The sequence below is a fragment of the Pezoporus wallicus genome, unplaced genomic scaffold (genome assembly GCF_028554395.1).
Source record: "Pezoporus wallicus isolate ANWC-B61680 ecotype Strahan unplaced genomic scaffold, APGP_CSIRO_Pwel_v1 contig_4191, whole genome shotgun sequence".
NCBI classification, from domain to species: domain Eukaryota; kingdom Metazoa; phylum Chordata; class Aves; order Psittaciformes; family Psittacidae; genus Pezoporus; species Pezoporus wallicus.
The window spans coordinates 5284038-5408084 of record NW_026641383.1 but is presented as its reverse complement, the minus strand read 5'-3'; the positions used below and the strand labels follow the sequence as shown (position 1 = coordinate 5408084).

The 124047-nt window shown below is 42.7% G+C and overlaps 1 protein-coding gene and 2 long non-coding RNA genes across 3 annotated transcripts; 2 read left to right on the top strand and 1 right to left on the bottom strand.

Annotated features, from left to right (window-relative positions):
- Positions 1–3343: 3343 nt before the first annotated feature.
- LOC130606805 (uncharacterized) lies at positions 3344–22749 on the top strand. The gene is made up of 3 exons (XR_008974056.1): positions 3344–3413; positions 20307–20417; positions 22329–22749. It is a non-coding gene; the product is annotated as an uncharacterized LOC130606805 (long non-coding RNA).
- JAG1 (jagged canonical Notch ligand 1) lies at positions 4266–40007 on the bottom strand. The gene is made up of 26 exons (XM_057423351.1): positions 39736–40007; positions 38513–38818; positions 27599–27650; positions 21944–22198; positions 20923–20983; positions 16969–17099; positions 16574–16693; positions 16043–16156; positions 15485–15598; positions 14542–14655; positions 14094–14140; positions 13374–13547; positions 12741–12891; positions 12024–12188; positions 11431–11544; positions 10693–10806; positions 10468–10581; positions 10227–10343; positions 9684–9711; positions 9488–9573; positions 8571–8684; positions 8235–8344; positions 7854–8090; positions 7560–7691; positions 6953–7103; positions 4266–6266 (listed from the first exon to the last, which is right to left on the bottom strand). Exons 1-26 carry the CDS (start codon positions 39805–39807, stop codon positions 5809–5811), a joined length of 3651 nt encoding a protein of 1216 aa, XP_057279334.1. The 5' UTR covers positions 39808–40007; the 3' UTR covers positions 4266–5808.
- Positions 40008–40401: 394 nt separating this feature from the next.
- On the top strand, positions 40402–88874 carry LOC130606804 (uncharacterized). Its single transcript, XR_008974055.1, has 6 exons — positions 40402–40461; positions 46245–46490; positions 70259–70397; positions 76310–76454; positions 87434–87583; positions 88837–88874. It is a non-coding gene; the product is annotated as an uncharacterized LOC130606804 (long non-coding RNA).
- The last annotated feature ends 35173 nt before the right edge of the window (positions 88875–124047 follow it).

The window sequence follows — 124047 nt, the reverse complement described above, 5'->3', positions numbered from 1 at the left end:
CCCAAAGTTGTGACGAGTGAGGTGTTAAGTAAGTAGCCTTCTGAAGGTGTTTATTTTGTCTGTGTGAACTTACTTCCTTCCCGCTATTCTGCATGTGGGCCACATTGCCTGGGTCTGAATTGACTTTTTATATTACCATCTCATTGGCTTTTGACTGGAATATGTATACTTTCCAAGGAAAAAGATGGCTTGTTTGCAATTGGAATATGAAGGATGTAAAACATAGTTAGACTGTCACAGATTGCATGTTAGGAGTAGTTATCTCCTTGCCTATACCAGTATCTAATAGAAGGTTTCGTGCTATGTTAAAACACTCTATTGCAAGCTTGAGCAGACAGAATTAATAGTATCAAGAGGCTTTTAGCCAGCAGTGGGATATGTGGGTTGGCCTCAGAAATTAGCTTTAATAAAAGGCACTCCTCACTTCTTTGCTTTCTGCTTTTTTCTTCTCTAATAAGCATTAAATAGCATCCAAACCCCGATGTGAAGAAGATGCTGGCTGGGGAAACAGCAGCACATGGAGCCTTTCATCAAAGGGATATCAAAGCATTCTGCAGCTGAACCTGGGAGGGATATGAATATGCTTATTTTGACAGTTGTGCAGCACTGAGGGTAAGCAGTTCCTTCCAGGTAAGCTGGGGAAGGAACTTGTGCTGCAGATCTTTCATCAACTCACTCAAGTGTTTTTGAACATGGTTCTCCCATCTTGTTCCCCCTTTCTTTTCCCAGATAATTAAAATGGAATCTGTCAGCACATGACCTTGCCCTTTCCACGGTAGCCATAATGTGACATTTTTAGATGGGGACTTCTTGTTTGTTTGGTGTTGGCTGATGCTGAGAAATCACAGAAGAGTTGTGAAGATGATGTAGTGTCACAGGGCATTCCCCTGGGAAATTGCCCAGGGAATTGATCTCCACCATCCCATCTCCTTTACTGTCCACATAAATAATTCCAGAGCTGGGAATTGGTTCCTGTGAGAGCTGATGCTGCACCTTTTTTGAATGAGAATTTCACTGATTTGCTCCCATTCTGTCAGTTAAATCCTTTAGTGTAGCGGAGACCGAGAACCCCAGCAGCAGGAATTGCTAATGCAGCTCCATAACTGCTTCATTTGCTGCCACAATAATTATCTGTTTTAATTTGTGCATCAGATCTTTGAAAGAAAAGTGTCTTGAGCTGTAATTCTAGAGATGGGCATTCCCCTTTTTAATATTAATATGATCTCATGGGGCTAGAATGAAAAGAGTAGAGATGTATTCTCCACCCTGTAGAGAAACTGGTAGGGACAATTTGCACATCACAGAGAAGGCGCTCGCTGGAAGAGCTGGGCTGGAGCTGGAGCTTGGGTCTGGTGCCCTGTCTGATACCGCATTGCTCCAGTGCTAACCTGAACCTCCAGCCAGGGGCCAACAGAACAGACAGAACCTTCACTGCTTTCTTCCTCCTCACCCCCAGAAGTTGGAATTAGCCACTGGTGTCAATACTGAAAAAGAGGAAGCTGAAAAAAATCTTGTATTTAACTATTCTTGCTCCATTTCAAAGGGGAAGGGGGAGAGCTTACGCAATCACTTCCATCTTCTGGGGAGGAAAAGGCTGAATCTGGTACTTCCCTTGTCAGAACTTCTCATCTTTGCATACACTAATAAAAGCATTGAGCCTCTGCCCTGTGACTTGTTCCAGAGGGACTCTGCCAAGGGCAGGGGTGGTGATGAAGGCCCCTGGAGAGCTGAGCCCCCTTAGCCTGATAGCTGCAGAGGCAAAGCTGAACCATACAGAGAGTGACCTCCTGCATTCCCTAGCTTGGTAAAGGGCTGATTGATTATATTAACCATTACTATGCAGGTGGTTTTGCTGCTCTGTGTCTTCAGTGGAAAGGCAAATGGCTTCAGCAGCAGAATTGCTTGAAGAATCTAGTCTCCTGTTTAGGCTGTACCTGGTTTATGATGTTTCTCACTTGCTAGGCTTCAGGTGCACAAGCACTTGCTGGCTGTCCTTTGCTCCTATTAGCAATGCAGCAATAGCTGTTCCCAGGGCTCTTCCCTGAGTGACAAGGGTATATTGGCATCAAGGCTGATGTAAGGTGCACCATCAGCACCTTTTGCAAGTTACCTTGGCTTAAGATGGGCCCTCTCTGTGCGGGGGTGCAGAGGCTTTGATGTGGCTGTGTTCAGCTCCAGTTGAACCAAACCCAGATTCAACAGGCTCCATTAGCTGTAGCTAGAGCAAAGCTGAGGGTGCTCAGGGGAGCAATTTCATCATTATTGTTTTGTAAAGCTCCCATGTTTAAATGGCAGCTCAGGAAGCACACATTTTCCCAGTTCTTAGATGAGTAAGTATCCAAAGAACACAAACAGCAGGAAACTTCTCCTGACTAAACAGAATGCATCTTCCCAGAGCAGTAAGATGCGAACTGGCAAAGTTTAAGTTACACAAAATTAGTATTGTAACGGGAAGGCCTTCTGCTCCATGTGTCTATTTCCATGGCAGTGGAAAACAGTTCATACACCAGTGCCCAGCTTGGTGGTGGTTCCAGGGTTTGGAAGCCTGGTTTGGGGTTACATTCATTCACCAGTGTAAAATTTGAAGCTACCACTGACATATGAGGATGTAATTTAAAGATATTACAGCAATTTCACAGCATTCTCTTCCCTTCCCCTGTGTGGTTGTGGGTTTATAACACTGGGAGGTGGCAATGGAAATGAGTTGTATGGAGAAACTCCACTGTAACAAAACCTCTGCACAGTAAGTGCAGTGCTTCACAGCACAGGAAAGGCTGGAAATACATAAATGAATCCTGCACTGAGGGTTTGACAAGTCCGGAGGAGCCCAGGTTTTGCTCTACATGGAGCCTCCAGCGACCTAAATAGATTTAGCACTATGTTAAATGATGAAGTCTGTATTGAGAATTCACCTCCATAGGTTTCCACTGTAGCCTGTCACATACCAGCTCCCAGGACTAGCAAAAGCCCTGTTTTTTTTTTAATTAGCCTTATAGAAGACAGATTTATTCCTATAAATTCAGGTATAAATGTTTCAGTCATTTAGAAGAGGTAGTTGGTTTCTGCGTCATTGGGGACCTACATGAACAGTAGACACCAGGATGATGGTTAATTCAACACTGAGTACAGGAAAGCATCTAGTTAATGAATTCACTGTGTACTTCTGAGGCAGGTGGAAGGTTCTATTATCTTTTAAATGGCATTTTTGGACGCAACATGTCAAGGAAAAAGAGGAAAACAAATACTCCCTGGGATTTGTTCGAGGAATTGTGGAAGTGGTCAGATGAAGCTAATGTTGTTGACTTCCCATTCAGCAGGCAGCCAACTGATGATTCTCCAGCACGTGACTGTGAGGAGGGAAAGCTGTCCCCTGTCACGGCAGCATAGTGGCGCGTTTGACATCTCCTGTTAAAGTGAGTGTGAAATAAGAAGTAACACTAAAGAGATTTTAACAGATGTTTTAAGACAGCTGTAAAGAAACTACAAGGCAGAGATGCCTTGCTGTCATCTTGTTTAGTGTTCATTGTATTCCTATCACAGTGCATAAATAGAGATACTTTACTAGATATGTATGAAGCAGCATAACCTTGCAGTGACTGGTTTAAACTCAAGTACAGACAGCAACCCAACCCTGCTTGGGTTTCAGTTGAGTTTCTTACCCACAGCAAATTGTTCCTCCAGCTCTGTACTAGCACCTTCCTGTAAAACACTGCTGCAGCCTTATCAAGAAAATATGCTAAAATAGGAGTAGCCCATCAGAGAGCAAACGCAAACCGGCACACACGGCCCCTCTGAGGTGGGAGGGGCAGCGCTGGTTCAGCACTAAAAGCCATTGTGTTGAATAGTTTAAAAGTTTATTTTATGCTTTACAAGCACTTCTTGCCCATTAGAAATCGGTATCATCTGTGGATCCTTTCCCATCCAGGTCAGCAGTTTGGATCCTGCCTAGCTACGTACATTTGGTTACTATCTGGTGGGAGCTCATTGGCTCATGCAAAGTAAACTGATTGCACAATTCCAGTCACATCCTCCTCCTCCTATTCTTAGAAGTACACAGAGGGCCACTAGCCAAAAGACATGGAGAACAAGGGACATGCTGCTTTCCAACCCCTTCAACCTGACTGGGAACCAGGGGGGGAACACGGAATCAGCTAACAAAACCCTACTGCATGGAAACGGGTGGCAGGTCTTCGAAGCACAAAGCTGCCCCTGCCCTAGCAGTGTGGCAGGCAGGAGCACCTCCCTGCTCAATAATCTCCACGCTCTTTCATGTTTTCATACAAAAAATTTAATAAATATTACTTTTCAAGATTTATTGCCAGGAACAACACATCAAAGATGCATTTTCATATAACACTAATATCACAATACAAGGTATCTTCATGATCTCAATGGTTAACCACCGAGATGACTATGTTTATAAGCCTTTTGATCTTAAACATCGTAATAGCACTTTGATTTCCTCACTTGTTAAGGCGGGCAGTGGAATCTATGGCAAACCTACACAGTGATCTTACTGGACATTCTACTGTTCAAGTATTCAACAACTAGCTTATTAGAATACTCCCTAAATGCAGTAGATTACAAAAAAAGTCAAATCTACAAGTGGTTCAGTATTACATATTCATGGTGAGAAAAAACAAAGAATTAGAATTTACAAAAGAAGATTGCTGTGTTCCCAACTTCACACGCTAATCGGATACTTTCAGTACATGCAACCACTCACGTTTCCTCTACATAAAGTAATAGCTCAGTTTTGTTCCCTTAAACTGCTTCTTAGCAGATGATCTGCCTGTCACTCGGGTTTCAAGTCTAAAGCAGCAAAACAAAAAGAAAGAATGTTCTAGTCTAATTCTCTAAACTGCCTCAGTCAGTACTTACAAATAGTCTTAAAGTGATACTATGGAAGGTGTTTCAAACGTTGGACATTGTACAAAAACCAGCATCAAGGCCTGGGAGCCCATCCTATTAAAAATAACCTATTTTCGAACACCTCAGTTTTGGCATATAGGCAACATGTAACAAGGAAATAAATTCGAAATAGAGAAGCCACAAGCTTACAATGCTATCAAAAACCTTCAACTCTAAACACGTACATATAAATAAAAAGGAATGATATTTTAAGGCTCTTGATTATTAAGTTAATAAATCAAATATACACAGTGATTAATAAAAAAAGAATTATTTACAGATCTATACAAACTTCTATTTTTGACACATTTTCCTCTTTAAATTCTTCATTTACCAGCAACTGCTGACAAGTTCCCCCCACCCCGCCCCCAACAAAAATACAATAAAAAAATAAATAATAAACTTATTTGTGATAGTTGCTGTGGTTCCGAGCTGCAAAGGCACTTTCAAATACAGAACTAGTTGTACGTCAACCATAAAACCAATATACAAAAACCTCAAATTCAATAAATATAAATAAAATGTATTCATTCGAAAGGAACTGTATAAATCTGGCAGGAAAAAGAAAAATAACAAATGAAGAGGAAGGAGGAGTAGTTAAGGCTCTGTGATACCTTGGGAAACGTTTCCGTGATGCATCAGCTGCAGCTGAATTTCCGCGAGGGCACTTTTGACTAGTTTTGCATAGATGTGAAATGCAGCACTTGGTATTCCAGCCAACCACAGCAACTATCATTGCCAGTGTAAGCCAGCTTGTCAAAACTTAAATTAACACAGGGATTCTAAGTAAATAATAGCCTCAGACTCAAATATTACACAACAGTTTAAGAACTACAAGCTCTTGAGTGCCTTTCTAGTGATACTTAAAGGCCCTGCATGGCAGCACCCCACCGTCTGCTATACAATGTACTCCATCCGATTGAGGCTTTGTGCACTTTCCAAGTCTCTGTTGTCCTGTTTGTTTGTCCAGTTCGGGTGTTTGGTGGGGGTGCTGTTGGGGGGCTTTTCATCTCTGTCTACCAAAGTGTACGCTGGCTGCTTGGCAAAGCGGGCCTTCTGCTGGTGTTTGTCCATGTCGTCTTCCTCCACCTCGGAGTTGTGTGTCCTTATTTTGGCGATTTTAGAGTTTTTGTTTTCGTAGTCTTTGATTGGGACAGTGTTTGCTCCGTGTTTCTCAATGGGGTTCTTGATCTGGTTGAGCTGCTCCCTCACGTTGTTGGTAGTGTTGTCGTCAGACGCTGTGTGAGTGTGGCTGCTCTGCTTTCGGCGCTTCCGAATGCACCAATAGAAAACAGTCACCAGGCAGCAGATCCAGGCTACTGTCAGCACTGAGCTCAGCAACGGCACCAAGAAATCTGGAAGAGACAGGACAGCGTTAACCCCACCACGAACCAAGCGCTCCCCGCCAGGCTTCCTGCAAACAAAACACATCTTGGGGTTTAAGCCTTATTTTTCCACTGGGATCCAGACCTCAGGAGGATCTCCCTTAGAACACATGGCGTTTAAACCAAGTCTGGAACTCAGAGTGCTGCCTGGTAGCCCTCATGGAAAACGTTCACCTTGTACACACAGAGCCAGGCATCGCTGGTGGGAGTAACGCAGGCATCAGTACATCACCTGCCATGGCTCCCACATAACAGCTCCTGCTACAACCACTCCTGTCTCACTGGTGGCTATTGGTAAGATGCCTGTTACGTGCCTGGCACTCTGTGGAAAGCTAGAAGCAGACACCTCTGATAGTGTCTAACTGTGACACGAGGGCTTCCAGAGCCAGCCAGCTGCTGCTTTCTGCCTTACCGACATGCACAGAGGAGTAGCAGTCCTTTCAACAGGTCAGGCCACTGGGTTAAAGCAATTTCAGAACTCAGTTTTTTAAGTAGCAAGACTCCAGCACAAAGCCTCCTTACTGTGCTCCCCGTTATCAGAGCCAGAGGCTGAGGGTCTCAGACTTGCTACAAATCCAAAAGGTGAGGAAGCTTCCCCCGCTGTGAAAGGCTGCTCTGGCCATGGCACATACAGAGGGTCTGGAGGAGAAGCTCACCTGTTTTGTTTTTAACTGGTCGCCGCTGTACTCTGACCTCCGCCACTGCCGCGATGAGCGTGTTGTTACCATCGCGCTTACTGACAAGGTCGATGATCTTATCTGTGATGTCTTTGATGGGGTTTTCATCTTCCCCTATATCTTCTGCAGACTACAGAAGAAGCCATACAATTAATACCAAATGCCAGATCAGATGCATGGGTAAGCTGCTATTTAAAAGCTTTCACAATCAGTTACGGCTCTTGGCACTTTGAATACTTCAAAAGCACACCAGAAACAAACTAAGAGCTGGGGGCAGGAACTCATAATGCAAAATTTCTGTCCCCATCCTTAAAAAAGAGCCAAAAAACCTCCCAAAAGCAGCTCTCAAGGGAATGAAACAGAAACATGTTTTTCTACCCCTACTACAGTTGCCACCAGATGTAGCTTTCAGGTATGCACATGTAACCAGGATTTCTTCCCTGTTCTTACAGGGAACTGGGATGGAAACTAAACCACAAGAAGAGCTGACAAAGCCAAGAATTGGATTTTTACAAGATCCACATGTTGCACACATAGCCAAGCAATTAACTATTAAGGCATTTAAAGATATTCCAGGAATACTTACAATAGCAACATGTATTTCATTATTTGCCAAGTGCGAAGGCTCACAGGTAATATAGATGGAATATTCAACAGAAACATTCTTCAGAATATTCAGATTCCTCAATTCACTGCAAATGTGCTCTGTGGTAAGTCCCTGGAGGATGCAAAAGAGGTGTTGGGGGTTTTTATGCACATGAACACACAGATAGTAGACTTACGTTTCTGTTTCTGCCCTGAAGTAAGAGTTCTCAAGGGAAGAGGAGGTAGAATTGCCTCCAAGCCAGCTTTTGCTGTTCTTTTATGTTCTGCTACTTACTGGTGCCATCATTTCTTTATTAAATGTGAAGGTGATGTTGGCACAGTTGTCTTGGTAGTAAGAATCAGAATTGCATTTGGTCTTCACCGGTTGTTGGTTTGAAGGCCAGCATTCACCCACCGCAGCACAAGGGTGAGTAAAGCAGTGGTCTTCTCGGACAGGAACACAAGCGTGTCCAGCTGGGCATTCGTTATGGCCTTTGGCATGTAGGACACAAGGTCGAGGACCACACCAAACCTGGAAGAGAATAAACGCTGATAAATAACCACTGGTTACAGGACAGACACGAAGAGTATCCCACCACATTCCTCCATTTTGCCTTCAAGTTGTCTATCATCCTGTTTTGGAGGATTCACAATCCCAACCACAGCAAAGCCGTACCTTGGAGCACGTGACCTTTCCATTCAGACACTGACAGGTATTGCAGTCATCATCCCACTTGGCCCCATCTGGCATCACCCGAACACTGGTAAGGCAAGGCCTTCCTGTGACTGAAGAGAAATGGAACAGGATTATAGACTCAAAATAGGGAAAAAAAGTGGAAGAACACCTTTCTAAATTAACCTAATCTTATCACAAAGTTTACTTACTCAATACAGACACACACTTCCTTGAAAACAACAAAGAGCACCCCTCACAACCCCCATACAACCACAGACCGTTAACATGCAGTTACAGAGACCTCACTACAAGGACCAGATATGACACCACAAGTACCTTCTTGGCATCCCACACCGCTACGACCTGGTGGGCAAATGCAACGGTAGCCGTTGATTTCGTCTACACATGTAGCTCCAAAGGCACAGGGGGAAGACTGGCATTCATTGATATCTGCGGAAGGAAGGAGAGGAAATAAAGGTTACTCTATAATATCCCTTTATTTCGTCAGAAAACCATACAAAAGGCTTTCCTGCTGGAGCTTTGTGTTCCTTTTCTAAGTCTGCTTGGAGATCGATGCTTATTCTCAGCACCAGTATAAGCCCAGAGCAACTTCTTTGAAGTTCCTGCTGTGTGGGACTAACGAAGATCAAAACCTGACCCCTATGGCTACTTAAGCTTTTCAAGGGCAAGGACACATTCCTTCTCACACAAACACACTTCCTCTCCTCTGACATACTCCAGTTTTGCTCCCCTGCTACATTCTCCAAGGGAAGACAGCGTCAAACCCCTTTCCAGTTGCATTTTTACTATGAAACTTCCATTTCCATGGCTGTTATTAAAGAAAAGTGTTAGTGTCCTCCTACCTGTAATTATTATTAAATTACAGGGAAGTGCACACATCACCCCGGGGCTTGTAGGTGGATTATTAATTGACAAGGTTTTTGGCTGGCACGCTTTCACCTCGAGCAGAAACGTAACCACACAAACACACTCTTGACTGGGAAGAGTGTGCTGAAGGGCATTTTGCCCACTCAGCTGAACCAAGGGGTTTCAGCTCCAGCTAAACAGACTTCATGATATCCTTCATTTTCAGGGCCATTCCTGCCCTCCCCACATCTGCTACAGCTCCGGGTATGGATGCAAGAGACACCTATCCTTAATCTGATCTACCACTTAACTCAATTAAGATGATTGTCTCTCAACAAGATGGAAGTGAGACAAACCCAAAGGCAGCGCGCCACTGAAACACTTACTGATCCTGCAGTCGGGACCGGCGAAGCCTGGAGCACACTCACAGCGGTACCAGTTGTCTCCATCCACACAAGTGCCACTGTTATAACTGTAAAGAAAAGCCATGATGCAAGTTAAAAACCTGCTACAGGTAAAGAGAATCTAAAATTCAAAACCAAAATAAAGGCAAAGGATGAAAGAGAAACACATGAAACTTACCAAGGGTGAGGGCTGCAGTCATTTGTGTCTGCAAAGCAAAGACAGACAACTTAAATATGCAGAGTTTGGCTAAAACAACTGTACTGTCAGTAAAGAATGATCAAACTTCCCCTCATACCCAAGTTACACTTAGCTCAACTTTTAACAAAAATATGCTGAAATTCTCTACTAAATTGATTCCAGGCTTCTACCACAAAATTTGTTAACTACATTGTGGAACACATGTACACAGGAAGAGATCCTTGTAAAGAATCTAATGGGAAGGGGGAGGAAAAAAGTGGAAGCAGACAGAGCTGCTCTTAGAAGAAGAATGCAGGAGAAAACAAGACAACATCTGTCTCCACTTAGCTCATTTGCAACTTTCTCATGCCCAGGTCAAGGCTCTATCACATAAAGTCATTAAAAACAAAGATTCAGGTGATGCTAAAGCCTACATCAAACAAGCTTTCCCTTCTGGTTTCAATCTTGACTCCAAGGGCGACAGGATGAGCTAATGTTCTCATCATGCAACACTCTGGAAGAGTTCAAGCAGAGACAACTTACTCTGAGTACACGTGGGTCCTTCCCAGCCCTCCTTGCAGACACAAGTGAATGACTCCCCGCTGACTACGCAGGTACCACCGTTATGACAGGGGTTTGGCAGGCAGCTGCTGTTTCTCGCTGTAACAGAAACAAGATTGGCCCCTGAGTTGTTGGAAAGGCGTCGAAACCGAGCCAAGAGGAAGAACTGAGGTCACAGATTTCACGCTGCATCTGCTTCCTGGTGATTACACAGGGTATTTACCTATGTTACAAGTGGCTCCTTCCCATCCTGCAGGACACATGCACTTGAAGGTGTCCCCCTCGTCGTAACACGTTCCTCCGTTGTTGCATGTTGCCTCATCGCACTGGCTGTCACCTGTAGAGAACCCGAACTACCCTTAATGCCGGTGCTTTCTTAATGCAATGCAACAAGTTGAAGCAGCCTCAACAGAGCACACATGCTATGTTTTGGAAACGCTGAACTTACGGGAGTGGCAGGTTTTTCCTTTCCACCCATTTTTACATTCACAGAAGAAGTCGTTGACCAAGTCTCGGCAAGTTCCTCCATTGTGGCAAGGGTTTTTACTGCAGTCATTAATATCTAGATATGTTAAGAAGAGAAAACGAGCTAAGCCATGTTTACAGAATTGACAAGCACTTGATGCCTGCCCCATCCCTAACGTTGGCTTGTGTTTCAATCACGGATTAAGCACTTAAGTCTGTATTTTAAAAGCTTTAAGTGCTGTCACAGAGATGAAGAATACTCCAACCACAACCCTCCAGTTTGTTTTCATTTTGTTTGTCATCTTGTTTCACTAAATGAGAAGTGAAAAGGCCAATTACATAAACTATCCTACCAGTCACAGGATAGGAGCTAAGAACTTGCTCCTCTTCTGTTCCAGAGACTGACAGGGTGTAAGTATGGTATATGCAGATACACCATTCCCAAAACAGCAGGTGCTAATGCCAAGGCTCTATTACTCGAAGTTATCCAAAGGGTAGAGCGGGAAAAATTAGAGAGAAAGGTTCTGCTCCCAGAACTCCGGTTTCGTTCCAATACAGAAGCCTAGGACTTGGTGGAAAAAGAGACACCTTGTTCTCTGTGGCCTTTGAAGCAGAGATCATGTCAAATTGGTACTGGTCACTGTCATCCTAAAGACAGTACCAGCCATTCCTTCCTGATGTTTTCCCAGATCTTTCTGTGTGCTGAAGAATGATAACTTACTTGTTTCACAATACGTTCCTTCCCATCCATCACTACAAATACACTTGTAGGAGTTGATGCCATCGATACAAGTGCCACCATTTTTACAGGGATTGCTCTCACAGTCATTAATATCTGCAACAGTTTGGAGGAGAAAACAAAACAGAAGGAAAAGAAAAATCAGATTAGAAGAGCAGCCACCAGAAGTCATCATCGTCTTGCAGACTACTTGGCTAAGACCCCTGAGAGGAAGGGTTATAAGCAAGATGAGAAATAGGTGAAAAACTGCACAAAGCGATGAGCCTGTCACTCAACAATTACTGCTAAAACCAAAAGCAAACCCAGGAGTCCTCACGATCGATGTTAAACCCCACCATTAACTACCTCAGCCCTTGTATACCTAAGGCTTTTAAAAACACACAATTCAAGGCCAGAAGGTTCATTACTGTGAACTTTCCCCAAGGCCCAGCAAATTCCAATCTGCCTCGCCCAAGCGGGATATGAAAACTTAAAGCAGTTCCAAGGTTCACGGTGCTACAAGAAACCATCCAGCAGCCTAGGAGGAAAGGACGGAATCTCTTTCCCACAAGATATATTCTCTTGTCAGCTCTTACTCTCATGACAGTAGGTGCCGGTGAATCCTTTGTTGCATTCACAGGTGAATTTTCCACCTGCTTGGCTCTTGCACTTCCCGTGAGGACCACAGACGTTAGACGAGATGTAACGAACCCCTTCTGGTGTGCTGTTAGAAGCTACCGCCACCGTGCAGCTGTCAATCACTGCAGAAAAGAGAGAGCTGGGTGAGGACTGACCACCCTACCCGATTTCTTAAGCTCAGAGCAACATTTTCATTTCCAGTGATGGATGTTTAAAAGACATACGTATCATGGAATCATTTGGGTTGGAAAAGAGCTTTAAGATCACTGTGTCCAGCTGTAAAACTAACACTGCCAAATATGCCTGCTGCTTTAAAATGACTGCTCCAACTGTTTGTGCATAAAATAATCACAGCATCTTATATGACAACCGCTGGACCACATCTGTGGCCTGGAATAAATTCAGCAAAGCAGGCTATTTGCTACACGTGTTTTCTGCGCACACTGATGTAACACTGCCTTTCAAATAGCCCGTATTTATCATACTGGCTATGTGAAAGCTAGCATTACTCATCTTCTCACACAAAGAGTGGCATAAGGCACAGGGCAAAATTCTGCGTCTTTATGCAAGAGCTACTCCAGCAAGTACACACGGGAGCTTCATTAGGGCTCCAGCCAGAGGAGGGGTGGAAGCTAATGCCAGTCATTCCCGTTCACCTGCAAGGCGACACAGACCTTCACAAGGGGTTGTGCGGCAGTGATCTTTCAGGTGGGAGCAGTTCTTCCCTTCGTAGTCTTCAGGGCAGTTACAGAAGTAGTCCATAGCAAGATTGAAGCACTGGGCACCATTCTGGCAAGGATTTGGCTCACAATAATCTATATCCAGCTGTAAGCAGTGCACAGAAAGGAAAGGGAAATAAAAAGGGGGGCAGGGAAGAGAGAAACAAGTTTTATCATCACCTTCCCTCACTAGGACAGGCAGACATTGTGGAATCTGACCTTTTTATCTGCTGCCTCAATGAGTTGTTCATCATGCACAGTTTAGTTCGACTTGCAACTATTTCAGCAGACAGCAGCGCTCTTGATGTTAAACAGCCCCTCAAAAGTTAACAGCGTGCAACAAAACCTGACATGCAAACGCTTGCACTCTGCTTCTCAAAAGGAATCCTCAGCAACCCATCAGGGGGTTTGTGGGTTTTCCCACCCCCCCAGTATATATTAATCAAGCACGTTCTTGGCAGACTGACAGCGATATCAAGTACAACTTTATCCCATGGTTCACTGAGTGCCAGGCATTCAACGTACAGACCCAGAGTGCCGGTAGGAACGCTGCTGGCGGAGGGCCTGCCTTTCACCCATGCTTCTTACCTGACAGAGGTTTCCTGAGAAACCAGCGGGACACAGACATTGGAATCCATTGATTTCATCCTGGCAGTGACCCCCATTCATGCAAGGGTTACTTGCACATTCATTGATGTCTTTCTCACAGTGATCTCCTGCATAGCCAGGTGAACAGATACACCGATAACCATTAACCAAGTCCTGGGAAGAAGGAACACAAAAGTCTAGAGTTAAGGCTTTTCCTCCCTCTTGTTATATTCTTATTAAAGAAAACAATAACCCCCAAACCACAACTCCCCCCCAACAGTCCATAATGAACAAACAAAAATGCTCTTACTATGTCCAAACAAGGCAAGAGGTTTTTTAAGTGGGAAATAAAACACACACTCACTCCCCCTGCTTCCCCCCAGTACTGCCTTACACTCTTTAATTTCCAGGCAGGATAAATTAACCCACATTTTGATATGGAGTATCTATATTTATAGCAGGTAATCTGCACAACAACCGGCCCATTCACTGGTGACACTGGCACTGAAAACGAGTCATTTATTGCAGTTATATCATTTTTGCCCTTGCTGCTCTACCCGCGTACCCTGACACGCTGTAGCATGACACAGGTCCTCCCCCCAGGTCAAAGAAATGAGTTTATCCCAGCTAATTGCTATTTGCCACACTATGGCTGTTTAGTCTCAAATGTTTTACTGTTACAAGTCTTGGGGAAAGCAAAATAAAGCAAAGTGGCTTTACCCGACAGGATCCTCCATTCTGACATTGTCCACGACAGTCGTTAATATCTGCAATAAAACTACTGTGGTTAGAAGGCAAAAAATATATTTACTCTAGATACAGAGTTCAAGCCTCTCTAAAACTGCAGCTAGATAAAGCTTTTGTCAAGTTTCCTGCATGCCTTCCTCAAGATAAGGTTATTATAATGGGTGGGAACCTTTCGTGCTTCTTCTACTAAAGGCAGTGAAACTTCACATCATTGTTTTAGTCACTTTATCAGAATATAACTATGTTATGGACTAACAAGTCTGATAAAGCTGTGTATTTTCATTCCACACCAACTACTCCCTTTCTGAAAACATCAACCACTGAGGCTCTGCCTGATGCTTAAATCCGAGCTTAGGACTCGGTGGCTTAAACACATACACACACAACTGGCCTTTAATAAACCAAGAATACAGCCACTTACTGATATCACAGTTGTGGCCAGACCAGCCAGTAATGCAGTCGCAATAGTAGCTGCCAATCAGGTTCCTGCAGGAGTTGGCATTGACACAGGGTTTGCCCTCACATTCATTCGCATCTGGAAAAGCAAGGTGGATGGTCAAATGCAGGGCTTGTAGGGCAGGGGGAGAAGGGAGAACAGCCTACAGCTGGTTTTCACAGCAGTCATCAGCCCTCTGGTCAGATCTAAGGGGAACTTTTAATACACAGCATGGATTAGCATGACTTGGACAAACAAAAGTCAGCCATACATCAGCCTCTGAAGTCTCTTTCAATTTCTCTGCAATTAGAACATATAGGCTATGCTAATTATTTGATAATTACACCCAGCCACTCATTAAGAGCAACCTTCTCCCCCCATACACACATCTCAAGTGAGCATTCCAAAGGAGGAGTGCTACAGCCTGGTCATTGGGATTAGTGTGTTGTGTGAAGAATGCAGACAGCTCATTCTTCATGAGATCATCCACATTTTGGAACCCAGCTGTGAACTCCTTGGTCTGGAGGAGTTGACATGGCTGAAGAGATACAGCAACTTTCTCACAGGCTAAAGGAAGAAATCCGTGTGGGGGTGGGAGTGGAAGGCATACACATGCACCCTCCTCACTTCAGTTCATTTGTGGTTTATAGTATGTCTCTCTGCCTTAGTTAACCATTTCCTCTAACTGCTAGCATACATCAAAATGACAACACAAGGAAACCACTCAGAGCGGTCTAGACCCCAGTCCTGCAAACACTGACAATATTCTCCATGTGCCACAATACACCCATAGGCTCCAAAACCATAAACCATTGCCTAATGCAAAGGGCACAGCCACCCTTTGTCTGCCCAACTATGATCCCTTTTGCATTTATCTCCCCCCACTCGCCCCAGAGCAACACTGGATGAAGAGAAGAGCAGTTCTCACCTAGCTGGCACGTTTTGCCAGTCCACTGAGGTGGGCAAATACACTTAAATCCATCAACTAGATCCTGGCAAGTTCCTCCATGACCACAGGGATTTGGAGAACAATCATCAATATCTGTAAAGCAGAGTAAAGAGAGGCTGAGACTGTGTCTACTCCGATTTCTACATCTACTCTGATTTCAGCAAAAGCCTCCTGTTATTTCACAGCAGTGTGAAAGGGGATTCAAAGCACAGGGGAAGAAGCTTACACCTGTGGCCTTTTGGCAAGTGGGAGTTATATTTTGGTGCAGCAAACCTCTCTAAACAGTATTTTAAGCAGCTTGCCAGCATGCTACAATAATTCAGTGTTCTACTTCTTTCAAGAAGCCATTGACTATTCTTTCCCCTGGTGTTTAACAAAAGTCTTGGTATAAGCAAAGGAGAAGAGAATGCACAGTGGTATAAATGGATGCCAAGAATCAATGCTAAAGCTAGGTAAGGTTAAGTTTATCAGGGATCAGAGAGACTGGTGTAAACCAGCAGAGCAGGACATTTTTAATGCTATTCTCCCAGCACTTACTATCAGTGCAAGTTGGTCCAGCCCAGCCAGGTGCACACACACACTCAAATCCCAGAGACGTCTCTAAGCAGCTTCCTCCATTGTGACAAGGGTCAGAGAGGCAGGCGTGCTCCGCTGCACCGGGACAGAAACACAGCATTTAGAATCTGTAGCAGTGACCACAAGGCACCCCCCTGCTCCCTCCCTCTGGACACACCATCACTGCTGCTGTGAGAACCTCAAATCAAAAGCTACTCGACAGCAGGAACCATCTTCCATGCTGAATTCATCACCACACTGACTTGCACCTGTTTGAGTCACAGCCAGGCAAGGTAAGGTACTTGCAGTGATCCCGCCAGTAAGCAGAAGGCTGATGTTCAGAGATACCAGCTGTTCATGATGAAGCATGAACAAGCAAGTCTGGCTCTTCGCAGCCAGCCCTGACATCTTCACACCGGAAAAGGAGCTTTTCCCAACTTCATGAAGTATATCCAAACCAGCCACTGAAAGCTGGCGAGGATTAACTACCAAGTGGCAGCGTCACACACTTACCAATCTCACAGTTCTGTCCCGAGTAGCCCTCAGGGCAGGAACACTGGTATTTATCAGGGCCAGTGTTGCTGCAGGTACCCCCATTCAAGCAGGGCGGGTGGGTTCCGCAGTAGTTCAGATCTGCAAGAGGTGAGGAGCATTAAACCCATGGCTGAAAAGCAACAGAAACATCAGCACATGCGTGCTTTGTTCCATTACTCCAGAGCCTTTACACAACACAACCACCCACATCCTGCAGGGCAGGACAGGGAGAAGCTAAGGACACATGCTAACAGTGCCAAATGCCAACACCACGTTCCAGTGGACTCACTCAGTCTCTGCACACTCTCTCCACGCGGAGTTTGCCAGTGTTAAAACACAAGCATTACACTGGGTTATGGACAAGATTAGCATACCTTTGTCACAGAGCTGACCACCCCAGTTGGTTTCACAGAGGCATTGCCATGGTTCAATGCAAGTGCCATGGACACATCCCGGGTGTGGAATGCACTTATCACAGTACTGGCCTTGCCATCCGTACTGACACCTTCGTTTAAAGAGAGGGAAAAAAGAAGTCAGAATAGGGAAACAACCCAAAACCCCGTTAGAATCACCCTGTGTAGATGCGAGTGTGGAACTCCAAAGCTTGGAGAGAAACCAGGGTGGTGGGGGAGAAGGGCAGGAGGAGGGGAGGGGAGAAGCTATTGGAGGTTTGTTTGATGGTTTCTTGTAAACAAACATTATGGTAGCTTTGCCAAGGTCTCTCTTGCCGGCCTCCTGACAAAAGAATAACTGTTCTGAGAGAACCAGCATGAGGCCATTCAGCACAATACTCCTCCTTTGGAGCCTCATACAAATGTGGCAGAGAGGGTGGGTGTGCACTACAAATCAATCTCTGGACTTTGACAGGGTGCTTTATAAACTGAGGGAGGGGGGAGAAGAAAAAGTCAGTGGAAACAATGGTTATGCAGAGGTCCCCATGAATACAAGGTTCCAGGCATTTCAGCCGGGCTGGGTTTGCAGGAAGACAAACAAAACCATAAACACCAACCCGGAGCCCTTGGCAAGGCAGCAGCAAAGCACCAGGAGCTCTCTGCTCTATCAGAATATAACCTTATTCTGAACTGGAAGATGTACACTGCAAACACGGACTGGGCCACAGAAGAAGTGAAAGAGAACAGCAGCCATCAGGATTTTACATGGACTCAGAGAAGATCAGCTGTCAGTATTTCAGTTTGATTCATGCTGGCATCTTGTCATGGAATAACTAACACACATCCAATGCTGAAAAGCTTTTCATTTAATGTCTGGAGAAGAACTGATTATGATTATTATTATTATTGAAATCATGTATTGCTGCTACCAGTGAGCTACCTGAATTCCTACTTAAAACAAAGATGTTCTTGTAAAGTAAAGCCCCCTTAAGGGAAAGCTCATTTTGGCTTTCATTTAGCTCTCACTAGCCAAGCAGAGCAAGGATTCTTCAGATTAAAGTGAATCTAAAGATAGAAACAAGGAAAACAAGCTGAAAGTAAAAAGCCAGGGTTTGTTGAGGTCCTGTATTTCATTAACAGGTCCTGAGAGTAATTGATCAGCAGCAATTATGCACTAAGCTGTCACTAAGTTATGAAAACAAACCTCATCTGCACAGAAGTCAGCTAAGCTTTCTATTTGTGAAACCCCCCACCATTCCGCTGCCGATTTCTTCTCATGGGAAAAAGCTGGAAGGATCTATCCAATGGGTAATCACACACAGCCAGTGGTAAGTCTGACTTCCCTTCTGAAACCTCAGGTGACAAACTGCATCCTAATTAAGTGCTTTCTTTAATAGCTATTTCAATAGCAGCCTATTCAAACTCAATGGGAAAATCTTATTAGCTCGTGTGTTAAAAAGAAGCACTAGGCCGACTTATGTGTCTGTGTGTGCAAAGAACATGAAAGAAACCCAGATCAGGCAAAACAACCTCCCTCTAGCAGCCCTTGGAAAATCCTTCTGTGTAGGAAATACAGTAAGAAGGCACAAAGATCAAAATTCAGGAACATCCCCTTTTAATTTGTGTTGCATTCAAAGCAACTCCCTTGTGAGCTTGCATGCAAGCAAAACTAAGGGACCTCCCCTGCAAAAACAGGTATCCAGACTGAGACTTTTACTCCTTTCTGCCAAATCAAAGGAATGCTTGTTTTCCTTAAAGCAAGTGTGAAGAGAAACAAGTAATTAAGAATGATATAGATAGATATATCTATCTAAATCACAGAGGAAAAAAAAACCATGAGCTTTAGAGCCAAAGATACAACTTTCTTCAAACATCAGCTTCAAAGTGTAACAAACAAAGCTGGGTAAGGCTACGGGCATTAGAAAAAGAGTTAGATACCCATTCCAGAAATAAGATTCATGGTAATAATTCTCATTTAATAATATGTATGCAGCAGTTTCTCATGAGAAATTTAACGTTAACTTTCCTTGTTTAGTGATTCATGAGTAAATATGGTTTTGTTGGCTGGCCTGCATTAAAGAAAGTGACTCGCACCAAAAGGGAAAAGGATATTTTAGGAATGTTTGCAAGTTGTCTATTGTACCAGAACCCAGAGCAGTTTCTGCTGGGATGTTATTTTTAACCTCTGTTGCATTTATAACATACAGGCTATATGACTCATCAAAACTTAAAAGAGAATAAAATCTTGTTTCTGTGTTCACTTTAAAGATATTGGTCTAACTTGGCAAGCAGAAGTTATCTGAAAGCACCAGAAGGACAGCATTGTTTCAAGACTATGCAAATCAAGTGTGGGAAAGTTGCACCTTAAGTAAATAAGAGCACTAGTGCATGTCTGGGCAGTGAGTGGGAGGCAAGAGACTTAGAAAGAGAAAGGGAAGAAAAAACTCTGGAAACAAAGCCTGTTGTTCTGACTAGGAGACAGCAACCTCTACAAGGCATGTTTATTCTGATGACAGAAGCACAAATCACTGGTAGCCTTGACTGATACAATCCTCTCACCATCTGGCCCCCCAATACTTCCTTGTGAGGCTTTTTTTCCTTTTCTAATTAAAAAAAGCTTTAGATTTGGTCTTCTGAGGGTGAAGCAGCTTATACCAGCACTGCTACACATTGAAATCACTGCACAACCTACGACGGCCCCATCCATCCTGTGGCTTGACTTTCACTTTGCAACATCTCTTGCAGAGGATGAAGTTATTTTCCACCTTCCTCTCAGAACATTCCTGCATGACTTTGTGTTTTGGTTTTGAAGCACAGAACACAGGGACAGAGAAAGAATGAACCCCTGTGTCTATTTAGGCTGATTTCCTATAGTGTGTTAGACACCCCAGACCTGGTCCTTGTTTGAACTATAGCTTATCCAGAAAGAAAAGCAGCCCCCTTCAAGCAAAAGTTTGCAGCAACAGAGAATCCAACCATAGGTTTGCTAGGCAGAAAATCTGCTTTCTGTTCCTTCAGATTTGTGAGTTTTATCCCTGAATTCCCAAGCTTCATTTTTAACCCTTCCTACTCAGCATCAGTATCTCATAACCTCAGAAGCCCTCACTTCCCTATCACCTGTAAACAGGTACGATAAGGGGTTACACACAGCAACTTACAAGCTGTTTGCTGATGAGGAATTGTCACATTTAATACCCATTAACCCTGTATTTGTAAGGGAGGGAACAACACGTTTCCCTGTGCTGTATAAATATGCTGTATTCCAAATACCTAATTGCTGGGTTATGGATAAACTCTGCTTTTCGTTGTATCCTTGCCAGGACAGAATGGACTTCAAAGCATGGGAGCAAAATTCTGCATTCATCAGAGCCTACTGACAAGATTTCATCCCAGCTATTAACCTCTCAGCACTCGGAGCCTGGCTCACAATGGTAAAGGAACTGAGAGATTTAACTAATCCCATTCTAAAGAATGCTTGACTTTTGCCTACTGATGGAAGAAACCAGGGGGTGGGAAGGAGGGAGGGGGAAAAGACTGAAAGGGAGAAGGGGAGAGAAAAGCCACACTGTACTTCAAGCTTGTAGTTGAAAAAGCCTATTAATCGGGCTTGTGGGGGGGAAAAGTACTCACAAAACATATGCACTATTTATGCAGAAACAATTAGTTAGCGCTCATTAGGCAGCATTCACGCGATTTATCTCATACCCCCATCTTCTCCCAGCGCCACCATTTCACAAACCAAAAGCTTCTTAAAATTCTCAGTGCATTAAAAGCCTGCTCCCCCCTTATTCTGGGCAAGTCAGCACGAATAATGTGCCTTGGTCAAAAACACGACTCCAAAACCACATTCCCTCCCCAGTCCTATTGTGTTTAGCATCACTTGTTTAATTATTTGGGGGGGATGGAGGGAAACAAGGAGGGAGAGGGGGCATTTACCTGCACTCTCCTGGAATTGTGCAAGAGCCATGCTTGGGGCTACATCCCTGACGACAAATGGCTGTTAAGACAAAGAAAGAGAAGTATCAGCACGCTGTCTGCTTCCTGCATCTTCGCACTCGTGGGAATGTTTTAATCTCCAACCAGCACTGTAATCCTACTAAATCCAAGGTTTTAGTAAGTTTCTCGTATCAAGCCTACTGGAAGGCAAACCAAGGTAGGTGGCTCCCTGTGATGGGAAATCCATCAGCTAGCGTCACAGGGGAATCGTACCTAATGCTGTTCAATGTTGCTTCTATTCAAGAGAAACCGTCTCACCTTAGAGAGCTCAAGTCACTCTGAGTCTACAGGTTTCCTTTCTCTGTCTTTTGCACATGGACTGGTCCACTCTCCCTGGCTTTACATCAAGGCAACTTTTAACTACTCCAGGATTACTTTTGAGACGTATCTCTGGACAAGATATTAAGATGGGCATCAATTCAAATTGCAGGTAAACTCAGTCAGCAAGACCTGCTGATAGTCTGTTCCTGCTCAGAGTCCTGCTTTCTCCTTCTGAAATTAGTGAGGAAGTTGCCATTCCCTAATAAACATGTCAAACCATCTCAGGTAGAACAAACAGCCTGGGACTCTTCAGACACCAAAGCTTTACACTTGCCAGGTCAGCCCTAAAACAAGTCTCTCCTTCCTGCTTCTCTTGAAGTTCTGCACCAAAGGGGAAATCCTTTTTGAAGTCAGCGGCAGAAGTCCCATTGAAGTCAATGGGCTGGGTTTTCTTCCCAAGGGCAAAGATGGGGATAATCAGAGAACGAACACATCTGCTAAGTGCCCAGTACTTGTCAGACCTCTCCAAGATACTAAAACATGGCAGAAGCTAGTCCTGCCCCTACTGCTCTGTGTAAAGAGTGAGCTGCTGTCCCATTACCCCTGCACAAACTGACCACTCAATTGCAACCTGGATACAATACACTCAAATCCTAACCAAGCCTGCTGATCATTTGGGGCTCGAGCATTCGTCACAAACCTTTGTTGCACTCTGGTCCCATCCAGCCTTCCAAGCAGGTTTTGTTGCCATTCTGGTCACAGGTATGATGAGTGAAGAAGTCATCTCTCGGTCGACAAAACTTGTTGCAGCCAAAGCCATAGTAATGTTCTGCACAGGTCACACGGATCTGATACTCGAAGTGGGCAGCTCCTGCATTATGTTTCAAGGTCTGCCACTGACGGCTTGGGTTGATCATGCCAGAGTGGGATGCCTTCTCAATAATGCGATCGGGATCTAGAATTTACAAGAGATGTCAGAGTTAAAAGTCTGTTTAGGTTTCATTACCTCCCACATCACAGCTCACCAGCTTCACAGGCAAGGCTCTTTAAGGCAGCTAGTTGGGTTTATTAACTTTCTGTTTTAGAGAGCAAGATAAGGCTGCCCTGGAGCTACAAGCCATTAACTGAAACACATATGCAGCATTATCAAACTGAGCAAAGCCTGAAATCAAAAGGGACTCCTAGGCCACTGGCAATCACTTATCCCTTTTGCAGCATAAGGGCATCCAGGAAGAATTACACAGTTCATGACTGAAGAAAATCCAGCTGCTTTTACTTCTAGCTGCAACAGATTGGTACATAACGTGATTTTCCTCGCTTCTCCTTTCATGGTACTAGTTTTGTTTTTAAGGGGAATATTTATGAAAACATCATCCTACAATAGCCTAATAAAGCAATGCCTGCAAAGTGAACATAAGCATCGCTAAAGGTTTGCAGCCTTCCGGGACTCTGGTGTAAACTCTAAATCCAGAACCAGCAACTCTGGCATTCAGATGACATCGGTGACCTCACTATGTTTTGGCTAAGAAATGCCATGGAAGTTCTCTCCTCAGATGGTACCTGACCCTAAAAATTCAGGACTACCACAACTTGAAGCAGAGCACTCAGATTACTGCTTATGTGTGCTGTAGAGCTGGGTACTCTCTATAGAGCTTACACTTTGTACTTGACATTTAGCTGCAGCAAAACTCTTCTGGCTTTCAGAGCCCTACAACTGTCTAAATTATGGCTTGAAATAATAATACTTCACCTTAGCTCAGAGCATTGTATATATCTGTGGTATTTCACTTTGTAGGCCGGGTCCTGCGACTTAAACGATCTGATGCTGCCTTACGACCTGCGGCTAGCAAGCACTTGACTGTCAAGTGAAAGTTTATCATAAAACAGCCAAAATATCCTTGCAGACATAGTACAAAAACAACAGTAAGTACCAGGCTGCACTGTTCTGTATATGGGAGCATAACCCAGTGACAGAAGCAGCTGTAGAAGGTAGAAGGGCAGTTTGCCAACGATGTGTTAGAAAGCGGTGTGAGAAGCACCGGCACGTTTGAGCATTGAGAATTAAAAGGTACTGATGTCCAACTTGCTCTTCCAACAATTACAAAGGCAAGGTTGGGGATTTTACATAAGGCAGAGCTGAAGACTAATGAAGTTCCTGCGTAAACCTTAAGATGCCACACGGGCAGTTCTTCATCTAAAATATTTTTAGATGTCTTTGCTAAGGACCTTTGATTTGTAGCTTTCAAAAAGAACTTCCAAAACAGGCGTCTCAAGCCTCAGATCCCCATTATCAAGTCCCCATTCTGCCCGCTTGTCTGCAGCTCTGAATAAAGCTCAAAGCACTCGCTGCACCACCACAGACCGCTGTCAGTACACACACACACCAAGCATTTACCCATTCTTAGGGTATCCTTGGCATGGGACTAGAGCATTCATTAAGTGTTTACAGTGTGAAATTAAGGGCAACTTCTTATTCACCTTCCGGTATTTCTGGTTCTATACTATTTTCCATTTAAATCAGGTTTTATTATTCCTTGGCACTAAGCCCCCAACCCCACATCTATGTGCAAGACTTTCAAATGCGTGCAGGCCTTTATTAATTTAAACCCCATTCACAAGTCATGCAGATGCCTAAGGACTTTTCCATACTGGTCTATCCAGAGCAATATCATGTCCTGTACTGTGCAGGTGTAAGGCTCTTAGATCTCATCAACGAGATTATTGACTAATTCTCAGAGGTGCTTAAGCAGATGCATATCTATTCGTCTTGAATAGGGCTAGTCAGGCGATTAGAGCTCCACTCATGCGTGCTGGGGATGGCTTTGCTGCATTTGCCAAGATTACACCCTGATCTACAGCACAGTTGGAAAGCAAATGCATTTCCCCAAATACCGACACTCTGTTCATAAAGACATCCTGTTTCGCGTAATAAAACAACTCAATCCTTTTCTCCTGCAAGGGGGAGAAGAAAAGGGGAATGACGCTCAATTTAGTTTTGTAAACCACCCCCCTCCATGCACACACACACTCACTCACTCTTGCTTTTCCAGCCTTTTCCTGTTCCCCATTGGGAACATACCACTGACAGCTATTTCAGTCCTTGGCACCAGAAAAACAGTCGCCTTGGAAAAGAGATCTTTCCTCTTGCCTGTGCTCTATCATTCCTCCCCTATCTGCCAGCTCATTAGGAAACATGTCCTTGCTGTATGTCTACAACATCTCACTCCAACCACCGGCTCTTTTGAGCCCTTAACCACAGGCTGAACTCAAATGGAAACATCCTTATTAGACCACTGGACTTTATTATTCTAAGGGCCCAGATGAAAACCAGCTGCTATTTTTCTTTGGATCATGCCTAAAATGCCTTTCATTTGATACGCCTTACAAAGCTACCACCATACATTTCAATTCAAGTAAGGTCTCACAGGCTTAAGATCCCTTTCCATGAGCCATCACCCACAGTTTTCACAATGAAGTATTGGCGTGTTCCTTCTTGTACTAAAATTTCTCCACCCTTCCCTATTCCTGCCTGCGAGTATGCACTTACACAAGTGTGCTGACCCAGACTTTGTCGCAACAACTCTTCCATTCTTAGCCTGCACCGACAGTGTTTTAAGTTTTATAGTAAGCAATCCCAAAGCAGCAGACTGGTGAAGTAAATAGAAAGCAGCAGTCAACCAGGCTTGAGAGAAAGCCATCTCCCTAACCCCTCTGACACCAGCTGACTCGGAAGCCCGTGCTTCGATACAAAGGGTTGAGGAAACATTAACCAATTCAAAATCAATGAAGTGGAAGAGAGAGGCTTTCTGTACATCTTTAGCTTCCACTCTGCTGTAAGAGAGTTTGCTGGTTTCATTCACTTCTCATGGCTACGTTTCAAAGCTATTAATCTCTTTATTCAGTGGGCAACTGTATCAATGGCTGTAGGCACAGGGAAATGAGCTGTTCTGACTGCCCACCTTTGCTTTGCAGTGCTCCAATGCCTGGAAATTATAACTATGCAGCATCAGGAAGCAAACAACAACAAGAAAAGCCCAGACTCCTCAAGGCAGTTTGGGTGGCCAAGGACACCACAGTTATTTTTGAAGGTCTTTGTTTCTGACAACTTCCAGCTATGGCTTAGTTTACATTGTGCTAAAGTCTCTTATGCCCAACTGGAATTCACATGCAACTGATACCAGTAATTTACAATAGCTCTTTGACACAGTTTGAGATGCAGTGTCAGCCCCATTAGCTTTATGTATGAAGCGACAGTAGCAAGATGGCATCTAGACAAGAACCAGAGTAAGGAAACCATTTAGGTTGAATCTTGGCTCCAACAAAGCGTGATTCTCATCAAGTTCAACAGGGCCAGAATTTAACTGCAAACCACTCTTGGAAGCAAGACAAGAGAGTATGTGGTAAAGAGAACGTAGGAGGAGTGGAATGTAGAGGGGGGAAGGAAGCATCCACTCTAGGATCTCCTAAGGACTGCATTGATGGGAGGATGCTAGAGCTATTGAGAAGTTACACAAAGCCTACTAAACCCACTTTTCTGAAAGAGAGCTGTCTCAGACTCCTCACAATTCAGTGGCAACTGATGCAAAAGAAAATCCTGGACATCAAAAAAGTCCTCATTGCTTTATATATGATGCCCAGTCCTAATGATTTCCTTAACTAGCTCTTCAAGACTTACTCTTCAGCTATGGGAAAGCTGACTGTAAGTAAAGCGATGTGGTACAAAGGCAAAGCTTTGTGCAATACTGTGACTGAAGTGACCTAGAGATGGGTATGTGACAGCAAAACTAGAGTAGGAATGCAAATCAGGAACATATGTAAGAACATGTCTGCACTTGGTCAAATGCACTGCTGAGAAATGAGGCAATTTTGTCTGAAGACAATTGTACTTCCAGCACATGAAAGCAAAGAAAGGGTTCATTGTGTAGCTTCAGAAATGCAGTTGTTTCATGAAAAAAGATGAGCTCTAATAATAGTAAAAATGACAGAGACCCAGTCTGAAAAACCTCTCAGATCCTACTATAAACAAGACCTTCATTTTGAATTCAGGCATCTTCGATTTTTAACACGGCAAGCTATTTTCTGCTCCTCCAGAAAACACCCCATAGTCAAGAACCAAAAAGTCCCCCAGTGCTGGGTAAAGCTGGGGTAGGGCCCAAAAATCACAGGTTCCACACTGAATAGCACTGAATGTAGTCGGTTGTAAAGCAAACCTTGACTATCACTGACAGGTCATATGAACCACCTACACTGGACTTCTTGTGTGCAACTGATAGGACATCCCATGTATGTTAAAAACCCATGAAGAGATCTGTGCAGAGAGGTTCTCAGACTCAGAGGCCATTCCCAAGCACTATACCCTTCACCAATTAAAACACACCACCACAGCACTGTGCACGTTTCTATAAGGCCTTTCTTTCCTGAAGCATGAAGTCCATTTTGTTCCTGTGAGGCTGTCACCTGGCATTCCAAAGTGCACTACAAGAAGCTACAAGATTTGTGTGAGATGGGCCACAGTATTCGCTCTTTTCTGTTGAAGTAGTAGGCTTGTTGTGTCAACAAAAGGTTTAGGAGTTCAGATTCATACTTTCTCCTGTGGCTTTTACCACACACTATTAAAGCCTTAGGTTGAAAACAGAGCTAATTTTGCCCACCTCCTTCAGTAACACTAGACAATAAGCAGAACAGCTCACATGCCAAGAGACTCCGTACAGCTTCTTCTAGCTTAGCAGAAAGTTTCTGAAACCAACCAAAGACATTCCAGGCAAAAGATTCCCACCCTTGATTTCCAGCCAGCTCTACCAGGTGCTGTCTGGTAAATACTTTTCAGCCCCTGAATATAAATTCCTAGACATCCAACTCCCAAGGAAGAGCTGGTAGTCACTCCTGTTGCTCATCTACAGTCATCAGATGGATATCTGTAATAAGTCTTAGGAGATGGCTTTCTTTTTATAGCAGCACATTCAGTTTTGAGAAGTACCTAGTTTACAGGGAGGTTCCAAGTCAGCACCACTCAGGCTTCTGAATATCACTCCTAATTAAAAAAATCCAATCAAAAATCCCTAAAGAAACCCCTTAGCTTTTATTCTATCTAAGGAAAAAGAGGGAATTAACAGCAACTATTTTTAGGCATAAAACCATGGGTGCCTAGGTGAGCAAGCTACTCATCCTCTACAAGCAATATGAGGAAGACAGCCTGCTGTGGAGCCTGGAGTAGTTGTTCTGTATTGTCTGGGGGAGAGCTTTTCCCTCTCCTCATGCTCTGCTTCACAGTGAGCTGGTTAGACTACCAAAGGCCTTTCAACAGACAGGAGATCAAGGTGTCTGAACTAAGTCAGCCAGCAGAATGAATACTTACTAGTGGAGTTATCATTGTAATCCCATGCCTCAACGAGCAACGTGTAGGATCGCTGCAAAAGAGAAATGAGAGTTAGTTTCAAAGCTATACATTAAAAAAAAAGAGAGAAAAAAAGCAACAAAAATCAAACCCAGAACATAAATTTCAATTACAAAGAAAAATTCTTGTCTCTGCCCCAAACTAGAATACTTGAAAACATAAATAGGTAATAGATTATACTTGAGACAAACATGATCTTGAATCCCCATAAGCCACCTTATCCAGTCTGACTTAGAAGACCTTTCACCTTGGGTAGCTCATCTTTGTCATCATTAATGTATCTTATGTACTTAGCCAGGAAGCCCTGCCTTTGACACCGCGCTGCAGCCACAATAAAGCATGTGTGGAAGAATTGCACATGGAAGGCAGGAAACACCAGGCTAGCAAAGCAGCATCAAAAACCCCAGAAAGCCAAAAACAAACCCCCACCCTCCCAAACAGCTTCAAAAGAATTTCAGTTACAGAACAGTAATCTTGATGTCCCTTCCCCCAGCCATCCTGAAAGCAAGAAGTGTTGCTAAGATTACTGGGCTCTGCCTTGACAGCACAATCTCGAGGGACTCTGCTTTTCAGCACCCCCTTTGAAAGCTTTGTCTGCATGAGGGCCATCGCAGCTCCCACAAGTATCAGGTAACTGAGGGAAGAACTGATGGATACGGGAAGGGGGTGGGGTGAGAGAGAAGCATTGTAAAACAAAGGCTAAGATCAGACTATTTGGAAGAGCAGGGAAAGGGAAGAGGCACTATCCACCCCATGTCACATCTACAGACACACTAAGCTGCCAATGAGCTCTCCAGCACTCCAGTAATAATAATCATAAGCATAAACTAACTGAAGTGACTCCATGGGTTGGGAAGACGCCAGCTATTACATCTAAGCCACCTTTATCTTCAATCCTAACTTGAGAACAAGAGCCATTAAAAGATCTTCTCCTCCCCCAGCTCCACTCAGATATTATTATCCAGGCCGTATCTTTCAAAACGGCCATTTAGTCAGCCCTATCCAAACTTACAGAATGATTCAAAACCAAAACCAACCACCACCAACCCCCTTCACTCCTACAGAAAGCTCAAGAAAAATATGACTTGAAAAGTATAATGCAAACTACAAATGAAGCAATAAACGTAACATGCTTCTGGTGTGCAGAACACTAATAGAACAAATAAGAGCTCTTTGTGACGGGTTTTGGTGCGTTGCCATAGAAGCTGTGTATCGTAAGGTTTATTTCTTCTTAATTGCATCTGCGCTCAATCACAGTGTGCTCATTTGTGGTCTGCAGCGCTTAACACCTTTTCTGTAACAGAAACCAAAACAGAGCTCGGAGAGGAAGCTACTACAAGACGCAAGTGGCAGCAGACCTCAAATTCCTTAAGAGGAGAGGAAAAAAAAAGAGAGTTGAAGCAGCCCGCTTTCTCACGACTGGACACAGCATGCAGCCTCTGAATGAAAACCTACTTTGTGACGGACACCGCCTTGCAATATAGCCTAAATATGTTTCATATTCAAAGCAGACTTGGATTCCATTTCACTCACTGATAACTGTGGGAAAATGCTTCCAAAAGTAAGCAAAGCTGGGCAAGCTGAGACATGCACCCAAACTCCCGTGAAGAGGCTCCATTGGCCCAAACCATTTTTGGTTAATATTTTGTAGAAGTTATATGTTATTTGTTACTATTCTAGACCAAGTCTGTCAAATTGAAAGAACCTCTAAGAACAGACTAAAAGCTATCATTTTAGTGATCATTTAACACTACTTAAAGCAGATTTAAGAAGTCCTTGCACAAGTCAGAGATAAAAAAAAAAAAATCAAAACCAAACCAGAATAGAACTCCCAAGTCATATTACAGACACAGATCGTTCTATCTTGGGTGCTTCCTCACTGCCTTAATTACCAACATTGAGAAGCACAAACACAACATGTTCCTGCAAGCTCGAAAAAAGTATTATGATACAGAGAATAAATTATGGCAAGTAGCACTACTTCCAATAAAGTTAAGGATGTTTTCCTTTCGGCCTTGCATAATTGTTTTGGAAGATATTTTGTCTAAACTCATAGCAACAGTTCCCGGTTGGTTCTCAGGACTGTTTACCAACACACCTAGCCCTTAAGGAAAGGAAAGGCTGAATCCTAGCTTTAAGTGCTACTGTTGCTGGATACTTGTGTGACCACTTTGCAACACTACACAGGATTTGGTTTAAAGAGAAAAGGCACTTCTGCTTAACTGGATGGATGTAAACACAATGCAGGGGGAACAGACCTACCCCAGCAATTCCCCTGTTTCCTATGTGCACCCTCTCACCTCATCTGAATATTTTAAATGAAGAATCCCTATCCTGAAAAGGGATTAGACAAAGAGTGGCAGTTTAATCTCATGGTTCTGTCCTGCTCAGCACGGGGCAAGAAAAGGACAAGACTTTGTGTTCAAGATGGGGCACTTCTAAACAAAAGGCACACAGACACTCACAGCCCCACAACAGTAGCAAGCCCCCCTCAACAATCCAACCATCACATACCTCTAGTCAACCTCCCCCCCAGAAAAAAGCAGTTCTGTACAAAGACTGCACTGTTGAGATTTAAGTGCATATCATCCCCACTCTATAGATCAGCAATTCAGATATCTCAGGAATGACTACTTACAGCGTGGAGGTTTAAGCTTTCCCATGCCCATAGATGACCTCTGCCCATCTTTGAATAAATATATATATATCCAGACACAAGAATTCCACATCATGCACCTTATTCCATCAAAGCAATGTCCTAGGCAACAACGCAGCAGTGAATTTTCCAGAGTCACACCCAATTAGCCACTGTAAACCTGAGCTTGACCAGAAGGCAGGGATTCTGGCTTGAGAGGAAAAGCAGCTTGAAAGGAACAGCAAGCCGGCATGCTTTTCAGAATATCCACTGTCTGATCAGCCCAGAGGACTGAAAAGCAGCAAGGCCAAATTTAAGCAAAGCTTCTATGAGTTAACCTGTGAGAGGATGGAGATGGTTAAATTCACACTCCAAAAAATAACAAAGCACCAATGTGCAAGAACTGTTTTCCTCAACGAGAAGACACCAGGATTTAGTGTTGATACACGTCAAGACAGACTGTGAAATCACTGAAATCTATCAGAAACTGTCCCTATAAAGGGTCTGAACAGGCAATGCAACCTCTTTTCTGGTTATTTAAATGTAATATTAACAGCTCCAGATCAACAGAAGGTTGTTTAAAGCTCTCTGCTTGTTTACTTTCTTCCCTTCATCCAGACATCCACCCAAAAGAGGCGTTTTTGTACTTTGCCTGCTAAAGGCAATCTGCGGATCAGTGGGACAGAAGAAGATTAAAACATCAGGCTCATTAGGGAAAGGACTGCCTCCTTTTTGTAAGAGGCTGCAACTAGTCAAACTTCTTTCCCTCCTATCCTTGTGGTTAAACCATGCAAGAGCTTTGCTGAGCATGTGAAACCATGACTAGACAAATGCAGTGGGAAGTTTGCATTCTGAATGCTGTGCCTGCTCCTCCTCTGCCAAACAAGGAGAGCAGGTTAAGCCCAGCACTGCTCTCCTCACACTGCCAGCCACACACAGCTGTGAAGACCAGTTAGTGCTTGCACCCTGCCTTGTGTCCTAGGGAAGAATGCTAGGAGAGTGGCACACTGTCACAGCAGGCCACAGGCAAATTGCCAAGAGCTACAGCAATCCCTCCTCCTTTCAGCTGGAAGGGGGTGAGATAGGGAAGAGGGAAGCTAAGGAGTATTTCAAAGCACCCATGGGCCAGGGAGGAGGGTGTCTCTGAGCAGAGTTACAGCTAGTCACAAAACCACTTCCTCTAAACGTCAGCAGGACTCTCACTTGGGTACCCCCGCTGCCACATGACAAGTTACGATGATGCTATAAGATGCGTCACAACGACATGTCACAGTCGGCCAGTCAACTTTGACAACAAAACGTTCCTTCAGAGGAGATGAATACAACTGGTTCCTCCTCCAGAGGAGATACAGACATATTTGGGAAAAGAAGGAAAACAACCTAACTCTCTTAACGCTTTGTGGAAGGGAGCATCGCCAGGAAACACCTCTTTGGGCCATCCCACATAAGGATAAGACAACACCTTACCCTAACGTTATAGCTGCTACTCACTCAACCCCACACATATATATACAAGTCCAAGCTGAACAATCTTGCAGCCAAGAGATAGGCTGAACCTCCAGCAGGCAGCCCAGGCAAGAGCCTCCTCAGAACATGCCCACATGAAAACAGAGCGCACTGTTCCTTCAGTCTTCATTTTGAGTAGTTCTTTCATTGCTCTTAGTGAAGTAAACACTTCACTGCCACATAAAGGAGAAGACACGAAAACAAATTTAACTCTATTAGCAGCTTCTAGGAGAGATGTTCCCCCTAATTCTGCCTTGGCACAAGCCAAACCAGTAACCAAAGGCAAGACTGTCTCTGCGATACAACTGCCACCCTCCTGCCAAATGATGAAGGACAGAATAGTACCGCTATCCAAACTATGCATACGCTTAAGCATCCAGCAAACCAGGCTGATCTCTGATCTGGCAAGCCTGCTGGAATAATGAGTATCCTGTGAATACATAATGTGCTGAAGTTGCCATTGTGTGAAGTAAGTCCATGGTTTGTCTGGGAGCCGAGCAATGCTGAGTCTACTGCTGCTTCCTGTTGCTTGTCCTGTATTAGCATTATTTTTGGATAGGCCCCATTATGTTCTGTAATCCTCACTGCAGTCAGTATGGCCACACTATTGTTCTTGGTTAATATTAGCAGTCAATGCCTCTGTCTGGGTGGCCGGACTACAGTGTATTCCAATCATAAAACTAGCATGCATTAACCGAACAATGTACTGGGGTAAAGGGGGAGAACTTGGGGTTCTCCCTCCTCCCTTCCTTTAAAACAAAATGGGAAAAGAAAAATAAAGTATAGCATCTTTTAGTTCTCCCCCATTTTTTCTTTCTATTTAAACTAATGATTTCAAGCAATCTCAGTTACCAGGGTGTTTCATACAACAGCATTTTAATCAGCACCTTATCTAGTTACAGAGTTATTTTCTCACGGAGCCCTACTTGTCAAAGACTAGCAGGTAGGCCAAAATGTCAATGGCTGCTTTCAACCTTCCCCAACAAGCAGATTACCTGCTCTTATCAGTCCCCCTACCTGTTTAAAGCATCCCACTGATAATTAAATGCACCAGTTACAGAAGGGTGGCAAGGTTAATAGAGAGAATACCTAGCAGCCAGCCAAGCAAAACAGCCAGGTTCACATAGAGCAAGCCTGAACAAGAAGCCTTTCTACTTATTTACCTAAGTGCATAAGAACTGGGTTGAGCTGGTAAAGGACTCTGGATGTTTGACTATTTACAAACCACTTTAACCACTTCTATCCACATTTTACAGTTTCTCCTGAATACTACAAGAATAATGAGTGTAATTTGTGCAGAATTGTGACCACAGAACCATGAGCTCCAGAGACTAACGAGAAATGAATGCAACAGCTTCTAGTTTTGACATCTTTCCCCATGTTAAGACATATGGGTTACTAGCTAAAATTATTAGAGCTGAGTCAATTAACATATAAAACTTCTATTCATCAGCAGAAATGCAAAGGCAAGTTTGGTTTGAATTTTCAAAAGCAATCCTGTTGTTAGTATTATCTATGCAGAAATACTTTTAAGAACTGTAGCTTAAGGTTTCTGCATGGGCTGCAGGGCACCAGACGCAAGAACTAAAGCTGGAGTAAGTGTCATGTGTAAGTGTGCAAGCCTCTTGCATGGCACATCATCTCTCTCAATTAGCTAAGGGCCAACTTTACCAGCTTCAGAACTAGTTTACTTCTACTGCAGCCTTCAGTCCACAATGAAGTGGTAAGTTTCCTTGAGTTCACTAGAATTTTAAGCATAAAGCATCAATTTTATGCAATTCATTTTCAGCCATGCAGACTTCCAGCTGCACAAACAAGCTGACAGTGCTGGATGTAGGTAGCCTGAGAAAGCTTCAGTGCCAGGTCCAGTCCAGCTGCCACTGACGTGAAACTGGAGCAGCCCTTTATTATAACAAGAACAAAAATTCTGGGAGCAGGCAGGATGAGGATTTATTTTTAGATGTATTAGGGTAATACAGTCAAATGGATTTAGCAGGAAGATGAAGTTCTGAGCTGACTGGAACATAACTAACTCTTAAGAACATACAAGAAGTCCAAAACCTCCGAATGGATGCATCGCTTCTCTGCAGTCCTGGGAAAAACCAGCCTTGTGGATGCTAATTATGCTTCAGATGTCACTTAATACTCTCAGCTCCATTTTGGATAGTAATCCTAGGAAAAACATTGCACTTTGAGTGCTGAAGACTTGTTCTTCAGTTATTAATCAACAATAGATGACTCAGTGTGGATTTGGTTAATATGTGTTTTGTTATTATAAAAATTTCTTCTGATCTGCCCATGCTTCAAGATGACTTATCAGGCTTCCTTAAGAAAAGCTTGCACAACAGCTAACTCTCTGAAAGCTTGTACAAGCAAATGCTAACTGGAAGGAGGGAAAAACAAAATCAAAACAAAAGCTTTAGTCTTACGACTGTGATCTACTGATTTGGGGGTTGTTAGGGTTTTGTTTTCTTTCTAAAGGCAGTTGAATGAAGTGACATTTTTCTCTCGGATTCAGAAGGCTGTTACTTTAATGTCAGCTGTAGATAAGTATTTTGGAAACCTCTTGTGTCAAAACAGGGTGAAAAAGTTCACGAAGCTTAAAAAACACTAAGCTCTTTCATTATCTCTTTCTAGCCAGAAAAAACAATGCCTACCCAGTAAAACATATTTTACGTCTGCAGGAACCAGTAGCAGTAAGATTTGGCATTAAAAGAGGGAAAAGGCTGACTATTTTATTTTCTAGAGTAAGGTTGAACTAAAGATGTTCAAACCTCTTTTTAATTGTATTTTACACTAAAGTCATTTAGATGCTTGAGGGTTTTTTTCCACCTCTGTAGTTTCCTGGTGTGTTGGGGCAATTGGCCCCAATATTAAATAATTACAAGGATCATAATTTCAGGATAAACAAGCTGTTTGAAACTGGAGCTATGCACACCAAAGGGATTGTCAAGTTTGACCTCCTTCTTACTCAGTCTCGCCAAACCCCCAAAAGATCTTTCTCTATATAAAAGCAAAGTTTAGTGCTAAGCTTTGCTTAAGCTAATTCATGCACAGCTCCCTTAAGGAATAGCACACATCACACTTTGGATGCTTTAAGAAAGGCAAGAGATTTGATTTATGTCAGAAAAAAGCATGTGCCTACCATGAAACAAGACTTGCTGAGGCAGACTTTGACAAGTGGAACATGGAAATTCTTTTGTTCCATACTTTTTTATGGCTCCATAAGCAAAGTCTGCCCATCAAGAAAGTTACTGAAGTCTCAAAATGAATGCAAGAAGCAAGCTTATGCGTGTTTCTTCTTTTAAATCATCATCACTGTTGTTTCAAGTTACTGAAGAATTGCTAGCTACTGCAGGGGCAGCTTTCTGATGCACTCCAGTTCCTTTCTGCTGGTCTGCTGCCCTGTTTCCTAGCAACTTACTCAAACCTCCCATCACTTCAATTAATTTATGGCCCACCACCTCCACACCCATTACTCACAGGGGTACGTATCAAAACTGACAAGAGCAAACCATGCAAGTTATAAGTAAGACTCCAACATTTCAAATCTACATTACAACTACAAGCCAAATCTAACACCACATTTAAAGTACACCATTCTCTTCCTCTCCTGCATGACGAATAAAGGAGTCCAAAGCAATAACTATTTTTCATGAACAGCATAAGGGGGCAGCTTGACATCAGAAGAGAGTTTTTTGTTTCATTTTTAAAAGGAGTCAAGGCAACAAGGCTTCTTAATGTTACTGACTCAAGCTGGAACATCCAAGAAAAGCCTCCCTCAGACAGCAGGACACAAACAATACATATTCAGAGATGAGCATGAATTTTCAAGTGCAATATGATTTACATTCTGGTCTAGCTCCTGTTACCTTTACTGCAGTTTTCAGTTGGATGTATTCAAAGCCAACCCTCATGATAAGCCACATTAGTACAAGCTTGAGACTGGCTTTGCCTTTACCAAAGTCAAGAGTATTCATCCATCTGAAGAAATTCTTTTAAGATCTAAAATTTCAGCATCAGATTTGAGCTAAGTTACTACTTTGTGGAACTTTCAAAATACCTAAAAGGATTTGCGTACACAATTTTAGTACAAATAAGGGCTTTGCCACATTAGATATTCTTTTGTTCAAGTGCCATTTGAAAGTCACAATGCCTAGCATAAAAGCTGTGTCCTATGGAAGTTAAAGCTGGGAGGTAGGCTTGGTAATTGCAAACAGACTAGCATCACCATCTCAAAAAGTGCATGCCTGCATAGGAATATGCAAGTTTATTCCAAAAATTCCAGTCTTGGGAACCAGAGTGTCTCAAGTTGTTGAGTTTTACACATTTCAAAGGCTGCACTGGAGTTTCACTGCTGCTGCTGCTCTGGGATTCCAGTGCTCAATTAGATTCAGGAGGACAATAGAAGCATTTCTTTTACCAAGATGCAAGCTTAAGAAACTTCTCCCAGGGTCCCCAGCCCCCCAAACCCACCCTCAACACACAGATTTCCCTTCCCAACCCTATGAAGAAAAGGGCTGTTAAAAGGGACACGCACGTATCTTCAGCTATCTTCTTATATAGGTACCTTCAGATTCAGGGTGCTCCAATTACTGGAGCCGGGTAAGGGGACAGTTAAAAAAGGAAAAAAGAAACCCTTGATGAACCTGACTTTTCTGGAAATAAAAAAAAAAAAAGCCAAATTCTGCAACACAAGCACTGCAGCCATTGGCAGAGCTTCAAATACCTCAGATTTTTACAAAGCCCTTTATCCCTTTGATGGCATATTTGATAACAGTTTTATCTCATTTCATGTAAGGGGAAGAAGAAAAAAAGACGAAGAAAGAAAGGAAGGACTTGTATTTCCAACAGAGAATACCTTTGTTAACTCTGCTATTGTACTTTGTAATACTACCTCCTTCAAAACGCAGGCTTGATTTCACCCTTGCGCCTCTCCAGCCCTCAATACTCCAGAAGGCACAACTGACAGAGGCAGGCAGGAGGCAGCACAGGACGTTTCAAGAACACATGGCTGCCTGCAGCACTTGGCTGCAGGACTACGAAGTGGGTGTCTACACTACAACTGGAGGAGGAATGCTTATGGGGCGGGCTTTTCCCCCCTCCAAAACCATCCAGGCACTGCCAGCAACCATTCCTTATCTGACTAGGAAGGGCCAAGCTCTGGAGCGAGCGGAAAGTCTACGCATGCTTCCATCTTGCCAGCAGTGATAGTGACAGAGGATAGGAAACAAGACTCACCCCTCCCCTGCGTGCACGTAAGAGCCCTCCTCCCCTCACTAAAATGACCTTAGGCATCTAGGTTAGGATGACTGGATTTTCAAAACTGCTGAGCATCAACATATCCCAAGGCAGTTGGTGGGAAACTGTCTGCTCAGCGCCTTTGGAGATGGGGAGGAGGAGAAAACAGTTTTGTTTCCTAGGTGACCTCTAAATATAAGTTTTAGGAGCGTAAATTTGGGAGTTTTCAGCTTTCAAACCATAGCATCCCAGAGAGTCACTTCGAAAAACAAACTGTCATGTGTGCATAAGAGCCCCCCCAGATCAGTCATCCTCAGTTTCTGCCTGCCTGCACACAGCACTGGTGGGCACAGAACAATGCATCTCCTGCCATCCAAGGCTGTGGCAGCCTTCCATGTCCACAAACCCTGTGGCCCTTGAGCCTGTATCTGTGGGTCTGTCCTGGGTGATGGCCAGGTTGGAAAGACAGTCCTCAGTTTCTGTGCAGCGAGGAAAGGACTCCTCTGCAGAGCTGATGGTCTCAAAGCGTCAACCTTCCTGAACAGCCCCCAGAAGAAACAAGCAGCACTGAAGTCTAAGCAGGTGTTCTTTATATGACCAACAACAAAGCAGTTTCAGCTAATGAAGGGGTCACCTGTCCTCTGCGTCACCACCCTACAAAGCTGACCAGTGTTCTGCTAGAGTAGACAACACTGGGAAAGTGCCTGGCAAAGAGCCCCACCTCCTTAAGCCATCGAGTTTTGCACACAGCTGGGGGAAGCCCATATCTGTGGACCACAGAGGCAAGCAGCCAGGAAAAGGTGTGCTGTCAGGAGTGGGTAAAATGCACCAAAAGACAAGGCCAAGCTTTTCTCAATCTTTAACTTCTAGAGTCTGCAAGTACCTCAAAACACAGCAAGCTTCCCAGGGAAGCTAGCAACTAGCTCACCAAGAGCAGCAACAGCAGCTCCCATCAACACCAAGCAGCGCAGCGTGATTTCCCCCTGGGAGAGCCAGGAAGCCTTCCCAAACACGCTCCAGGGAAGGAGGCCAGCTATGACACACACTTTTCACACGGGATCCCTCTACAGCCCCTAACCCACTGCTCTTTTGGCTTAAGCCCAAGACTTCACTGGTTAGGGAGGGGAAAAAAAAAAAAGAAAAAAGAAAAAAATAAATGAACTTCTGACCTTCTAAGTCTCAAGGGACTTATTCATGCTGTAAAGTGCAGAGATACTGGGTTTGCTTCCCTGACCCATTTAGATCCCCCTCACTGCACATCTGACTTTCAAATTTAACAGGCTTCGCATTGTGAGCCCCAGGGAACAAAAACAAAAACACCACCACATTTTACTCATTTCTGTGTTGCGGATTCCCGATGCTCTTGCCAAGACGCTCCCTCCCCAATCCTGGTCCCTCTCCCCCTGCACAAGAAGTTAGCGCTCTGCTCGCCACGGCCATGTCAAACAGCACCGTCCAACAGAAGCAGAGCCTGAGCAGGCCACACAACTCACCGGCCAGGCGAAGCTGAAAGGGATAACAATCCGGTTCTTTTCATTATTCCGGTTGTACTTTAAATTGAAGGTATTTCCTCCGATGACAGGAGTGGATTTGGATCCGAAGCTGCAAGGACCGCCAGCAGTGACCCGCGATTGATACTCCTTCAGGCAAACTTTAAAATAGGTATCACACTCGTCTCTGGTGCATTTTTTATCTCCTGGGTTTCGGGTGCCATCACAGCAATTTCCATTTTGCAATTCACCATTGGCATTTTGCATGGATAAGATCTCCAGCTCGAACTGTCCTGACGCTAAAGTCACCTGTTAATCCCAAGAAAGAACCGGGGAAGGAAAACAAAACCAAGAAACAAGAAACAAACAGTTACCTCACTTTATTCCCAAACACAACCTACAACAACTCTGCAGACAGGACAAAGTCATTTTAAGCGTGCTTTCAAGAAGCACACGCACAGTATTAAAAATGCACATATAGCAACCACTCCAAGCTTTTCCCTATGAGACATCCATGAGAAAAGCTCATATATCATCCCAACCAAATAATGCCATTAATGCTAAAAATGAACCTTAAGTGTCAACTCCAAAACCACACTGGGAAGGCTTCTAAAAGGTTAGGAAATAAAACTAAACCGAACCAAGCGCTTATAAGCAAATGCAAACCCAAAAGAACGATGGAGCTAAAGCAGAGCCTGGAAATGCAATCCCTCTGCCTAATCCGGGGTGCAGCTGAGACGGGGAAAATCACCTCCTCGCTCAAGGCTGCCCAGCTGAGAGTCAGACCCTGCTCGTTAGTCACCCCAGAAGAACTGCAATGAGACCCAGTGTAAAAGAAAAAAAAAGGGAAAAAAAGGAAAAAAAAGTTTGGAAAAACAAATAAATAAAAAAGCGTTTTGCAGCAATTGCATTTTTTATTCCCAAGGAAACAAGTCTTGCTGCAAGAACTTCTGCGTTTGCCATCTCCGCACAGCAAAGTTAGCAGCGGAGCAGTAACTCCAGTCCCGCTGGAAGAGCCCTGCAAAAGCGCCTTGTGCACCACTCAAGCTTCGGGTTTTCCCAAGCCCGTCTATCGCAATCACCGCGGGAGCCGCGTTTCGCGGAAAAGCGGCAAAATCCCCCGCTCCGCGCGGCGGGCTCGGGGAGCCCCATTCGGGCTCGCAGGAGCTTCCCCTCTCCCCTTCTCCCTGCCCGTGCGGGAGGACGCGCGGTGCCCAGGTACGTACCTTTGCCCGCAGCCCCAGCAGGGCTAGGACGAGGAAGCACGCCGCCGCGGCTGCCCGCCGGGGCGCACGCATGCCGCCGCCGCCGCCGCGCTGCCCGCCCGCCCGCCTGCAGGCCGCCGCCGCCGCCGCTCACTCCGGGCCGGGCCGGGGAGGGCCAGGAGGGGAGGAGGAGGAGGAGGAGGAGGTGCCGCCGCCGCTGTTGCCCGCCGCCGCCGCCGCCCCGCTCTAATATACCGCGCCGGCTGCGGCGCGCACCCGCGCCGAACAACGCCGCTTTTCAAGCGCTTTCAATAGCGCCCCGGTCTTCAATGCAAAGCAGCCCGGCCTCCTTTTATTCTCCTTATTCTCTCGCCTCCCTCTTTTCTTTCCCTTTTCTCTGGGTTTTGTTGGTTTGGTTTTTTTTTCCTCTCCTTTTTTATTATTGCGATTATTATCCCGATCCTTTTATTTCTTTCAGGTCGCCGGAGGCGCGGCGAGCCCCCCGCCCCCCCGAGACACACACGCACGCACACACACACACGCACACACATGCAGCACACACACCGCCCGGGAGCCGGCCGCCCGTCTGGGAGCCCCGCCGCCGATCGGCTTCATCTAGCCCACGGCGGCAGGCGGGGAGGCCGCCCGCCCGCGCATGCGCCTATCCATATGCATGAGGGGGGGAAAGGAGGAGGGAAGGAAGGAGGGGAATGGCAGGTACCGGCAGGAGAGAAGGAAGAGGAGAAGGTAGGCGGAGAAGAGGGCCGGCCGGCCGGCAGCCCGCCCGCAAGCGGGAGCCGAGCTGCGGGCGGCGGCTGCTCCTCCTGTGGGAGGCGGCGGATCCCCAACCGCCCTGCGGGTCGCAGCCGGGCGCTGCGCTCCGCTCCGCCTCCCTCAGGAAGCCCCGCTCCGCAGGTGCCTCCCGTGCTACCTGCGGCAGCGGCTCGCTGAGGAGGCCCAGGAGCGGAGAGCGGGCGGGAGCCTTCGCTCGGCGGCACCGCTCGAAAGAGAGGGCTCTTCCCGTCTGCAGGAGCCGTAGCTCCCCTTTCCTCTCCTCCTCGGGGCTGGGTGAAGGGAGAAGGGAGCCTTTGGGCTCAGTGCGGCGGTGGAAGCCTCGCCCGCCCGCCTTCCCGCCCCGCGGTACCTGAGGCAGCGCGGCCGTTACAGGGCGGGGGGCGCGCGCGCGCGCTCTTGGCGGGACCGCTGAGGTGATGGCGGTGCCCGGGAGCGGGTGTTCGCTCCCTGAGGGGAGAGGAAGGACCGGTCCCTGGCCAGCGGCTCCCCTGAGGGAAGCGGAGGTGGCAGCCGCCCTCGGTTATTCCCTTCTTAACAGGAGGCCGTGCAGCCGGGATTCCGCCGTGGTTAAGGGGCGCATCCCTCAGCTCCAGCTCCAGGCTGTTTAGTCAGGGAAGACAGCGTTTCCAGAGGTGCTGGAGATGCACGCCCCGGCTGCCCAGTGAGCTCTGGGGTTTGTCAGCCACCTTATTCGGGAGCAGGGTCTGGAGGTACCTGAACAAGTGGTTGCCTGTGGGAGTTTTTGCCACAGGATGCTGAGAAACACAGGTTTGCACAGTAGCTCCCAAAGGAAAAGCCACACATCAAAGGGCACTGGAAAAAAGGAGAAGGAGAAAAAAAAAAACAACAACAAAAAAAACACCCCTAACTTTGGTTCGGGAAGTCCCTGAGCCGCTGATCTGGAGGTCGGGTGAGTGCTGGGAACTGCCACTGCATCACTGTCCCTTTCTTCCTGAGGCGCTGGAGACAGGAACCTGGCCTCCATGACGTTTGGTCTGACCCACAACAGCTATTCTTGTGTCCCTATCTCCTAATTCACCCTGATCTAACGCAGTAGATGTGTGAATGTCTATTTTGTACATCAGAGTCAGTCGTATAGAGGAAAACAAGATTTCTGACCTGGTTTTATATCCTTTGTTTTCATTTCCTATGGCAAAAGCGAAGTACGCGCAAGTTCTTGGCTGTGGTGAGGTCTGGCCTGTCGTGGCATATCAAAGGCTGTGAAGCTGGCTGTGTTCATGCCCCTAACCCTAAAACCATGCTCACACTCCTGTGGATCACTTCCCATGTGCGAGTTCAAAACTCAGATTACACAGCAGCAATTCTGGCATGCCAGTGAGGTGAGCGGTTGCCGAATGCTCCTTCCAGCCTCATTCAGCCCAGTTCTAACCATATCAGTTGTTAATTAACTTCTCTTGGGCTGGTGAACCTTCATTGTGTTTAATCCACAAAGTGGCTGCAGTTCGGTGATACAAGAACCTCTCTTCTTACTTTCCAGTGGGTGTTGGTTAGCTTCTGCAGCCTATTTAAGTGTTACTCATTCACAGGTGCCACACATGTGTTCCTCTGGGCCTTTAAATACCCTACTGCTTGCTGGTACGCTCCGTACCTTTAGGGCAGGCCTGGAGTTGGCCTTCCTGCAAAAGGTTACTCCACCTGTTTGACTCCAGTGCTTAGGAAATCCAGAGCTCTGGTTCCCACAGTGCTTGTGACTCAGCAGAGTAGCTGCCCTTTAACAGAATTACTCGTCCAACAGCTTAAAATGCTTTGCAAGCACCAATGAATTAGGCTTCCCAATGCCTTGAGATGAGAAGTGTTACTGATAGGTAAACCAAGGCAGAGCGTGAGTCATGTGCAGAAGCACATTGCAAACCCTTTCTCTCACGGCTCTGAAAGAAATTTTGACCTAGTAAAAGTCAGGAGTAAAATCCCTTTAATTTATTAAGGCCAGAATTTCATCCTTGAGGTCTTGTCTCCTGCTTTTCTACACTGAGATCTTGAGGCCAGATCTTTACCCATTGCACGGCCTGTGGGTCTTTTTAAGATGCCTTTTTCACTACATACACAGCAACACACAAATAAATTCCTGCATGTGCATAAGGGGCCTGTATTGTAGCTACTTTGAGTAGTCTGAAACCAGTACACGTGAAATTCCTGCTGCGGTTCTCTGCTTGCACATCTCAATGTATCATGAGGTGGGGAGCCAATGCATCTTCCTTTGAGGCCGGTGAAGAGCTTTTCAGTGTCTGGCACTCAGCTTTTTACATTGCGTAAAGTTACTTCCTGCTAATCTTCCTATTCTGACATAATGAGATTGCATCCACATTTGAAGCCGTTATAAACATTTAGTGTGCCAAGGTCCGGCCTTACAGACAGCACTTCAAGCCTGAATCAGTTCCCTAATATAGAGTTGGATCCTGCTTCATTGAAGCCACTGGGAGAATGCCCAGGACTTTGGTGGGATGAGGATCACAGCCTTTAGAGGGAGCGCCTGGCTTACGAGGGTCAGGTGTCATGAAGTCAATTCTTTGTGTTAGGAAAGTTGTAATTTCCTTTTAAAGCTCAGTGACTCATTGAATCATGGCTGTGAACAATCCCACAGGATTTCCTTAGATTTGTGATAGCTGAAGGTAAGCTTGGAATGGCGCCCCTGGAAAATTTCTTCGTTCAGGGGCCTGATCCATCTCATTTTCAAATCAGTAACTAAACTTTTGTTTACCACTATAACGCAGGTCAAGAGGGTTGTGTAATCGTGGGTCCTGTTCCTGCATCAGCCTTTGATAAACCAGTGGAAAGGGCTACCTGAAAAGCATCCGTTGAAATGTGGAATCTGGAGTCATAAAGAATTCGTAAAGCTCAATGACCTCATTTCACAGCAAAGAAAGAGGCTAGAGGAGCCCTTTGTTTCTTCATAGTCTCATAAAAGTAGTTTTGCTTCTCAAAATTATCCACCCTCTAAAATTCATTTACTGTTGTTTTAGGTGTAATTCTGGACAAACTGAGTGAAAGAGTGAAATTTGCATCCACTTGGATGATCCTTAATCTAGGAGTTAAGCTTCCCTATTGCAAGGAGAACAACATATCAGTCAATCATGGATGAGTGAGCTTTTAGATAACGCCTTTCCTATAATACACCCATAACACTTTATTTTCCTCTTGTTGTACTGGAACTGACCTCCCCACTTGGGCAAGTGTCGTGGAGGCAGAGATAGGGACTGTGCTGTGCTGCTTGGCTGACACACATTTCAGAGCAACACATTCCAGCAGATGAACCCATTTGCACAGTTGAGTGATCTAAACTTAGAAAGCTAATTTCTCTAATTACAAAGTGAGACTGAACTCCTGTAAAGCTTTTCATCACCTGAGTGGAATGGGAATTGCACTTCCATAATCATTTCATGTTTAGAAACTAATTAGAAAGCGTTTTGTGGGGAGGCCACACCCCGGGTTAGACTATTTCACAAACGGATTGGGAGAGGACACTACCTCTGATGAGAAAGTTGAGCAAGCGGCAGAGGTTAGGAGAAGGAGTAGAGCTTACCAAACACTGAGCAGGGCATGTCTACGACCACAAAAGCTGCAGTTTTTCAGAGTCAGGCCATTTCTTAAAGCTGTATCTTGAAGCAAGCTTTCCAAATGTGACGAAAGATTCTGGAGAAGATGCTCCAGTGACCAGAGACCCAAATCCAATTTGCTGCTACAAGCACATACTTTCTTCTTTCCCTGGAGCACGTTGGTTAAGAGAATGAAAATTTCAAAGCCCCATTGTGCATATTTTGCATGTGCATTTTGTGACTTTGAAATTCCCACCTTAGTTTTCTGTATCTTATCTTCCCGGAATGCAAATGAGGAACTAAATCTAATTCAGAGGGTATTCTGAGAACAATAAATCTAAAGACTCTGGGATGCTCAGAAATGGCTGTAGTGAGAACCAGTAAAGTCCCTGAAAGAGTTAAAAGTTGTAGAGCTGAAAAATGTCTATTGTAGAGCTTTTAAGTTTTATCCAGCTGTAATTAACTGAATCCATAACATTATTGCTTTCTGTCACAGCTTAAAATTGAGACCTTACTCTGTTCCAGAGAATAGTAGTTTGTCCTTCAGTTTCCTTTATTTATATGCATATAAAACCTGTTTTCTGGTTGTTTCTCTGTTAATCCTTCAGGAATCAAATGCCTACACCTTAACCTGTGAACCCCACTGCTTTGTCCTCCAGTTATCCTCCCCAGTGGCTGGATTTCTGTACACCGGTGATTTGATCTCAAGTCCCTACTTTCTAAAAACAGGGGAGAGCTGAGACTACAGTTTTAGGTCTGAATAGGAGTGCACCTTATCAAGCTAGAGTAGCTTCCAGTAGGTGCAAAGACTGTGACACTGAGCAGTGCTGGCACATCTGTCACAGACAAGATGACACTTTCATTTGATAAGCAGTAACCTCAGCTATTCTTGTCAGTTGTAGAAAAGGCTGTGCTTGAAACCTAGGCTGAGCCCCATCTCCAATGAACAATGAATTGTAAGCTTTCAAGAGAGCTCCAAGTTTCTAGGTGGGCTTTCCTCATAGCCTTCTGCAAGGGTGCTTAATTTAGCTAATTTTAGTAAGTGCTCAGATCAAGTTTCATTTTATTGTTATGAAAGCATCAAAATGCCCACAGTTTTCATATATACTGCTCTCTCTTTATTGTTCAATGCATATGTTTAACAGGTTCTTTATCACCAACTACCCTAAGGGTGCAAGACTGAAGCATGCAGGGGTGTCATTTAGCTAAGGAAATGACTAAAAAAGAGCTGTAATTGGGAATTTTAAATTTGGGTGTTCAATATATGACTTCTTGCCTTTGTCCACCATGGGCATGGCCATTCCATGGCTGATCTAATATTCTGGACCTTGAGTTTACTTAGTCCTGCATGGGGGATATAGAAGGAATTGCTTCATTTGGTAGGAAGTAATATCTAGATGCATTAGAATTGATAAAATCCAGATTCTTACGTAACTTGCTGGAATGGCAAGTGTATTGAGCCTCAAGACTGGGTGGATGGGAGTGACCCTGCTGATCTGCAGGGAAAATGTTTCTCCGGGGAGTTAGGGGTATATAACATGGCACAGTGGCCTGTGTTGATGGCACTGCCTGCTCCCTGGCAGAGAGAACATTTCTGTATCAGCTAAATACTTTTAGATAAAGGACATGCTCCAGAGGGTGGCTAGCATCCTTGGTGGTACAGATAAAGACAAGGTCCTAGGTAAAGGGGCTCAAAATGGCTTTCCCCATGTCCATCCTTTACACAGGAATTAAAAAACCCCAACCTTGACCATTCTGCATGTTGCAACATGTGGATGTTATCTGTATGTGTATTGAGGGCTTGTGTGTCATTGATCATACGGTGAGAGATGTGACAGGACTGTATGTCAGAGCCAGCAGCATTCAGAATAGTCTGAGCCTGCTCCGATTTGGGAGTTTTGGTGTTGAAACACTGCATTTTGAACAAGGGCCACCTCAACTGCAGCAGTTCATCTCTTGAGACTCTCCCAGTCCCACTCTGGAGTTACCTGTGGTCAAAATGCCTGCAACTACTAGCAGGAGAGTGGAAACAAGACTGAATGAGAAGGAATGGAATAATAATAGGCTAGGTGCATCATGGAGAGATGGCAAATAAAAGCCCCTGTTCTGGAGAGTATGAGCGAGATACAGTGTTCTGTCACCTGCTTCTCTGATTAAAGGATTTTTTTGCTCTTTCCACAGAACCTGGAACGTTTTACATTCCTGCCTCTCTGTCAGCTGTTCTGTCTTGCATTTTCAAACACATGGGGGACGATTTTCCCTTCAATTGCTCCTGTTCTCAACCCTGAGTCATGGACTCACTCCAAGTGTGATGAAGGACATCCCTGATTTGTAGCACTGGCAGCAAGACATGCTTGGTGAAGACCTGAAAGAAAAAAGAGCCTGGCTGTAGAATCGGACCCTTAAAACCAATTAACTTCTTTGAAGGTAATGGCATTACCCAGTGTGCATCTTCTCTGTGTCTGAAAGGGGCCACAGACCCTCGCAGATCCACAATCTGTGTGTTGCCCTAAACTGCTGGGGGTTTTATATATACATAATGATGATTTTTATTTACTGTGGCAGAGGGGAACGAATGAGGATCTGCCACAACTTGAATAGAAGCAATTCCACACCTGTCCCTTTAAATGCACATTTGTGGTTGGCTGCCTTGTATTGTCCTCCCTCCTCTGGGGCTGTAGGGGACTTGTATGTGTGTGTGTGTGTGGAAGGATTTCCCAGCCTAGTTGGTGACCTCTCGTCTTGCTGCTCCAAGCAGTGGCTTCCCTCCCCTCCTTTCTTTCCAATATTTATTGGAAGCACGTGCTAAGGAATCTGTGAGCCTGCAATGCTAATGAGTGCGTGGCATAGAGCAGAGCAGGGCACCAGATGCAAAGGGCCAGGCGCGTTTCCTAATGAGGGAGTCCCGAGACCCATCTGTTGAGTCTCGTGGGTCCTCAATGAAGTTAGCTACGCAAGGTTGCCAGAGGAGGTTTTTTTTCTCTAATGCTTTTAGTTCTCAACAAGTGCAATCCTGTATAGAGCAGCATGTCATGGAGTGAGGTTTTGTTGTTACTAGCAGATAATGTGACTTTGAAAAGAACGCCCCCCACCCCAGCTGAAAAGAGGATAACCCTCCTCTACCCCCTTCCTTCCCATCCTCCTTGCTCGGATCAATAGCAGGTCCCTAGGCACAAAGCCTGCATTCTTTTATTCTCAAATTAGAGCAGCTGCAGCAGCAACACCACAGCTCATTGGAAACCTATTAGCTTTTGAAAGACTTAATCCAGTTTGAAAATAACTAGTGTTTCTCAATCCTTCACGCACTCACTCCTGTAAGAGGCAATATTCTTAGACTGCATTGAGAGAGGACTGGGTTTATTATTAAAATAACCTGCATCTCTCTCGGTGACCCAAAGGAGCAACAAAGAAGGCAAAACGTCAGTTTTCAGCTTCAAACAGCCTAAGTACATGGGATTTACTCTGTCATATCACACCCTACCACTGAGCTATGCCGCCTACCATCCTGCCTTCGACAGTGACCGGTATCTTGTGATTCACTCTCCAATTTCACAGTTTTTAAGGCCAGAAGGCACTATTATGATAATCTATTTGACCTCCTGCACAACACAGACATTATAATTTCATCTTAGGTAGGATAAAAGCTGGGAGCAGCTGAATTCTTTAATGCTGCTCTGCTGGGCAGTGGTGGAAATGTGGGGGTTTTTGGGAGGTGCTTTTTGCTATAAGGGGAATTTGTTCTTTTTAAGCACATTAAACATAGAGCTTTGCCAATGGGAGCCCTGTGTACATGCAGCAAATGCCTTGCTTTGGAGTTAGGGGAGCTGAATTTAGGTAGAAAGGGTTTGCTCATCTGTCTTGGTTTCTTGTTTAGCTTTTATATCTGAGCAACCCTTTACTATGCATCTCCCTGCAGCAAGCCTTTGAGCTATTTACTCCCATGTTAAAGATGGGTATCTGAGCTTCAGCAATTGCTTATGGCCTTCAGAGACATTTAGGCCACAAACGCCATGTGAAGAGGATAGCAGTGATGAAACAAAAGTTACCTTGAACAGGGTCATGAGTCTCATGCCCCAAGTGACACTGGAATCTGTAGATGATCAGGCAGCTTATTTTATTTAGCTTGAGTCCCAGCTTAGTGTGTTTGCTGGGACATCTTTCTCTGCCCAGTCTTTTCCTCTACCGTGGCAGTCCAAAACGTTTCCTGTAAGTGCTGCCAACTACTCTCAGTGATGATGGTACAGACATTTTGGCAGGAGTAGCTGGGGTAGGACCACCAGCTGACTTCCTGAAGGCCACCGAACACCAGCAGCTTTTGATTTCTACTGACCTGGACCAGATTCAGTGTGGTGACCTAGAGCTAAGGGGCTCAGTATCTCATTACTAATCCCTTGAGCTAGCCAATTCCTTCCACCAAGTCAATGTTTTCTAAAGTGTTAAAAGACTTTTCCTGCCTGCCTGCCCATTAAATCCTGCTCTTCTGTCCGTGTCCTTGGATCAGCCTAATCACTGAAGTGGATCAGTTTCAAGTCTTAAGGAGGCAAGCTGTGGTACTGACAATGCAGGAGATGGCAGGCAGCGCAGCTGAGGCGCTGCTTTCCATCCAGCAGGACAGACACTGCTCTTAGGGGTCTGTTTTTGAGTAACCCCAAGGTGCTGCTTTTCTGATGCATTGTCAATTGGGACATGTGGCGTTTCCTGCTTTTAGCTTATTTATCTGAGTTTTACAATTTATATATGTTTCTAAATACTTATCTAGGAAAAAGAAACAAAGTGTGTCCCTGGATCGTGCCCAGGCATTAATGTTTGCATGCCTCAAGTACTAATTCTCTTCTGTGATATTTTAATCTTCTCACTTGCTGAGCCGGGGAACTTAGCTTTACAGGATGAACCACACAGAGCACCATCACTATGTATCTTTATTATTTAGGTGTTATATTTTGAAGATACAGAGAAGCGTGTTTCAAAAGAGTGTGTTTGGAAACCTCTATGTTCTATGTTAAAATCTGCAATAGCCTCATTCGCATACACTTGGCAGGAAACAGCTTCCATTTGCTTAATTTTAGATTAGATACAGAACAGCTCAGAATTTCAGGCCTTCTATATACGTGTCTTCTTTTCCAGCAAAGCTTCTTCATAATTCATATAGACTTACAAAGTATACATTGCTCTATGTATGTATTTCCCCCCCCCCCCAATATATATCTGTATAAAAAAGGGGAGCTGCTATTAGGCATTTCAGTTACTCATCCTTGCTAACTGTTCCCTTAATACTTACTTGGTAAAGTGGCTATAGCTGTGTTCTTACGAGGAATATTTTTCTTCTTGCAGGGTAGGAACACTGTTTCCCTCCCTACTTATGCAGCTCTGCAGTAGCAGTCTGTGGTGCACATGCACTTGAATACCAATATCTCTTATCAATTTTTTCTTAAAATGAAACTTATTCATAGTGAATGTGTCTGCCTTTGACTGCATATAATCAGACCAGGCTGCAGATAAAAAGAGCATAAATCGCCAAGCTTTTGCGCTTGCTGTTACAGGAGTTGTGTATTTGCTGAGGGATGCTAACCACGTTTGCCCTTCTGTTCAGTCAGTGGATCAGAACACTAATTCTAGGCTATCTATCTCATTAAGAATATTCTTACAATGTTAGTCTCCAGAATCACAGGGGGTTGATCCTTTTCAATCCTGGTGATGTCATCTAATGCTGTTACCATTTGAAACAAAGTTCTTAATGTGGAGCTTGACATGAAGGCCTGTGTCTACTAAAGACACAGAAGCAAAATCTAAGAGTGTCCTTCCTTTTGCTAGTGCTTTGTTTATCTGAATTGTTTCCCAAGTTAACTCCTGTGGCCTAACCCCATAGAAGAGAAGATCTAATCTCTGATTGTCCTCTGGGACTATTCCTGCAAGGTCCTTGAAGAATATATCCTGTTTCCCAGTCAAAGAATTATTCCAAGGATGTGTCCTGTCTTCTCTTCTCATTTGAAGATTGTTTACCTGTTATTAATGAGCTGTGTTTTGTCTATGGACTATTCCTAGTCTGGTGGCATTGTGATGCTTATTGGAGAAGGAGGAAGGATTAAAATGGCTCAGACTTTGCATTCAACATCACATACTGTATGCAGAAGGACTTAACAATCATGTCACGAACACACCAAAACTTAGACAGCCCTTGGAGGCAGCAGAAATTGTGCCATTAGTGGGAGATAGATAGAGTCTTTAATAGAGAAATATTGTGAGAATTGATAATTACCTGTTCTGGTGATGTTTTAGAGCAGCATGGTTTGTGTTGTCAGGTGTCAGATGTGGAATGAAATAACCATTTCAGGGTAGTGCTAAATTAAAGCAATTAGAGGATCAAGTTATACGTAAGCATAAATATTCAAACTCAGCTGCAGCAAATAGAATGCTCTCATTTGTGCCAGCTAAGATTAGTTTGGCAATTTTATTACAGTATGAAGAGGTCACTTATTGTTTCAAAGAGGTTTTTCCTGAAAGGAAGACAACCAGTGCTGAAGAGCTGAAAGCACTGAGCTGTGCTCATTTGGATTAAAAATAGGTATTTTTGGCCAGCGGAGCTTCAAAATAAGCAAATTCTCAAACCAAACAGTTTTCCTTTTGGTAGCCGAAAAGGAAACCGCACATCCAGGAGGAATGTAGATCAAAGCAAACTCTGCAAATGATGCAGAAACGCATAAAATAACAAACAAGGCTGGTGGGAAGAGGGGAGCTTTTGTAAGTAGATAGGTCTGTTCATATTACACTGAAAACAAATGCAAGATGGCTAAAGAAGATACTTGAGAGGGGTGTATCAGGCTATAGATATTTCTCCTCAGAGGATTTTTTCCAGCCTGTTTTTGCATATCCATTGTATTTGCAAAGTCGCATATAAGTGGCATACTCAGCACCAGATCTCACTGATACCAACTTCTGCCTTTCACCACTCTATCTTATCTTTCACTTTCCTTGTCTCACTGGCTTCCCTGAGCCTCTGTTTGCCTAAATCTGTGGCAAAACATGTTTGGTTTATTGCTTGCCCATAATGCTGTTAAAGCTCATGTTAAAGCTCATCATCAACTCATCTTCTATAACTAAGATTTCAATTTTTAGGTAGTTTAACTTTCATACTTTTCAGAACAAAAAAATCTGTATGTATATAGGTATTAGCTGGTTAAATTGGAATGCATTGTTTAATGTGGTATATGAGAGTATAAATCTACATCAGAACTGTTTTTAATAGACAATATGAAAAGAAAGTCATTGCTAAGTATTTTTAAACTTTATCGTTTCACTTTCTTTTAAGTAAAACTGTTACTGCAACAATCAAGGCTTGTATAAGTTGAATTAATAGGAATTTGGCAGTTGCAGTGAAGTCACTCTAGCTGAGTGACTTGTCCAGTTCTTTCTTGGATGCCTCTTCATCAAGTGATGGGAATATAATTCCTGAACTCCTTGGTGGTTTTGATTCACAGAATTCTTGATACAAGAGAAAGGACCTTGCAGAACGGAGAAGGGTCCTTTGTCCACCAGCCGGGAAGGGACTGGGATTTCTGGGATAGCTGTGTTCCCTCCTGTGGGTCCTGCAGACCTCTCCATGTCTCTTTTGTATTATTAGCTCTTTCCATGTGCCTCCCCAGCTGAAGAAGATTCATGTGTTCCACCTACCTCACCTTTGGTAGAAAACAACTCTTTGGTTGTGCTGAAGATAATTAATTTCCTCTAGGCCAACAAGTGAGAAGGCAGCATATCTTTGAGCCACATTTCTTGACATAGCACTGAATGTGTCTCTTGCCTCTCACCCTGTATCTCTTACTTCTGCAGCCACATGCCTTTTGAAAGCAGCCTGTCTAAGGCTGGAGCAGAGTGGGTTCCCCAGGGCTCTATATGTGAGGACAGGACACAAGCTGAACTGACGCAGTCCAGAGAAGCCTGCCATCAGGAAGGGCAGGCCCCACTGCACCCATCCTGTACAGGTCATAGGATATACGTCGCACCTTCCCATCTTCCCCTTGGCTGTGCACGAAAAGATGCCTGCTCATTGTGTGAAGGTCAGGTTACTGTAGAAATGCTACTCTTCAGAAGGCTGTCACTGGGATAGATGTGGGGTAGGTGGAAAACAATGCTTTTCCAATGTACCAATAAAGGCTTATTTGTGCCACACAAAGTTTTCCTCTAGGAACTTTTGATTTCTCTAGGACTCTGGAATTGTTTGCCATCTCTTTGAACTTTTTTTAACATGGCTACTTTTAGCCTGAATGGAGACTAGTGAAAGTTCAGGCACTATATCCAGGGAAACTCATCTCTGTGTGAGCAGTGGACCAGTCAATAGGCTCCACGTATCAGATTGTTAGACAAAGGGGCAGCCTGCAGCAAAAGGGATGTTTGTATTGTGGCCTGAACAGGCTTCCTTAAAAATAATAGCCAAAGGTAAACACTATCAATTCACAAATTAGATGCTTGTAAAAAAAATGTCAGCCCATTTGCTAACCCTGTAAGAAGGGAAATAAGACTTGACAGTTTGCTGTGCTGTGATTCTAAGCATGATGGTTTCCGTAGACAGAGTGCTTACGGTGCTCTGTAGGCAGGGTGAGTGCACTGCAGTCATTGATGGCAAGTGATTGGGAAGATTTGTTGCTGTGCAGAAGTTTGTGCATGGCTTGCTTTTAGGTTGTTTCATCCTATCCACATCAAGTAAGAAAATGCAAAGGTGTCCGATCTGAACAAGCAAAATAAAGCTGATGTTCTAAAAAGAGTACATCCACACAGTGCCTTCTGTTTTTCTACTCAGATGTGGTCTTTCTTTTTGTGACTTCAGGTTACCAATAATGCAGTGGGGTTGTTGAAAGAGGATTATCCCCAGGTCCAAGCTGGCTTTGCAAGGGGAAATTTGCTACTGGAGGAGTATCTTTGCAAAATTTATTCCCAAGGTGATATCTTCCAAGTACAGAAACAATTTCTGTTTGTGACCTCCTCGGTTCTTGGTAAATATATGGCCAGCAGATCTCAAACTTGGTCAGTACTCTGCATCTGCTGGCTAACTGGGTGATTCTGGGCTCCACAGGAAAAGATGCTGCACTTGGGGAGTTTTGGGAGGAATTTACCATAGAATAGTTAGGGTTCTATAAGGAGCTTAAGGAAAGGACCTTAAGAAAAAGCCTTAAGATCATCCAATTCCAACCCCCCTGCCATGGGCAGGGACACCTCACACTAAACCATGCCACCCAAGGCTCTGTCCAACCCGACCTTGAGCACTGCCAGGGATGGAGCGTTCACACCTTCCTTGGGCAGCCCATTCCAGTGCCTCACCACCCTTACAGTAAAGAATTTCCTCCTTATATCCAATCTAAACTTTCCCTGTTTAAGTTTTAACCCATTGCCCCTTGTCCTATCACTTCACTGAAAGGGAGAAAGGTTGAAGAGATCTTGATGAAAGGCATGGAGTAGAGCAGCCATAATTCAGGCTGGACAAATTCTGAGTAGTTTTACACAGAGTATTTCATAGTTGCTAGAAAATCTCTCATTGAGTCCAGGAGTTTTTATACTGTCCCACTGTGTTTAGCTGGCCTCAGGTATATGGAAAGTCATATTGGAATGGGACATTTTTTAGGGACAACAGATTGCTTGATGAAGGCCTTGTACAGAGATGAAGAGTGAAAGGCTCATTCCTGTGAGACAGCTTCCAGTGTGATTGTGATGGTTGTGCTTAGCACTGATGATGGGTATCAGAGATCAATTATATTACTCGGGAAACAAACCATAGTCTGTAAAACTGAGTTTAAATAGTTGGGACTGAAAAATGGCATAGAGGCATGAAGTGCATAAGAAAGACTGCTTAGGAATAAGGACCTAGCCTAGACCTTACGCAAAACCAACCCAGGCAGGAAATGAAATATATACTTTAACATGGAACTGATGACATCAATTGTCTGACCTTCTTTTGCTGAAATACCTTGCTATGTGCCAGTGTTGAAAACTGATCTGAAAGGACCTGTGGGGTTTTGATTTTACACATTCTTCATCAAGATGCAGCTTTCTGAAACATGATTAAATATTTGATAACTTTGACTACAACTAAAGCTGATCAGTCTCTAATTCGGGGATTTTAAACATCAATAAACAATTGTCCCCAAACTTACAGAATCTCAAAAACTCGTAAAGAATCATAGAACTGTTTAGATTGGAGAAGACCTTACAGATCATTGAGTCCAACTGTTAACCCAGCACTGCCATATACACCACTAAACCATGTCCCTAAAATGTGTCCTTAAACATTAGATACCCTTAACATTAGGGATTGCTAAACATTAGAAACAGCTGCTTTTACATAACCTTTAATATAGCTGTTATTACAGTGTGGTTCCTTCACAGTATCTGTTATGCTTGCATATGTCAGCACGAGAATTGAAGTCTCCCTCAAAATAGTCATTGGCTTTTCGTCAGCAAAAATCTATAATCAGAATAATTTTGGTATAAGCAGCACTTTCACAATGGAAAGCCTGCATTCAGGAGATTTCTGACAACTCTGAGCTTGAAAGGGACTGCTTCTAAAACAGGAAAATGCTGCTAATATAACTATATTATAGAGAAGTCTGTTACACAAGAATGAAAGCAAAAGAGAACCATGAATACTGCCATACCAGGTAAGATCCAGTGTGGCAATTTCTGTTGGTATTAGTCAGTACAAGGGGCAAAAAAATTAGGAAGCAGTTATCTGCCTAAAGAAAAAAAAAATATCCTGAGCATTTAGTTACTAGTTTGGATGGCTTTATAAACATTTAGTGGTATCTTGTCATAGGTAACACTAATTAGCTTTAAAACGCAGCGTTTTTGGTTTCCCAGTCGTTCTCCTGGCAGAATTTCACAGATTATTCATACTGAGATTTTTCTTAAATAGCTTTAAAATGTTATCTTTCTCCTTCATTGTATTTTATTTCTGGTGTCCTCAACATAAAAAGGACATGGAACTGTTGGAACAAGTCCAGAGGAAGCCATGAGGATGATCAGGGGACTGGAGCACCTCCCATATGAAGACAGGCTGAGAGCCTGGAGAAGAGAAGCTGAGTGGAGACCTCACAGCAGCTTCCAGTATCTGAAGGGGGCCTATAAGGATGCTGGAGAGGGACTCTTCATCAGGGACTGGAGTGACAGACAAGGCAGAACAGGTTCAAACTTAGACAGGGAAAGTTCAGGTTAGATATAAGGAAGAAGTACTTGACTGTGAGGGTGGTGAGGCACTGGAACAGACTGCCCAGAGAAGTGGTAGATGCCCCATCCCTGGCAGTGTTCAAGGCCAGGTTGGACAAAGCCTTGGGCAACATGGTCCAGTGGAAGGTGTCCCTGCCCATGGCAAGGGATTGGAACTGTATGATCTTGAGGTCCTTTCCAACTCAAACCATTCTATGGTTCTGTGATTATGGGAGAGGCTGAAAAGGACGTGACTCACTTTTTGGTTTTGATCTGGGATGTAACTCTCTTCTCATTTTCACTTAGCAATGGTAATCCTGGTGTTTTCAACCGATTTTTTCCAGATATTTCTTAAAGTTTCTAGGCATTTCACTTGCCAATCTCTTGGACCCCTATTGTTTCTGGTCTCTTCTATCTGTGGATTCAGTATTTCAGACAAGAAACTTATGTAGTAACACTATCATAATAGGAAAGTAATAAAATGTATACTAAGTGTCCATAAATTCTAAATGAATGTCTAGACAGTATTTTAACACACTTATCCATGGCTCTTTTTTTAGGTTTTAGGCTATCAAAGTAGAAAGATAATGAATCCTTTTGCTAAGAAACGGTGGCTTGGCTGAGCCACATAGGCATGGTGTGCTGCTGCTACTTAATAATTACAGCTGAGTGAAAATAAAGGTATTTAAATTACAGAAGAGCTGCAGCACTGAGCATGATCTTTCAGATTGCTGCTGGAGGTATCCTGATAGTGATTCATAGCATGGTGGTACTGAAAATGTGTTGGTTCAGGGTCTGTGGTCTTCTGCAGGACGATCACATTGCAACTTTAATGTTTCCTGGACACTTGGGTATCTCTAATTCTGGAGTACATGTTTTAGGAAGGCTTGCACTCTCCATATTTCAGTGTCTTGCTGCTGACACTGAGCATTAAGCAGTGTGAATGGCTCATTTTGAGTGATCTTGGTCTGTGGTGAAGAGAACAGGAACAAGTCCAGCACACACAGAACAACTGGCTTTTGTTTACTAAGTCAAAGCTGTAAAACCATAAAGGGAGCAAAAGCTGAAATCAAGGGAAATAAAAATAATGGAGTGGGAAGGGAAAAGGAAAATCAACATTTGAGGGTTCTTCTGTGTGAAACAGAGATCTGGGTTCGGGCAATGGGGGAAAAGCATGACTCATTCTTACACAGCTTTGCTTGATGTAAGAACCCCTTTATTTAAGTTTGGATTTGAGATTCATGGAGGTGAAGATGTTATTTATCAGCAAGAATTTATCAACACCTTCCCTGCTCAGCTTTCAGCTTGATTCATCACAGCCAAAAAGTAGCCTTACATGATTATTAGATGAGATATTAGGAAAAAATCACTGTGGTGGTGGTGAGTGAGTGTGGTGGTGGTGAGGTGCTGGCACAGGGTGCCCAGAGGACCTGTGGCTAACCCATCCCTGGCAGTGTTCAAGGCCAGGTTGGGCAGAGCTTGGAGCAATCTGGTCTAGTGGAAGGTGTCCCTGCCCGTGGAAGGGATTGGAACTAGATGAATTTAAAGGTTCCTTCTAACTCAAACCATGCTTTGATTCTGTGATAAATATACTTTTAGGCTGCTGGCTGAAGCAAGGGTCCTCCTTTGTAAGATGCAGGAAAAGCTTTCTTAAATTCTTAAAAATAAAATATGCTTTCAGTATTCCTAGTGGAGGCTTCCTGCTCACTGAAAGCTACTGCTTCCTTGAAAAATCTTTGGTCTTTCAGAGCATTTTAAAAGAGATATTCTTAGGAAATGCTGTTGCTTTGGGGCATCTGGCTTCTAATCAGTCAGTCCTTTCAGAGCCTAACTCTTCTGTCACAACACCAACCCAGAGCATGCTTAGTGTGGTCCTGGGGAGCCATGTGCCTTATATGTCCTGCAACTTGCAGGAGGTCAAGTAGGGGGAAGCCAAAGGATTTGTGCAAATGGTGGAGCCAAGCAGAAGGTCAGGGATGGCATTTTGTGGCCATGGGAAAGAGACAGCTCTTTCTCCTGGGTCGGGATGAGTCTCCGTCAGTGCCGAGTCTCAGAGGATCATGGGGCTTCCATGGCTGGCACCCAGTGCTCTTAATTTTGTGGTGAATAAGAGCCCTGAAAGCACATAATTTAATCTGCCTGAAGATAATTTTTGAAATAAATCATTCTCTTGTTTAAAGAATAAATCTTCAGCAAGTTTCAAGAGAGCCTACAGCACTGCTGATTTTAATCATTACTCTGCATAGGGCAGTGTCTATACTGCTTAGTGCTCCCCAACCAGTGCTGCTAAAAGATCTGCTAAAAAGCAATGCTGCTATTAAAAAGTCAGGTCTGGATTTAGAAGCTGTCACAATTCAAACTAAACTTTGGGGGGGGTGGGGGGGGGGTGATTCCTGACTTCACAGCTGGAAGAGGAGAGGGCTGGTGAGCAGAGACCCCGTGGTCCTCTCCAGGTCTAACTAAGCAGTAACCCCCAGTGCCAGTCTGTGCCACAGTTTCATGTCTGAACACTGGGTTCTGCGGGCACTGCCGTGTAGCACATTGCTGCTCTGGAGGCAAGAAATGCTTCAGGAGAGATGGATGTTTTTGTGTTTTGATGGGCCGTTGCTGGAATATGGGTTATGTATGACAGGAATTGTGCTGTGGTGTGTCAGACTGTACCACAGAGAGTGATTCCAGTCAGCAGTGAGTGATTTTTATCATACTGCTCTGTGGTCATCCACTGGGCTCCCCAGGCCTCTGCTGGGCAATTGCTTCTTCAATAGCATGTCCTGCTTCAGTTGAAATGTTTCAGGGTTTGGCTGGTGCACAAGGGATTTTTTTGGGGGTGTGAAAAGGATTGGTTTGGGTGAGATGCGTTTTAGCAAAGTAGAAGTTACACTGGTCAGCCTTGGTCTGGAGAATGATGCTTCACTAAACCTCCCTGTCCTTCATCTGGGAGCTGCACTGTGCTGGAGATGGTTCACTACAGAGGCAGGGCGTGATCTGTAACGACTAAGTAAAGTGTTCTGTGACCAGCCATGGATGAGGTGAGGTTTGGATAGACTGGAGATTCTTTTGGGTCTTGGTTGTTCCAGTGGCAGTTGGCAATTCAGTTGCTCCTGTGACAGCACTCGATACACTGGCTGGTTAGTTAAAAGGCTGATTTATGATCCTTATGTTAACTTCAATAGCAGAGATTGGGTCCTTCTTACAGAAACTAGGAGTCCAAGATGGATTGCAGGCAGGTTCTTGCATTTTCTTCCTGGCTGCTGGTTGAACACCAGAGAAAGTTGGTGATATTGATATTCTCCCATGTTTTTGCTCATTTCTCCCTTTTCTTGGAGAGCACTTGGGGATCTTGTTTCTAGAGCTTTCTGGGAGGAATGGACACTGCTCTGGTCTTTTCCACTGCAAACAATCTACTGCAGGGAGAAACTTCTCCCTGTCCTTCAAATTGGGAAGTTGTTACTCCTCTACTGAAGCTGATTGCAGTGTTAAAAACTAAATTCATACAGTTTTTGGCACAGCACCATTTAAGTACTTCTAAGTGGCTGGGAATTAATTCACTCTGCCATTTAAGCTACTTTGAAGAATAAGCGATCTAGCTATATTTTATTTGGGTTGTACTTTGTATGAAATGTGTAGAGCTATTGAAACCAGATATAATAACTTTGTGCTAGGCTGATGTACACCAGTTCAAAATGTGTCCTCTGGCATATGAAATTGGAAGCTGAGGGTTTTCTCAGACACAGATGCCACTTAATTTCCTCACTTCTAGGTATCCTCACCCCCGGGAAGGTTACTGTGTCTAATAGATAGGAAAACGCTTGGTTTCCATTGCTATTGGCATCAAGTCATCCATTTTGAAGGTCTTAGAACTTGCTTTTGTCTAACGCAAAATATTTGTCACATGTTATTAGAAGGGACCTTACCCTGGAATATACCAGGAGTAACTAGCAGGATTTAAACCATTGTTAAATATCACAGAATCATAGATAAGTTTAGGTTGGTTGGACTGGACATTTAAAGATCATCTAATCCAACCTCCCTGCAAGGACATCTTCAACTAGATCAGGTTTTTCAGAACCCCATCCAACCTGACCTTGAATGTGTGCAGGGATGGGGCATCTACCACCTCCCCGGGCAACCTGTGCCAGTGTTTCACCACCCTCATTGTAAAAACTTTCTTCCTTATATCTACTCTAAATTTACCCTCTTTCATTTTATCTGCAAGTGTAGGATATGCTTAGCTCCAAGAGTGGTGTGGGTGTAAACCGTGTGTCATGAATCATTCTGTTGTGTCTTAGTTATAACAATATAGATAAATCATAGAAGCATCATGTGTCATTAGCTCAAGCTTTCATAGGCAACCATTGCTACAAATTCTCATTTGCAAGAAATCTTCGGAGCTGTTGTCTTTGTTCAGAGTTAGACAAAAGTGATCTACTTAGTGTTTGTAAAGGCTAAACTGTAAAAGAAACATCACTGAAGCAGAAGTGTGACATTTCCAGCTATTTTTAGAGGGAGGTCTGTTCAACAATATATTTCAGGTGACAAAACACAAATATGATGCACAGTGCAGAATGGAAAGAAAGAATAGACCCTCTGCTGCTGAGGATAAAAGAAGACTATAGTAATGTGATTATGGTAATGGTCAACAAGTCATAGTCTTGTGCTTTTGTTCACTGTAATTAACTTCTTGGAATGGCACAGTCGCTTTCTCTGTGCTCATCAGATGGCCCTACTTTTGTGTCCACAGTCTGTTATTTCTCCTGCAGGGACTGCAAGCTTCCAAGTGCATTACTAAATGAATTCATTGCTGGAACAAAGATTCAGTGGTAGAATAGAGATTGATATCTTTTGTTGTCAGACATTCAATACCATACAGCAATCCAATTACTTAAGCTGTTTCTATCAGTCTTATTACGGCTCACTATTGAGGCATGCTTTAAAGCTGGATAATTCTGTCTTGCAAGAATGTAGTGGAACAGATTAGAGCTTTAATGAGAGGGCTTTCTGTGGGCTAGGGCACTTCCATTGTATGTGTTGGGATTGAGGAATCATACCTAGGCAAGGGCCCGGAGTCATTGTTGCAAAGACTGATCAAAGGGAAGCCTGAAATCTGTACAACTGCTTGAAGAAAAGTTATGGGTTATAAAGAAATAAAATAAAACCCAGGAAGGTTTCTGTTTGTTACTGCCTCTCTGATGGGAATCTGTGGTACACTAGGAAGAGGAAATTGCTTATTGGAATTCAGATTGTGGAATGGATATCTCATTTTGTGTTTGAACTTTTCCTCCGCTGTGCTATAGGTCAGATTCTGTGCTTAGCTGTAGCATTTTAGGAATGCTGGCAGCACAAGTTCAGCTCAAGGCTTATTCCACGTACAGCTACCCAGGGTAGATGTTTGGAGAGGAGGGTTTCTAGTGCAAAAACATATAGCAGGAAAGAAGGCTTTGATAATTGCATGTAGAAAAGGAAAGACTGGATGAGCAACTCAGCCTTCCCAGGTTAGTATCCTTGCACATGTTCTCTGTAGAGGTGTAGGTTGAGTCCCAAGGCAGCAGAGAGCTGGAATCAAAACTGAGGCTGAAGTGTAGAATTGGAAAACAGTTATTTTTCTGTGAGAAAAAAAATCAACAATATAAATACAAACAAATCTATTTGCTTTGCAAATATTTTAGGAGGAGTTTGTGTATGTAAAACGCAGCTCAGGTTATTGTGGCAAACACAAGAAGTAGAGACTTGGGAGATGCCAAACTAAGTCTTTATGTCTGGCAAGACGTTTTGACTCCTTCTTGATATATGATTTCTGATCGACTTTTAAAACATGATAAAAGCCTCCAGCTCTCTTCAGGACCTCAAAAGAAACATCTGTCCTTTAAGTTGACACAGTGTGAACAGAAGCACCTATGAATTGCTAAGGTTGGAGTGAATTGGAAACACAGATCAGAGTGCTTTTGGATGGGATACATACAGCTTGGTGTCATTCCTGAAAATAGGTGTATCTAACCTGATCTGAAATTCCACCTTTCTACATTACTATCCTGAAATAACTGGTGGTATGGTTTATTTCTTGATATAAGAGCCAAAGCAAGCACTCAGCTGGGGAGAGTGGCAATGCTATGTAACTTCTGCTGGGTAACACTGATTTCCAACAATCTGAGGATATGGCCTGTTTTTCCTAGGTGCAAAGATATTTGTGTGGTTTATAATTTCATTCTAGTAAGTCTGATTTTTCCATTTCTTATGGTTATTTTACACTATCGACAGCTAAATATTTCCTCATCAGGGACAAAGTTATGAAGTATTACAGTGCACACGTATTGCCTCACTGTAATATTTTCAAAGCATTATTTAGAAGAATAGCAATTATAAAGACATTTTTTTAAAGGAAATTGTATCAGAGTGAGGATAAGGATGAGAGGGATGTGAACTTAATTCTAAGTTTATCCAAACATGTGGATTTGTTTTCAGAAAGTGTTTGTGTTCCTGTGTATAACCCATGAATTCTACTTTTCTTCAGCAATAAAGGTATCACCCGGTCCTGGGCAGAAGCTAAACTTGACTTTGTAGCCTCAGTTGCCTGATGTGGATTGAAGTTAATGTTTCATGAGGCAAAAGGACAGCACCTGTTCATTCCAGGAACAGTCACTGCTAAGATAACTTGTTTTGGATCAGAGTTAAGTTGGTTTTGTGCTGAATTATCAGGTTCTTCCTCACTCAGGAGTGTAAGGGGCATTTGAAGATTTAGGGTGGCCTAATGAGTGATGTCTACAGTAACTGCTTCCTTGTAATTTATTTGCTCTATTTAGGAATGGAGGGTTTGGACTTTGGATCTTCCAAAGGGAGCTTTTTATGTGCATTTTCATTTATTTTGTCTAAATACATTGAAACCTCCAGGACAGATACTCAGCTGGTGTAAATCAGCTTAGTTCCATTGACGTCAGTGGAGCGGCGCCAGCGGCAGATCTGACCCACTTCTTTAATCTGATCACTTGTCCATCCCATTTATTTCAGATTACATCAGAGGGAGCAGAGCCTTACCTCATTCACCATGAACTTGATACAGGTACAACCTTGCAAGTTTTGGCAGAGGACTTTCATCACTGAGAAACATGTAGGAAGCAAGAGTAGCCTCCAGTCCTCTGCCATGCAGAAGCTGCTTGGAGCCAAGGTGTCTGACAGACCCAGCTTTACTTAATAGATTGTGTGACATACGAAATTCCAACTTGCTCATAATCAATTACATTAGTTTCCCACAAAACATTAACACCACAATGATGATCAGAGGGGTGGAGCACCTTCCATATGAAGGCAGGCTAGGAAAACTGGGGCTGTGCAGCCTGGAGAAGAGAAGATTCAAGGAAGACTCCAGAGCAGCCTTCCAGCACCTAAATGGCACCTACAAGAAATCTGGAAAGGGACTTTTTACAGGTCCTGTAGTGACAGGACAAGGGGGAATGGCTTTAAACTAAAGGGGGGTAGATTTAGATTAGCTATTAGGACTGTGGGTGTGCTGAGGCACTGGCACAGGTTGCCCAGAGAAGTTATGGCTGCCCCATCCCTAGCAGCATTCAAGGCCAGGCTGGATAGGGCTTGGAGCAACCTGATCTAGTAGAAGGAGTCCCTGCCTGTGGCAGGGGCAGTTGGAACTGGATGAGCTTTAATGTCCCTTCCAACCCAAACCGTTCCATGATTCTACTACAGCATTTTATGTGGTGTAAATATCTATTAACAAGTTAGTAATATTCATTCAGTGTTCAGGGTGCCCTTTGCCACTACAGCAAGCTTCAAGTCACTAGCAGCTTCAGCATCCCAGCTGTGAAAGCTGTCCTGGTACCGACCTTAGGAATTTGCAAGGGAATTCAGGTTGAAGTTTGCAGTCACACCTTGGGTCTGGTGCCTCCTACTTGTTCCTTCAGTTTTCCTGGTTTTTACTGTGATTTGCCCTTGGATCTGTTGCCTGCCAATGTCCTCTCAGATTAGCACTGGATAGTTAAGCTGAATGTTATCTTCATATCACACACTCTTCTCCCTGTGGATCTCTGTATCTGATCTCTTTGACGGCTTGAATGAGCCCATTTGAAGGTTTGGGGGTTGGTTTTTCTTTTGCTGGGGGAGAATGGAGGTGCCAATATACAGCTGAAGAACTTGTTTTTTACCCTTCACCTGTACTGATGATTGAACTGACTCTTGGCTCTTCTACTTGTTCTCAAACAATAATCTTTTTCAAATATCCTAGCAGCTTCCAGGGACACTTTCCCAGGAGTATAAAATATCATGTGTTTGGGCTCTCTGGGTTTTGTGTTCTCAGAGAAGTTGCCCCTGAAAGTTTACATCAAAGTCTTCATTTGTTTCTGTCCCATAACCTTGTAGTGAATGTACATTCTTGAGAAGATCTGGGAACATGTTTTTTACCACAGCAGATACTTTTTCTTGGTGCTGCTACACAATGTATCTCTCTAGTTTATCTACCTCAGTGCTTAGTTTACATTTCCCTAGTAAAGAGGGGAGTTTTGCCTTTTTGTTGGCTGTTTTCTATGTTCATCACTAATATTGACAAAGTAGCACAAATGCTGCTTTTTGTGAGCTCAAACTGTCTTGCAGTGGAAACAGTCCATTTTCTCAGCAGTTGATCCTCTGCAGCATTATCTAATATCCTATGACCTTTTCTGAGCTAGTTGTGCAGTGGCCATTGACTTTGTACTGGACTTTCTCCAGTACCTCCCTTCTAGAGTTTGCAAATGCCAAAATGATGTGAGCCATTGCAGTTCTGGTATCTTTTTCCAAATACCAGATGGTGTCTTGGCTTCTATTCCCAAATTGTGTCTTGTTTTTGCAGTGAAGTTAGTCCAAAGCTGGGACAACATTGAGTTCAAGAGGTACAGCAGAAATTTAGCGAAGATGCAAATATATCTGCTTCTCATCGAAAGTTCCTCTTTCATTTAAGAAGGAAACATAACTAAATGAATGGATTTTAGGTGAGAAGGAAACTCAAGACCATCTAATATGACGGTATGTGTTTTGCATGTCGTAGAATTCCACTGTTACCTCTACAAAACTATTTCCTGCCAGATAGTGGGCAGATCATACCTCTGCTAACCAACTACTTGAGTTTCAAAGCAATAGCACTCTCCAAGCCTACATCTAGGCTGTTGCTGGTTTACTGTATAGAGACCTAATGATTCCGAAGTCCGTGAAGCCTGAAATGAGTGACATATGTATGTACTCTTTTTGTGATCCAGCAATCGGAGAGATTGCTCAAGACAGGAATGAAAGGAGGCAAAGGAAAATCAATGTTTAACTTGGAAATATTTGTCAGTTAACAAGTCACAAGGAAGTGAGTATCATTAACACCTAAGATAGATACCATTGCATTTCCTAAGTTCAGGAATTTTCTGAATAGATTTGAACACATTTATTTTATAGAAGGCTGCCGATCCAAACTCTGGCAACACTTAAACACGTAGTGAATTCCATCCTTCTTACGGACAACATGCAATTGGATGCACAAATACATTCCCTGAATAGGGATGCTCTCCTGAACTGGAGATAAGCTTGTGTGCTTCAGCTGTTTTAAGGGAGTTCTATTCTTCTGGCATGCTTTTCTTCTATTTCCCATTCAAAACCATCTGCTTTAACATCCTATTGAGTTATAAAGTATATTCCTTTACGTTCTTACAACCTCTTAGTTGTCAAGACCTGGAATTTCTTATACAAGGCAATCTCCTGGAAATCTCTAAGAGCCCTGTGTGCAATAAATAGGATATCTACTTCACCCCCATAGTCCTGTATCTCAGGTCTTTGTCACACTGAAAAAGTTAAAACCCTTAATTCCTCTGAGGGAGGAGTCTCTCAGGTATTTCCTTATTGATCAGTACTGTAAAGCCTTGATCTCTGTCTGAGAGGCACATTGATCTGTCTTGTCTCGAGTAGCTGAAAGGACTTTATGCATTGAATTTATCAGCAGTGCTAACATGTCTTGCCAAGTGAAGCCAGCCTGTTAATGTATGGATTTTCTGTGCCTTGAGTGATTGTCTAAAATCAATTAAGTCATGAAAAATAAAAAAGCCCAATTCTCACAATTCATATCCGTGCTAATTACAGACTGGCTTGAGCAACAGTGCCCAACTGAGTTGTAACACTGGGGCTGGAGGATGGTGTGGTCGTTGTTCAGATTCCCTGATTGCAGTTTCATTTTTCCTTTTTGAAAACCACTATTTAACAACATTTATCCATTCATTCATTCTGAAGAGTGATGCTCTGTTGGCAAAATGGTGAACAGTTACTAAAAATAAGGTCTGCTGGTGAATCCTTTAAAAATATGACTGCATCCCGAGCAAGTAACTCACTTCCAGCAAAAATTGCAAGCATAAACCTTTTCAAAATCACAATCTCTATAAATCCTTGATGCAGACTGTAAATCCTGAAAAGAAGTGTCAGAGAACTTGGAAGAGAGGCAGCTTTCCATCCAAGATGTGGTCCTTAATCTATTGACTGAATTGATCTTACTTTTAAAAGACTCCCCAGCTTGGCATAAGTTTTCTGTTTATCTCACAAGCAATGCATCTGTCCTTCTTCCCTGTGTTTAAGCACTTAATAGCTGTTAATTTAAGAAGACAGGCCCTGCTGGATCCATAAGTACTGTACTTCAAGGTACATTTGGATTAAAGCTTTCTTTCTTTTATCATAGAATGGTTTGGGTTGGAAAGAACCTCAAGATCATCCAGTTCCAATCCCTTGCCATGGGCAGGGACACCTCACACTAGACCATGTCACCCAAGGCTCTGTCAAACCTGGCCTTGAACTCTGCCAGGAATGGGGCATTTACCACTTTTGTGGGCAGCCTGTGCCAGTGCCTCACCACCCTGACAGTAAAGAACTTCCTTATAGATAACCCTAACTTCCCCTGTTTAGTTTAAACCCATTATCCCTTGTCCTATCGCTACAGTCTCTGATGAAGAGTCCCTCTCTCAAGTTGCTGCATTACCTGCTCTATTTGACTTTCTTAGAGGCTTGAGAACAGTGTCAGCTGTTTTTCAGAGCATTAATTCTTTTTTTCAGGGTGATTTTTCTTGCACCCTGATGTGTTAATTGAAAATTGTTGGGTTTTGAAGTACAGCAACAGGATTTGGAATGCTCCACGGGATGTTGAAGTCGGCCGCTTCTACGAAGGTTTTCCATATGATGCATGTCAGCAGCACAGCTTCAAGGAGTGTCTTCTCATTTTGCTTTCCACTTGGCATGAGTTTAACAGGTGTCTCAGGAATCCCCTGAATACAGCAGTATTAAGCGTATGTGATCTGGGAATAAAACAAGAAGGCAGGTTAGGGGGCAAGGAAGGTAACTATGGAAGATGAACTGGTTCCAAAGGACACCCTCAAGCTAAGGGTGGCAGAAGAATAAAATTGAGTAGATTTAACTTTAGTGTGAGAAAGAGCAAACATGCATGTCGGCAGAGACTCATGTGGTTTAATGAATTACTGGCAGTTGGGAGAATGGGACATGCCCTTTCTAAAAGTGTTTCTCCAAAGTCTCAGGGAATCCTGAGCCCAGTGATTATATTTCTTGATCTCAAATGAAAATGCAGCCAGTATTATGACCAAGCATTCTTGAGTGACTGTGCAGTGGATTCCTAGCCCTTTGAGGACAGTGGAAGACCTGACAGAGCAGAAATAGTCCAGCCAAGGGGTTAAAATCAGAAACCATCCTGTTTGTTTTGTGAAAAAGTATAAGGAGCTGTTCCAGTAGCAGCAGCAGCTCAGTTTCCTATGGAACTGTATCCTCTGTCTCCCATGCACCTTCTAGGGACCTTCATGAGACCTCCGGATCCTTCCCAAAACCACTCATGACCAGAAAGGCAGAAGGCGGCTTCTGCTGCATCTGCTATGGAGCTACACATGTGCCAATTCAAAGGCTAGAAATAAGCTGATTTGCACTGATTGGACACCATTGATCCCACACCTTCAAGGAGATTTTCCTCATCTGGGGGCACTAATTTAGGTCTCTTTCCTTTGTGCAATGACAAGACCTGTAAGAACATAATTATCTCTAAATCTTTTGCTTCTCCCCTGACAACTTGCATTGAAATGTGCCAGTGGGTTTGGAAGTTACTGAGGGGAGACATGAACAGACAGACGGCATGACTGCATAAGCCTCATTTCCTTAGGAAATCAAGTGGAAATGTTTGTATAGGTTATATACAACACACTATGGTTTGTGTCTGTTGTATTACCTTGAAGGTTGTTGTTGTAATTGTATGTCCCATTGTGCTTCATCTAATCTAGGTTTCTAAAAATACTGCTTTGGACCTTTGTGATTTGTTTTCATGCATCTCATGAACCCAGGGCTGAAAGGGGCGTCCTGGATCATTGTGTCCAGGCTCCTGCTGGGGTATATGAACTGTAAAAGTTGAAAGAGAAAAGTACTGTATAATAAACTTCTGATTGGTACAGTCAGAAAGTTAATGAGACAATTGGAACCTTCAGTTGTGTGGCCTTTACAAAGCTGGAAGTCGCAGTATAGGGCAGTCCCTTTGCAAATCTTGGATCATTAGCTTATATTCTGCAGTAACTGCAAAGGGTGAATGTCAGAGGTTGAATGACTATTCCACTTTACAGCACAGGAATATGAAGTGTTCACATTTTCAACAGAAAATCCTGGGGAAAACATTGCCAGATTTTATGTGTAAAAGGAGTTTTTAAACTTTAAGCATGTTTACATGGAGGAAATTTTTGACCCAGGAAGAGGAGAGACATCCCTTATCTTGTAAATGTGCTTGAATGACAGTAAGGCATATTCAGCATTCTGAAGGCTTTTCCTAAACAAACCAACCCAGAAGTCCGTCCATGGAACAAGACAATAGGTGAAAGAAGGATGGCAGGCACATGGGAACATGGGAACATGGGGCACATGGGAACAATAATACCAGATTATTTCTGAAGCTATATGATAATGCTAGCAAAAGAACCTGGTGATATAAAATTAGAGCCCTTAAAAGCCTGTGTTTCAGGACTTGTGCTGTTTGCCTTTAGACTTCAGCTGCACGCTTATTGTCAGTAGTAAATGTGCTTCTTTAGTACATGTAGCTACTTGCAGATTGTCAGGGACACTTCTGGAATATTTATATTCCAGAATATCTAGATTGTTTCAAATCTTGGTGCTAAAATGCCCTCTATATGGATTGATAAAAGATGCTGCTGTTCAGAGAAAGGTACAGCCTGATGGAAAGGGAAGGACAAACCTGAGCTCTGAGCATAGGTAGGACTGATGATAGACTGAGCTCCATCTTTGTGCCATGTTCACATACACCCAGAACTGAAATGTGCAGTGAACTACATTCTGTGGGCATTTCATGAAATCATAATAAGAAAGATGGAAATTGCAGCTTTATTTCAGAAAAACCCATTTGCTATTAAAAATTACATTGCCTTAGTAGAATTAGGCAGTTTTAAAAAGTCATTCCAGGGGCTGAATCATTAAACTTTGGACCTTTGAAGGTATTTAACGGTTAAACTCCTGACTGGATGAAAACTTGTTTCTGGAATGTTGTAGTTACTTTTGTTTTAAGGTGTTCGGAATGAGCCTAGTCTTTTAAACACTGTGTTAATGCTTTCAGTATGTTAATTTTTAACGAAGAAGTTTTCTTCATGAAAAGCACATTTTCTGCCCAACAGAATTTGATGGTGTTTTCCATTAAAACTTTGCAGACTGCTGAATTTTACAGTGCTGTGAAGTTTGTACACTCAGGCTGAGCCTTTAGCAAAAAGTCTTCTGAATAGGTGGGGGGAAAAGGTTATTAAATACCTATCACCCATTGGAGGGATCCAGACTGCTTTCCATTGCCTCTCTGTGGCCATGGCTTTAAGCAGGTGGGACTCATCTGTTTGACTCTTTGGCTATCCTGCTGCTTTGGGAAACCAATGTGCCAGCTGGCTGTGGGCTCAGTGGTCAGTTGTAAGCCTCACCAGGACCATTTCTAAGCCAACCTTATCCTTTGGTCATCTAATCTTACATCTAATCTTAAATTGCAAATATTATACCATGGTCAGAATTCAATGACTGATGATCCCAGCCTGTCACTACTCCTCTTTGTCCAGCCCCCAGGAGGGAATAAAAACCCCTTTCCCTAGGTGCCTCTGCAGTACCACAGCTTGGTCATTGCAGCCGAGCAGGCACATTGAGGTTTCCCCCTCAGTTTTTATTTGGCTAATTGCATTATCTCCCATATTGCTGCCAGCTCAAGCTCTGTGTTGTCTTTGTATAAAATATGGCCCAGCCCTGCTTGCTTCATTCACCTCACTGTTGAATTTAGTTGGTTTTGGTGAAAGTAGTGAAAAGACTGAAGCCGGTTGGCCAAATCCATTACCATTACATAAACTATGCTGACTCTATTGAAGGCGGTAGAGGAACCCTAGAATGAATAGATTATATTGACTTCTGTGATAAGTGCAAAAGAAATAAAGAATTCTTTTTATCATTAGGTATAACAGTGCTATATAGAAGCACTTATCTTATGCATCATCAGCTTTTGTGAAACTGAGTCCCAGAAGTACACTCGTGATCCCATAGCATGTCAGAGCTACAGCTGAAAATACTGGATTCTGTTGCTTTTTGAAGGCAATACTTGCATAGAGATGGAACTGAAAATGTAGTTGTGTGCATACATCGCACTCAGAAGAGAGGGAATTTCCTACTAAAGTTTTCTCATCTGCATTTAAGGCACTTAAAAATTATTATAAATGGCAAAAAAGCATCACCTGAAGTTTTATCCTTATGTTATATAAGCTTAATAATTGACAGCCATATCCCCTAAATGGTATTTAATATAGGCGATACATTGAGGGGGAAAAAAAGTATGTTGGCTTTATTACTGTATTTACAGTCCTGCTTTCCCATGCTTATTTTAGGGTCATTTGGGAAAAAGCTTTAACTCCAAAAAAATGAACGCATTGCTACTCTGGGAATTAAATTGTCACTTAATATAGTTCTGATAATAAAAATTGGTGTCATTTTTCTTGCAGGGACTTACTGAGAAGAAAGTTAATAAAAACTGCATGGAAAAACTGGCATCACAGCTATTTTTTTTCTCATTTGAAATTCCTACAGGAAAAAAAAAAGTATCAAGAAACAGAAACATTCTGTGGCCACTAAAACCTAAAGGTAAGATTGTCTTTGTAAAGATACTATTAAGCAAAGTAATCTCCCCGATGAACATTTAAATATCTTTTAAGAACAAAGGCTTAACTGGCCCTGCTGATGGGAAAGTCATGATGTGGCTTTTTTCCTGATCGTTTTCTATTCTTTGTATGCGTGACAGATGTCAATGAAGTTGAAAAGTGTCCATTTCCCAGCAGGATGCTGGGCAGTTTATAGAGGCCCTAATATCTCCTGATCCTGACTGCAGGATCTGTAGAGAAAGCATCCTGCAGGGGAGAGGCCTGCCGCCTTTGAATAGAAGGCAGCAGCAGCTCTACAGGCCTCAGCGAGAGATGCCACTGTAGCATCAGGAAACCTTGATTTATTGTCTGAGAAATTCACCATCCATCTGCATGAAGAGGTCACAGAAGCAACTTCCCTAATGTGAATCTGAGACCCCCATTATTTCCCACTTATTGCTACAAGCATGAAAAATTGCTCCAACTGAGAAAGTTGGGCTTGCAGGACTTGTTGCCATGGTTGAATTTATAGGAATATTTAGGAGCATTGCTTAGTGGGGCTTTTTTGAACCTATAAACTCTGTCAATTTTCACAGTTTTTTTGCTAATTAATGCCACCACTGTGGAAATGGAGCAGTTCTGCAAACAAGCTGCGACAAATGGGATTTTTATTGCCGATGGAAAAGCCCAGGGAATAATTAGCAGGTCCATAGAGATCTCTTGATTACAGACATCTGCATTGGTAATGTCCAGCCCCATAGATCGCAGAGGGAAATGTTTAGGGCTTTTCACCTTAGGGCACATTTATGTTGTCAGCTACACCCTTCAATCTGCAGTCAGACAAATGTGGGAAAATATTTTGTGAAATGTTAGACCAATGAACCTGATGTTGACTAATCTAGACGAGGGGAACTGGCTTTGCTTTCCAAAGCACTGTCCAGCAGCCAAGACTTGCAGATGTGATATTTTGATATCTCATTAAACTGGATTTCACAGAGCTATTTCTCAGCGCTGAGTTTGAGTTGCCCTGTGTTGCCCAAGATGCTTTTGCAGTTATCGCTATATTCTTGAATAGGATGAAGAGGATCCAACAAGACTGGTTATTAAAAAACCACACGGCTCCTTGAAAATGAGGCACTGAAAAAGGAATTCGTGTCAACACAGGATTTATTAGTGCAGGTTGAAGAGTAACTTGATTTGGGATTTTCCTGCTCTTGCCAAAGTGATTCACGATATAAATCATGGACCTACTTATAGAAACAATCAAGGTTTTGTCTTTTCTAAGCAGCACGCTTTTAAATTGGCTAATAAAATATTAATTTTAGGCCTTTGAAGAAGAATTTTAAGCTAAGGAATTTTAAAAAACCACAGTTATGTTCATTTGTACAACTTTACAGTGCCATTGCCCCAGTCCTAGACCGGTTCCTGTTGTCTAAAATGCCATATAAATCCCAAACAAAAATAATTCCCTTCCTGAAGAACTTATAGGGTAAAGATACGGTTGCTTTTACCAACTGTGCCTGGATATAGAATTTAAATTACATTAATAATGTGTCTGATTTTAAAATACCTGTGACACAATATAGGTCTGTCTTGTTTAGAATCTCTGTCTGATGGGATCTTCACTCCCACATGCCTTGCAGCTGAAAATGCTCTTAAATTTGTATTTAAACCAATCCTTCTCCAGGAAAACCATTAAGCAAATGATTAATTTTAAGATACATTTCAGTCCCAGTGGCATCATTTATCCTACTCACCGGTCAGGCAGTCATTTACAACAAAGTTAAGTACTGTCCAGACCTAATTCTGAATCCGGGCTGCCCTTCAAGATGTCATGAGAAGCAAGACTAATTCTTCTGGCTTTTAAGCTGCTACGCACAGGGTACATATATAGAGCTGCACCCAGTAATGCACCAACATAGGAGGCAGGGGCTAATCACCAGCATTAGGCTCTTGACTTCTGAAGTCCTCAATCAGTAGGATATGTTAAGTGCTGGAACTTTGAGGATGTGGGTTTGAATTACCAATTGTGCCCACAAATAAACATTTCCTTTCCCATACCTTTCTTCAGAGTAGAAAATTGGGTCAAGTGTTTCCAAAGATCTCTCTTCACTTGTTTTTTCTCATCTCTCTGTGATGAAGGGTGGGAGGAGTGAAGGGTTAAGAAAGGAGAACTCAGAATTGCTGTGGATACTTTTGTTCTCAAGTAACTGGAACCTGTATGACAGGTACATGTATATTCATAGACACATAGTACTAAAACCTATGCTTTGCTCCTGTCTGACCCAGGATATTTACAAAAATCTGAAGTAACCTCAAAATGAGGTTTTTAATAACCTTATTCTGACTCCTTATGAAGTCTCTCCAGAAGTCCTCAGAGATGTCTGTGATCACATATATCTTATTGTCACTCCCTTAGACAGATGGGAAGGTCCCCAGAGAAATTACTTCGGAGTGGTGTTTACTGGTCAGGATGTGGGCTGCAGTAACATTGGTTTTGCCCTTTATTTGGGGTGCAGGTGAAAGAACACTATAGCTTGCAGCATCCTGCAGACTTTCATTTATTACTGGGGAGTCTTTTACTCCTATAATCCAGATGACTTTGAGCTCCAACTGAGAGCATTTTTCAGCTTTATTTAAGGAAATGGTTTACAGTGGTTAAAGGTATGAGTGTGTGGCATGTATATCTGCTGCTCAGAAATATGATATGAATTCCTGTAAATAAGATATTTAAATATAAATGTGTTTGACTGTTTTCTAATAAGCCTTGTTCACAGGCCCTGCAGGGTTAATTAGGTTCCTAGATCTTATCTTTACTCTATTACACAAAAGGCAAAAACCTCTACAGGAACCAAATCCATTCAGAAAGAGCAAATAAACTAGCTCTAAATGATCACAAACTGACCAAGCTTTTCTGCTTCAGCTCCCTGTATGCCTTCAGGCAATTGGGATTTAAAAGCACTGAGATTACAGGACCATAAAAATACACATTTACATTTACGTGTGGTCACATGCAAAATTTAAGATTTAGAGAAAGCCACAAAGGGAATGTTTAACATAAGTAGCCAGGCACAAGCTGAATTAATGACACAGCAGCCCCAGCAGAAACACAAGAAAAACATGTAAACCTTCATCTATTATTAGTTGCTGTAGCCCACACTCCAGAGCACAAGGACGCGTGGTCATTAAAAGTCTGTTCTTTTCCATTAGATCTTTAAGCTGCCATATGAATGGGAGTTGGGCAAGTGCTGAAGTGTACTTAATTCACATGTAAGAGTCCTCGTTTTGAATTTGGCTTCTTTGTTGGATGATTAAATCACTAATAATATTAAAAGAGCAGCCAGAACCCTCTCCCAGCCGCTGACCACGTGGGGACACTGTGCAGGAGGACTATCCACCCTGTCTGTTGGACACCCTGGCCACATTGAGAGGGCTTGCAGGAGGCTGCAGACAGCGCTCTCAGGATATGCATCACCTCCTAAAGCACTGATGTGAAGGGTTTGCATTCCTGCAGCCCCTGGCAGGCGCACAGCAATTTTGCATCGAGTCTTGCACATCTGCTCCAGGCGATCTCTTCCCTTAAACACACATTTTAATGCCATGCAGATGCACTTCTGATGGGACTCTTCAGGAGCAGACTCTCTCTTTTTTCACATGTTGGTACAGCGCTTAGTGTACTGGTTTTCAGGCCTGACGTGATAACTTCTTGATGGAAATGCTAGATGTGACACCTCCCCCCCCCCCCCCCCCCCCAATTTTCCTTTTAGTATAATTGTTTTAACTTGCTTTGACTCTTTTCTCTTAGCAGGGAATGGGTATTTTTTATAATCGTTTTAACTTGCTTTGACTCTGTTCTCTTAGCGGGGAATGGGTATGTTTTCACAGGAGTGTCCTGTCACGGAATAAGCCCTGAAATGGTTCATTTGAAGCAAATCTGAGTTCTGGTTGTGTAATTATGGAGCTGCTCACATGCACATGCACAAAAAGAGAGTGCAGGAGTTCCCAAGGGAAAAGTAATGAAGTCTGTTTGTCTTGCGAAAGCTTTGTCGTATTAGAATATAGCAAATTATAGAACAAGGTTTTCTCATGCAGGACATTCTTCAGGAATTAATTGCAACTGACAGATGAGTTTCAGAAACCAGTTATCCAGTTGCAAATATTTCCCCCCACAGAAGTATTTGTTTAATTCCTTTGCATATTACAAAGCACTCACCACCTCAGGCAGGGTCTGATCCTCAGCTGGTCTGGCTCAGCACGGTAATGGAGATCAATAGTGGTGCTACTTTGTACCAGCCCTTTAGTTAGAATGCTAATTGTTGAACCTTGCGAAGTGGAACGTCTTGTATTATTTATACCACAGTGGTAGGAAACTCAGGCTATGGAAGGGGTTGTACTACATTAGGCACTGCTTAAGCAAACAGATAAAAAAGACATTTTCTTGTGCATGCACTCATTTTTTTGCACTTAATTGGACTAATTGAAAGCTGTGGGGCTACTGTTGTGCTGAAAGTTAAGGGTATGCAGAAATCCTTACAGGATAGGGGAATAAAGACATGGATTGTAAGACTGAGAAAAGAAGCAAAATCGGAAGGTCATGTTATTTTATCTCTCACTGGAGTTTTCTCCTAGGATTTGTTATGATTTACTGTCGTTACATATTATGTAAACAGTCACTGTTTCCATGAAGTGGGAGGTCCTGTTAATCTTCTGAGGAGCTATTCAGCATTGTTCTGTGAGTTTAACTAGAAATGTACATCCTTACTGTAATGGAATGATCAGGAATCTCTATACCCTATAGCCTTGGGTTATGGCTCTGACCCTATTAAATGTGTAGGTGGGGTCTCCCTATTAAGTCAGTAAAGCCAAGGGAAGTCTGAGACAATTTCCATGCTTCCTGCTGTTGTTTCCTCCTTAGTGGATGCTCTTGACTCATCTAAATTTGCAATTGCCTGGCCCCAGGGCCCATGAAAATACTTTGAAAGAATACTTTTCCTTTGGAACTTTAGGAACTGACTGAATGGCAGGTGTTCTAAAAGATAGCAAATAGAGAATGAGTCCTCCCTTTTTTTTCTTTCCTTCCTTCTAAATCCTTTACAAAACTGCATCTTTACTTCATCCTCTTCCAGAAGAACCTATATTTCCTAGTCATACAGGCTGTCCACACTTTATACTGTAGCACAGACAACCCAGTTCTTGCAAACACATTGCTTATAATTTTGCATACACACCATCAGCTTTTTCAGGACTCAGTTTCTACTTAAAAGATAATAAGGATATGCAGGAATTCCAATGTCCCCAAACTGTCCTCCCAGCACATATGGCACTGAATACTCTGGAGTTGCTATTTTCTTTCCAATTGGGTGTAGATTTTCTATGGTAGTATTGAAGCACTTCAGCTGTGTTGGACTAGATGACCTTTGAAGGTCTCTTTCAACCCAAACTATTCTATGATTCTGTAATACAAACCTTCCCTCAATTTACTGAGGGCTATATGACTAGAAATGATCTGACATTTCTAGTACAATCTGGAACACCTGAGTGTGGTATCTTTTGGGATGTCACGGGGGCATTCTGATAGTTTGTCAAAGCAAAGTAAGTTTGGTTTCTAAATAGGAAGTTTAAAATAACAAACGTTGCATTATCTCTATCTGCCATGTAAAGATGACATTTGCAAGGACGTATTTCCATAGTTTCCTCAGTTTCAGGCATCTCCATTAACTTGGAAAAGCCCATCTGAAACCAAATGCTATATCATATATAAAGTTACTGATATAGACACAAAGATGCTAAATGTATTTTCCTCTTGTTGAAAAGCCCTGCCTTACCAAATTTGTTCCTTTACCTATGCCCATAATGTCACTGACATCAGCGGGAGACTTCCTAGGGTGTCTAAGACTAACTTATTCTTCTTTCCAGGAGTGATTCCATCAGTGCTGCCATTGAAGCACAGTGGAGATTTCAGGAGGGTCTCCTTCCATACAAGTTGCTGTACTGGAATAGATCCTCTGGCTGTGTTTCCTGTCATCAGGAGTTGCACCAGCTAGCCGTCTGTAAGGAGGTGGTAAGAAATCCCCAACAGTCCTCTCTGCTCACCCACTTAGCTGCCAAACATGCACATTTCAGTGCTTTCCTGAAAACACATTCCTGTTTTGGAAATGTGCTATGCCTGACTAGGTACACCAACAGCCGTGTGATTGTCCATCTGCTGGTCTACCAGATTAAATATTAGCCCTTATGTCTCCTTTAAAGCAATGAGTTTTCTCAAGTATGTTTCTCAAGGAGGAACATTTCTTCCTCCTCTTCAAGTGGTGGGGATGGGCAGGATGGGAATGTAAGCATACAACTGTGAAGAAGTAGAACCTGGTATTTGGGTTGATTTTATGTGGTTGCTCTTCGCTGGTAAATGAAACAATGCACAGTTACAGTGAGATGACTACCCAGTGGTAGTGAGGGAATCCTCTGTGCATCTGCAGGGTGAAGGTGTCTTAGAATCATGGAATAGTTAGGGATGGAAAGGACATTAAGATCATCCAGTTCCAACCCCTCTGCCATGGGCAGGGACACCTCATCCTAGACCTCATCTTGGTTGTTAGTTGGTTAAATCTGCCCAGGAGACAAATACTTTACAGAGAACATTTTCCATAAGAAATCTTTCAGCCTATTATGGCTTTTGTTGTTACTTCTGCTCTACAATGACCATACACATTTGTTTATAGGTGTTGTTATAGATGGGTAAGAAGTTTTAGTTTCTATGGATGGGTAAGTTTGAGCTGAGTGTGTGTTTTTTTCCAGCTGACATAGAGAGAAATATCTGAAATAGATTTAAGAAGTAGACAGAATAATTTGTTTCTTTAGGGTTTGATTTTGCTCATGCAAGTTATTCATAACTCCCACTGAACCCAATAAATTCCTAGTCCTTCACGGCAGGAAAAGCACTGAAGTCAATGGGAATTATTTGTATCCTGCAATGGGGGAATAAGCCTCCTGGGAAACTGTGAATCTCCTGTTTGCCATAAGCAATCTATTACTGCACTGTCAGTAATAAATCATTCCAGGATTTGTAGGAATCCCTATTATTTAAGTGTACCTATGCTTTCATTCTCACTTCATTCTAATATAAAAGTGACTGATGCGAGTTATGACCTTATGTTAATATATAGATTTCTGCTGATGCTTGGTTTATGGCTTATCCTTCATTGCCTATATTATAGCACTTGTGCCGAGAGATTCAGTGTTATGTCCAGGACTGCTGCAGCTCTTCTCTCCTCAGAATTTCACCCATTGCTCGTGAGAATTTCAACTTCTGGATAAATAAATATTTTGGGTCAGGTCTTAAAAACACAGAAGTCCTTATTCTCATGTTGTTTTTGGAACGTGCCCATGTCTTAGTGGAGCTCTCATACCACAATAACTGATGGAAGAAATAGAGAAATGTAACTTCATGTCTTAGCTTTGAGGGTCAGCGGGGAGGGGAGTTGATGGGAGAAGATGGGAGAAGGAGTAGACAGATCCAGTGACTAAGCTTTCCCTGCAGAGGAATAAAAAGGGTTTAGTAGTGACAGTAAGTAGAACAAGCGCAGTGTCAAATGCATATGTCTTCCAAAGAGAGCTAAAAGTCGTATCAGGCTAAAACTTCCATAGCAGCTCAGAGAGGACTGCAACAAGCTGAGCTTCCCCCATCCTGTTCCTCTTGGCCTTTTGTTGTGGGAACAGATGTCCCTTCTCCCCCAACTGTCTTCTAGTTACAGAATGAAGAACTTGGGCTCTGAACTTTTAGTTCATGATTGCCTTCACAGGCTCCTGTATTCCTCAGATGGGAGAGAAACTTCATTGTTATTCTATTTATCAGTCCCTTCCTGTATTGCCTGTGTAGGAAAAGAGAAAAGACTGCAATTTGCTGACTTGTTGGGCTGATGTCAGACAATCCCCACTGCCCAGATATTTAACCCTTACTAATTTCCTACTGCACACAAGCAGAAGACATTTCCAGAGCTGAATACTTCCTGTCTTCAGGATAATAAATGATGTGGTACCTAAGACAGAAACACTTTGAAGCCATCTTTAAATACCAAAATTGGAAATTGATCTGGAAAAAAAAAAACCCATGAGAGCAGAGAAAACCTTTGGGATGAAGTGCTTAGCTTTTCATGCCATCAGGAGAGATAAGGTTTTGTTAAATATATGCATTTTAACAGGTGGTTTTGACGGTGCCAAAGATCTTTTCTACACTCCTGTTAGTGAAATATGTCTCATGTTGCCACATTATTCGTTTTCTTTCAGACCTCTTAAAAGAAGAAGGTAAAGACTAATGATCAGACACTCAGAACAGGCTTTTGGGGCTTGTTAAAAATCATGAATGGGAAAAATCCCATATGATTAGTGGGCAACTGGAGGGTGTCTGTATAGAGCTGTGGTCACTGTGGGCTTGGGTTTGGCACTTTCACCCTGTGAATGGGTGCCTCAGTGAAGTCCCAGTGGAGAGAGCAACACAAGTTTGTAATCACAGGTAGGACAGGCTGTTCAAGGTGCAGGCCTTTCTGGCTCATCAGCAGCTTCACAGAAGGCAGGTAGAAAGTATTGAATAAGAAGAATCCTTGGAAACCTTCTAGTTGTATATGTGGACAATTAGGGAAGCATTGCCGGTTGGTTTTCTTGGGAACTGAATTAAAAGTAATTATAAAACATAGCCAGGTTTAGGTCACATGGTAAACTTATGGTTTATAAAGAGAGCCTACAGTTATAAAACAGTCTGCAATGGCTTTAATAATGTGATTTATATACCATTAATTCTTTACAAAATACAAAGTAAGAGTCAGACATACGATCAAGTCCCTATGCGACAGAAAGAGCCATAAGCTGATTGTCTTCCTATTGAAAAGCATTTATTTGAGCTGTTTGCCTGTCTTACCCTGCAAATATCAACAATCCATGTGATTAAATGCTAGATTTTGTAGAACAGTGAGATTTTTTGTGCATGTTTTGTGCAGTTGCCATTATTTTGCTTCAGGCAGCCTCAAATGTTTGCAGTGCAGGATTGCAGCGGTATGGAATCTGGCAGGGTCTTAATGGTTTGACACTTGTTGCTTCCACTGTGTTATCTTCTGTGAAACACTAACTTCTTCATGGGGAGACTGTAGAATATTGATCAGAGCACAGAATCATTAACACGAAGTATTTTTCCACATCCTGCCACATAGGTGATCATGCAGTTGATGTTCAACTTTGGCAGTATAGCATTTGGGATGTGGAAGTCTCCTTTAATCAAATATTACAAAAAGAGGGCCAAATCCCCTGAAAATGCCATGGCATTGGCTGATTTCCCTTCAGCTGCATTGATTTTTCATTCTCTGAAGAACCTTATCCCTGAAGCTTATAAATTGAGATAAATGCTATGTCTCACTACAGAGCTTTCCAGTGATCAGCTGGAAGCTGGAGGTCCCCTGGCTCCATCTAGGTAATAAACTGCAGATGCTAGATGCCTTTCCACCTGATGAACTGTCGATGTGCTGGATAGATGAGCTGTCAGGGAACGAAAGAGGTTTCAGGTTGAAACATTTCTTATTTTTTTTCCTTAAAAAAGAAAAAAAGTAGTAAAAATGAATCTGTGGAATGCCTTGATTTCACCAAATCAGCATTTTTTCCATCAAGTACTGGTTGTAAGAGAAGGCAGAAGCCCCATGTGTTCAGCTGAGTTTTGGAACACAGCTACTGTGCTGCTCTTGAGCAAGGAGGGTTTTGGGGCTCGGTGGCTGGGGATCGCTTGGTTGCATTGCACAGACAGCGTGGTTCAGTGGTGAGTCATGAGGCAGCAAGGAAATAGGGGGAGAGTTCAGTGGGTAGGGTAAAGGCCTTGAAGATGGAAAAGTTAGTGTTAGCAGGGACTCATTTCAGGATCTCTGAAACACTTGGCACTGCAGGATTTTAATGTATATGGTTACGAGGTGGGTGTTGCGTGGAAATCAGCAAATGAAGTGGCTGGTTTAAGAACAGAATGCTAATGTAACAGAGAGTGGATATGGGGTTTGGAGTTTCCGTAAAGGGACTGATCATGAAAAATGCGGCACAGATTAAAGATAATAATGTCAAACACTTTGCTCTACTTTGATTTCTATCTGGATCACAGTTAGGAAGCATTCGTGTGTAGAACCCTAAGTAGATGGAACTGGATCCTGCCCCTCCAGAACGCAATGGCAGCTATGCTGTTTATTTCATTAAGAGTTAGACCGGGCCTTTAGGAATAGGGAGTTTAATTACTACTAAAATGGAGTGGATCCAGCTCACAGATTCTTTCCTCAGCTTTGAAAACCTCTCCAATAAAGGCAAAGATGTTTTTAAACAGAAAAAAGCCTCCACAAAAAGCTTAGAAAGTTCCATCTCTAAATCTCTTCTTCAACACGAAGGTGGCCCTAACAGATACGTTTTATAGCTCACAGCCAGGATATGGTAAGTCTCACAGCCATGCTTTTGGGCCAGTTGACAGCAGAAGAGAGTGAGTTCCCGTGTGAATGCTGAGTGCTCCAGCTCGCTCTGTCGAGCCAATCCATTTCTTCAAAGACCAGACAGTGCTGAACTTAGTAACATGAAAAATGCAAGTTTTGAAAACTCTATTTTAAGTCCACAGCTGGATTTTCAGTCAATTGGGATGTTTCTCTTCTTGTGCTTTCTGGTTAAAATATTACCTTAAGTCAACCAAGTTCTGTTTTAGTCCGCTTTTAAAACATGGAAAGTCAAGTTTGCGTTTTTATGCATTTTACCAAACTTTCTGATTTTTAACATGATTTCTGCAACTGGATAGTGATCAGCAGCAGATGCATCTCTTCTAAATGTTTGCTCTTTCCTGCTAGGATGAATATTCAGCTTCAATGGCAGCGACATGTTGCAAGTCCTCTGAATAACTGCATATCGCAGTTCCGATCGTATCTCCATCTAAAATGATCCTGACTTAGGAAAAGTTACTAGCATTCAGAGAGAGCTCAAAAAAGCTTTTGGGGTCAGAATTAGCCTCTAGAACTATATTTTGGTTTTCTATTACAGGGCACATAGTGTTGGTCTGGTTTTCCCAGGGTTTCAGTGGAACGGTTTTCCAGCAGGCAATTTGAGTTAGGCTGCATTGCAAACCAGTGCATTTCCTTATAAAGCACTAAGTAAGCTTCTGTGTCTTCTGCTACAAAATAGTATGTCCTGACAGAATTAATCTTCTAAGAGCATTTCCTTTTCCTTACAGTAAAAATTAAGGGTGAAAATGATTTTCCCTGGCTTTATATTCTAGTGAGATTGTCAGAGTTTCTTAGGTAGCCCATGCTCCCAGCACACCCCACCTGAACAGCTGTAGGACTGTGCTTAAGAATCCACCTCTTGACACTCATGAAGTACACACCAACTCTGTCACTAACTTCCTTCTTTATAGTCGGCTAGGGAATGTTTTTGTGATATGCCTGTGGTGTCACTTCCAGGTCTAGGACTTCATCATCAGGATTTTACTTTCACTGATCAGAGAATGTTTTCTACATTGAGACCTCGGTCCAAATGTAAAAACAGATTACTGTAGAATAGAATGCAGAATACAGATTACTGTATTGTGACAATTTGTTTGCACATCCTGTCTGGGCTAGTTCTTTTACTGATAGCTGAGAGGTAGATGGAAAGGTTGCACAGCCTTGGACTTGGGCTGTTTGAAGTCTGGTCTACAGAGATTTGACCCACATTTTATTGCAGGGTTAAAGAAAGGGAACTACATTCTGCAGCACTCTGAAATGATAGTTTGGTGTATTAAGAAGACACTTGCTAGGTAACTTTGCTTTGTTTCATCTTTCTCTGGACATGTCTAGAAATCAAAAAGTACCATATTTTACCAGAAGTATAAAAGCTAATAGATATATCCAGTTACTCCCATAGTCCCATGCTAGATTGATGTACCACAGTTAGGAAAGCAGGAAAGAAACACAGAAATAAATAAAGGAGAAAAAAGAGAACATGAGAAAGGGGGTGGGTTGGGGTGGGTGGGAGAGTGGGGAAGAGGAGAAGTGATAGAGAAACCAATATTTTTTGTCTTAATTTAGGCACTGGAATATTTGCTTTCTAGAAATGGTCGTTGTCTCAGACACATGCATCATCTTGACATGCATCAATGTCAAGGACATTGACAGAGAAATGTCCTTGAAGGTTAAGTCCAGGTGAGGTTATAAAGAGAATATTATCCCAGATAATTGATGGAGATAGAAAAAGTGAGTTACAGGGCCATCATATGCTGTAACATCACTGTAGACAGGGTACACCATGATAGCAAGCAGCAAGAATAGCTGAGTACGTAGCATTTCCTGTTATATTTCAGAGAAATAATACTGAAATCTACCATGGTTCCCACACTTTTAAAGACTGAGGAGACTTGCAACAAGGCTGTAGCACCTCTGAGGCATCATCTCTCTAGTTTGGCTGCAGATCCCTCTCAGTCCTTCCTGGAATAGAGCAGGGCTATGCCCAGCCCTTGTCTGAATGGAGAGTTTGAGGGAAATGGTCATGTACGGGCATGTTACATGACAATAAGACATTAACAGCAAAGCGGATGTTGTCTCTAAGCCCCTGAGTGACTCCCTCCTTCCACCCCTAAATCAAAGTGTGGTTGCCCAAGCCTTATTATTTTGATGCAGAGGGGTAACATATTGCAAGACTGTGGAGCAGTAAAAGGAAGTCCTTACTTTTTAAGATAGCCACTGGAAATACACATAGCACGGACCTTTCCTCTGCAGTTTTGGTGCTCTTTTTACTCTGTTCTGTATTGACAAGGCAGATCACATATGTGGAAACCTGCAGTCTAAGGGCCTGGCCTGGCTGCAGTTCTCAGTGAACTTGGCTGGTGATCCAGGCCCAGGGCTGCCCCCAGAATGTCACCCTAGAGCTGCCCTGCTCACCTTACTGTCCTGTCCCTGTCCTCATGCTCAGCTCCTGGACCCTTAGGGAGTAACTGGCCCATGTTGCACCCTTACATGGCACTTTCATAGAGTCATAGAGTGGCTTGGATTGGAAGGGACCTTAAAGAAGGACTTCCCTTCGCTTGTCCTCAGGGCTGAGATGAATTGTTCATTCCCAGTCTTCAGGTTGCAGGTCTGGTATTCTCAAACATTTAAGCCTGCTAGTTGCCTCCTTTCTGGTTAAGAAGCATTGCTTCCTTCCCTGAAGCTGCTGTGCTGTCTTATAGTTTGTGTATGCAACTCATGACAGGTATCTAACCTCCTCCTCCTCCTCTGTGAGTCAACTTCCAGGAAAACTGCATCAGGAATTCCAGGAGTCATGTAGATACAATTCAGGGGAGGTGTATTTGTTACCTCTGCTGTGTATTCATCAGAAACTGTTTTAACTGTTCCAGCTTTGTTAATATTGCCGGATTATTAAACCCTCAGTGTTTGTAATGCTACGAGTTGCCAAACAGTGAACAAGCTTTTGGCGTGGTCTTGTGTCATTTTTTACTTTACACTGGCAAGTATCTAATTGTTTGGGAGTTAGTCCAACAAACACTGCCCTTCCCATTATTGATTGCTAGAGCAGCCAGCATGTTTTGTAACTGCCTGTTTTAAAGACCGACGACTGCATTTGAAGTGTATAGTCTGTATTTTGTCAGCTGCAGCAGGGAAACATCTTTGGAACTGGATCACATAATGCACAGACCTGATAGATGGACTCAATGAAATCAACAATAATATAGTAGTTGGCACACTCAGAGGAGCTACTCTGATCCTACTCTAAAATTTTTCCAAATCCTTTTTATTCTCCGAGCCTCTGATCAAAACTTTAGGCCCTTTATAACCCTAATTCAAACATCACTTCAGAGGTTAACACATTTGAACTCCCAAAGCAATGCTTTTAACTTCTATCCTGTGGTCAATAAGAGGCTAAGTCTATCTATAAACAGTGTCAGATGGTGTCTCACACGTTGCACTTAAGAAACCTTACTCCTGATAGTTCCTTGACCTTGGTGGCCTTGCAGACTGCCCAGCTTAAATGACACTGAACAGGGTACCAACGGAGAGATCAACTGCTTGATACTGTAAAGCTGACAGCAAACTGACAGTGCTCAGGGTGTGAGGCAGGAGGCAGGAGAGCATCTGAGGGAAGTGAACAATGAAATCTGTCCCAAAGCAGCAAGGTAATTATAGGATATCTCTATGGACATATCCCTAGATTTTTAACTTTTGATTATTATTATTATTAGCTACTTGCACATATTCTAGAGAATCAGAGAAGGTTTGTTGCTGGTGGTTACTCTTTCCCCGTTGAGCCTGATAGTGTTGTAAATTACAATAGTGTTAGGAATAACTTGGACCAGAAACAGTGTTACTGTAGAGTAACACCCTCATTGGCAAACAATGGCTGGATCTTCAGCTGGTGTAAATGTGGGAAGATTTTGTGATATCTGTGGGTGTTAAGTTTGTACCAGCTGAGGATCAGGTCCAAAGAAGCACAAAGAGGAATTCAGCATTCAGTTCTTATTGCAAATCCTCTAGAGGAAAAGTGACTACAGGCATGATAAAGCTGAAATTGCATGAGAGGATTCAGGTTTGTTATTTCAAGGCACTTGGTTACTAAACAAACCTGTTCACAAAGTAGTGTGAAATGTACCAGTATCCAAGACTGAAGAGAGAAGGTTTTTCATCTTGATTGCTTTGATGAGGACGACAGCACAAAATCTGGGGCAAGGTAGAGTCAAGCCCTTTTCATCCTTCAGAGATACTGCCTTAGAAAGTGCTGGATGTAATCCCTCCACATCCAACTTCTATCCCTCAATCTCATGCCAGATTTGTACTGGGTGATTTGTATCCATTGCAAATATCATATGCTGTGCATCTGATACTGTGGATGCAGCCCCGTTAGCAAAGCTCTGTTATATACCCTTTTGTCAAGAGCTGAACTAGAACATGGTCAATTTATCTGCTATAAATAAGGCCGTAGAGGCAGCTTCTGAATCCCAGCTGTGCCCATCAGGATCATTTCTCTTCATGCACCTGATGGATTTAGCCATGTTGACACAAGCCTGTAATACACATACAGCCTACAATCTATTTCTAGGCTCTTGAGCACACAAAATATTACACATGCCTCTGTTCCACAACAGCATGCATTTTTCTGTTCTATATAGTGGGAACAACTAGAATAAGCTGTACCAAAAGGTTTACATGTGCTGAGCGGGTGAGAAGGACGAGACTATGGGGGAGATAACGTTTCTGCCATGTGGACATATTTCAAAGGCTCCAATATCTTAGTGTTCACAACTGTAGATCATTTGATCTCTAAAGTTTGCAGAGACTGATACTGTGAAAGGGATTGATTTTTTGGGTTTCTTCTTCCCTTGCTTGGAACATGTGAGGCCTGGGGGCTCTTCAGGTTTAGTTCATTGAAATTAATCAAAGTATCCAGGGGGACTACATGATGGAAAAATAGGGGTTTATTTCTGAGCTGCAAGATACTTTCAAATTGCATATACTGTCTGTCTGTTTATGGGTGAAGGGAATGAACGTGGAAAATCAGGCACCCAAGTTTCAGAAATGAATGAACTGCAATTAAAGGGATAAAGACAGTTAAAAGTTTGAATCAAGGGATTATGATGGCAACTATTGGGCAAGCTTAAAGTGACAAGCAGAAGAGCATGGTAACTGTCACCTTTTTCAAGTATAAGATTTGAAGATGTTTAGTCAAGATGATGAAGTTTTCATGTATTTTTGCCTCCTACTTGCTACTTCATAGTTATTATGCCCTGAGTTACCATAATCTGGGTTATTCCTTCTTTGAACATAGTTGCCCAGAAATTCTCTCTATAGTTGATGCTGTCAGAGGCAGGTAAACTGTTTATACAGCTGATTCCTGTTTAGTGGGTATAATGTTACTGTTATTTATTTTGTAGGAAAACAGTGAAGTTTTTGTTTAACTCCAAGTTTATTTTCTTAGGGAGCAGCTGAAGAGCTTAAATAATAGTAAATCTCTGGTTTGGGTTTTTCCAGCTCTTTTACCTTTGGAAAATCTCATTTCCGAATATTTTTGGAGATGTTTTCTTGTGGGAAATTTTCAAAGATGAAACATCTGCCTTTGCTGATGCACATGGCCCCAGAGCTCTGACAAAATCTTTTTGAAACCTCTTCCATTTATCCCCCAAATGGAGAAACAGCAATATTTTCATCACCTGATTTATTTTTCCATGTTACTCATGACCAAATGACAGGTTCATTGATCAGTTCTTTTGTCTATAAACATAGTTTAAACACCACTTTTAAATGGAAAAGATAGACCAAACAATCTGATAAGGATTCCTGATTGTGTACACTCCATGTCTCCTTGTAATTGCATAGCTCTGGGCTCACTGGTTGCAGTACCTTTATTATTAATAACATAAATAGGCTCTCCATTCTGTGTTCCTGTAATTTTTCTGCTGGATTGAATTCAGCATGCAGTTTTGTTGGTCTTTGACTATAACCTGTATCTAGATCATCTGTGTCTCCACCTCCAGATCACCCCTTTTTGCCGGAAGCCTGGAGCATGGAGGCGCATCTCATTCCTTGTCATCTGGGAGTGTTCTGTAGCACACAAATGAAAGGTCTATCACAACACCACGATCAGCCAGAAGGTGAGAGGGTGTTGTGCAAGCTCCTTTCTGACCAAATGAAACATGTCTGCCTCTAAACACTGACAGTCAAAACAAAGACTGGGAGAAAAGTGTTACCATCTCTCATTTATTCTTGAAAGAAAGCCCATAGCTCCATCTGCCCATTGATATAAAGCAGTCTTAAGTCACTGTTTGAAAATCAACCCCAGTCAGACTAATCTCTTAATTACTTTTGAGTGTGTATTTCTCAGTTCTTCCATGTTGAAAAGGCCTAGTTCAGGACTCAAAACAGCATGGCAGCAATTAGAGATGCAGAACTTTGAGAAGGGCTCTTGTCTTTTCCTAGCACTTTTCTTTTCTTTGAAGTGAACTTATGAGCTTTGAGCTCATCTCTAATGAGCACTATAACCTAGCTAGAGACAAGAGCTCTATTTTACCTCACCCTTGTGAAGGTTAGAGCCTAACTGAGGATAACTGACTTCAGTGCTTCTCTGAAATGTCTGCTCAATGGAGATGGGTCAAGGCAAGTAACAGCAGCTGTATATGAACAGCAGAGATAACCTGACTTCCACAGGAGGGGAGGAAGGTTTCAACCACACAGGGTAAGTGTAAAATGTTTTTCTCACTAGGGAACTCAAAATAAACACCGTGACAGTCCTCATCCCATGTTACCTTGCTGCTTGAGAAAATGTAAGTACCAGCTATAAGCCAGCCTGGAATTCCCCGCTTGATGCTTTAAGCATTTTCTTGATGAGTGGAGGAGAGATTTGATTGTCTCTATCTTTGAAAGGTGATAGAAATACTCCAGAAAAGCACGTGCCAATTACATGCATTAATGTCTCCGAGAAAAACCAATTCTCAGCTGAGGATATTGTGCAGACAACATCTCCCATCAAAGCATAGTGAATAAAACAGGATAGCGGGGTCTGACATGGAAGAGTGATAACTAAAGGGAGATAGATACCTGCGGTGTCTTGTGAACTTCCCAGGGGCTGTCACTAAGAGGCAAAGGCTGTCTAGTGGGTGAAGCTGGTGCCTCTGAATCCCTGACCTCAACAGATTTTGCCTTCGTTACATAAGAGTGAGAGTGCTGCCTCTAAAATAAGAAAGGGGAAGTTATTGTGATCACTTCTGACAGCTCCATGCAGGCAGGAGTTACACAGTTACACAGAGATATTTGACCTCTCGTCGTCTTGAGCAGTGAGGACTCCGTTTTACATAATGGGCCTTTGGAGAGTACCCAACATTTGAATTTAGTAGTGAAAACTGAGGTTTATGTACTGTGAAAGGATAGAGGGGGTATAATTATGTTCTGTATTGACATCTAAAGTGACTAGTACTTCTTATCTTATCTGGCCTTTTATGTAATAGTCAGAAAAAGCACAAACACATATGGAAGATGTGGATCCTACCCCTTTTTCTCCAGTCTCTTAGTGAGTTGCACTGGAGATTAATTTACCTAAAGGAAAAATCCTGGGATCTGGCCCTTTGCTGGCATAATTCAATGTAGGTATATATGTACATCAGCTCAGCATCTGATCCCTTCTGCAACACGAAGGGGTTTATGTCCTGCAAGGGTCTGTAACCCTTCAAAATAATGGCAGAAGTCAATATATTGCAGTTAGGGCAAGAAAACTGTTGAAAACTGTGATCTGCAGAAGCAGCCACAAGTGTGGCTCTTCCCTTTTTGCACATAACTTCTCTTGATCAGTGTTGGAAGAAAGCAGCTAGTTCTGAGATGCTTTGCTGTTATCCTGTGTTAAGTTCCAGACGGGTGGGTTAGTCCAGGATATTGGCATGGCTTGTTTGGACAGCCTTGCAGTTGCTGGTGGTTTGTCTCTGCTTTTCCCCACAGAGGGTTTCTGGAGAAGAGGGATCCAGCCAGCCTGTTCTACCTGAGTATAGCTCCGGTTGTCGGCAGTGCTTCATCCTCCCTTTGAGATGCAGAGATTGGGTCTGTCTTACGTGATTCAGTGGGCAGTGAAACACAAATACATCTGCCTTTGGCTTGCGTGACTTGACAAAGCAGAATTGCCTCTAGTGAAGCTGTGTGGGTTTCTAGCAGCTGAAGAACTGGCCCAATAGGACATGAAGAGCTTCCTACTGCAGATGAAGCAATTCACCACCCACTTCTATTATTAGCAGTTGAAAGCTTTTTGAATCAGGAAGAATGGCAAAATTGACTTCCTTTTCTTTGGGCTCTGAAGTAAAAAATGGGCTGTTGTCATGAGCTGTGTTGAAAAATACCTCCTGATTTTGAGAGAATACAGAGCTGTTGACTTGTATTAATTATTTAGCAGCATATTAAGCAGTCATTAGTGAGGATGGGGATATGTGGAATGTTAATACTAGTTCAGCTGAGAGATGAATTATGGGGAATTACAACATGTATCTATGAAAATGATGTTACAGCTTTGGAGTGTCCTGAACAGCAATATGACAGGAATTGGGACAGAGAGCCTGAGAATCTGAATTCAATTTGTGACTCTCAGTGACACCCTGTGTGACCTCAGGGATCTTACATAAGCTTGTGTGCCCTGTTTCCCTTTTGTGAAAGGAAAAGAAAAGGAAAACTTTCTGTTTCTCATGTTTGCCTGCTTGGAGTTGGGGCCATTTGTTCTTTCTGTACTGTGCCAAAAAGAATGGGGTCTGAGTCTCTTTGTGAGAAAGCCAGGGCTTTAGCATAGAAGTCATTTTAAAGAAGAACAAATTCTGTCATATCTGGAATGTAGAATCCCAAAACAAAATTAGAACAAGGCAACCCTGGGCTTGTACACACAATGCTGTTGTTTTAATTACTACTTCAATCATTCCTTATTTTTAAAACGAAATACAATGATGTTTGCAAAATAAATGACTGCAGATTTCATTGTCACCAGTAAAGTGCTAAAAGAAGAAAGGAAATCATAGAAAGACCTTCTCCAGTGGGAGATCTCTTGGAGAGGGAGCTGCAGAATTGGGTCCAGCATTTATCCAGTTTAAAACACAAATGCTTTAAGTTCTCACGGTTGAAGGGACCAAGTGCTGCCTTGCTCTGAAAGCACAAGGGTGCAGTTCTTCTCCTCCTGTGCTTCCATGAAGTGTTGGAAGTTCTCTTTCATGATTTTGTGTCCCACAGGCCCCACCTCCCTGCTGAGCTCGGGAGTCATAGTTCCACACCATTTGAAACTGCATTGCCTATGATCCAGCGAGTTGTATGTGTTCCCTTGAGGCCTGGGTGTTTAAGAAACGTGTCTTCTTTCTCTTCAGAGATGCAAAATAGCTGAATAGGGTGACCTAAGACAGTATATCATGAGATTCCCTTGGATTCACAATCAGCCGTCTGCCCTGGATACAGATGGTGAGGGATGAGAGTAAATCCCTGAGGGCAAAGTCCCATATGCCCGTGTGTGTTTGCCAGTTGTACAGAGGGTCACCCGCTGCAGCACCTCTTTAAAAACTTATCATTAAGCCCGTCTCCTTTGTGAACTTTCTCATTATCATTTCATTGTGCTGTGCAGTCCTGGCCTGGCGCAATGAATATTGACTTCATGCTTGCTTTTCTAATTGAATTACAGGGGAGCAGGCTGAGCCACTGAAGTTTCCTGCCTGCAGTCTTGCTTCCCTGGCAGCCAGCTGAATAGAGGCTGAAAGAAAAGCTGTTTGCTTGGGCATTATGGATAACAGAGACTTGTCACAAAGCTGCTACAATGATTTATTAAAAGACAGAAGAAAATGAGAGTCTTGCTCACTTTCAGCACCAGCTGCTTGCTTTGCTTGCCTCCTTTCCTCTTTCTTTCCTTTCCCTTTCCCTTTCCCTTTCCCTTTCCCTTTCCCTTTCCTTTCCCCTTTCCTTTCCCCTCTTTCCTTTCCCCTTTCCTTTCCCCTCTTTCCTTTCCCCTCTTTCCTTTCCCCTTTCCTTTCCCCTCTTTCCTTTCCCCTTTCCTTTCCCCTTTCCTTTCCCCTCTTTCCTTTCCCCATTCCTTTCCCCTTTCCTTTCCCCTTTCCTTTCCCCTCTCCTCTCCTCTCCTCTCCTCTCCTCTCCTCTCCTCTCCTCTCCTCTCCTCCCCTCTCCTCTCCTCTCCTCTCCTCTCCTCTCCTCTCCTCTCCTTTATTTGCCTTGTTTGCCTTCTTTCCTTTTCCTTCTTTCTTTCTTCTTCTTTCTTCTTTCTTCATTCTTTCACTTCATTATCTTGTTTCCCTTCTTTCCTCCTCCTCCATCCCTCCCTCCCTTTCCTCCCTTCTTCTTCTCTCTTTCTCTCCCTCCTCTCTCCCTCCTCTTCTCCCTTTTTCTCCCTCTCTCCCTCTCTGGTCTTGCCTTGCCTTATTAAAAACAGAAAGAAAAACTCAGAGAAAAACATGTTATTTGAGCAAATGCTTCAAGCAAAAGGCATCGTTCTCCAATCCTTAAATAACATTCCTTGCTGAAGACAGATGTGTTCATCATTATGGTCAATTCATAACAAAGAATACAAGCATGTCACTGTAACTGTTCCAGCAAACAACATCCTATAGCAGTGTTAGCAAGCCTTATTTAAGAGAGCATGCTGGAAAAAAAACCTGGGCTCCATAGTTTACCTTTTCTTGCGTTGAATTTAATTGTCAGACTCTTACTGATGTCAAAGGAGTGGAGTAATGCCAAGTCTCAGTGGCTTTGCAAACACCACATTATATTAGGTCGTTAGCCAACAATTCAGTTTATAGTGGTGCAGCACAATGGGGAGGCTCTGAGGTTTGCTCATGGAAATGCTTTGGCCAGAAAGGCCCAGAGCTCTGCTCATGGGGCTTGACCAACATGGGGATGACACTCTTCTGCTGGGTCTTTTTCCCCCTTATATTTAGTTTGCATTTGCTATTTATTTATTTATTTATTTATACTTTGAAAAAGTTTGATTCTGCTTAAATAGTAAGATCAAGAAGTGTAATTCTGTTGTCTTAAGTAAAATGTTTAGCTCAAGGCTGTTGGACTAGGGCAACAGTTGGTTTTGTTTTTCATTCAAATCTGTGCTGTTTTACATTCCTTATGGTTTATTAAAGGTGGCATTTCTGAAGTTTGGGTGGGGAGACAAAAGAGCTTCGTACCTAGCTCTGGTTATGGCTAAGTCAGGTCAAAACGTTTGCCTCCAGGCTGTAGCCTAATAAGAAGCTGTGCTTTCCCATAAGAATTTAGGAGGAAGGCCTTTCTTCTTTTAACGTCAGCTTCCTTGGATACATTTTCATTCCCTCAAACCAGGAGACCGTAGCCTAGAGAAAGCTGTGTGCCCTCACACTCCATCCTCCATTCTCCATAATGCAGCAAATCACCCATCTGCTGCGGATTCTTATTACTCACTACTCTCTCTGGCACAGAGTGCCAACCTGGGCTGATCTTGTCTCCAGAGAGAAGCCGCGATGCAGAGTTCATCTTCCTGCTCCCCTGTCTCTTGAGGCACAAGAAGGAGGATCTGACCTTCCACCAGCCTCAGTCCAACTTGTTGGTTGTTTATTACATAGTGATAGAACAAGGTTAAAACTTAAACAGGAGAAGTTTAGATTGGATATCAGGGGAAGTTCTTTACTGTAAGGGTGGTGAGGCACTGGAATGGGTTGCCCAGGGAAGTTGTGAATGCTCCACTCCTGGCAGTGCTCAAGGCCAGGCTGGACAGAGCCTTGGGTGACATGGTTTAGTGTGAGGTGTCCCTGCCCATGGCAGGGGGCTGGAACTGGATGATCTTAAGGTCCTTTCCAACCATAACTATTCTATGATTCTATATATTCTATTACAGAGTAGATGCCTGAGGGTTCATCGTATCATCATAATAGTGCTCATCTTGGGTTTCTCTCACATCAGAAGTACCTTCAACGATGCCAGTGTGCTGCACAGCTGGAAGAATTGCCATTCTGGTGCTGTTTATAGGCAGAACTTCCAGTAAGGAACACTTAGCAACTGCTTATTTTAGTGTATGGATTTACAAATCATAGGAAACTCCTGTAGGATATTTTGAGGCAAAATAAATGGGTTGTTAAAGATATTATATTCTTATACTTGATAATAAATGTGTTTTACTTTAAGTTCAATATGCTGTTAATAAAAAAAAAAGACAGGACAGTGTTCAGCTCTTTTCAAATGGCTTATTCAGAGCTGACTTTACATAGAGCTGAGTTTTATTCTTTTCTTCCCATTCCCAGGTTGCTACCTAAATGTATACTTTGTTTGGCCACTTTGTTGTTATCTTTCCTGATTCTCTGGCTATCTTGTTGTTCCATATTATTGACTTTCTCCATTTTTATGGCCTTTCACTTTACTTTTCACATTGTCTCAGATCTTCTTTTGTCCAATTCTAGTTAACCTCGGATCAGAAGGCTGCAATAAATTACTACAGAAAGATCTCACTTTTCAGTGCCTGGCATTTTCCTTAATGCTGATTTAATCTTTCTCAGTGATTCATCAGGAATTAATCTCTGTTGGGAGTACGTTTATTGGTGACTGCTCTTTGGTAGCCACTAAACTGTTTGCAAATAGAAGGGAGTGGGTTTTATGACCCCATTGAAGATAGGGCACCAGGTGGATTTATTCTCAGGTTTACATGACTTGAAAGGGTAAACATGAAGCTTCAGCCAATGCTTTCCATTGTGAAGAACACTTCCATGGGGCTTATGTGTGTTTGGTAGGTACATTCCAGGCTGAAATCAAATGACTATTGACTGGAGCTGAAGGGCCTTGTAACGTAATGAATTACGTTCTGGCATTTGAATGATTAATATTTGTTCGGAAATAGTGGAGGGCTGACTTAATTCTCTGATCTGTCTTGTCCAGTTCCTAATTGTTGTAGCTCTCTGCTGTGTGGCCATCAGTAAATCAATTCTTCTTTCTCAGTCTTCTGTTTCCCTGCCTTGTCTAGTTCTTTTTTTAGTCTTATGGGTACTGTCCATTAAGCACTTGTCAGTCAAATACTTGTTTGGCGAGGTCCTTGTTTCAGTTGCTGGCACTAAAATATGAACAGTTAATGTCATTGCAGTAGTAGTAGTCTGTTACAGGCAGTGTTACACATGGGTGTTTTATATCTTATATTACATTGGAACCACAACAGATAGATAGCAGTGTGAGTAGATGTTGCTAGACTCAGGCACATGCACATACACAGCAACAGGCAGGTCCTTGGGCTGTACTGAGATGCAGACTGACATAGCCTCCCCTACATAAAACTGGGATGTTTCAAAGCTTGTATTTGCCAGGGAGTTATGGTCATGGTAACAGAAAACTTCCTTAAGCAAGTAAAAGGGTTCATTTTCTCCCCTTGGTGCTGGAGGTGGTACCTCCATTGGTACTGGAATTGGTACTGGCTACAGGCTCTGGCAAAACTCCTTTTAACTTTACTGGGATCAGAATTTCACCCACCTCTTTTAGAATTTCTATAGGGAAAGGCTACTGGATGTGCATGTTATCTGGTAGGTATTAGCACCTAGGATTTAAAAACCATGGCATGAGAACCATAAGCAATTAATGCACTGAAAAATGGTATTACATCTCTCAGTAGAGAAAGAATCTGAGTAAATAACAATCTTTCCGCAAGTTCATCTTAGCTATGGCATAGACTGAAGAATTGAATGTAGGTTTTTTCATGGCTAGCTAGATGGCCTGGATAAAAACTGAAGCAACACAAATGATTCTGACCATTTGCTTAGATTTGGGGTCGCTGTAGAAAGGAAGTTTTATAAGCCACCTACACAGTTTCCGCCTGGAATTGGAGAGGGAATCTTGCTGGGTTACAGGCATTTCAGATCCATGAACAAGCTTAACTTTGCAATTCAATGCATAAAGCTCAAGACAGTAATTGCTTTGTGTGCATTCTCACATCAAGACTGCTACCCGTAAATCAAGATGAATGTCTTTCTGAATGACTTGCTACAGTTCAGCCACAAGATCTGGGCTTGAGGCAGTGACCACTAAGTGAAGTGCTTTGGCCTATATAATTCAGAAGGTCAGGTCTGAAGATTATGATGCTTCCTCAAAGGGCTGTGAATCTTTACATTGTATATTATTCTTTGTGATGGAAGTGTGCAAGAATCAGAAGATTCTTAATTGCTGATTTTTGCAGCAATGGAGATCACTGTGAATTCCCATAGTTTGGTACATTTTCAGAAGGAGACAGAAGGAAAAAAGAAATCCTTCAACTTTGAAAAGCACAATGCTTTGACCAGTTCTTTACATTGGCAGGGGTCCTGTGTTACAGTGAGTCTTCTGAAAAGCAACCAAATTGCCCACCACAGAAAACTATGATGAATAACATTCTCTGTCTTTGCAAAAAGTATTGCTTACAGTACCCCATGCAATCTCAGCATCCGGCAACATGCGGTGGATTTGTTTTTTATTTGATTTCTACCAGCTATTATTGCCATTCAGCAAAATTAATCCTTGAGAGCAAGAGATACTTTGTCAAATCAAGATTCCAGCTGCCTGAGTGCAAGTCTGCATTGCTCATTCTGGCAGCAGTGGTGAGTAATCCAAGGATAAACCGCTCCTGTGAAGAGAACAGGGAACTGGGCAGGTAGGTGCTGGTCCCAGCTCTGTTACTGGCCTCTTGGCTGACCACAGGCATATAACCTCACTTATTAGTTGCCTCCTTTTCCTTCCTTCCTTTTCCTTCCTTCCTTTTCTCCTGTTTGTCTGTCCCTGAAGCAGACTTCTTTTTGCTATATTTGTGCTGTACTTAACACAAGAGTCCTTCTCTAGGTGTGAGATGGGGCACCCTCTGCTTGTTCCTGCGCCAAAGAGCTATGTGCTCCTGCAGAACGGAAACCAGTTCTTTCTGGGTTTCACAGCTACTATCTCTGGTGGTAGCCAAGCACTTCCAAAGTTGTTTGCTACCTATTCCTGAAATCCAGTAGCAGGTAGACCTTTGCGTTGCTTCTACAAGACAGGATGCTCAGCTGTGTCAGACCTCTGGCATACAGAACTCCCTGAAGTTTTATTAGCCTGACATCATCCTGTGGGAAACATCTTAAGAGGCTCTGAATCACCAAAGCAACCTCTCGGTTGTTAAAAATTAAAACTATATACAGTGCCCTTTGAATACAAGTGTATGAATGTTTATCAATTCATGTAATTAAATATGTCTTTCTTAATTTAACAAGCTTTGCTCAGCAGGGGAGTGATGAATGTGTACAATTTCACACTCCCGACAGGCATGTTTAAAAAGAAGGAAGGGAGGGAAGAATAAAAAAGCAACAGAATTCCCTAAATGGTAATTCAACTTAATTTTTTAACAAGACTGTTTGGGTTTTCAGAGTGATTCCATGACCTACAGCAATGATCAAAGCGATGCCGTGGTGGTGAGTCTCGTATAGCTGGAGTACTACTGAGTGTGCTGCAGCAGGGCCTGCAGTGTTTGAACGGTCTAGCAACCAGGTGCTTTGTTTTCTGCTCTATCAGTGCTGCTGGACTGACTGGATGCTCGGGTTCTTTCACACAGTAGCCCACAGCCTAACCAGGACCATGAGTGGTGCAGAGAAGGGGTGACAGAACAGAAAGATAAGGCTTTCAGGTGTTTGAAGTATCACCTAGATTTTCCTTTCTGAGCCATCAGTTCAATATTTGAAGTTGTCCTGGTTGGTTCCATATTGTTTAGTTATTTTTTTGGTCGAATGGACTTGGGTTAATATTCAATAGGAATTATGTCTAATCAGAAGAGTGTCATGCTGAAGGAGGGAGCTGGCTCTACATGCTTTGTGTCAGTTAGATTGAAGCAATGAGGTGGAGGACAATCTGTGGCATCACTATCTTGGTATGTATTTTAAGCAGTCCCCACAGTGGTGTTTATGACATACATTCAGTCACCGTTGCAATCATTTCTTAGGTGAGCATTTCAAAGCACAAAGACAGGAGAATTTCAGAGAAACTGGTGCATTTCTCAGTATAGATGAAAACGAGTTCGATGCTGGCATAGAATTGCTCTCTGCTTAGACCATTTATTAAAGTCTAGACGCAACATAAAAGCATGTAAATTGGTTCCAGTTGTCTCTAGTAAAAACTTCAGCTTGAGCTGGGAATTGATTGGTGAATCTCTCAGTGTAATTAAAATTGACTGTTAAAGTTTCTCCCCCTTAATTGGTAACACTTTCTTTGGAAGTCAGCGAGTTAGGATTCTTGCTGGATCATTTAAAGGAGTTCCTGTGTATATGATCAGAACTCTAATGTAGTTTTATGGAGAGGTTTACAGTTATGTTCCACCCTGGTGGTCTTTCATCCTGTATCTTTCCTATTTAAGATTTATGCTGTCATTCACCACAGCCTAATTGTGTTTTGATAAAAATGAAACGATTGCTGACGCATTTCAGCCTGAAAGCTGGTGACATTTTGAAGCTTTCAGTAAGATGATCTGCAATGCTACTCTGCTCAAAGCCCCTGTCTCCCTGCAAGTCTTCATTTTTAATGCCAGCATTTGTTAGTTGGGTTTTGTAGGGATTCTAATAGGCACCTAGAGCTGCTCTCCAAGTGCCCTGCCAGCAGTGTGTTACTCAGTGTGCCTGACTGCTGTCCATGCAGACATTTTCATTCTTTCTTTAGGAGGAGAAATATGTGTGGTGTAAGTCTTCTTGTTTAGATTTTTTTAAATGACATAGGTTTAAAACTACACAGGTTGCTACATTTTATGATAAAGCTAGTTCAAAGAAGCACATCTTAACCTCTGAGTACCAGACAGGTTGTAGCAGCTTTTAGCTCCTTAAGGATATCCTTCCACATTCTTGGTACAGACCCAATTCTGGAGGTTGGTGTTATTCAGGATGGTGCTACCGGACATACCTAGCTCTCTTTAAACATAAGCTGTCTTGTCCTGACTAGCCATGGACTTAATCACAGCGTTAACTGCTCTTCTGAATCAGGCACTAGAGATACACTTAATTCTTCCCACAGTCACAGTATTTTTAGTGCATCACAACCAGTGCTTATCATCAGTAAAACTTGAATGTGTCAGGGAATCATATGACATCCCCTGTTATGTGCACTGCAGAAGCATTGTCACCAACTAAACAAGATGGGCAGCTTTTATAACACTGATTAATGTTGTACAGAAAAGGCAGGAAGTCACCCAGGTTACTTGGCTGGAGGGTAATGCACTTAACACAGTTGGAAATTGTTTTGGAGGATACTATTAGGTTCTTGCCAACATTTGGTGATGCATGCAGCATCCATCACAGTGTGATAGAAAGAGTTTGTTAAACCTTGTTAGCTCGCCATCCCAACCATGAAAACTGAAGCCAGTGACACTTTAACATGCCTCAGTATCCCTGCTCGTGTATATAAATCAGTATCTTAAACACTTCCTGTGCACCACCATGGGCTCAGCAGTGTTTGGTGAACAGGAGATGAAGCTCAGTGAATCTGCAGCTGTTTGAAAGGAAGGAGGGTGTCACCTGGACTGCTGCCAGTGTGTCTCGAGGTCAAGCCCTCAGAGTTTAAGAGGTGTTCAAGAATAACACATGGGGCTAATCCTAAACCATTGAACTCACCAGGGATATTTTGTTAGTATCAGTGAATTGAAGTGTGGATCACTCAGGCTAGGTGAGTTGGTGTCCTTTGTTTCAGCTGATCCTAACAAAGGCATTTCAGAGGGATGCAAGGTGTAGTTTGGTGTTAAATGAGCACTTAAATACTCTTGCGACTCATTCTGCCACCCTCAACCAAGGGCCTTTGGTAACAGGATTCCAGAGTTGCACAGATTAGATCTGGACCTCAGAAATTACTTTCATTATGCTAAGGTTAAGCTGCCTAAATAGCCCTTGCTAGAGCAGCTGCATACTGCAGTGCTTGTATTCCATAACAGTTACGGGCATTATATTGCACTGTATTCCTTTCAAAGCCACAGAGCCAAATCCTAGACTCTGCTTCAAGCCACCCAACTACAAACAAGTGATGACTCAAAAAAAAATATGTAAGTATTATATTTTGAGTTATATGTGCCATTTATACAGACACAGTTGTCTTTCGTTACTTCCATCAACTATAAATCATACATTTCTTTAGTAAGTTACAATACTATCTTTATATCTCTCAGTTAAAGCAATGGTAAGGAAGGGAACTCAGGTATTACCATGGACAGAATCTGGGCCTATGATTTTAACAGTGCTGTAAGATGTAGTGAGAGGGATTCCTGAATGAGATTTGTTTCTTCTCTTGCAGGGTCTTTCCCTGTGGTTGCCTCATGGCTGTGCTTTTCTGTGTGTACATTTATATATATTCATATATAGAATCATAGCATGAGTTGTGTTGAAAGGAGCCTTTAAAGATCATCTAGTCCAATCCCCATATACAAAAACACTCAAAGATATGCTTGCACGCTTAGATATTTACGGCATTGTGCTGTTAAGTTGTACTTGGAAATGAAGAATGATTTCATCTCTGCAGAGAGACTAACACAAAGGTTGTATGACAGTATATGGGCCTTGCCATCCTTGACAATGACCCCTCGGTTACTCAGTGGATGAGTGAAATCTTTTTGGCTTTAAAATGTATCTATAGTATATGAAAAGATGAGTTCTCCTTGATTTGCCCATTTTCTCTGCTTTTGACAGAGGACCAGGGGAGAAAGTAGTGATGAGCATGACCGAACAGATTGCTTTAAGCATATTTGATTCTCCTTTCATGTATGCAACACAATTCAGTTCCTTTTAAGCAGCAAGGTCATTTAAGTGTGTCATGCCAGAGGTTTGCCATTTTCCCCTCATTCAGTTTCTTAAATCTTATTGTCAGCCATGTTCCCTTTGACTAGGAGAGCAGCTGCTTGGGGTCTGCTTGTGTGGTTATAATCCCATTAAAAAGCCCTCCATTATGTTGCTAATATATTTATAAAGAAAGTGGTCACCTGGGATTAATGGTTGATTCTTCTCCCTGGACAAACTGTACCAAAAGAGAAATATTCCCTATCCCCTGGTTTGTGAGATACAACCAGTTGCATTTGTCATGGTGCCGAATTGGCTGAAATAGACTAGGAATTAATGCAGAACATGCTTTCCTGTGTTTGTAAAGTACTTGTAATCATCACTGACAATCATATTCCCATTGGCTCTTCCCTGATAGCGCTGAGATGGCAGATATGCTAGGGCTTTGGGAGATTATGGCCTTTCATGGGAAATATGAAAGGCATTAAAAGAACATCCTGACAGAGCAGGTGAGGAATCTGACAGAAAAGAGCCCTTAACAACCAGTTCAAAAGATAGCAGCTTGTAGGGTTTTTTTCTCAGCCATTTCCAAGCATACAAAGCTAAGGAAGACAAAGTAACTGTTGGGGGGATTTGCAAAGTCACTGGATAGATCTGTGCTGTGATTATAGATGTGACTGCAACCATAGGGACACATCTGAGGTCACTTCAGACTGATCAGAGTGAGGTACTGATCAGAGCAAAGCAGAGGCCACACAGATTCAGCCAAGGCTGCAAAACCCACCTGGGATGGCTGAGTAAGTGCTCAGGCATTTAACCTGTGGTGAGGTTTGTGCTGCTACTGCCTTTATATAGCTGTCAGTACTTCGGGCTACTCGCAAAGTTGTTGTGATCCTGCTGGATTGCATTAACTCTCTGTGCAGCCCAAGTTTACAGGCAGGGTCTTTTTCACTTTGAGCATCATCTGAGGGCTCACCAGTAGCCTGCCCCTATGTGAGAGGAATCTCTGACCTACTTCAAGGAACTTTTTTTCTCGGACTTTAGTGAAACCCTATTATAACCCTCAAACTTGCCTCTCTTTATCCAGTATGGCCAGCTTCAGAGCAAGAGCCTTCTTACAGCTCCAGCCATCTCAGAAGATTATCTTTTCATTGGTTCTCCACCTCAGTTGAACTTGTATCATCTCTTTTTCCTTGCTTCTGTTTCATAAGTCCATTCTGCTTCTCCTCTTGGCTTCTCTTTGAATATAGAGCATTTGTGTTGTAAAGCATTTTCAAATCCAGAATTGGGGGATTTAATTAGAAGCGATGTTGTAGAATGAGCTCCACTTGCATTGAACTGTGTTCGGAACAGGAGGCAGAACAACTTGCTGCAGAAGAATGTGTTTTACCAGTGCCTAGTACAATGACATGGGCTCCTGACCTAACTAATTCAGGGCTGTGGCTGTCTACTGCTCTGAAGATGGTCTAGGGAACAGCTAACCCTGCTCTGGGAAGCAGAGCAGCCCAAGCTAAGGAAAGATCAGCCTGAGACAGGAGATATTTGTGCTTACAAAACCAACTTCATTGTAAGAGCATCTGAGCTATGTAGACCCCAATACAAGTCTGTCATATGGAAGCCCATCTCTCATGAGTCTCCATTTCAGATTCCTGCTAACCATGCTTTTCTCCATGCACATTCCTGTACTGTCCTTATAACTTGGCTGTGTCCTGAAATGCAATGACAAAGCCAGATAGCCTACAGGAACAAAACATTGCTTCAGTACCTCTATTGTATTTTAAGCCCTACTGTGATGTGGAAATCTGTGGTAGAAAAGTGAAGTTTGGAGGACTAAACTAAAACTGTTGTCTATAGCTGGAGCAGTGAATTGTAGGGGTTTGATGCATGTAGAAGAACAAAGCATTCTGTAGCAAGTAGTCATTCCAAAGTGCAGTCTAGCTGCTTTTAACCAAAATGTCTAATGTATGGCCTGCCAGTGGCTTCAGTCTCTCTTTTCATTTCCTCTTAGGGGAAACTGTTCCTTGGAACCATTCTGGTCTCCTTGCACTGCTATGTTGGCAGTGAAACCCGCAGAGCCAGCTTCAGGAGTCTCCTGCCAAAGGTGTTAGGAAAGAGCCTTTCATGTCAGTGAGCTGAGTGAGTAAGTCCCAGGTCCCTAAGTGCAGCACAGTGTGTATGGCTTCAGTTATCACTAACTCAGAAGGTCCCCAGGATGTCCCCAGTCAGAGGCACAACTCAGAGCAGATTTGAGGCACTTAATTGCACTGGGAGGTCAAACCACTTTTGCTGGCCACCAGGACTTGAGGCAACAGAGAAAGTGTTACCCAAGCCAGGCACTCTTCAGTCATGGGCTTGAGTGCAGCTTGGTGGAAGCAGGGGAGCCAGCCCAAAGGTCTGTTCAAATGTTTCCATTTCATGTGGCTTGGTATTGTAACATTCTCCTGTGGTTCTAACAAGTTGTGTAAAATTGTGAAGCCAAAGCAGCATTCTTCCTTTAAAGTTTCAAAATGAAGAAAAATGGTTGTGGGGTTGGAAACTTGGGAGAGATGTGCTGTGGTTATCTGCTGGTCCAAGAATAAAATTCCTATGGCTTTGTACAAAAACACGGAGCAGTTGTCTGTTAAAAAATGAAATTAAGAAATGAATGCAAGTCAGGGCACCTTTTTAGTAGAAGCTGGACAATGTTTAGAGGATTTGAGAGGCCATATATTTCCTTCTCTTATGCCTCTCTGCATTTCCAGTAAGTGCAAGAAGTGCAAATCAGAGTTTTTGGTTGGGGAACTGGACAGACAAGACGAGCAGTGTGTGTATAGCTCACATAGCCTGCAGTGGGGCTCTGAAAGTAGATATACCTTTGACATGGGAAGAGCTGGTCTGTGTCTGTGTCAACCACATGGGGCCTTTTGGGCCAGGGCAAATCAGATGGTTACCTTTGCGGCCAGAATATGTTGCAGCATCCTTGAGGGCACCCTAACAGCCACAAAGGCCTGGTGTTAAACCTGTTGAGACCTTAGTGATGAGCCAGGCAGGACATATCCTAGAAGTGGTTATGTTTTGAGCAGGAAAGGCTCAGTGGCTTTTAGTTGCTTTTACCAGAAGGAAGGGGCTAGACTCTTTGTGGAATAAAGAAGCTTACACATTAGCTACACATGAACAGGGTGATGCATTTATATAGGGGGACTCCAGGCTCACTATGGGATTGATAAATGACTCTGAGAATGAGTAAAAATAGTTGGAAAAGCTTTTAAGTTTTGTTTAAATTTAACCATCAAAAGTCAAAACATTAGAGGGTGTTTAGAGAAGTGCCTGAAACTTGGAGGCCCTGAGAAGAACCAGAAAGGGAATCAAAGAGCCTGGCAAAAAAACCAAAACAACCCCAAAAAGAGCCCATGAAAAAAAGAAAAAGGCAAGAGAAAGTGAGAGATGAAGATTAAACAAACCCATCTGAATAATCAGCTGAGATCCTGCTCCATTGAGATCAACTGGATGAGTACTGGGGCCTCAAGATGTTACTGGGAGGGAGCCAAAAAAGAAGAAATCTGTATATTTTGGGTTGGCTGGAGAAGTCCAAGCCAGTCCAGATCGGGTGGTATCAGTGGAGCCTGCTGCACAGGAAGAGGTACAGTGGTGGTGCTGCATGTGGAGGAAGGGAGAAATTATAAAGGCTTCATCCAGTATGGTAAAAGTGAATAATGGAGTTGCCAAAGGGAAAGCAGTTCCTGGCAAAGTCTGGAGCATTTATGGGAATCCAAGTAGGAGTTTGGAGTATTAATATTTATTGCAGTGCTGTCAGTTGTCAGTTCTAAGAAATCTTCAGTTCTATCATGACAACCTGTTTTCGTTCCAATGGCCGTAACTCAACCTGCTGTGTGGCTCCCCTGGTTCTCCAGTCACATGTGGTGACTGATTAACTTGTTCAGCACCAGCTGCTCGGCTTCAGTCTTGCAGATCAATGGTGATTTGGGTGAAGAACAGATTTTGATGGCTACAGAGCCTCTTGCTGAGCCAGAATTTCTCTTTCCTCCTAGCTCCCGCTAAGAGATTCCCAGCGGTGCCAAGGAAAATAGTGTTAATGTTGAGAAACAAAGACTGTTTGGCTGTTAGGATATTTATTGCACTCATTTGCTTTTTATATAAAAAATATAAAACATGAAAGTGAATTTGTTATGTTTAGCCTTTGTTTATAATTATTGGTGCTATTACTTCTGTTATCACTGCTAACATTGACCACTGGAACCTCTGGCCAGGGACTGCTTCTTGCATTTAGGGTGCTGAGCAAGATTTCCTTGACTCCAAGATCAAGCCCTCAGGCTGAGCGCTAAGAAATTCCTGCAAAGATTTGCATGTGCTTCATTTTACATGCTGGGCCCAGCTGTTGAGCCTCGTGATGGCAAGGAGCCCTCTTTCTCCCCTGCATGGGATTTTCAGGCTGCCAGACCCAGCACAAGGGAAGAGCAGATGTGACCGGCCTGTTCTCCTTTTGCCTCGTGCGGAGCAGGGAGTGAATGGTGCTGCAGCTACACCCTCCATAGCATGCCAGCACAGCCGAGCCAGTGAAGGCAGCGGGAAGTTGTCTACTAAGAAATCAGCACTAACCCAAAGCACATCATCCCACAAAGGACTTGTCCCTTGCCACCTTTTTCTACTTGCCTTGCTCGTGGCTTGGTGCACTTGCGCAGTGCCCTATGCATGGGCTTGGTCGCAGAGTGCCTGTATTAGCCACTGTCTGGGCCCTGTCAAATCTGAAAGGGCTACTTTAATGTTAAATTTAATGTCATGTTAAAGATGTGTGTCAGTCTTTACAGGGTCAGGAGCTAGGCCTGTTCAGGCGTGTTACTCATTGTAGGTCTCTGTTGTGTTATATCCCACATATACAATTTATCCTGGAAAACTGAAGAGCCAGTGGCGCCAAGAAAGCATCAGATAATCTGAAATGTATCTACCTTTATGAGAATACCATTGTAGAGCTTGTAGAGGAAAGAACTCCAAAAGTAATTCCTCATTTCTCATCTAATGGCTTTAATTAACCTGAACAGTTATGCTCTTGAATTGTGCATACTTCAGGGACCAGGTCAATGGCACTCTTCCTGCTGCTCAGAGAGTAGGAGCATGACAGTTCAGTTATTGCTGTGCATTGTTAATATGGTTGATCTTGGTCCTGCTCCAAGAGAACCACTAAGCAATCATGGAAAATGAAGGGTAACACATTTTTAGAAGGATTCTGGATAATTTTGGCTATAAAACAGGCTGCATAATCTTGGCAAAAAGTGGATGAATTCATTATCTGCAAATAGTGGAAAATATTATAAATGGCAGTAAATGAAATAAATGGGTGTTTCCACTGTAATATGCTATTCTCTGAGCCACCCAGAAAGAATACAGCTTGGTTTACTGGGTGGGTAGTCGTAGATGAAGTGAAAGATCATGTTCTTATGCTCAAATACTTGTTTGGGAGTGAGATATTTTATGCCTTTGTTGCAGAGGGAAATCCATACATTTTACATTTACAAAGCTGTATTTTATGGCCACATATGGATGTTGGAGCGAAGCTAAAGGTCTATATGTGCCATATATCTGTTTGCATTCCTCAGCTAACCTCATTTTCATTTGCTCTATTGCACCTCAAGGGTTTGGAGAACTTGGTGACTCACTCTAATGGAAAGTCACCGACCCTCCTTATTAGAAGAAATTGATCTTCTGTATATTTTGGATTTGTTTATGGGCCTGCACTCTTGCTGTGAACACATGGAATTGAAGTCCTGGCGATTCTTAATAGAAAATAACATTGCCCACTAATGAGCAGGATTTGGCTGGATGCTCTTCATTCCCACTTCTTTGGCCTTGGGATATATCATCCTTTTTGAGATTCCCTTCATAACAAAATGCATACACCCATGTATATCTCTGAGCAGCATTGGTAGGCCTAAGGTTACTCATGTATGAAACTGTTTTGCTGGGTAAGCATTTAATTTAGGCAAAATGGACTTCACCATTTGCAGTAATTGTGAAGCCAGTGGGCTTTGAGGGAGTCTGCAGTCAAGGCAATGAAAGCCCTGTTCTATATTCAGGGAAGGCAGTCATAGGTTCCACATTTTGTCATTCAATTCAGCAGGTCAAGGTTTAACTGCTCATGTCAGAGTGCCCTTAGTAACTCCAATGGTTTGGGTGGGAGCCAGCTCCAAGGGAGAATTGGGTGGCTGTGCTCTATTTTTGTTACTAAGAGCTTTTATCAAGCAGACCTGTTGTTTTGTCCTTTTGCCTTGCAGTCAGGTACAAAGGCAGGGTGTCAGGTATTGTACATTGGAGGGTTGTTTTTCTATATAATTTTAGGTTATTTTTACTTCTTAATCCATCAGGCGGTTACTGTCTGGCTGATACTTCTGCTACAGGGCTGCCTTCTATATTGCTTAAATAAGAATTACCTCCATACTGCATATATTATATACTTACTAAGAAAGGCATTTCCTCATGTGCTTTGATAAGATCATGGACATTACAACAGCAGCTTAGCCAACCCTTTTCCAAGTAACAAATACTATTCCAATCTACTGTTTTGCAAAGAAAAAAATGCATACAAACCCAAACAACTGTCTGCACCCATGTTTACATCTGGCTCTTTATATATGTGCATATACTTTTCTATATGCATATGTATACATAAGTTTGTGCACATGTATATGTGAGTACATATATCTAATGGATTTTAATTAGGTAAGCTTAAGAAGCTCTTGCTGGCTTCAGAGATATTACTGACTCTACTGGTATTTTTACTTTAGGGATAGTTTAAATGTATGGCCACTGCTTGTATAGTTTATGTACTGTGTTATGCATGGACAGATCTCTGTTCTCATGCCATGTCTGCTTTTGCAGCCATGCTTCTGCATTTATAAACAGCTGCACTCATAAGCCTGCAAGTACAAGTAACTGCATCTAAAGGGGTGAACATTTGTAGCTGGCCTTTTCAAAGAATTCTAAGGGAGTTAATAGCCAAATCCCATTGAATTTGGTTACCTAATTCCCGTGGCTTCTTTGAAAATTCCAGCCTTCATGAACTATTTATCTTAATTAACTAATTCAATCAGCTACCTGTGAACCGAGCAGTGTAGTAGAGACATAGCATGCTAAACCTAATCAGTTTGAGTTGCACACTAGTTACCTGAAAACTTTGCAATTGAGACTTTAATGGCTTTATTATTGGTAGCCATTATCAAGCAGAATGAAAGTGGAACAAGTAACAGAAGCATTGCTATCCATCCTGATGTTAGCGTGGCTCTCAGGGTCTTTCAGTTGACTAGTATGTGTGTTTAGACTTGCTAACAAGGATGGACGATAAACTTCACAGGCTTCCTTCGGGCATCATCTCCGCCTTTAGATGCTCATGGGAGTTCCTTCTTAAGGCTGCAGGAGAGAGAGCTCCTGTGAAGGTTCCCACGCTGGACAAACACTGAGCCCTGTAGGTGCCGCTTTGCAGTCTGTACTTTGGTGGCACCTTAATCCATGGAGAGACGTCTGCACTTGAGGAGTGTTCAAGGGAAAAACAAGCAGCACATGAAGGAAAAAACACAGAATGAAAAGCTTCTGAGTCTTCACATGACCCTGCCCAACACTTCTTTCTGTTCCATCAGAGCTTTGCTTTGTTGCATCTTTTCATTTTTCAAATCTGTGTTTCAAAAACCTTTGATGTGGGTTTTGTTTTTTAGTTTCTTCTTTGAAAGCCTATTCTGCTCAGTCTGGAAAGCCACAGTTTTAACAGTTCCCCTGTTTGTTCAGAAATAGTATCATTCATATTTGGCATCAGAAGGAAGACTATACTGAAGCCCAAATTTACTCCTATTAAATTAAACCTAATTGAAAAAAGGCAAAGGCATTCATTAACTAGTTAAAGAAATGGTATTAAACCTATTTTTTTCTTTATTTAAAAGAAGAAACAAAACAGCTTTAAAGAAATGTAAGTGGAAGAGTAGCTATTAAAACATGCGATGGAAGAAATACACGTTGTTGAACACTTAAGAAGAAACCACAAACACGTATAACAATAAAAGAAATGTACCTTCTTGGCCATTTCTCTTCTCTGTTATTGTGTCAGATGTTTCTGATTTGAATAAGAGCTTTCCTTCATGTCCCTGAGCTCCTCCTTCCATTTGACTTTACATTGAAGTCATAAACCTGTTGTCATGGAAACAACTGTGACATCACAGACGTAGCATTAACTTCACCACAGGGCAAAATAAATGAATGGTGATGGCCTGTGAGGAGAGAGAACCTTTGTTTGAACCAAAAGCCAAGCTTATCCTAATGTTGGCCTAGAGCCCAGTTACCCCTAGAGCCTTTAGTGGGATCTCAGCCCTTGTTGTAGGCACAGAACAAACACTGCCTTGTAGCAGAGACCCCCTCTTGAAGCTGATGGTCTCTGTAGACAGGACATGGCACAGAAGAAAGGAAGCATTATCAGCTGTATTTTAAGATTGGAAAACTGAGGAAGAGAGAGAGTAAGCAATTTTACCCCAGGTCACAAAGTGGATTTGAGGCAGAGCCCAGAACTGCACTCAGATAACTCAGCAGGAGCTGCTGGAGATGCTGAAATGCAGGAGTCAGAGCCTGTTTTTACATATCAGTTCCTGGAAGTCTTTCCCAAGCTCTCTTCAAAACTGAGAAAATATGCAAAAGGCAGTGGAGCTTGGGACAAGTTGAAACACTGCTGCAAGCCTTTTAAAAAGTTCCGAATGCCTTTGCCCTCTAGGAAAGTTTGTTTTGGGAAGGTATATATCTCCAGAACCACATGTGGGGTGAAGTCTTTCATGTCAATGTTCCCGTATTCTTCCATAGGGCCAGGATTCCATCCGTGGCTTTTAAAGAGCAACAGCCATCACCTTGAGTTGCTTTCAAATGAAGCAGATCTTTTATAAAGCATGAACATAACAGCTGTTATGGCCAACATGACAGAATAAATGGTCTCAGCAATTCGTGAGTTTTGCTTGCTTTATGTTAACAACCTTAAGAATTAAGAGGTTCATCTGAATCTTTGCTTCTGCCATCATGCGGTGACGTTGACTGCTTGGCTTATGGTCTTGTGCCTTTGTTACCAGCAGACTGGTTACAGTGATGGGCCCACCGTGACACTGCCCTCTGAGATCCTTTACAAGTTGTCACAGGTGGCCTGTTTCTGGGAATAGCTACAAGTGGGTTATTCCAAAGTGGCATAAACTCCACTTGCTCCATATTTCCAGGGGGAAATAGCCATTTGGATATTGGCCCACCAGCCTGTCTACCTGCTGTGTTGTAGCTAGCCGAGATATCAGGTCAGACCTCCACTGAATTCAGCATGATGACAATGACCCCCACTAGAGATGGCATTTTTGCCCAGCATCTTATCCCACAGACACAAAATGCCTCCAGCATTATATGGAGTTCCATGGAAGGGTGCCATACCACACCCGTGGATTTGAACTTCTGTTGGCTTTAATGAGAACTGGGTGGCTAAATCCCATGCAAATATCACACTGGAGGGGTTAAATCCATTTTGCTTTTGCCTGTTAGTCTGTGGCTGAAGAAAAAAACATGCCATGTGTTTTGAGTTGTTTAAACTGATAAGTCTGTCCAGCAATTGAGAGTAAATCATAGTATCAGCACACACCCACAACCTAGCTTGATATACGTCTACATTTCAAAGTGACATAAATGAGTCATGAGAGCAGAGTTTTAATTAAAAGGATTGGAAGTGTCAGAATTTTCTTAAACCTTTTACAGGAAAGACTCACCCCTCCACCACACTTTCATGGGGCAATAGACAACTGTGATTCGTGTAATACTGAATTTCAAGGAGAGTTTAGCAGGGTCATTTTGTCCTTTGAAGGGTGAAGTTTTATTAAGGTACACAAAATGTATCTTAATCTGGTACTTTTATCTCAGTAATTGTTTTATCATCTGAAGTTATCAATCTTTGTGACTGCAATAGCCATTATATTAGAAGAGGCTTGTGTAACACATGACAGAAAAATAAAGGCATGTCAGAAAACACAATCAGAGTATCACAGTACTTCAGGCCAAACCACGTATTCATTAATCAAGCAAAAGTCTTCATGAAGGTATGTGTATGCAGCAATGAACTGGTGAAAGCTGGAGAGTCATATTTATTTTTGATTTAATAAAATGGTGGCTGGAATAAAATCCTGCTGTTTAAAGTCTACATTCTCAGTGGGGCCACCTTGTCAAAATAGAATAGTCTGATTTGCCATGTGTCAAACAGTGAAACGGATCGATCACGAAGCCAAATAAATACAATGAAAACATGATGTTATTAGACAATCTGTACAAATAGGAAAGAAATTCTTGAAAAACTAGTTTGCACGTGCAAAACTGAGTAGGTTTGTTGAGTGGTTTCCACAATTCATTTATAGTTGGTTTATGACAATATTTAGTGCCCGCAGTTTACCAGGGAAAATATTTGTCAAGAGCAAATGTTTGAACAGAAATCCAACCAATATGCCATGTCATGTTAATATTCCACATGTAGGAGTTTCATCTTAAGTGCAGATTACTTATTCATGGACAAAAAGCATCTCTAGAATTAGAATTGGTTTTGACAACATTAGAGAGGGAATACTAAGCATCCAGGCTTAAGGCAATACCCGACTGTAAAGACAAGGATGAGTCCTCTGAGGCAATTAAATTACTGTATGTTGCAGCAACTGAGACCTTATCAATTCCTTCAGAAGATCTGATGCTGACCACTCTAAGAGACAAGACATGATGCCAGGCATACTGGGTCAAATCCTATGGGGCATCTGAACTGTTCTGAAAGGAATCAGTCTGGATACAAACACTTATCCCAGGAATTTTGGTCATTACCAGCTCGTGAATATTAAAGGAGAAGTACTGTAAAGAAGTGTTTGTCAGAGATGTATTAAAAATTTGAAAGAAACAAAATGTAAATGTTTAAATAGAGAGACACTGTGATGAATTTATTCACTCCCCTATAATTAAGGCTGATTTTTTCCTGCAGCAATGATTCTTTCTTTAACACGCATAATCATTGTACTGTGTAATGCATTTTGTAGGGTGTGGTGATGCTCCTTGTCAGCTAGAAGAGCAGTGCCAGCGTGAGGAGCCACCAGACAGTGTTGGAACTAGCATAGAGTTGCATTTTCCCAACTGCTTGTAGGACCTGCAAAACTAAACCATTTCAACGTGAGAATCTGTTTTGATTGTGTGGGCTTTTGGGAAATGTACCTTTCTTCTGGAAAGCTGGGCTGACTGTATACCTACAGCTCCGTTACCAGCCCTTCAGACCAAACGTCATCTCTGTGTCCCCACACGACGTTAATTTTATTACTAAAGTTAAACAGATATGTCTCACTTTAAGGGATTTTGCCATCAGCTCCTATACAAGCATGAGTGGATTGGACATAGATGGAAACATTGCCAGTTGGACAGAGAAAAGGAGAGCGTGGAAATATTTCTACTTGAATGAGTCCTCTGAGGGAGTTCTACTTGATTAAGAGTAGTTCTTCCCTTCTCACTTTCCTTTCCTAGTCTTTGCATAGGAACTAGAGGAGTCTCTGTATTTCATCATTATTGTGTATCAGGGAAAAGGATTCTCTGAACATTTGTGCTATAAAGCTTTTATGGCTTGGAACATCTAATGGCAGTATTTGTGAGAGCCAAATCACAGTGAAAGACAAATCAAAGACCTGTCAGAAGAAGGAAACTAATCTGTTGTATGCTCGTGGCTGTGCCAACACATATGATGTCCATGAAGTGCACCCCAGAGGTTATAATTTTGTAGGAAAAGCAATGTATTTATGTTGTATCCATCACTGTGCTAAGTGTCTTACCATCTAGGACTGTGCCAGTTATAGCAACTGGTACAAGATAGTTATCAGGTATAACTTCAGATCTCAGGTTTGCATATAGCCATAAAGAAGCCAGTATTCCATATTTTTGCTTGCCATTTTCTGAAGCAGAAGCCAGTATTCCATTCCCAACTCCTTGCTAGTGCTATGGATTCATCTTAGTTCATCCTGGGGTTACAAGGCCCCACCTAGAAGTCTGGCTTGTAGCCAGCGCTAGAGGGGAGCTGTAGAGCAAACCTCAAGAGCATTCTTGATGTATTTGTTTTCCTTTGCAGGCAGGGGGTCAAAGGAAAAATACAGGGGAACCCAAAAGAACACATTGGGGCACCAAAAATTACCCGATGACTCAATGGCAGCCATTTTCAAAATAAAGATTCTGAGAGGAAGCCATGGGGTTAAAGAAAGGTCTCTCTAAGCCAAACAGAAAGATGGAATCATGGAATGGTTTGGGTTGGAAATTACCTTAAGCTCATCTAGTTACAAACCCCTGCCATGGGCAGGCACACCTTCAACTAGACCAGGTTTCTCAAGTCCCTGTCCAGCCTGGCCTTGAGCACTGCCAGGGATGATCTGGTAGAAGACACAGAACAGAGTGGGAAGACTTGAAAGGGGAACACTTTAAAAAGCCTTCTGCAGGTCTTGGATTTCAGGAAGAAACTTCAGGTCCTGTGAATAAGCCTACCTGCATTAACTGTTTTGCTAAATGACAGAACTAGACAGGACTAAAATGTTTATGAGTTATGGATTTGCATATAATTTTAAAGAGTACTTTGGCCTTATCTTGTTTTATAAGCAAAATGGTATCACATTCAGATGCCTTTTGAAATAACTTCATTTCTCCCCTCTTCGCCTGCTCTTTTAGCAAAACAAGTTTCACATGGCTTCTGTAATAAACAAACAAGAGCAAATCAGTGAAGGTAACTATGTTTTGCCTACTGCAAAATGTCTGTTAATTCACTGCATTGTGGATTGGTCAGTTTGGCTTTAAAGACTCTTGAAAGTTTTCAAGAGAAGAAAGGATGTAAGTTGGAAGCAGAATTATTGCTTCTGACTGACAACCACTTTGGATGTTCTGAATACAAAATTTAAGTAGCTGCATAGTTTTATTCACAAGTATGGCAATTCTGTATGAAATTCACTCTCTGCTTTTTCTCTGAAATAGCTTTTACATGTAGAAGGTCTCTAAATGGGTGTTTAGAGAGCCCTGAAAAGGATTTGTTTTCTAGTTTGATACTATATAGAAAAAAGGAATTGGCTAAATGCATAATGAAAACCTTAGAAATAAACCCCACAACACTCAAACCTTATTCCCCATATAGAAACATAGACAATGAATTCCACATGAGAACTTTGCAGTTATCATCTCCTTTTATTCTTTCGACAAATGAACGAAGTTCAGGGATGGAACAATGTCTATTGCTCCTGAAAGAATTGTCTGTGCAGGCAATGGGAAACCCCTCTTCTTGGAAGTCAGACTATAATTTAGGTCTTCTCTTGAAGAAGAAGGCTTTGTTATGCATCCTCCAAGCTGAGATGAAGCGAATCAGGTGATGGTTCACTCTGTTGACACAGATCCTTGGTCATGTTGTTTAAGGGCTATCTGTAACCAGATTTACATGAATATAAATCAGGAATTACCTCCAATGAAACACAGGAAGCAAGTGTATAAACAATCAGCCTGCTTTTTTATTCCTACATCAATTTTCTGTCTGTAATGTGGGGGGTATTCATGATTCTTTTCCTCAATGGGTTCTTGATTGCTTGTGCAGAAGGGAAATGCTATGGTGATAATCTTCCAAACAAAGCCTACAGTCATTTCCACTTTTTCTGTTATCATGCTAATGGACTTATTTCATTACTTTATGTAATGAGAAGTTCCCCTGGTTGTTTTAACCATAATTAATTGCAGCATTTCTGGTTTAAAAAACCCACTTCCTTTATATACCTAGCTTTCCATTATTGCCCTTTAGTTAGTTCCATACAATGTTTTACATTCTGGGTAAGTCAATGATTTTTTGTTTAGCAAAAGGTATGCTTAGACCAACGCCCTGAACTCCACGGAGACACCATCCCAAATTAATTCTCCAGGTTGCAGCTGCATGATCTTGCTAAAGAAGTGAGTAATATTTTGACATTTAATATTAAATGAGTTATCTTTGAAAAATGCTTCCCTGCCCCTGGTGTACCTCAGGCGAATGGAAACATGCTTAACGTGCATAATGAAACCTTGGTAATGGAAAAAATGGGGAACTGAGACAACCTATCAGCATCTAGAATCTGCAGGACATAAAAAACGGATGGTAAAGTGATGGTAAGGTTAAGACATAAACTAATCAGATTGATTGCATTTAATTGGAGCCCTCTTAACAATACAGCTGCGATTATTCTTAATCCTCTGCAAGTCTATAAAAAGATTTTTGGCAAGTGTTTGATTGTTTTCACTGTTGAAACTCAGCTTGTGAGATTTCCAGTAGCACTGAGCACACAGTGACTGACTTCAGGGAGAACTCTGAGCTCTTCATTTCCTTTTCTTCCAAAGAGCACTTGCTGGTCATGGAATTCTCTCTTCTTATTTTGGTCACCAAATTGTACCAGTATTTCCAAAATGTGATTTTAAATAAATAAGGAATCTGCTGATGTCACTTCAGGAGTTTTCAGGAATCTTGATTATTCAGGAACAAGCCCTGAGATGATGTCAGGAAGAGTTTGAACTGCATTGCTTATCTGTCAAGAACGCGCTTTGGTTTAAAAGGCAGAGGTTAAGAGAAAAGTAGAGATCTGAAGTAAGTGTATAATAGTTTTTCTGAAATAAATAACATCATCACTCCTTGAGGACATTTTGCGTAATTCCCTAATTGTGAGCAATTCAGCTTTCTCAAACCATTGCCAATGAAGCCTTTATACCATCACATGCCATCATTTGTCTGCATCTGTATCTAGCTTTATCTGCATACATCAATGCTATGTTTCCGGTAAAGAACATTATTGCATATGCATATGCATGACTCAGAAACCTGTGGTCTTTATGTCATTAGCAACTCTCTCAACAGAAGAACTGACTCATCTTTGTTAAAAAAGCGCCTGTATCAGAATATCTGAACTTTTCACAGGGTTTTAAAAGACATTAAAGACCCAGTTCTGGAAGAGGTTGAGTGCTGAATAGTCTTCAATGGACTCAGCAGGTCGAATGCACGTTGTTTGTGGATGTGACTGCTGACTGCTATACCACTTCAGGCCATTAGGGAGTTCAGCTTCTCCTCTTCGACTATGCTACACATTTTTCCCTGAAATTAATTGATTGCAAATCAATTTGAGGTAATTTAGAGAGCTGTAATGACTTCTCCCCAGATGCTTGTTCAAAGCTGCGAGTATTTACTGTTCACCCTAATTGCCTAACAGGCAGGCAGCTTATTTAAGATAGAAAAAGCATCATATAGACAAATCTTGCCTGTATGTGCACAGTCTTCCAAGTGAAGGGTGTTTTCACTAGAGAGGAAGAATAGATGGTGTAAAGCACTATATAGATCATGAGAAGGATAATCACCACCAAATGGGAAGCTGGTTCCTCTGTTCCATTTTTAAAAGAAAGAAAAAAGGTTTCTCAGGTTCTTAATATTAAGAGAAAATTGCTTTGCTGGGACAGGCTTTTATCCAGAATATTTGAAGTAAAGCAAAGGTCCTGTCACTGTTTGTTATATGAAAATTATGATGTCTGCAATGTAAGTTTAAACAAGGCAAGAAGCCTGACTGAGTGCAAAATTAACAAATTGTGGCCCTTATGGATTATATTAGTCAAGAAATATGAGAATTAAATGGTACAGTGAGTAAACTGCTTGGCTTGCAGGCCTGGAACTGCTCATTTTTAATAACACCAAAGAAATCAGAAATGTTCTGTGGGAAGCAGACCCTTGGTCCTCATGGAGAATAACCTGGAGCAATTCACTGCCCATGTTCTGGCCCACTGGCATGCACATGATGTTGGTTGGGAGAGCTGGAGTCTCTCGATGAGCAGAGGAGAGAGCATTGCATAGGGAAAAGGGCTTGCACTGCTACTGCCTGCCCTGTCCTTTGCAGGAATCAACTGCTGTTGGTGTCTCAGACTTTGAGAGACATTTGGGAATTTCAGATGAATGTGGGAGAATGGAAATATTCCTTCAGACCCCCTGAGAACATTGAGAGCAAACTGGATCACTCAGGGTCTCAAATTAAAATGTGTTTGGCAGTGAACATGAATGTGTGCCCAAGTCTGGAGTCCACAGCTGCTGAATCCTGCTCAAGGACCGCTTCTTTGGTGATCCCTGTGAGAAATGAATGAGTTAACCGAAACAAAATGGATGCCAGATAAGACTTAGCAGTAAGGAATGTGTATTCTTATGTTACACAGTGCCCAATACACTTCTGATACGATAGCAAGAGAACCAACGTGTCTCTAGTTTATTACATTCAAAATAAAACCAAAATAGTAGAGGAGAGTATGTTATTTTGCTTCAGTACTGGTCAATATGTAAATAATTTCTATTTTCTTTTCTGATCATATTTATGGGGCCAAAGGTTAAGCAGGATTTATGCATTCAATTTTATCAGAATTAGAGTCTTTTTTCAGTTTGTCCTAGGACAAGTTAGTTATAGAATCTCTTTTTCCTTACTGTGATGGAAGATGGATTTATTAAGACAGCAACAGTGTGCAGAAAAAGAAGTGTGCTTTTACCTTACTACCTAAGGGGAAAGGAGTTCTTAGCAGGCCTAAGAATAGGATAATGCATAGTTTAGAAGCAAAGAGAGCATTTGACTCTCTAAATCACTTACCTGGGAAACAGTGCTGTGCCACTGGGAAATGCATCTTGAAACAAAAATCTGGGCCGACTCAAGAGATGAAAATGAAACATCCCATCAATCCTGAGCTGACAGATGCGGTACAAAGCTCTGTAACAGATTTCTTTCAGCTAGTTTTTCATTTTGATTTACTTTTAAACTTGCAGAAATCCTAGGGATTCTCACAGGCAGGAATAAATACAGTGGGTCTTGGGTTTGGCCTGTTGGTTCAAGCTTAATAGCAACTGTAATAGTAATAATCTGATGCCAAACCTTGGATCCACTAGAAAAATATATAGAATCATAGAATAGTTAGGGCTGGAAAGGACCTTAAGATCATCCAGTTCCAACCCCCCTGCCATGGGCAGGGACACCTCACACTAAACCATGTCACCCAAGGCTCTGTCCAACCTGGCCTTGAGCACCGCCAGGGATGGAGCATTCACAGCTTCCCCGGGCAGCCCATTCCAGTGCCTCACCACCCTTACAGTAAAGAACTTCTTCCTTTTTCAATATATAATATATAAAAATACATGAAAGTATAATCCTTTTTTTTTTTTTTTTTTTGTGAAAATAGCCTGACTGACCTCTGGGCCTCCTTTGTAATTATCATGGCCAGCTAAAATGTTGCATTGATTAAGGTTCACCCTGCTGCAGCAGCGCAATCCAGGGGTCATATTCAAGAAACCCCAGTGTTTTCATAGTTGAAACACATCAGTATTAGAGACAATGTGTTTCCTTCCCACCCTAAATGGAAAATTCTGCACCCCCCCTTAACATTTCAAATGCCAGTGTGTTAATTGTAGCCTACTGCTGACTTTTTAATGGCTTCACTTCCATGTTGTGTCTTGCATCAACAGGGTCTCCAGACTCTGTGGTGACTGAAGTCTCAATCCCTTATTCATGTGAGTAATCTGCATTCATACAAGTAGTCACGTTGACGTAAGTCACAGGATCCAGTGACGCTGAGTAGATGTTTGTGTTACACTGAGGGTTGTCTGTGGCATGGTCAAGACATGTTGTGGTATGTCTATCATTCAGTCAAGAAAATTCTGTGAGGACTGGCAGTGTTTCAGACTCACCTTTTCAATGATAAATTCCTTCCTCTTGTCTTCACTAAGCTTCTGATGCAATGTTATTATTGGGCGAGTGAGTAATAGCGGCAGTTGATTCAAAAGAATACCAAATCAGAAGTACAAGGTTTTCATTCACCAATTGCTTTGTACGTTACTGGTACAGCTAAGCTTGGTTATTTCTTGTTTTTCATCGTGCAAAGAGTGGCATATAGCTGGAAGGAGAAGGACTCAGGTGCTGATGCATAAGAGCTTGTGTAGGAACTCCTTCGTTAAGATAGATTTCACCTAAAATCATTGCAGAGAATGCTGAAATTGCAAACATGAGTGGTTATCAAGAAATATTTCTTGGACATATTATTTTTCTTTTCCTAATGAAAACCCTAATTTCTGTAAAATTAGGCTGGATTTGCTTCCCTTTGCTACATCATACAGGGTGGAACCAAAGTCCCTCTTTAGCTCTTGAAATCATAAGGCTGCTGCTTTCATATCATCAATTTCTGGGGATATGACATCTTGTATTCATGATGTGTCACAAGCAATATTTCATGTAGAGGTTTATGAATTGATGCATTTCTTCTTTGTATTTTGTTAACTGAACCAAGCTATTAGGAAATAATTCGATTGAGGAGAAACTGAAGCAGGCACTTTCTGTGCCTCTAAAGAAAATGTGAACCTCCCAAATTACATCCATATTCTGGCATGAAAATGAGTATACATTTTGGATTGCTCTCTGCAAATACACGTAGCATGGGGAATAAATAAGAGGAGTTAGAGACGTGTGCATGCCTGCAAGACTATGATCTTATTGGCATCAGAGAAACATGGTGGGATGGCTCCTATGATTAGAGTGTTGGAATGGAAGGATACAGGCTCTTCAGGAAGGACAGGCAGGGAGATGAGGAGGGGGTTTTGCCCCCTATGTCAGTGACTAGCTGGAGTGCACAGAGCTCCACTGAGGATGGATGAGGAGCCAACTGAGAATTTAAGAGTCAGGATTAAAGGGAGGGCAAGGACAGGGGACATTACAGCGGGGATTTGCTACAGGTCATCCCATCAGGATTACGAACTGGATGAGGCCTTCTATAGACACATAGGAGCAGGCTCACATTCACAAGCTCTGGAGGACTTCAGCTACCCTGATATCCATTGGAGTGACAACACAGCAGGGGCAAGCAATCCAGGAACTTCCGGGAATGCATGAACAATAATTTCCTTTTCCAAGTGGCAGAGGAATCTATGAGGAGAGGTGCTGTGCTGGACCTTGTTCTCATCAACATGGAGAGGTTAGTGAGGAATGTAAAGCTCAAGGGCAGCCTTTGCTGCAGTGAACATGAAATGGTAAAGTTCAAGATCCTCAGGGCAGCGAGGAGAGTGCACAGCAAACTCACAACCCTGGACTTCAGGAGAGCAGACTTTGGCCTCTTCAGGGTTTTGCTTGGTAAGGTACCATGGGATAAAGCCCTGAATGGAAGAGGGGCTCAAGAAAGCTGGATAATATTCAAGGGCCACCTTCTTGAAAAATAACCTCTATTTTTAAAAAGGGATAAAAGGAAAACTTGGGGAACTAGAGTCTGGTTTGTTAGTGCCTGGTAAGATCATGGAGCAGATTCTTCTAGAAACTATGCTAAGGCTCATGGAAAATGAGGTGACTGGTGACAACCAAAATGGATCTTGACTAAGGGCAAATTGTGCCTGGCAAATTAGGTGGCCTTCTATGATGGGGCTACAGTGTTGGTGGATAAGGTAATAGCAACTGACATCACCTACCTGGACTTGTGAAAGGCATTTGACACTGTCCTGAACAACATCCTTGTCTCTAAACTGGAGAGGCATGAATTTCGTGGATGGACCACTTGGTGGGTAAGGATTTGGCTGGATGATCACACTCAGAGATTTGCCATCAATGGCTTGATATCCAAGTGGAAACCAGTGACTAGTGATGTCCCTCAGGCATCGGTGCTGGGACTGATCCTGTGCAACATCTCCGTCAGCGATGTGGACACTGGCATTGAGTGCACCCTCAGCAAGCTATTAGATCATAAAATGTCCAGGCAAGCTATGCCAATGAATGTCACCTCCTTGTGCAGCATACCTATGGTCAAAGGAAAAGTTGTCTGGGTACTGCTGAACAAAAACCAGAGAAACACAGTCACAAGGAGTATGAGTGAACACACTGACAAGCAGTGCACTAGAATGGATGTAGCACTGTAACATGTGAGGCTCAGGGCTTATTTTAACTTTCTCACTCTCATCTCTTGTATGACCTTCAGCCCACCTGCATTTTCTTCTCCTACTTTGATCAAGAACTATGTGAATCTGTGGTTGTCTCCTCTTTCGGACTGTGACATCTGTTTGAGTTTCCAGGAGCTACTGTCATTTCAGTAGTAATCAAAACCTTCAATTATTACTCTTCTGTCAGATTTCAGCCCTTCAGATTTCAGAAGCCCTTCATAGGTTTCTCGTGATAACTTAGGGCCCTGACCCAATGCCAGAAAGGAAGAGTGAAATCAACATAACTGAATCTTCAGGGTTCATTGCGAAAAAGTCTGGACAAGAACAGTAGTATTTTATGGTTTATAGGCTCTGAAATCTGCAGTTGCCCTTTGGCCTCCACATTTATACTGACATATCAAATGAAGGGGCTTGGCCTACCTTCTTTTGAAGGATTTGGCTCGCAGTCCTGGCCAAGGATTGGCATGAATTCAGGAAGTTGTTAGTTATGCTCTTTTTTCATTTTAGCTGTGTTTCAGGTGCTCGTTGAGACCCGAGAACTGGTCATCACCATGTCTTTGATGCATTTGCTCTCATACTTCTTCTGTAGAGGAAGTCTCTGTTGTTGATTTCCATTCTGCAAAAGCTGAGGGACAAAGATGGGGCAGGAGATCATGGAGGAGCTGGATTTTGCATCCAGTCTTTGATAGCTCTGTACTTCCCAGGCTTTTATAGCTGTGGGTCCAGCAGTCCTTCCTTGGATAAAGCACCCATTTTTGTTACGAGTAGCATTGATGGAACTTGGGCTGAGACTGGACTCGAGGAACTGGCACCATAACGCTTAATCCTGCCTGAGCAAACTGAGAAATGTCATTGTGGGAACAGTGTTATGAAAGCAATTACTCTGACTGCTCATTAAGTGCATGTGTGTGGGAAGCTGGGGCAGGCAATGGGGCTGGGTGTGACAGGAGGCCACCAGAAGAGACAGGCATGGCCAATGGCAGCAGAGAGGAGGAAAGCAGGTGCAGCCCTAAAGGCTGAGAGATGGGACTCTGAGAGGTAGGCAGCCTTGAAAGGAGTGAGAGGGAAGAGTTAAGATCAAGCAGCATTGGCAGGCAATTCACCCCCAGGGCCAAGCAGGCAGCTAAGGAGATGGGGGTGGCACAGACAAGTTTCTTTCTCTTATCTCTCTGCCCCCTACCTTCCATCCCCACCCCATCCACTTACTGCATGTTACGAGCTGTAAACAAATCTATTTAGGCTGGAAAATATGCGGGGTTTCTTTCCTATCCTGATATTTGGTTGGGTTTTGTTCTTTTTTAATGGTAACAAGGAAGAAAAAAGTCATGTGCAGGAACATTTGGCACACTTTAAAATGTCTTTTTTTTAAAGCATTTTTAATTTGTGGAAAGCTCCTCCAGACTAATGAAAGCCGTGACTTCCTCGGGGGACTTTCATTAACACCCTTCTACCTTTACTGTACCACTTTATAATATCCTCTCCCTAGAATGTGCAGAATAATGTAGGGCCCTGACCCAAAACCAGTGGGAAGAGTAGTATCAGCTTCAGTGAATTAGGTCCTTGGAGTCCTTTGCACAGCTGCCAACTCACTAAAAAGGGTGTAATATGCAGGCTAATATGCTACTTAAAAAACATAATGTGAGCATAATTCTCCACTTCATTACGTTGGTTTTACATGCCACTAAAGCCAATAGAGTTACACTGGTGGAAAACCAGGGTCACAGAATGGAGGCTTACTCCCCACGTTAGCCTTTAAAACTGGTTTCAGAGATCAGAGGCACTTAGTGTGTATCGTATACTAACGTTGGTCCTGATCCAAAGCTCAGTGTACTCAACTGGAGTTGTTCCATCAGGCCCTAGGGATATGTATGTCTATGTGCACAGATGTGTATGTCTCTGTGTCAATCTATCTGTGTAATTTATCTATTTTTACCATGCTCAACACTGGAGTGACTAAGAACCTGGGTGACTGAGGTTAAGCAATATGTAAAGTCCCCCAAGCCTTGATCTAATATAGACTTGCTGATCCTGTAATATAAAAATAAATGTGGGTTAGCCTACGATCTGTGGGACATACACAGTCAAGCATGCAGAACACACAGAAAGAGCAGGGCTGTTTCCCATCCAGTTGGACAGGTTATGCCATTGGCAGGACATAGCAAGCTGCTGCCAAACAGGCATCACCCGTTTCTGAATTCTCAGACTCTGTTTTTATATGCTGCCGATGGATATCGGATGAATTGCTCATTGTAAATCAATAATACTTCGTTTTCAGATTAATGAGGAACTAAAACTGTTTCTAATAAATGTTTAAATGCTTGGCATTTTTTAGAAACCAAACCTTTTATGAGGAATCCTTTCTTTTTCTGTTAGGCAAGAATGGTATAAAAACATTTGGCATAACTTTGTGCATTGATGAAAAGTAGAAGAATAAATGGACTGGCTCTTTATAACTTCAGCTGCATAGAACCATGTTGTGCAAGGCAATGGAATCATAACAGTCAGTGCATGAGATGCAGCATTTGTTTCGACAAAAATGAATGCCCTTCAGAAGAGCAATCTTACTGTATTAGTACTAGTGCTGTACCATAGCTGTGGTGTTCTTATTCTGCTACAGATTGTGGCTGAAAAAGATCTGGGGAAGCTGCAAGGGGGAAGAAAGTTTTCATAGGATGCCTGTTTCTGAGCTTGAGTTTTACTGATGGAAAAAAAAAAAGAAGTGTCAGTTTATGTTTGGTTTTTTTTTTCCCTAGTTTTGTATCAGGAATTCCTTCTGTGAAGTAATGAAAGATGGGGGTGAGAGACGGACTTAAAGTGAATGGGGCAGAAACAACTGAACTTTATAAAGAACAAATGTTTTATCCTCCAGAGTATCTGTGTGAAGTGAAACTGTATGGCAGAAGTAGCAAAGCAATACAGTGGTGAGTAAACTGCAAACCTTTGCTGTTCATCAAACAAAGAAAAGCAATGAAATGTTCTTAGAATTTCCTCTTTACTGTGTGAGGAATGAAAATAGCCCAAAATAATGTGGTGGGCGAACTGTATACACCAGGCAATAAACTAAACTTCCTGTCTCTAACAAAAGGCTTCTCTTTATAAAGTGCCAGCACTTTTAACTGCAAAACATTGGTATCCAATTCTCCTTTAGCTTTTGAAGAATGTCTTCTGAGAAGTTTGTACTTTGGCGTATCAATTTTGGGGTATTTTGTTTTAGAAACATAAGCTGCTGATAGATGAAGAGCATAAGCTGTACCGTTTGGAGCCCTGGATTCCAGACATTTAGGAGAGCAAACCACTGTCAACCTTTAATTCATCTTGCAGACCCCCTGTACAACTGCCCTGACATTAATTTATAGATCTTACTCTTTTGAGGCATTTCTGTGGGCTGATTACAGGCCTACTCAAGCAGTGGTATTTCATAGTTTGACCTATATCAGCTTGAAGGTTCTTTTTCCCCTTTCTGATCACACAAATAGTTCATATCTTTCTGTCAATCATGCAGATTGATCATGCAGGCAATCGTGTTTAGTGGATTATAGTGTCTCTTACTGGGAAAAAGCATTATAGCTATTCTATCAGTTGCCCATCAGCTGCTAGGGTGCTTTACTTCAATGGTAGGCTGATGTTTTTTTCCTGAGGAAAATGAGAGTTTCTTGTCATTTAGACTTACAGATTTTTATATATGGGGTAGTACATGTAATATCCCCTCCCTCAAATGGTGATTCTATTTTCCTGGAATTGTATAGGAGACAGATATATCCCGCTGAAGGCTGCAGTCTGCCTGTTCAAATACTGTTCAAGTAACAATCAAAACGCTATGTCCATCATCTCACAGTGATGGTTTTGGAGGTGCTGATACCTGTTTTCTATAGACAGCACAAAAACCAACCAGTTTTTGTCATCGCAGCATCAGATGTGACTGCTACATGTGTGGAATCCAAGGGGCAATCTTGATTTGCACACAGGCCTAACTGGGATACACATGAACTTCTCCATGTGTGGAGTTTCAGTTCACCATCCTCAAGAGATGCACTGAGCTCAATTAAACCTTCAGGTGGCAAACACAGAGTTGTCAGGAGCCTCTGGGGAGGGGCAGAGGGCTCAATCAGTGGAGAGTGGCAGCACCTGAAGCAGGCAGCAGTTTAAATAGGCACACCTGCCAAAGACCTGGCTTTTCTCTCCTGGAAGAGTTGGTCTTGGAGCTGGTCTTCTACAAGGAGGTTTGCATTATGCTTTAGGAACAAGTTTGGTGCAGGAAAGAGGTCTCTTTGAGGTTGGAAGTCTTCAGCTTGATATTTTATTGAAGGACTATGTTGCTTTAAGAAGCATCTATGCGAGGGTACAGTTTCCATGGCTGGTACATGTAGACAATGACCTGTAGGGGAGGGAAATTGAAAGTGTGTATGTGTTGTGTCTGGAGTTGCTGAGGATTGCTTGTTTCATAGGTTTGTGTTTGAGTGGTTTTGGGTTTTTGGC

Excerpts from the sequence above, each read along its gene's own strand:
- JAG1 (XM_057423351.1), bottom strand. The coding sequence starts at position 39,807 with ATGCGTGCGCCCCGGCGGGCAGCCGCGGCGGCGTGCTTCCTCGTCCTA. Across the intron at positions 9,712-10,226 it reads AGGACCCACGTGTACTCAGA|ACACAAATGACTGCAGCCCT; the intron begins GTAAGTTGTCTC and ends TTTGCTTTGCAG. Across the intron at positions 8,091-8,234 it reads GAAAGGTCACGTGCTCCAAG|GTTTGGTGTGGTCCTCGACC; the intron begins GTACGGCTTTGC and ends ATTCTCTTCCAG.